This window comes from Leucopleurus acutus, assembly GCF_964270905.1.
Source record: "Leucopleurus acutus genome assembly, chromosome: 12".
Classification (NCBI taxonomy): Eukaryota; Metazoa; Chordata; class Mammalia; order Artiodactyla; family Delphinidae; genus Leucopleurus; species Leucopleurus acutus.
The window spans coordinates 3,108,745-3,252,923 of record NC_139154.1 but is presented as its reverse complement, the minus strand read 5'-3'; positions in this window follow the sequence as shown (position 1 = coordinate 3,252,923).

Genomic DNA, 144,179 nt, shown 5'->3' with positions numbered 1-144,179 from the left:
CAAAGTAAAAGTCAAGATATTTTATTTGCAAAAGAATAGTTATATATATCATAAAGTATACTAAATATCAACTCCTGTACAAAACCTGGGTAAAAACAAAGTTCCCAGTTTTGATATTTGTGACACAAAACCAGCTGATGATAAATAACTTCCATTCTCCAGTGTAGTCAGTGTTACACACTGCCACTTTAAGATTAATATACCATAATGGAAAATACTCCAAGAAAGTTCATGTTATATTTGGCATATTTGAGATTGAAAATTTTTTTAAGACAGTTCCATTTTGAATCAATGAGCATGTTTACCAAAGTTGTATAAAACTGTGCTACACAAAGTGTGATCCATGGACTGATGACAGTTTCTGAACTGTTTGTAATTGGTCCACAAATGGATAAGTACAGAATATCAGGGGAAACACTAAGAAAATTTACAACAACTTGATATTGCTGAAAAATTTTAATTGTATTTTATAAAACATAAGTCTGAAATAAATTAGAAATTGAAAAAAAAATCTACACCACAGATAGTTTGAGGAGCTCTAGAGACAGCAAACTAGTCACCATTTCCTCATTTTATGATTAGACATTGCTAATCACAGACTTGATTAACCCATTCCTTTATCACTGTTTATGTAGGCTTTGTCCATCATTTTTCTATTATTAGTAACTCTGCTCTACAATCTTTGTACATTAATGTTAGACTGTCTTGAAATTTCTGTAGGGAAATGGTGATGGGTCAGCTAGTGACTTCAAAGTTAGCTCCTTCTCCTTACCCAGTTCCATTGTGAGGAACTCAAAAAAAGAGATTATTTTGCCAAAACTGTGGAGTTCTTGTGTATTAATTCCCTTAACTACATGGTTGACCCCAGCTAAAAAACCAATATGTATTTTCTCTTATTGGTAACAGATATAAATTAATTAACAAAACTTACTTTGTCCCTTAGTTTCATCAAGGGTATAATGAAGTCAGGTTCATGGTCACATGGCTTGATGAGAACAATTCCCATAATTTTTCTATCACCTATTATCTTTACCACACATTCTTAACAAATCTGGGTTTTAAATCCTTGTTACTGGCCCCCACAGACTATATAGAATCTCCATTTTGTTTTCAAAATTATGTAGCCTTACATATTTAGTCTACCTGTATCCTTTTACCCAATAACTACTTTTAGAGAGCTCAACATTAGCTGCGTCCCACAATGAGCACTGGGATTACAGCAGGAAAAAATGGCAGAGACCATCTCTGTTGTCAGGACACTCACTATGTAGCAAGGAAGAAAATGTTAACAAATAATTACACACATTATAATAGAAGAAAAGGGACTGATTAATTGAATTTTAGTACAAGTTATATGATCGAATAATATATACAGTCACCCCTTGGTGTTTGTGTGGGATTGGTTCTAGGACTCCCTGCAGATACCAAAATCCAGGAATTCTCAAGTCCCTTATAAAAAGGGTAAAGAGATATAATATTTGCATATAACCTACAAACATCCTCTGATATACTTTAAATCATCTCTAGATGGCTTATAATACCTAATACAATGTAAATGCTATATAAATAATTGTTCCAAAATATATTTTTTGGAAAAAGTAGATTATCAGAACAACATATCTAAAAAGAAAAGTTATATTCTTGCAATTTGATGTATATCAATGTAGAGAAAATAATACTTGAAAAGAAATTTATCAAAATACTAACTATGTAATAATCTGTGTGTTTGAAAATTTTTTTTCTTGATTTCTTTATACTTTTACAAATTGTTTTAATATTTTACAGTAAGCTTTATGAATTCTACAAAAGAATAAATTTAGTTAATTTTGAATGACTCTTTTTTCTAATTTTTTGTTCTTTGTCTTTTAGTTGTATGTTTTTGATGAGGAAGATTTTAACTTATCAATACTGTTTATAATTTCTACCTTTGGTGTCACATATAGAAAGGCCTTCTCTGGATTAAATTCTATATTAGCATTTATAGTCTAGTAATATTTTTGGATTAATGTTTTACTATTAATTGTTTAATCATTTTGAAATTTATGTTGATCCATAAAGTGAGGTAAACATTTTTCCTCTCCCCAAAGAACTGGTCAATTAGTTTGACACCATTTATAGAGTAACTTGGGTATTTAATGCTAACTTGGTATTTAATACCATCTCATTCATTTACTGAATAGTTACATATTCTGGTTTATTTCTAGGCTTTCTGTTCAATTTCCTTATTTAGTTTTCCAATTGCCAGAATCATATTACTTAGATTATCTTAACTGCATAGATAACTTTTATATTATTTAAGACTAGCCTTCATGTATTCTTTATATTTTTCTTCCAATTTTAAATTTTCAATCATTTTTTTTCTAAAATCAATCATAAATATTTTCCCTGGAATAAATTATATAAAAATTATTTCAGAGAGAATTACCACCCATTTTAATATTGAATTTGGAGGAATTTTAGAATAATTTTTTTAAACTTTATAAAGAATGCATAATTAGGATTTTAACTTGAATTGAATTAAACTCAACTAATGTGGGTTTCATTTTCATATATTTCACATATTTCATACTATTCAGTAATAATAGCAAGCAAATCCTTTTAATTTATTGACATCAATAGGGTATTGTTATTCCTTCCATATATGTCTCTCATTTATTGTTATGATATTTTTATGCATATTACAGTTCTTGTTACTGTACTTGAGATATTTATTTTCTATCAGTTATCTATTAGTTAAATACTGTTATGTGCACAATCTTTTAAAATTGTGTCAGCAATTAAATGACAATGATTTGCTAGTTAAATATTAAAATAATTTTTTTTGTATTTTTATAAGCTGTGGAAAAGTTTATACAGCAGAACTGGTTCCCCTTTTTTGTTATCTTTCTTTAATATAAATATCTCTTTTTTTAAAATTTGGTATCTGGCTATCTCTTTTTCTGACTTTTTCCTCTAGCTTTAGATGTGTGGTTTCACATTTTATCTACTGTTCTTTCATCCCTTGAGTCATTTTATCTCCCCACAAGGAGCCAGAGAAAAAAAATGCTTGTTTCTCCTTTGAACACTGGATTTAAAAATTAAATAAACCATTATTAGCACAACCTCACAGCATGGGTTTCAGTAGAATGGTACCATAATTAATAGATGAGTGCAAATTAGTTCAAGGTCTCAGGAACAGGTCTCTAAAAATGTTGAAAATTCTAAGAAACATAATTGAAGCTTATACTTAATTGTTTTAATACAATCCCTATCTACAATTGAGATGTAGTAATATAGTCAAGGAATTCACATGAAATAGCCACACATACCATTCCCAAGGATAGCTTCATGTTTGTTTCTTTCTTCAAGTACTTGATGCATACAATGGCAGTTAACCTTTTTCTAATGTGGTGTAAAATTCAAACAGTCTCAAAACTTACATAGCTGGAAATCAAGTGATTTAGTTTTGCTTTGTGTCACTACTTTTATTAAGTAATTATTTATGAACCTTTCTATGTGCCAAGAACTGTTCATATTACTAAGGATATCACTACAAAATCTTGGCCTATTAGAGTTTTTATTTCAAGGGTAAATCATAAATATATAAGCATAAATATTTTGGATAATGGTAAGTATCTCTCAAAAGTGTCTACAAAACAAGACTATCAGATAGAGTGTGACAGTTGGGGGATTGTTGCTACTTTAGTTATGATTGTCATATGAGACGTCTCTGAGAAGGTGTTTTTTTTCAGGTAAATGTTGAAAAGAAGACAGTCATGACAAGAGTATTCCAGAGGGAGGACAGAGTAAATGCAAAGACCCTAAGGCAGCTATAAGCTTGGCCTCCTCTAGGGACTGGAAAACTATTTTTCTGGTGCATAGTAAATATGGAGGAATTGATAGGAGTTCAGAGAGATAGCCAGGGGTCTGGTCTATCATGTTGGACGTCACTGAGCTGAAATGGTGGTTTCCCTCACAAACACCATGACCTATCAATCACAGTATCCCGTTGTCTACCTAATAGGTAGTAGATGCTCAATAAATGTGACTTGAAATATAGTCTCTCAAGAGGAGAATACAACTTTAATTATAGCAATTGTTTTAAAATATAAACATATAAAAACTAACATTGAAAGTTGATTATGAGTATTATTTTCTTCTGTGCAGCAGAACACATGGCTCAGAAACTGTTTTCCTCTTTTCTCACACATTTTAGAAAATGAAATATAATTAACTCTTGGTAAGAATTTTCTATGTGGCTAGAAGAAAACATTGGCAAACAAAATTAAATTTCCCTTAAAAATTAATTGTTTCATAAAGAAACACCCAAACTTTATGGAGTGTTCCTATTTCCAAGAATAATGAGTCACATTTTTATTCAGTTAAAAACTACTGAACAACTGCAGTGCTTTGAAATTTCAAGAACATCATTTGCCTTCAATTTATGGCTGTCCTCTTTTTTTATCCTACTCCCATTATGTTTTTTCTTAGCTTTTCACGTGTTAGATGATTCATCTCTTTCTGCTTATCCTTACTAAGAAAATGTTTTATTACAGCTCCCACTACCACCCTCACCATCCCTGTTAGTACTACGTGTCTCTAATGAGAGGCTGGTTATCAGTTATTATACTCTAGCTGCACCAGTTATTATAGCACTGAATACTCCTACATGGTTAGTAAAATACGGCTACCCTAGAGCTCCTCACATGGTTCCTGATGTCCCAGCCCCTTTCCTGAACCTCCCTAATGTCTGCTATCGAAAGGGATGATGCCAGACCCCCAAGACCTTGTTCTAACAGGACAACCTGAATCTGCTTTAATTGATTGGTGACTATGATGTGTAAAATATTTTAAATATTACCTCTGCTTTTATGAATCAAGCACTCACATTAGTAGGCAATGTGCTAAGAGCTTTAAGTATATAATCTTATTACAAGAAAAAAATCAACATTCATGAATAGTTGGTGTTATCTCCATTTTACAGATGGGAAAACTAAAGCTCAAAGGATATTGTGACTTGCCTAAGATCACATTGGCAGTAACTGGCTTGACTAAAATTAACCCGTGGCTGTCTGATTCAAACACCTGCATTGTCAACTAGGGCTTTGTGTTTTTGGTAGTAGAAGGTATGTGGGTACTTTTGGTACATGTATATATGCTCTTTACCTGAGATAAAATGAAAAACAAAATATTTTTGCCAGTCTGAAGTCTACTGTATTTGGGAGGGACTTTTAGAGAAGGCTGATATCTACAGGGTAGAACATTTCATTATTAGCCCTCAGGTTTTATTTGTAAAATTCTTGCTTCTGTTCTGGACTCTGTTCAGAAATTTTAATGCTTATGGAGAACTATTTCCACTAAAGACATAACAATATTTCCCCTGAATTGGAAGCTGAGTAAGTCTGTTACAGGACCATTTTGTTGTTCTGAGGTCAGTTTATAAGTAAGCCCCCAAAAAGGTGTTATTATGTTGTCCAGGTGATATATTTTAAATATCAAGGGGCAATTGGGTTGCATCTGTGCTGTGGAGTCAAAGGGGAGCACAGATGGCAACCATGGGTTGCCCTCGGGTACATGTTTTTACTACTAGGATCAAGAGTAACAGTAATATAAGACCACTGCAATGCTACACAGGTGGAACCACTAAGGGTTCAGATCTGTTAGGACTGAAGCCTTGGTCTATCCCACTGTAAACAGATCTCTGATCAGTTTAGGTGCTTGGTGAAAACAGAAGTAACCTTTAGTTGTTATTAGATAAGGGAAATAATAAATTCTCTCATGAGTAGTCCCAGAATTAAGGACTATATACTATAAATATGTTTTCTTCCTTCCCATACATGTGTGTATGTTTGTTGGGAGACAGACTTTTTCTTTTTAATTTCTCTCATTTTACCCATTGTTGAATAAAATGGGTTTGGCTACCTTTATGACTTAGTCAGTAGTTTGCCTATATACAGGTGGTATTCAGGCCGAAGTAAGGAAACACGAATCTCCCACAGATAATGGTGACACAACACATAACATGATTTGGATGCCTCCTTTTGGTGATAAGGTGAGATATTTTGCTTGCAACATGAGATAGTTGAATTGTGACAGGCAAGACCATTGTTTTGAAGTGCAAAAAACATACATTGATGTTGAACAACCAAAGTTTTAGATTGTAGGTAACATTAATAATTTTTACCCATTCATCACTGGAATATCCTTTTATGTTTGGCAACTGTGTTTAAGTTTTCATGGGAACCAGAATCACCTGTTCCCTATAGAAACCAAGAAAACACCCTTTCTTGCAGCAAAAGGGCAGGCAAAGGATTTAAGCCTTAATGTTTAGAGACACGTTCTGACCCTGACATGGGAGTTAGTGATACATACATGTGGAAATATCATAAACTCAATTTTGGTGATGGTGGTGATGGCAGCAACATCAGCTTTCCAGATACAACAGTGAATAAGGTGACATCCTGTTATCCTGCACATTAGCATCAGTGGAGCAAGCTAAAACATCCAGCATTTAATGAGAGTGGCACTGGATAGATCTCAGTGTATAGTTGCTCTTAATTCCAATTGTTTTCCAAGTATGACCTTAAGGATACCTGGTGATTCTGTGTGTGACTTAATATCCTTTCAATAAATTTCAGGTTTTCTATTGCTTGCAATTAAAACCTCTAGATGATATGTTGGATTTTCCTATTATATTTGGCCATTTCAGTACAGATGTGGAAAGATAATGTCATATTAAACACGTTGACATTAATTGTCATCATGGACAGGGAGCTCCTGTTATATTCTCACTTTAAATTTTTATTAGAACTCCAAATACATCATTAATGATTTCTCTAGAGAAATATGACAGCCTCAAGCTGAAGTAGAAAAGTAAATTCTGATAAAATGAAAGCAGTTCAGAATGTTGCTTTAATCTATTTTTTCCCAGTGACCATGAATGTTTAAGGCTCTTTCCTCCTTAATTTAAATTCCTGAGTTTAGTTTCAAATAATATCCTGGTAGAAACAATTTTTATTCCTATATAGTTGAGACTTCCAGTTATAATGAACCTGATTTTTGGTGTGTGCAGTGGAATTTCCAATTAATGAGATTAAAGAATCTGAGCTTTCACCTCTTTCCCTTAACTAGATCTCACAAATGATTTTTAAAGGTTAACTCATCACTGCTTCAGGGGTCCATGTTTCAGGTCTATTGTCATCTCATTACTGAAGTAATGAGTAATTTCATTATATCTGGACTCATTATGAGTGCCAAAATACTATGCTGTCTTCCATCGTTTCTCTAATATCTGGGGTGCTATAATTGTTCATTATAACAGACTTGTACTTTATTAAGTAGCCCATTAATCTGCCTGCTTGGGGCTCTGAATAACTGTATGTTAATTTCTATTGACCTTGCTTTTCCTGTTTTATATTTTCAGCAATTTGTGTGCACAATGATGACATGATCATCAAATTCTGTTATTGTTTTTATATCAGAGATCTCTCTACTAGAAAATGTTTACTATTCATCACTAGTTTTTTTTCTTCCCGAAAGAAATAACTGCTTCATATTTGGAGCACTAAGACATCATTAGTAGTGCCCAAAGAAAATTATTTTCAATGTCTTTCATGAAGGATTTATTGGCTGTTTTGTATTATGTGCTGCTAAAATGTATAGCTGGAATCTGCCTCTTTAGTTGTTGTTGTTTTTTTATTTAACTGGAATAGGAAGGGGCTGAATTCTGTGGATCCCTAATTTTAAAACCTCGATTCCTTTAAAAAGACCTTTGTTGTTAATCAGTTTTCACTACAAAATTATACATATTTATGTAAAGGAACTAAATTTTAGAAAAGTACAAAAAAGCAAATAGAAGAAAATAAAAATCATCCATAGTTCCCTGAGAGATAGCAACAGGTATCATTTTGGTGTTTACCTAAATTGTCTCTCTTTGTCTTCCATCTATTCACAGATTTATTCATTCATTCAACAAATCTTTTTTGTGTGCATACTAATGTCAAGTTCAGTTGCTGGCAATACAGTAGTAAATGAAACAGATAAAAAAAAAAAACACCCTCTGTCCTATAGGGTATATAATCTGAGACACAGGTACACAAATACACACATAACGTCCTAATCCATATTCTGTTAACAACATGCATGGTTAGAATTTTTGTGTCATCAAATATTTAAAACATTGTGTTTTTAAAATTGAAGTAACATAAAGGAGTAATGTAAAATCAACAATTTAAAAGTGTACAATTCAACGGCACTTGACACATTCACTTTGTGACCATCACCTCTATCTAGGTCCAGAACATTTTCATGACTTCAAAAGAAAAATCTCATATCAAGTAAGCAGTCACTTTCTTTTCCCCCACCCCTTTGCTTCTGGAAAATACAAATCTGGCTTTTATCTCTGAATATTTCTGAATATTCTTAATATTTTATATTAATGAAATTATGCAATATGTGATGTTTTGTATCTGACTATTTTTACTTAGCAAAATGCTTTTGAGGTACATCCATGTACTAGCACATATCATCACTTTATGGCTGAAAATATTCCATTATTTATTTATATATATTATATATATATAATATTTTATCTGTTCAACAGATGATGGACTTTTGTGTTGTTTCTATCTTTCAGCTGTTGCGAGAAATGCCGCTATGAACATTCATGTGCAAGTAATTGTTTAAGTTCCTATTTTAAATTTTTAGGGGTTTATATACAGGAAGAAAATTGCTGAGCCACATAATATTTCTGTATCCAACTTTTTGAGGAACTGTCAAACTGCTTTGTTAGTGGCTGCATTATTTTACATACCCATCAGCAATGTACAAAGTGTTCAATCTCTTTATATCCTTTTGAACACATTTTCAATTTTTAAAAGTTATAGTCATCCTAGTGGGTGTGAAGTGATGGCTCACTGTGGTTTATATTTGCATTCCCCTATTGACTCCTAATATTGAAAAGTTTTTCTTGTGCTATTGCCTATTAGTATATCTTCTTTGGAGAAATATCTACTTTAGTACTTTACCGAGTTTTTAATTTAGATTTTTGTCTCTTGTTCTTGAGTCATGAATTCTTTATATATTCCAGATACTAGACACTTATTATATACATGATTTTGCAAATATTTCCTCTCATTATTTAGATTTTTTTTTTACTTTTCTTGATAATGTCCTTTGATACATAAAAGTTTTAAATTTTGATGAAGTCAATTTATTTGTTTTGTTTTGTTTTTCTTTTGTTGCTCATGATTTTGGTGTCATATATAAAAATCCATTGCCAAATCCAAGGACATAAAAATTTAACCCTATATTCTTTTCTAAGAGTTTTATAGTTTTAAGTTTTATATTTAGGTATCTGATTCATTTTGAGAGAATTTTATGTGTATCATGCAAGGTAGGAATCTAACTTCATTCTTGTTTATCTTGGAAAGTCTTTATACCCCCTTCACTTTGGGAGGAGAATTTTGCTGGATATGGAAATCTTGGTTGATAGATTATTCTTTCAGCAGTTTAAAACTGCTGTCCCTTTTTTTTCTGTCCTTCATGGTTTATGATGCAAAGTTGACTATTAATCTTATTGAGAATCACTTGTATGTGACAATCATTTCTCCATTGCTGATTTTAAGATTCTCATTTTGTATTTGACTTTTGACAAGCTGATTTTAATGTGTCTGCATAATTTTTTTTAGTTTAACTTTGCTAAAATTTGTTGAGATTCTTTGATGTGTATATTCATGTTTTTTAAATCAAATGTGGGGAGTTTTCAGCCATTATTTCTTTGAATATTCTTTCTGCTCATTTCTCTCTCCCCCTCTATTTCTGAGACTCACACTTTGTATATGTTAATGTGATTGATTATGCCCCACATGCCTCTTAGACAGGATAATTTCAATTGACCTATCTTCAAGCTTGCTGATTCTTTCTTCTGCCTGCTCAAATCAGCTATTAAAATGATCTAGTGAGTTTTTCATTTTAGTTATTTTAGTTTCCAGTTCGAGAATTTCTGTTTGGCTTCTTTAAAAAATAATTATAGTAAATTATATATAACATAAAATTTATTATCTTAACCAGTTTTAAGTGTAAAGTTCAGTGGTATTAAACTCATTCATAATGTTGTACAATCATCAACGTCATCCATCTTTATAACTCTTTTCATCTTATAAAGTTGACATTCTAAACCCATTAAAAAATAGCTCCCTATGACCTCCTTCCCCCAGTCCCCAGCAACCACCATTGTACTTCTCTCTCTAGGATTTTGACTACTCTAAGTATTTCACATAAGTGGAATCATAGAGTTGTCTCTTTATGACTGGCTTATTTCACTTTGCATAATGTCATTAAGGTTCATTCATGCTGAAGCAAATACCAGAATTTCCTTCCTTTGTAAGGCTGAACAATATTCCATTGTATGTGTCAGTGGAATTTGGGTTGCATCCACATTTTGGCTACTGTGAATAATGCTGCTACAAACATATGTGTACACGTATCTTTTCAAGACTGCTTTTAATACTTTTGAGTATATGCCCAAAAAAGGAATTACTACATTATATGGTAAACATATTTTCCATTTTTAGGAAGCTGTCATCCTGTTTGCTGCAGTGGTTGTAACATTTAACATTCTTACCAACAGTGTCAAGGATTCCAATTTCTCTGTATCATTTCCAACACTTAATTTCTTTCTCTTTGTTTGTTTGACAGTAGCCATCCCAATGGGCATAATGTACTATCACATTGTAGAATTTTTTTTTTATCATTTTTGTTGGAATATAATTGCTTTACAATGGTGTGCTAGTTTCTGCTTTATTGCAAAGTGAATCAGCTATACATATACATATATCCCCATATCTCCTCCCTCTTGAGTCTCCCTCCCACCCTCCCTATCTCACCCAACTGTGTGTTCACAAAGCACCAAGCTGATCTCCCTGTGCTATGCAGCTCCTTCCCACTAGCTATCTACTTTACATTTGGTGTTATGTATTAGTCCATGCCACTCTCTCACTTTGTCCCAGCTTACACTTCACTCTACCTGGGTCCTCAAGTCAATTATCAACATCTGTGTCATTATTCCTGTCTTGCCCCTAGGTTCTTCATAACCATTTTGGGGTTTTTTTGTTTTTTTTTTAGATTCCATATATATGTGTTAGCATATGTTATCTGTTTTTCTCTTTCTGGCTTACTTCACTCTGTATGACAGACTCTAGGTCCATCCACCTCACTACATATAACTTAATTTCGTTTCTTTTTATGGCTGAATAATATTCCATTGTATATATGTGCCACATCTTCTTTATCCATTCATCTGTTGATGGACACTTAGGTTGCTTCCATGTCCTGGCTATTGTAACTAGTGCTGCAGTGAATATTGTGGTACATGACTCTTTTTGAATTATGGTTTTCTCAGGGTATATGCCCAGTAGTGGAATTGCTGGGTCATCTGATAGTTCTATTTTTAGTATTTTAAGGAACCTCCATACTGTTCTCCATAGTGGTTGTATCAATTTACATTCCCACCAACAATGCAAAAGGGTTCCCTTTTCTCCACAACCTCTCCAGCACTCATTGATTGTAGATTTTTCGTTGATGGCTATTCTGACTGGTGTGAGGTGATACCTCATTGTAGTTTTGATTTGCATTTCTCTAATGATTACTGATGTTGAGCATTCTTTCATGTGTTTGTTGCCTGTCTGTATATCTTCTTTAGAGAAATATCTATTTAGGTCTTCTACCCATTGTTGGATTGTGTTGTTTGTTTTTTTGATACTGAGCAGCATGAGCTGCTTGTAAATTTTGGAGATTAGTCCTTTGTCAGTTGCTTCATTTGTAAATATTTTCTCTTATTCTGAGGGTTGTCTTTTCATATTGTTTATAGTTTCCTTTGTTGTGCAAAAGCTTTAAAGTTTCATTAGGTCCCATTTGTTTATTTTTATTTCCATTTCTTTAGGTGGTGGGTCAAACAGGATCTTGCTGTAATTTATGTCATAGAGTATTCTGCCTATGTATTCCTCTAAGAATTTTATAGTGTCTGGTCTTACATTTAGGTCTTTAATCCATTTTGAGTTTATTTTTGTGTATGGTGTTAGGGAGTGTTCTAATTTCATTCTTTTACATGTAGCTGTCCTGTTTTCCCAGCACCACTTATTGAAGGGGCTGTCTTTTCTTCACTGTATATTCTTGCCTCCTTTATAAAAATAAGGTGACCATATGTGTGTGTGTTTATCTTTGGGCTTTTTATCCTGTTCCATTGATCCATATTTCTGTTTCTGTGCCAGTACCATACTGTGGTGATAACTGTAGATTTGTAGTATAGTTTGAAGTCAAGGAGCCTGGTTCCTCCAGCTCCATTTTTCTTTCTCAAGCATGCTTTTCCTATTTGTGGTCTTTTGTGTTTCCACGTAAATTGTGAAATGTTTTTGTTCTAGTTCTGTGAAAATGCCATTGGTAAGTTAGATAGGTATTTCATTGAATCTACAGATTGCTTTGGGTAGTGTAGTAATTTTCACAATGTTGATTTTTCCAGTCCAAGAATATGGTATAACTCACCATCTGTTTCTATCATCTTTAATTTATTTCATCAGTGTCTATAGTTTTCTGCATACAGGTCTCTTGTCTCCTTAGGTAAGGTTATCCTCCGTATGTTATTCTTTTGGTTGCAATGGTAAATAGGAGTGTTTCCTTAATTTCTCTTTCTGATTTTTTGTTGTTAGAATATAGAAATGTAGGAGATTTCTGTGCATTAATTTTGTAGCCTGCAACTTTACCAACTTCATTGATTAGCTCCAATAGTTTTCTGGTGGCATCTTTATGCTTCTCTATGTATAATATCATGTCATCTGCAAACAGTGACAGCTTTACTTCTTTCCAATTCGGATTCCATTTATTTCTTTTTCTTCTCTGATTGCTGTGGCTAAAACATGCAAAGCTATGTTGAATAATAGCGGTGATAGTGGGCAACATTGTCTCGTTCATGATCTTAGAAGAAATGTTCTTAGTGTTTCACCATTGGGAACGATGTTGGCTGTGAGTTTGTCATATATGGCCTTTGTTATGTTAAGGTAAGTTCCCTCTATGCCTACTTTCTGGAGGGTTTCTTTCATAAATTGGTGTTGAATTTTGTCAAAACTTTTTCTGCATCTATTGAGATGATCATGTGGTGTTCTCCTTCAGTTTTTTAATATAATGTATCACACTGATTGATTTGCATGTGCTGAAGAATACTTGCATTCCTTGAAAAAACCTCACTTGATTACAGTGTATGATCCTTTCAACGTGCTGCTGGATTCTGTTCACTAGTATTTTGTTGAGGATTTTTGCATCTATGTTCATCAGTGATATTGGCCTGTAGGTTTTTTTCTTTGTGACATCTTTGTCTGGTTTTGTTTTCAGGGTGATGGTGGCCTCGTAGAAGGAGTTTGTGAGTGTTCCTCCTTCTGCTATATTTTGGAAGAGTTTGAGAAGGATAGGTGTTAGCTCTTCTCTAAATGTTTGATAGAATTTGCCTGCGAAGACATCTGGTCCTGGGCTTTTGTTTGTTGGAAGATTTTTAATCACAGTCTCAATTTCAGTGCTTGTGATTGGTCTGTTTATATTTTCTCTTTCTTCCTGCTTCAGTCTTGGCAGGTTGTGCATTTCTAAGAATTTTTTCATTTCTTCCAGGTTGTCCATTTTATTGGCATAGAGTTGCTTGTAGTAATCTCTCATGATCTTTTGTATTTCTTTATGATTTCTTTCCTTCTGCTAACTTTGGGTTGTATTTTTTTTTTTCTGTCTTTCTCTAATTGCTTTAGGTATAAGGTTAGGTTGTTTATTTGAGATTATTTTTGTTTCTTTTTTTTTTTTTTTTGCGGTATACAGGCCTCTCACTGTTGTGGCCTCTCCTGTTGTGGAGCACAGGCTCCAGATGCACAGGCTCAGTGACCATGGCTCACAGGCCCAGCCACTCCATGGCATGTGGGATATTCCCGGTCTGTGGTACGAACCCATGTCCCCTGCATCGGCAGGCGGACTCTCAACCACTGTGCCACCAGGGGAGCCCTTTTCTTGTTTCTTGAGGTAGGATTGTATTGCTATAAAATTCCCTCTTAGAGCTTCTTGTGCTGCAACCCATAGGTTTTGGGTGGTTGTGTTTTCATGGTCAATTGTTTCTAGGTAGTTTTTGCTTTCCTCTTTGATTTCTTTTGTGACCTCTTGGTTATTAAGTAGTGTATTGTTTAGCCTCCATGTATTTGTATTTTTTACATATTTTTTCCTATAACTGATATCTAGTCTCATAGCATTGTGGTTGGAAAAGATACTTGATACAATTTCAATTTTCTTAAATTTACCAAGACTTGATTTCTGCCCCAAGTTATGACTGATCCTGGAGAATGTTCCATGAGCACTTTAGAAGAAATTTTATTCTGTTTTTCTCAGATGGAATGTCCTATAAATATCAGTTAAATCCATCTTGTTTAATATGTAATTTAAAGTTTGTGTTTCCTTATTTATTTTCATGTTGGATGATCTGTCCATTGGTGCAAGTGGGGTTTTAAATTTCCCTACTATGATTGTGCTACTGTCAATTTCCCCTTTTATGGCTGTTAGCATTTACTGTATATATTGAGGGGTGCTCCTATGTTGGGTGCATAAATATTTGCAATTGTTATATCTTCTTCTTGGATTGATCCCTTGATCATTATGTAGTGTCCTTCTTTGTATCTTGTAATAGTCTTTATTTTAAAGTCTATTTTGTCTGATATGAGAATTGCTACTCTAGTTTTCTTTTGATTTCCATTTGCATGGGATATCTTTTTCCATCCCCTCACTTTCAGTCTGTATGTGTCCCTAGGTTGGAAGTGGGTCTCCTGTGGACAGCATATATATGGGTCTTGTTTTTTTATCCATTCAGGCAGTCTATGTCTTTTGTTGGAGCATTTAATCCATTTACTTTAATTAATTCATTAATTATTAAGTCATTATTAAAAATAAATTAATTATTAATTGATTAATTATTAATTATCCATATGTATGTTCCTATTACCATTTTCTTAATTGTTTTGGGTTAGTTATTGTAGAGCTTTTCCTTCTCTTCTGTTTCCTTTCTAGAGAAGTTCTTTTAGCATTTGTTGTAATGATGGTTTAGTGGTGCTGTATTTTCTTAGCTATTGCTTGTCTGTAAAAGTTTTAATTTCTCCATCAAATCTGAATGAGATCCTTGCTGGGTAGGGTAATCTTGGTTGTAGGTTTTTCCCCCTCATCACTTTAAATATGTCCTGCCACTCCCTTCTGGCTTACAGAGTTTCTGCTGATAGATCAGCTGTTAACCCTATTGGGGTTCCTTTGTATGTTATTTGTCATTTTTACCTTGCTGCTTTTAATATTTTTTCTTTGTGTTTAATTTTTAATGGTTTGATTAATATGCATCTTGGCATGTTTCTCCTTGGATTTATCCTGTATGTGACTCTCTGTGCTTCCTGGATTTGATTAATTATTTCCTTTCTCATATTAAGGAAGTTTTCACCTATAATCTCTTCAAATATTTTCTCAGTCCCTTTCTTTTTCTCTTCTTCTTCTGGGACCTGTATAATGCAAATGTTGGTGTGTTTAATGTTGTCTCAGAAGTCGCTGAGACTGTCCTCAATTCTTTTCATTTTTTTTCTTTATTCTTCTCTGCAGTATTGATTTTCACTCTTTTATCTTCCAGGTCATTTATTCGTTTTTATGCCTCCATTATTCTGCTATTGATCTCTTCTAGAGAATTTTTAATTTCATTTATTGTGTTGTTCATCATTGTTTGCTTGCTCTTTAGTTCTTCTAGGTCCTTGATCAACGTTTCCTGTATTTTCTCCATTCTATTTCCAAGATTTTGCCCAAGATTTTGGATCATGTTTACTATCGTTATCCTGAATTCTTTTTCAGGTAGACTGCCTATTTACTCTTCATTTGTTAGGTCTGGTGGGTTTTTACCTTGCGCTTTCATCTGCTGTGTGTTTTTCTGTCTTTTCATTTAGCTTATCTTACTGTGTTTGAGGTCTCCATTTTGCAGGCTGCAGGTTCATAGTTCCCATTGTTTTTGGTGTCTGCCCCCAATGACTAAGGTTCGTTCAGTGGGTTGTGTATGCTTCCTTTAGGAGGAGACTGGTGCCTGTGTTCTGGAGGATGAGTCATGATCTTGTCTTTCTTGTGGGCAGGACAGCATCCAATAGTGTGTTTTGGGGTGTCTGTGACCTTATTTTTATTTTAGTCAACGTCTCTGCTAAGGGGTGGGGTGGTGTTCCTGTCTTGCTAGTTGTTTGGCATAGGGTGTCCATTGCTCTAGTTTGCTGGGTTTTGAGTAGAGCTGGATCTTAGTGTTGAGATGGAGATCTCTACTAGAGCTTTCACCATGTAATATTATGTGGAGCCGGGAGGTCTCTGGTTGACCAGTGTCCTGAACTTGGCTCTCCCATTCCAGGGGCACAGCCTGACACCCAGCCAGCATACCAAAACACTGTCAGCCACACGGCTCAGAAAAAAAGGGAGAAAAAAAAGAAAGAAAGAAAGAGAGAGAGAGAGAGAGAAAGAGAAAGAAAGAAAGAAAGAAAATAAAGTTATTAAAGTAAAAAAATAGATATTAAAAATAAAAAATTAAAGAAAGAAAGAAGCCACCAAACCAGAAAACAAATCCACCAATGATAACAAACACTAAAAACTATGCTAAAAAAAAAAAAAAAGGAAAGACAGAACCCTAGGACAAATGGTAAAAGCAAAGCTATACAAAGCTATACATACAAAATTATACAAAGAAGCATACACATACACACTCACAAAAGGAGAAAAATGAAATATATATATATATATAAAATTGCTCCCAAAGTCCACTGCCTCAATTTTGGGATGATCTGTTGTCTATTCAGGTACTCCACAGATGTGGGTACATCAAGTTGATTGTGGAGATTTAATTCGCTGCTCCTGAGTCTGTTGGGAGAGATTTCCCTTTCTCTTATTTTTTGCACATCTCCTAGGGTTCAGCTTTGGGTTTGCCCCCACCTCTGCATGTAGGTTGGCTGAGGGTGTCTGTTCTTCGCTCAGACAGGACGGGGTTAAAGTAGCAGCTGATTCAGGGGCTCTGGCTCACTCAGGGCAGGGGGAGTGAGAGGTACAGAATGCAGGGTAAGCCAGCAGGGGCAGAGGCCGCAGTGACATTGCAACAGCCTTGTGTTCTCCCAGGGATGTTGTCTCTGGATCACGGGACTGACAGTGGCAGGCTGCACTGGCTTCCTGGAGGGGAGGTGTGGATAGTGACCTGTGCTTGTGCACAGGCTTCTTGGTGGCTGCAGCAGCAGCCTTAGCATTTCTTGACAGTCTCTCGTGTCTGCACTGATAGCCATGGCTCATGCTCATCTCTGGAGCTTGTTTAGGCAGTGCTCTGAATCCCCTCTCCTTGTACACCTCGAAACAATGGTCTCTTGCCTGTTAGGCAGGTACAGACTTTTTGCCGGACCCCCTCCTGCATAGCTGTGATGCACTAGCCCCCTCAGGCTCTGTTCACACAGCCAAGCCCAGTCCTCTCCTTGGGATCTGACCTCTGAAGCCTGAGCCTCAGCTCCCAGCCACCACCCACCCTGGCCGGTGGGTGAGCAGACAAGCCTTTCAAGCTAGTGAGTGCTGGTTGTCACTGATCCTCTGTGCGGGAATCTCGCTGCTTTGCCCTCTGCACCCCTGTTGCTGTTCTCTCCTCCATGGCTCTGAAGCTTCCCCACCACCACCCCTGTCTCCATCAGTGAAGGGGCTTCCTAGTGTGTGGAAACTTTTCTTCCTTCACAGCTCCCTTCAGTGGTACAGGTCCTGTTCCTATTCTATGGTCTCTGTTTTTTCTTTTTCCTTTTTCTCTACCCAGGTACATGGGGAGTTTCTTGCTTTTGGGGAAGTCTGAGGTCTTCTGCCAGCGTTCAATAGGTGTTCCGTAGGAGTTGTTCCAAATGTAGATGCATTTCTGATGTATTTGTGGGGAAAGATGGTCTCCACATCTCACTCCTCCGCCATCTTGAAGGTTTCCCCCACACTGTAGTTTTGACTTGCATTTCCTTAGTGATGTTGAGAAACATTTTATGTTCTTATTGGCCATTTGCATATGTCTTTGGAGAAAAGTCTATTCAAATCTTTAGCTGATTTTTTGATTGAGCAGTTCATTTTACTGTTGTTGAGTTTTAGGAATTCTCTATACATTCTGAATATTAATCCCTTTACAGATAGATGATTTGCAAACATTTTCTCCCATTCTGTGGGTTGCCTTTTTACTCGGTTGATATTGTCTTTTGATGCACAAAATTCTAAATTTTCATAAAGTGCAATTTGTCTATTTTGTGTTTTGTTGTCTCTCCCTTTGGTGCCATATCCACGAAATCATTGTCAACTCTAAAGTTGTGAAGATTTTACCCTGTGTTTTCTTCTAGGACTTTTATAGTTTTAGTTCTTACCTTTAGGTCTTTGAAACATTTTGTAAAAATTCTTGTATATGGTGTTAGATTGAGGTTCCAACTTCACTTTTTTTTTTTCTTTTGAGTGTCCAGTTTTCCTTGTACCACTTCTTGAGAAGACTACCCTTTACCTGTTGAATGGTCTTGATGTCCTTGTAAAATATCATTTGACTATATATGCATGGGTTTATTTCAGGCTCTTTATTCTTTTTAATTTTTCTGTATGTCTGTCTTTATTCCAGTACAACACTGTTTTAATTGTTTTAGCTTTGTATTAAGTTTTCAAATCAGGAAGTATGAGTTCTCCAGCTTTGTTCTTCCTTTTCAAAGTTTTTTTGGCTGTTCAGGTTCTTTTGAGGTTACATATGGATTTTAGGATGGGTTTTTATGTTTCTGCAAAAAGAAAATAAAAGTCATTGGAATTTTGATAAGGATTGCATAGATTCTGTAAATTTTATTGGGTAGTATTGACATCTTAACAATATTAAGTCTTCCAATTCATGAATATGGGATGTATTCCATTTATTTATGCCTTCTTCAATTTCTTTCAACAATGTTTTGTAGTATTCATTGTACACATATTTCACTTTCTTGGTTAAGTTAATCCTAAGTGTTTCATTATTTTTGATGCTATTATAAATTAATAATTTTCATAATTTCCTTTTCACATTGTTCACTGTTAGTGTATAGCTAGAATTTTGTGTGTGAGTGTGTGTGTATGTGTTGACTTTGTACTCTGCTACTTTGTTGAATTTATTTATTACTTCTAACAGGATTTTTTGGTGGAATCTTTAGGGTATTCTACATATGAGATCATATAATCTGTGAATAGAGATAATATTACTTCTTTTCCAATTTGGACGTTTTTATTTCTTTTTGTTGCCTAACTGGTCTGGCTAGAACTTCCAGTACTATGTTAAATAAGAGTGGTGAAAGTGGGCATCCTTGCCTGCTTCTTCTTGATAGAGGAAAAGTCTTTCACTATTGAGTTTGATGTTCACCATGGGTCTTTTATACATGGATTTTATTATGTTGAGATAATTTATTCTATTCCTAGTTTGTTTGTTGTTTTTTTTTTTTTTTTTTTTGCAGTACGTGGGCCTCTCACTTTTGTGGCCTCTCCCCGTTGAGGAGCACAGGCTCTGGACGCGCAGGCTCAGCGGCCATGGCTCATGGGCCCAGCCACTCCGCGTCATGTGGGATCTTCCCAGACCGGGGCACGAACCTGTGTCCCCTGCATTGGCAGGCGGACTCTCAACAACCGTGCCACCAGGGAAGCCCTGTTGAGTATTTTTATCATGAAATAGTTTTGAATTTTGTCAAATGCTTTTTCTGCACTAATTGAGGTAATTGTAGTTTTTTTTTTTTCCTTCCATCTGTTAATGTAGTGTATTATATTGATTGATTTTTGTATGTTGAACCATCCTTGCATTCCAGGAATAAATGTCATTTGGTTATGGTGTATAATCCTTTTAATATGGTCCTGAATTTGGTTTTCTAGTATTTAGTTGACAATTTTTGCATCCATATTCATGAGAGATATTAGCCTATGGTTTTATTTCCTACTACTGTCTTCATCTTGCTTGGGTATCAGGATAACACTGGCCTTATATAATTAATTAAGAAAAATTGTCTTCTCTTCAACTCTTTGGGAAAGTTTGAGAAGGATTGATGTAGTTATTTTTTAAATGTTTGGTAGAATTCCTCAGTGAAGCCATCAAGTCTTGGGCCTTTTTTCATTTTGTTTTGTTAGAAGAATTTTGCTTACAGATTCAATCTCATTACTAGTTATAGGTCTTTTCAGATTATCTATTTCTTTGTGATTTTATCTTTGTTGGTTTTGCTGTTCTAGGAATCTGTCCATTTCATCTAGGTTATACAAGTATTTGCTATATAATTATTCATAATACTGTCTTACAATCCTTTTTATTTTTGTAGAATTGGTAGTACTGTGCACACTTTTGTTTTTGATTTTAATAATTTGAGTCTTCCCTCTTTTTTCTTAGTATCTAACTAAAGGTTTAACAATTTTGTTAATTTTCTCAAAGAACCAACTTTTGTTTTATTATTTTCTCTATTATTTTTCTATTCTTTACTTCATTCATCTCTGATGTAATCATATGTCCTTCCTTCTCAATTTGGCTTTTGTTTGTTCTTTTTACTGTTTTTTTTTAAGTTGTAAAGTTAGATTATTGATTTGAGATCTTTCTCATTTTATTATGTAAGCATTTATATAAATTTCCTCCTTGGAACTGCATTTGCTGCATCTCACGGTTTTGGTATGTTGTATTTTCATTTTCATTCATTTCTAAGTATTTTCTAATTTTCCTTGTGATTTATTCTTTGATCTATTGGTTGCTTAAAAGTGTGTTTTTAATCTCCAAAATTTTGTGAATTTTCCATTTCTTGTTGATTTTTTTTTTAGATTTATTTTATTTTTCTAAATTTATTTTATTTATTTTTGGCTGTGTCAGGTCTTAGTTCCAGCATGTGGGCTCTTTGTTGAGGCACATGGGATCTCTTGTTGCAGTGTGCAGGCTCTTTGTTGCATCATGTGGGCTTCTTTCTATCTGTGGCGTGCAAGGTTTCTCTCTCTAGTTGTGGCACACATGCTCTAGGGTGCGTGGACTCTGTAGTTGTGGCATGCGAGTTCCAGAGCACATGGGCTCTGTAGTTTGTGGCACACAGGCTCTCTAGTTGAGATGCATGAGCTCAGTAGTTGTAGTACACAGGCTTAGGTGCCCTGTGGCATGTGGGATCTTAGTCCCCCGAGCAGGGATCGAACCCACATCCCCTGCATTGTAACGTGGGATTCTTTACCACTGGACCACCAGGGAAGTCCCTCTTGTTGATTTCTAACTTTCACCTGTTATAGTCAAAGAAGATACTTTGTAGAGTATCTATATTTTTAAATCTATGGAGACTTAATTTATGGCCTAACATATGGTCTATCCTGGAAAATGTCCCTGCACTTGAAGAGAATGTGCATGCTATTGTTTTGTTTTGTTTTTTTTGTTTGTTTTTTTGCAGTACGCAGGCTTCTCACTGTTGTGGCCTCTCCCATTGCAGAGCACAGGTTCCAGCTGTGCAGACTCAGCAGCCATGGCTTACGGGCCTAGCCGCTCCACGGCATGTGGGATTTTTCCAGACTGGGGCACGAACCCATGTCCCCTGCATTGGCAGGTAGACTCTCAACCACTGCACCACCAGGGAAGCCCGATGCTATTGTTTTGGGATAAAGTGTTCTGTATATGTCTTTTAAAATAATAGGTTGATTTTGTTGTTTAAATTCTTTAAGCATATTTAAGATGGTTGTCTTAAAGTATTTCCACAGTTTCTGGAAATTTCTTCTGAGAATGGGCCATGCTTTCTTGTTTCTTTTCATTCTTTCTAATTTTTTGTAAAATATTGGACATTTAAGTTATATAATGTGATAACTCTTGGAGTCAAATTTCCCCCATCTTCAGTCTTTGTTTTTTTGTTGTTGTTGTTTGCTGTGCTGTTTAGCTCTTTATTTGGCAACTTTTCTACAATATTTTTGTAAGGTCTGTATTCACACAGTCTCACTTCAGCACTGGGTCCTCTCAGGTCTTTTATGAGCATGTGTCCTGCCCTGGGGTGCCCATGGCTTTCTAAAGTCTCCAGTACACATGAGCCCTTTTGAATTCCAAAAACTACAACAATAAAAATACAAAAAGGGCTTCCCTGGTGGTGCAGTGGTTGAGAGTCTGCCTGCCAATGCAGGGGACATGGGTTCGTGCCCCAGTCTGGGAGGATCCCACATTCTGTGGAGTGGCTGGACCTGTGAGCCATGGCTGCTGGGCCTGTGCGTCCGGAGCCTGTGCTCCGTAATGGGAGAGGTCACAACAGTGAGAGGCCCACGTACTGAAAAAAAAAAAGGAAAAAATAAACCTCTATCATCAACTTTTATTCCAGTATTTAGATATTTTACTGTTTACCATAACTGTAATCTTTAACCACAGGCCACATCAAGTTGTTCAATTGCCTTACTTTTTTTTTTTTTTTTTGAAATGCCTACAACTTTTCATACTGTGTGAGTTCTATTTTAGGCAAAATGAAATTAAGAAATGTCAGTCTTCATGTAGCCCCATACATGTTAGAACAGATAAACATGATTGTTGGATAATAAGGTCTATTCTGCTCCCTATGGAACCAGGGACCAGGGTTCCATACTGGGAAGTAGGCTGCCATCTTCAAGATCATCCTTAAACCAGGGGAGGTGGTGGGGCAAATGCAAGCAAAAACACCATGGAGTTTTCTATTTTTCTAAATTATCATTTTCTTCATTGTGTTGACTTGATTGTTGTAATCTTTTGACTATTTTCTAACATTCTGACAAAATTGATTCTAACAGTTTTTGCTTCATTTTTCAATGTTCCTGTGGATGAATTCTTGGAGCTACCTACTCTGCCATTTGTGCTAGTGGTCTCTTCTAAAATACTCTTTTTAATAACTGTAATTATCTACTGCTTGTAGAATATTTGAAATATAATGTGGGTAATAGATGGTTATTTTTCCCTTTTAGGTAGTATCTAGTTTTCTGAGAATAGTGTAGGGAAGCTGTTGTGACATATCTGGATTGAAATGTTTACTCTCCCACTTCTGCTTATGGGATAAGTGACATTAAAAGTCTTTAGACCATAGTGGAAGAAGAGGATGATCATTTGGACTTAATATTATTGTCAGTTTTAGATTAAAAATGTGTGTAAAGTGCTTAGTACTGTCTTAGCCCATTGTGTTTTTTTTTTAATGGTATAGAAAGTAATTGCTTCAACTCTTCTTTGCTTATAGCTGTTATTGTTTCCTTAGCATAAATTTCTGGAAGAAAACTTGTTGAAATAAATGGCATGTTTATTGCTTAGAATTAGAATTAATATCAACAAATTGTCCTTTGTAAAGTGTTGTGCCACTTTACTCACTTTTGTTAAAAAGTTTCATTTTCTGCTCTTAAACAGCCTGACTTTGTTGTACTTGCACTTGAGGGAGGAAATAAAGATAATAATTTCCAAATATTCTTCCTGTATTCAGTCACCCTTACAGTTTCATTTTGGACTACTTCTCCACTACTTCTGCTTGGTTTAATAGTGGTAGTTCAGTTTTGTTCAGTTATTTCTATCAAACTGCAAAAAGATATTAGCACATGGATATGTGAGAAAAGAGCCCTTCCAGACCCTCATAGACATCATCCCAAGGCAAGCTGAAGGCTGTCTAATTCTATGACTTTAAGGCCTATATATCTGGCACATAAGCATGTCCAGACAGTCATTAGCTATCCCTAGAGATGACCATATAATTGACCATCAGTCTGAGACACTTATTTTTTCCCCTAACATTTCATTATAAATTTATTTTAACATACAACCACAAGACACTTTTGACAGTAAAAGGAGATTGTCCCTGGCAAACTGGGACACATGATCATGCTACACACAAACTATTAGTTGATTATCTGTTTACTTGGTCTAGTGCCATCAATCAATCAATCAAGAGTTTAGCATTTGGTTGGTAGTAAGTCTTGATTTTCTTTGTTTTTTTGGAGGGAAGGATACGTACTTTCAAAGCTATTTTTGTTGAGAGATGATGTGAGACTGCATGACGTTTTCAACTGTAATTCATTCCTCTTATGACTTATAGGTCAATGTGGTAAGTTGTGTTATGGCTCAACATACTTGTTGCCCCTTCTTGGGCATTCCTTTTTGTGGTGACCCTACCTTTGGAGTATAATTCTTAATTTATTGGCCTCAAACACAAACACATAACTTACTTTGACCAATCAATTACCACTGAGATTTAAGAGAAAATGCCAATGCTTATTTCCCACAAATTATTTCTGCATTAGTTCCCACTTACATTTTCTACATGAGATTGGTAATGTCTTACATAAGGGCTCTACTGTAAGCCTGAATACTGGAGTAAAATAACATGAAAAAGAATCAGAGCCAACTCATGATTCACACGTAATTTCAGAGAGAAACACATTGTGAATCACTGAGATTTTTGGGTTGTTTGTTATAATTTCATAATTTAGCCTAAACTGGTATAGTCAGTCTACTCAGCGAATGGTTTATTTCAGGCTAGGAGAATAAAAAAGAGTTTGAATATTATTCTTTATTTGACAATTTATTCACTTACTTAGCCTTGTCTCCTTCTCACTTAATACCTCATTACTCTTGACCAGATCTATTTCAAGTATGTATTTTAAAACTTTTTTTTAACATCTTTATTGGAGTATAATTGCTTTACAATGGTGTGTTAGTTTCTGCTTTATAACAAAGTGAATCAGTTATACATATACATATGTTTCCATATCTCTTCCCTCTTGCATCTTCCTCCCTCCCACCTTCCCTATCCCACCCTTCTAGGTGGTCACAAACCACCAAGCTGCTCTCCCTGTGCTATGCGGCTGCTTCCCACTAGCTATCTATTTAACATTTGGTAGTGTATATATGTCCATGCCACTCTCTCACTTTGTTACAGCTTACCCTTCCCCCTCCCCATATCCTCAAGTCCATTCTCTATTAAGTCTGTGTCTTTATTCCCGTCTTACCCCTAGGCTCTTCATGACCTTTTTTTCTTTTTTTCTTAGATTCCATATATATGTGTTAGTATATGGTATCTGTTTTTCTCTTTCTGACTTTCTTTATGACTTACTTCACTCTGTATGACAGACTCTAGGTCCATCCACCACACTACAAATGACTCAATTTCATTTCTTTTTATGGCTGAGTAATATTCCATTGTATATATGTGCCACATCTTCTTTATCCATTCATCTGTTGATGGACACTTAGGTTGCTTCCATGTCCTGGCTATTGTAAATAGAGCTGCAGTACAGTGAAGGATATAATGCCCTGCCTATAAATGGTGTATAGCTCTAAACTGGCTACAATTCATAAAGACTGGCTCCCTGTCTGGACTTCATGATCTATACATGAGAAAACTTGGACAAAGATGTCTTGACTTCCCTGGGAGACCACAGTGATCATCTCCAAGGACTTTGTTTATATCAGGGATTTCAGGTCAACCCAGATGCCCAGAATAGGTTTTTAGAAGGAAATTTTTATTCTAGATTTTCTAAATTTGAGGCACTAAAGAATAAATTTCTCAAAGTTAAAATTGTAAAAGTGAATATATTATGAGATAAAATCATGTAGAATAAATACCTTGAATATGTTCTTGAAATTTGGAGACAAAAGGACAGGAAATCTTTTTCAAAATATAATCCTCAGCTGCTTACATTTACTTAAAATATTATACAGAGGTAAAATTTATCCAGACTTTATCTTCAGAGACATGTATTATACTTGTAACATATGGGATTGGACATCTCTACCTTGTCACCTGTCCTATAGGCATTCCCATATAAAGTGAACAAACCAGCCCTACAAAAGCCAACGCCAATTGGTTTGAGTGTTTTAAGAACTGAATACAGGAAAAATCCCACAAAATGAATTAAGTGACTTCAGAAAGGGCTTCTTTTTTTTTTTAAATCTTAAATTACCCTTTCCACAACTTACCAGATAATGCCTGGAAACAGTCCAGTGGGAATTTTGATGAAGTTTTATGGAAAAGACACTAGGTTGAAAATTAGATCAACTAAGTAATGATCCTGAGTCTATCCCACTTAACTTTGTTGGATTTTAGTTTTATTCTTTGTAAAATGAGGTTGTTTGACTAAATTTTTTCATGTTGGCCTATATAACAAATTCCATATAGGACTCAGGACACACTGAACTCCTTTTCTCACTGAAAACTCCAATGTTTAGTTGAATTTCTAAATTAGTGTAATTTTTGAATGAGAAAAGACTTAAGGGGTCACCTAATTTAACATACTAAGTTTATAAACGAGGTCTTGCCTTGGCCCAAGGTACTGTAAATTTGATAGCAGAGGAAGCAGCCCTGGGCTAGAGAATGCTTTCTACCACCACTGCTGCACCTCTGTTCTTACTAGTTTACTTCTAATAAACCTGGAACGTTATTATTTATCTTTCTACTCTCTTGTCCCTGGCTGTCTGATCAGGCTTCTTTCATGAAATATAATGTCTTTCTGGAAGAAGAACAAGTGTAAGGAAGACTTGTGAGACAGCTACAGACACTGGCAGCATCAACTCTACTGGCAGCCTAGGGGAAAGTGGGGGCTGGGGAGCCTGTCAGTGTTCGTAGTTCTAGTGAATAATACTAAGCATATACAAGCTGTGCACTGTTCTCTTATCACTTAGAGGAGGACTGGTGGATTCAAGTAAACTCAAGCTGCCTCTTTCAGGTAGAGAGAGAGAATATTTATATAACAAAGAGAAGTGCTGGGTGCGTTTCTCTAGGTTTGCAGTATGAGGTAGGGAGCCCTCCAAATGTATCTCTTTGGGCTAACCTTCTGGAAAATTGGAGTGGATATGAGACCAAACTTACTTGTATGTTTAGTGCTTAGAGGTTTTATTTTATATCACTCCAATACAGTAATGTAGGAGGATACAATTTATGAAAGGCAAAGAGAGAGAGAAAGAATACAATTAAACACAACGTTTTCTTGAGCTCAATTTGATGGTTAAAAATCTACAAGACCTGCTTTGAAAGACAGTCCTATTACTGACAACAAATTGTGTCTCAGTCAGGCATTTCTGTTAATAATGATTTGTCAGGCAAGTATCTCAGAATTCTTTTAGAAGAGAGAAGGCAGAGGCAAATCTTTCCTTCTCATCAGAGCTCTTTTATTGGAGATCTAAAGATTTATATATCTTGAAGACCATCAACTGTGGAATTTTCATGAAAATAGCTTTAGCTTTGACTTTAATAAAACATTTCTAGCAGTAACCAATAAAGATAAGACTATATATGAATTCTTTCTAACCTAATGAATTTCTTATAATATAGATCATTTAATATTTTTATGAATAGTTAAGTAATTTCACTGGGGGAAGTTTAAATATATTATTTAATTCAACAGCATTTACTGAGCACCATCTCTGTGCCAAGTATTGTGCCAGTCTCATCTTTCCATGCAGTGTGGTCTGGACTAGAATAGACAAAAATAGGTAATAAAAGCAATAGCTAGCAATTACTGAGTACTTATTATGGACCAGACACTTTTCTGTTTATTTTTTGCATGTATTAATTAATTTTCTCTTCACAATAACTTAATGAGTTTACGAGCCCCCTTTTACTCATGAGGAGTCTTAGGTAGAGATTATTTAAGTATCTTTCTTAAGATCATTCAATAGCTAATGACAGGACTAGGACTCAAGCCAACAGTCATATTATAAAAAAAGAATATTTAGAATATAATCTGTGATTTATTTAGATGATTACATCATTTCTTTCCCAGCACACTGGACCATATTTAGCCATCCTATCTACTGGCAGTGAGGGGTTGGCTAAGATCCTGCAGGCTTATTTCTAAGAGGATAGTGCTCCCTCTGGCCTACCAGTCATTGGAGTCTATCCAGGTGTGATGGGCAGGCCTTATCCAATTATTTCCCTATTTCTCCATGCCTGGATCTTTTCTCACTTTGGATCACTAATTTCCTTTGACTTGAGGAACAAACTTCTCACAACTTTATCTTTTCTATATGTCTATTTTGGGGACAGGAATAAAGTTCAGAGGGAAGATTACATTCTGGAGTCTTTAACCCTAGAAATAGATATAAACATATTATTGAAAAAAAATTAATGTTAAAAAAATCAATATTATAAAATGTAAGGTTTATCACCCATTTATTTATTAAAGGTATAATGAATTATTTCTGAGAACCAGTTCTAGAGCTTAGAATTCAATATGTAAGGAAGCCAATTTAAATTGTTAAAAATATTTCAATAGAAAAAAATTGAAATACATGAAATTTAGGAAAATGTAAACAAAAACCATAATTAACACATCTTTTAATATGTCATTCAAAATAATTAAAAACCCTAGGAGGAAGTATAATGAGGTATTTCACAGTGTGCATTCTGGAGTAAAGATGGTTTTGTTTTAAATTCCAGCTTCACATTTTCCTTTCTGTATAACAAGGCACAAGCTACTTCTCGGTACTGGAGTTCACTTTCTTTATAAATGAAAATGGTGCCAATTTAGTGTCTTTTTCAGATTGGTGCTATAAAGATTAAATAACCTATTGCAAGTAAATTGCTCAGTGCAGTACGTGGTAGTGAATAATAGATAAATAGAAGATAAATAGATAAATATGAAGGAACCAAGAGAATATACCAAGAATTATGAATGACCGATAAAATCACTATAACGAACGACAATGGTCATATTGGAGCTCAAGGTGGTAAAACTCCACAAGATATTTCTAGCATCACATTTGCATGTTGTTTGCTGGATATTTTCTGCCTTAATTGGATCTTAGCCCTATGCATCTCCTCAGAAAATTTCTACACGTTGAGCCAAAAATCCTGCCAATTTCTGACTTACCATAGTTTTCACAGGGCATGTTATCAAAGCCTAGTGCAAGTGACAAGCTTTAAACTTCAGTTCTTGTCATGGGTCTACCTGAAATGAACAGTTGATTCTATCAAATAATATTTGTATAGCCCTTCACATGATGCTTCACCATTTGATACAATACCCCATTTTTTTTCCTCATTGTCCCAGCAGTTCCATAAGGAACTCATAATTTTCCTCATTTTAAAGGTAACATATTGGAGAAACTCAGTCAAGCTTAAATCCAAATCACTGAATTCCAAATTGTTTGCTTTTTAAACTTCAGCTGGTCTGTATAACAAATATTTTTAATCAATATAGTTTCAAATAGATGGTTTAGTCAATGTGATAAAAAAGTCAGAGAATGCTGTCAAAGTCCAGGATCTTTGTGTTCATCCCCAAGTGGATTTAAAATCTTAGCAGCATTCAACATGGTCCTATTGGATTTGCCCAATATGTAAACCTTACACATTTATTTACTTAATGGTTTTTTCTTCCTTCCCTTCATAACTAGCCTGTTAAAGGCAATTTGGGTATAGTAGCAGTTTCATTCTGCCAACGGGGTGGATAAATACTGAGATATCATGCATAATCAATCATGCAAATATAACATATGTCCAGGGACCAGAAGAAATCACACCACACCTAGAACATGCTGCACATCTCACTAAATATTTATTCTTGATTGATGAATTGCTTAAAATATGACCAGGTCACTGGGAAATCAGGCAGGAACCCAATCAGAATTTTAATGATCTTGGCTTTTTGCCCACTTTTATGATAACACTTGTCCTTCTTTCCTCACTAACATTTAAGGTTGTGAAACACAACCTGTCATCTCATTCTCCATGTGGCTTTTATTTTTTTTTTTTGGCTTATACTGAATTTGTAAATAAATTCAGTTATATTGACTCTCAGCAGATGGCTTTTAAACTATTGCACATAAGAGTCACCTTGGAGAGCTTGTTAAAAATGCAAATTTCACACAAGGTCTTACCTCAGAGATCTGGGTGAGACAAAGAAATATGTAACTTTAACACAAGTGTATTGTTGAGGCCACACTCTAAGAAGAGATGTTATAGAAAAATCTTTATTTTTACTTTTGGAAAGGGACAGATGGTATTAACAACACATTGTAATTTTTATTCTAAGAAAGTACAATATCACTTTTTATAGCAACTATAACACGAAACTTATCTTTAAAATAACGAGATCTTTGATGATTTCCAAAACCATTAGTTGGTTCTATTAATCAATTATGGTGCCACCTCTCTGATAGCTTGACCTACAAAATAGTTGTTGGGTTCATGTCAATGATAATATCAGCCTTGGTCATCATTAACATGGAATGGATATTCAACCCTTTGAACAGAAGGAAATAAGCAATTTTTATCATTAATTCTGCATACATAGAAATTTATAATTTTATTTTTACTACATGTTAAATGCATCTTTTCCATAAATCACAAATAAAATCAAGGAAAAAAAAGGTGTAGGATATAAGAGAAAGACATTTTATAATTTTTTTAACAACTATAACAAAAGTTGATTTTAAGTAAAATTTAATGAGAATTTAGTGATCTGGCGATAATATTGAGACTCATTAATGGCTGCTATATTCAAATTTGATAGCAAATAATGAGTCTCAACATTATCACCAGGTGAAATTTGAATATTAATTTGGCTATCAAATTAGAATGTAACAAAGCATCTGCTATCGAGATACTGTTCTGCCTGGGCTGACATTAGTGAAGGTTGATTGGATTGTTTTCCCTGCAATTTTTCTTGCATTTCATGGTTTATTTTAAATCGAGAGTTATTATACATGTCTGTACTCTGTTACAGTCTTTTAATATATATTTCTCTCTACCCTGTCAAAGTTAGTTACATTCATATTTCTTATAACTCATTAATAAATATACTAAGCTCTCTCACCTATTAAAAACTCTTGGCTATATATTGTGGTCACCTACAGGGTGGTCTATTTAACTCTTGTTCAGGACCTGCTTTCCACTCCTACAGGGCTAGACCATGTGTCTGCCTCATCATTCCATTCCCTGGCTGTAACTAGTTGGTCAAAGTGTAGATCCCCCTGAGTAACATTTGGCCAATCAAGTATTCTCTTCAATAAATTAGAATTGGGACCAAATAATTTTACTCTGTCTATGCTGCTTCTTAATTGGAAAAAGATGAATAGTACCTTCTGTGAACTAAGGAGCAGAGAAAGTTCTCCAGAGAGAGAAGGGCAAAGCAGATAGGACTCCTAAATTTATATTTCCACTTGGACCTCTCCTCTGAACTCCAGGTTTACATAGACAACTGTCTACTTAACATCCTGACTTAGATGTCCAAAAATGTTTCTAACATAACATGTCTAAGCCTCAAATTCTAATCTTCCTTTCCAAAGTTTCTCTGCCTGCATTATTCCCCATTTCACTTAATTAATTGCATACTTTGTGCATCTTACATATGAAAAGCTGTTATCTTTTACTCCTCTCATTTATCTCATGTCCCATGATTATCAGCAAATCCTATTGACTCTTTCTTTAAAATATATCTAGTCAGATCACTTCTCACAATCTTTACTGTTCACATCCCTGGTCCAAGCTCCCAACATCCCTCACATAGATTATGTCACCCAACAGGTGTCCTTACTTCCATCTTTCACCCTCTACAGTCTATTCTCATAAAAGCAGCCAGAATGATCCTTTAAAAATGTAAAATCCTGCAATTTCTCTCATCAAGGCCCTGTGACACTTCCCCAGTGTGTTCATTTTAGAGCTCTAAGTCATGTCAACTAACCTAAAAAACCATCTCTAGCACTTGCACACCAAAAGCGTCAATTAATACACCCAGGTACTCTGATGGCCTTGCCTGGGCCTTTTAAGACTGTAAAATGTAAAAAAGGGACTGACATCTGATCTGCTACTTTCAAAACATCCTTTTGAGGATAAAAGTTGGCAATATATGCAGGAGTGCTGCACATATATAAACAATTATCATTGGAAAGCAACACAGATCTTGTACTTTGAGCTCTTAGAGTTAAGAAAGCATATTATTTAGTTTTCATCTTTATTAAACTATTAAATTCTCTTAAAACTTTTCAAAATATAAGTGAATTTGAGGGGAAATCTGAAAGGTGATTACAGTAAAGTTTGGGGTGTAACTAGATTAACACATTTAGAAAATATTATGTGTACCAAGAGTGCCAATTTCTTAATTTCATATAAAAATACTGAATAAAAATACATACTAGGGTTTAACCACTGTATTTTTTTCCACAGACAAGGTGAAAAGAAAGGTGACATGATCAGAAGGCAGTTTTCTTTTTCTACTTAGAAACAAAATGTGTAATAAGTCAATGCACAAATTCTGATATACTTTGTACATTTTCCTCAGATGACTGAATTTGGGAGACCAATAAACTATAATTTTGTCCCAACTTCTGAGTTTTGATTCAATTAGAACTATTCAACAGCATCAGACAGATAAACATAATAAAGCAACACAATGAGAAGATAAAAAGATAATTGACATTGTTGTCAATTTCTATTTGCCTAATAAGACCACTAGGAAAAAGAATACTAGCGCACATAAAATAAGGTAGGTATTAACATAAAATTTTATCATTGATTATTTTCCCATACTTATCCATTTCACAACTCTGTGTCTCTGCATCCGGAGATCATCACTTTGTAATGAGGCAGCATGGCTGACACCCAGTGCCTCCTCCTACAAAGATCAGAATTCTATTGTGTCCTTTTTGTCAGTATCAATAGAGATTCACCTCTTCTTCAGTAACTCAGAGAATTCTGCCTTTCCTATTGATTAAATGCAAATAATCAACGATTATGAAGTTGGAGTTTGGAAAAAGAGTTTGGAAAAAGAGTCTCTTCAGGAAAGAAGTTGGGGCTCAGTCCTGGCATGAAGCTAGGCTCATCTCTACTGGACTTAGTGAACTCAACAATGCTCTCTCTTCATATCTTTGGAGGAAACTGTCTGAGTCAGAAATATGGCAACTAGTCATTAAAACACAACCAAACAGGGGCCCAAAGGGCAACTGGCCTCCCTGGCCCAGAGGGGGTTGTAGATGACTGGGGAGGGTCTTCTTCTGTGACACAGGGAAGAGGCTGACACAATTATATCTGGCATCCCTATTCTTGGTCCCCAGAAGCCTTGGTTTCCTCATTCCAATTTGGGGGTTTATCATTTTCAGCCTCCACTTGCCATGTCAACATGGATCATTAAGAGGAAATAGTCAAGGGGATGTGCCTGATTGGAACTGAGCACTTATGGAGGACACATCAAAAGAGTCTTGAGGGGCTTCCCTGGTGGTGCAGTGGTTGAGAGTCTGCCTGCCGATGCAGGGGACACGGGTTTATGCCCCAGTCCGGGAGGATCCCACATGCCGTGGAGCAGCTGGGCCCATGAGTCATGGCCACTGAGCCTGCGCTCCACAATGGGAGAGGCCACAGCAGTGAGAGGCCTGCGTACCGCAAAAAAAAAAAAAGAGTCTTGAGAAACAAGCAGATGGTAAAAGACCAGCCTCACATGGCAGAGAATATTTGTCCTGTCAGTGACAGACAGCAACTAAAAGTTTCAAGCCATATCTCAAATCTCATTAAAAAAAAAAAAACTTACTTCAGTGAATATGGAAGATGAACTGGGTTGCAAGATGGAGAGAGTGGACAGAGCAGCCCAGTGAGGAAGCTGGAGTACTAATTAGGATGGAGATAAGAAGGATTTGAACTAGGACAATCAAGTGAGGACTTGAGATGAGGGAAGATAATTGAGAAATGTTTAACTAGATTTTATGTGACAGGTTGGAAAGAAATACACTGTTGTTGTGTTAAATAATAGAGTTTATAAAATTTCTTGCTCTAGGGCTAAAACACCAAATCCTAATTAAGGTTCTCCTTCTGGCATTTTAGAACTAATTTAACACCTAAATCTAACACTTTCTCCTCCTCATTCCCATATATATAGTTTCCCAACTACAGTGGTTTCGATGTGGGAAAACTAATGGAGACTTACTGTCTACCCTCCAGGGATATTAAGCCTGGTTAATGAGTCATCTAATGAGAACCTGTCCTATTTTTTTAAGATTTACCAGCTCTATCGCAGGGTTGTACACTTTCTATTGACTTCCCTGTCTTGCATAAATTGATGACCTTGATTAATTATCTGGATTGCATCAGACCTTGAAGATTCTTAATTTCAATTCTCTGAAATGCACCCTAAACCTAGACTCCCAATGTTTGAAATCAGAACAAATCTTGGGCACTTAAGGCGTCTGAAGCTGCCTTAAATTTTCCATACCCTTTTTCCTACTTATGATTTCATTGTTACTCTTTGTCACGATCTTTGCCTGGGTAGTTGCTTCAGGTTGTTCCTAGATTTAGTCCTTATTCTCTTGAGGTGTACCACATGGATAGGAAATTTATTAGGGATACTAATGCACAGTTGGACACTAATCCATTTTGAACTTAGAGGATACATACAGAAGGGGTTCTAAATGTTGGTTATGCATCAGAGTCACTTGTAGAATTAAGAAAAAAAAGGAAAAGAAAGAAAATGAGAAAACAAAATAATATATAAATAAATGGATTAATTCCTTGATAGTTAGTCTGTTCCCATTGGCCTAGATGACAACTAAGTATTCCTAGTTTTATCAAAACCTTGCCAAATATTTTTGATGAGCTATCAAGATTGAAAAAAAAATTAAAAGGTTATATAATACAGCTTCTTACTTTCAAATGGGAACATGAGACCAAATTAAGAGGAGTCATAGATGTAGAAGTAGAGTACAGAACTTCCATCTCAGACTAATGTGTTTTCTGTTTTTAGCAAATTCTTTATCTGCATTACTGACTCAAATACTTAGTAAAAGTATGTATCTCATTGTAAAACTTAACCCATGTGTTCTTTCATTCTGATGGGTCAGTAAGCATTGAAACCTATTGCTCAGCCAAATCCAATGACTATAATATTCAGTAAAACATTTATAAACATCAAACCTGATTTTAGTCAGAATATCAGCAGCTGTTTATGTACTCAACTGAATGTGCAAAACTACAGCCTTCAGGAGCAGCCCAATAAATATCATAACATGGACTCAAGTGTTCAACTGCCAGTCTAACTCATAATTATCTTTTTTCATTGTTTAGACACTTGAGCTTCTAACAAATGTATATTAATCATTACTCCAACCTGTTTGAAAACATGTTATTTCATTTATGATTATGAATCTGTGTTCACAAGAATCTGTTTGCAGCCAGTTATGTTAGTTCTGAGCTTCCTAGGAGATTATGGTAGTAAAAGTGATTGCAGGCTTATATCCAGAGTCTATATGATTCTTCCTTTATTCCTGGGTTTGAGCTTGCTGGTTACTTACTATAACACCCCAATCAAATATTATATTTTATTCATTTGTAAGCAAAGTTATTGTTTAAACCTTTTTGGCTCTGTTCAATATTTTGTCCTTGTTAATGAAAAAAACACAATTCAGCTGACAAACTCCACATATGCCATATTGTGCTGCAGATGAGTGCCCTTAGATGTCCTAACTTTAACCCTAAGCCAGTTAATAAATCTGCTTAATAGTACTTTTTGTTCTATATCTTGGCAGAGGTGACAAGTCTCAAAATGTATATCACTCTATGATTTTCCCTAAGGTATGACCCAATGGGACCAGGCTACCCTCTACTAAATGCTGCCAAATTGGGAATTCCTGTTCCACAGCCACAGCAACAGTATACACAATCATACTCCTAGCCAGGTAAACATCAAACTTCACACTAAAAGACTATTTACTTCCCATATTTTTACCCAGTACATCATGTCCAGGTTTCACAAAAACAATCAAGGCACACTGAAGGACAAAAAACTCAGTTTGAAGAGACAGGGGAAGGAGAACCTGACAGAGAAATGGCAGAGATGTTAGAATTATCAGACAAGAAATTTAATGCAGTTATGATTAATATGCTAAGGGTTGTAATAGAAAAAGTGAACAACATGCAAGAAGAGATGGGTAATGTAAGCAGACAGATGGAAAGTCTAAAACAGAATAAAAAAGAAATACAAGAAATCAAAAACACTGTAACAGAAACAAAGAATGCCTTTGATAGACTTTTTAATAGGTTGGACACAGATGAAAAAAATCAGTGAGCTTAAAGCTATGTCAATAGACCCTAACACCATACACAAAAATAAACTCAAAATGGATTAAAGACCTAAATTTAAGACTGGACACTATAAAACTCTTAGGGGAAAACACAGGAAGAACACTCTTTTACATAAATCACAGTAAGAGCTTTTTCCACCTACCTCCTAGAGTAATGGAAATAAAAACAAAAAATAAACAAATGGGCCCTAATGAAACTTAAAATCTTTTGCACAGAAAGGAAACTCTAAACAAGACAAAAAGACAGCCCTCAGAATGGGAGAAAATATTTGCTAATGAATCAATGGACAAAGGATTAACCTCTAAGATATATAAACAGCTCATGCAGCTCAATATTAAAAAAAAAAAAAACTAATCAAAAAATGGGCAAAAAACCTAAATAAACATTTCTCCAAAGAAGACATACAGATGGCCAAGAGGCACACAAAAAACTGCTCAACATCACTATTTATTAGAGAAATATAAATCAAAACTACAATGAGATATCACCTCACACAAGTTAGAATGGGCATCATCAGAAAATCTACAAACAACAAATGTTGGAGAGGGTGTGGAGAAAAGGGAACCCTCTTGAACTGCTGGTGGGAATGTAAATTGATACAGCCACTATGGAAACAGTATGGAGGTTCCTTAAAAAATTAAAAATAGAATTACCATATGACCCAGCAATCCCACTCCTGGGCATATACCCAGAGAAAACCATAATTCAAAAAGACACATGCACTCCAATATTCATTGCAACACTATTTACAATAGCCTGGCATGGAAGCAACCTAAATGTGCACTGACAGATGAATGGATAAAGATGTGGTACCTATATACAATGCAATATTACTCAGCCATACAAAGGAACAAAATTGGGTCATTTGTAGAGATGTGGATGGACCTAGAGACATATCATATAGAGACTGTCATATAGAGTGAAGTAAGTCAGAAAGAGAAAAACATATAGAGTGAAGAGACTGTCATATAGAGTGAAGTAAGTCAGAAAGAGAAAAACAAATATCGTATATTAACACATATATGTGGAATCTAGAAAAATGGTACAGATGAACTGGTTTGCAAGGCAGAATAGAGATACAGATGTAGAGAACTAATGTACGGATACAAAGGGGCGAAGTGGGGGCGGGGTGGGGGTGGTGGTGGGATGAACTGGGAGATTGGGATTGACATATATACACCAATATGCATAAAATAGATAACTAATAAGAACCTGCTGTATAAAAACATTAATTAATTAAAACAAACAAAAACCTATGTCAATAGAAACTTCAAAAAATGAAAAACAAAGTGAAAAAAAGAATTAAAATAAACCCAGAATATCCAAGAACTATAGGAAAACTACAAAACATGTAACATATGCTTAAGGGGAATACCACAAGAAGAAGAAAGAGAAAGAAGCAGAAGAAATAGTTGAAGCAATTGATGAGTTTGAATTGCCCAAAACTAATGTAGAAACCAAACCACAAATTCAGGAATCTCAGAGTCAACTATACATGATAAATGCTAAAAAATCTATAACTGAGCATATCATATTTAAATTGCAGAAAATAAAAGACAAAGAAATTTTCTAAGAAAATTTTGAAAGAAGCTGGGAAAACAAAGAAACAAACAAAACATTACCTGTAGAACAGTATAGATAAAAATTACATCAGAGTTCTCTTCAGAAAATATTCAAGCAAGAAAAAACAACCTATAATTCTATATCCAGTGGAATTACCCTTAAAAAGAAAAGAATAAAAACTTCCCAGAAAAAGAAAATTGATAGAATTTGTTACCAGTAGACCTGCTTTGAAAGAAATGTTAAAATAAATTATTCAAAAAGAAAGAAAATGATATCAGTCAGAAATTAAGATCTATGAAAAGAAAGGGAGAGCATTAGAAAAGTAATAAATGAAAGTTCCATAAAATATTTTATTTTTTTTATTCTTAATTCATCTATTAACCACTTCTTTAATTTAGTATGTATAAGGAGAGTTCTATTATGATTGGGAGAAATCAAGGCGAATGCTCTGTACTCTTTTGTAGCACAAAACAAACCATAATAGATCTACCTCAAATAAAGAATAAAGTCTTTTGTGTGTGTGTGTGGTACGTGGGCCTCTCACTGTTGTGGCCTCTCCCATTGCGGGGCACAGGCTCCGGACGCGCAGGCTCGGCGGCCATGGCTTACGGGCCCAGCCGCTCCACAGCATGTGGGATCTTCCCAGACCGGGGCACGAACCCATGTCCCCTGCATCGGCAGGTGGACTCTCAACCACTGCGCCACCAGGGAAGCCCCAAGAATAAAGTCTTTTAAACCAAAAAACAAAATCGAAATGTGAGCCTACAAAATATTTTGGCAACCAAATGACAGGGATAAATAGTATGCTTGAGAAGGAGGACAAACAGTATATTTTTTACTTGCAAAAAAAATCCAATGAAATGTATAGTCTATGAAAGCAGATAAAATGTGAGATAAAACATGTAAAGAATATGATGCGAAGAAAGCAGAAAGAGATACAGAAGAACTATATAGATTAAAGAAATGTTTTAAGTAAACTAAAGTTAACAAAGTTAAGTATATTTTATTTGAAGATATAAATAGAAATTAACAAAAAGAAGAACTGAATCAGGGACAGGGTATATACTTTCTACCAGAAGATAGAAGAAAAAGAGTAAAGAAGAAAAGAAAGGAACATCAAAATATGATAGACAAATGGGACAGACAACTGATATCAAATATATGGATGATGGTTATACTTTTTTTTTTTTTTTTGCGTTACGCGGGCCTCTCACTGTTGTGGCCTCTCCTGTTGTGGAGCACAGGCTCCGGACGTGCAGGCTCAGCAGCCATGGCTCATGGGCCCAGCCGCTCCACGGCATGTGGGATCCTCCCAGACCGGGGCATGAACCCATGTCCCCCGCATCGGCAGGTGGACTCTCAACCACTGCGCCACCAGGGAAGCCCGATGGTTATTCTTAAGATGAGACAAGGGCAACAGGAATGAAAGCAAACAAGTGTATATATGTTTAAGTAAGTACTACTATCAACTAATAGATAAATAAAAATAAATGATATAGGAAAAGTCAAACACTAAACCGTTAAACATAGTATAAATTAAATCACTTCTAAATATGGATACAAAAGAATGCATAAGTAATTTTTGCATGACAATATATTTTATGTAAAAATTAGCAATAAATTAGGCCTAAGATCCCAGGTTAATTTAAAAAAAATAAATAAAACCCTACAGGTAGACATTTTGGTAATGGGATGAAGACATTTTTAGTCATATATCAGAGGAATGATTTGCTAAATGATATTTATCTTTAACTCTAAAATATAAAACCCATAATGTTTTCAAACTGTTAAAATTATTTCTTGTGAGAATTTAAAGACATATAGCAGGAGAATAAAGACTCCTTCAGTAGACAGAGTGACTGCTATAAAATAATAGGATTATTGGAGACTTCTCTAACTGGAGAGAAGATGTTCTCTAAAGGGAATAAATCAAATTTCTATAAACATCAATGGATAAAGAAAACATATCTGTAACCAGGTTACTCATGAGGCCTCCCTAATCAAATAACTTCAGACAATAACAACAACAACAAAAAAATCTGAATTCAAATGACAGAAAACAAAGGTAAAAGAGAAGTATATACTTTTAAAGACTAAATATTTGGATATGTGTGTGTGTAATAGAAAGAAACTCATAAAAGCAAATACTTTTATTTACATTATGAAAACTCTATTAGAGACATATTCACATAGGAAGCAATAATGAGAGTTTATTTCTCTCACAGCTGAATATCTACCACTGTGCATTGAACTGGCATAATAATGACATAGAAAGGTCTTGAGAGGTTCTGAGTCTGTCTGACTTGATTTTGAGAACAAGAATCCTATACTATGTTGCCATTGCATGAGCTCTCCTTTTCAATTGGTCTTCATAGCCTCCCTAACTTTTAACATTTTCAAGAAACCTTCCCTTTTTTAGAATTTTTGCTTACCAACATCCGTCCACCCAATTTAGTCCTTAGCTTCTTCTATTTATTAACTTTTTAAGTACTGGTTTTCATCTCTATTTAGATTTTGAGCTCACTGAGGACAAGGGCTATGCTTTATATTTTCTATTATCACCAATAATTTTGAGCAATCATTTTTAAATAAGTCCAAAATAAGCAATCAGTTGATTGATTAGCATGCTTGAATATGACATTTCCCCTTGGATGTAAAGGGAAAAATAAGCATATGAAGATATATCTGCATTCTCTGCTCAAATAATACTTTGAAAGATAATGATTGACTCCTTGTTGGGTCTGGGACAAAACTAAATTGTGACCTTTTGATATGGCCATGTTTCTGTGTGCCATAGAATGCAATTTTGAAAATCCAAATAGCTTTAGTCTGATGCACAAGAGTCAAAATTTAAGATGAATTTTGCTGAGCTCTAGTAAATTGAAAATGTTTGTTCAGTACACAAGTAAACTTGGAAACTGGCTATAAGATTATGTGTTAGTAAAATCAAATTAACCTATTTGTACCTTACCAAATGTTTTGTAAACTATCCAATAGTTATTTTTCATTTAGTAACAGTTGGTCATGGGTTGTGTCATGGAAATCCTATAAACTGGCAAGCTTCTCTCATGTCTTACCTAGCACAGCTTGATAAATAGAGAAAAACTGGGATATTGGCTAATAAAATACTTTAAACTGAGTAGCTGACAAGAGAGCCAGATAGCAATGGTAGCAACTATGGGAGATATTATTTCTGGCTCTGCTTCAGATGCTGTAGTTCACTATTAAAGTAGAAATCTCTTTCTGGAGACTAGTCCAAAAGAAAAGAAACTTGTGCTAAAGTGAATATTTATTATTAAGATAATGGTTTGCCTTTTGCTGGCAATTTATATCTACAAGTCTTCTAAAAGAAATAAAACTGTTCAAACCATGCTATTCTAAATGGTAGACTAGTGTGTTCAGTGGTATTTCAAACTCTTCTGAGCCCCTGGAGATATTCCAGGATCTGAAGGCCAACTTGATAGCTTGTAATGGAAGTAATCTGTTGGTAATGATGGACAATCAAACTTAAGAAATTTCTCTTTATGTGGAGTTCGATCACCATATATATTTTGGATTTAGGGCTAATTGTCATCAACAGCAAACATGAAACATTACATATAGTAAAAGAATATATGGTAATATATGAACTACAATAGCCAAATTTATGGCATCTCCCATTAATTTTAGGATATTCAAACTTTGGGGACCATTCAAACTCTATTTCCAGCATTAAAAACCCGAGGCCCATCATTTTCTTGTTATGACTGATGCTGACTATTCATAAACTTCCTTCAATTTTCACTTAGCTTTCTGTCTATATTCTAAATTACAATAAACTTAGAGACAGGAAAATACTGAAAAGGGAGTCCTAAGTTTATTATTTTATTAGTGACAGACATAGTTTGCCATTGCAAAATAATAGCTTACAGATCATCTTTCCTAATATTAACTCATTACAACCAAAACTCTATTAGACTCTACTAGAAAGTAGTAGAGAAATAATTTCTAAACTGTATTTAGATGTACAGTGTTCTTAATTACATGGGGCACCAAAGGATTTTTTAAATGAAATGAATATGTACTTTTATGTATGAAATAAACAAAATAAACTAAGAAAAATAAACTAAAAGTTAATTTTTGTAATATGTTGGTTTTTTCTTTTACCACTGACTTTTATAACATCTAAGCAGTTTTCAAAGACAAAGTTGATGAAGTTGGGTTGTAATGAGTTAAGATAAAATCGTCTACTTAAGACTTCCTTTGCAGTACTTTCCTGTATACAATTTTATAATTTGGAACAGAGAAGGCTGAGAGTGAAAATTGAAGGAAAGTAGTTAAAGGTCAGTATCAGCCAATAACAAGAAGGTGATGGGCTCAGTTTGTTATGCTGGAAGTAGAGGTTCAATTGTCCCCAAAGTCTGAATATTCCAAAGTTAATGGGAGATGCCATGAGTATGAGTATAGAAGAGAGCTGAGAATAGGAGACAGGGGAGGATCAGAACCTAGGAAATCAGCCAATGTGGCCATAGATGAGAAATCAGAAAAGTGAGGCTAATTTTTTCACCATATCTAGATAACATTGCTTACTCCACACAAATTGATATATCCTTAATTTATCTTTTAACAAACATTTATCTGGCTTATTCTTGTATCTCAAAAGACTAAATCAGGAAACAAAGACCTGCACTTGTGAACCCTCAGTTGGTGTGTAGTAATGATCTTTAATGAGCATGGACATGAAGGTTTTCCTAGGTACATGATATTTAAGGTTCAAGGAGCTCTTGGGAACAATAAACAAGCCTAACATTCATGCTAGGAAACCTAAATGCCAATCTGGTTGGAGAACTTATTTTTCAGCTCTCCAGCATGTATTTTTATGCTGACCACTTGAGTTAAGATTACTTGGAAACTGAGGTGGTATTAAGGAATGGGAAACATCAGTGGACTGAGCTGTGTAAGGGCAGGAGGGCTGAAAGTAACTTTGTCTCTGCTATCAACCTCAAAATATCACACAAGTCATAAGAGTTTGTTATTTTTAAATATATTTAGCTAAACAGCCTTATTTGTCAAGGGAGATGTGATATAACTAAGGACAACCAGAGTAATAAGAGGTCATCAATAATATGGAGTTCCTGAATTAGAACTTGGGAATAAAAAAAAAAACAGGAGACATTGTTGTTAATGTCACCCTGTCTAAAATGCTGAACTGTTGGGGAACACTTAAGCAGAACCCACCCAAACAAATACACTCCAGAAAACTTACACAAAGAGTAAAAAATACATGACTTTACCTGGTGAAGTAGAGGGTTTGACCCGAGAAGAAAGCACTAGAGGTAACATTTGAAGTGCTGAAGAGTTCAAGAAGTAAGAAGAGAATTCCAAGCAGAGAAACAATAGGTGAAAAGGAAAAGATGTAAAGTCAGAGAAGAGAAGAGCTCATTCAGAAATGGGGAAATTTAATATGGATTAGAGTTTGGAAGCATGGGATTATGTTCATGGATGGAAAATGCAAGGGAAAGATTAGAAATGAGATAGATTATGGAGAACTTTGCATGTTGTGCTAAGTCACATAGAACTAATTTCATACTTAAGGGCTATATATAGGACTGTTTTAGTAGATAATCATGTTATTAGATTTTCATTGGGAACAAAGTGAGGTTAAACATGGAGCCCAGTTAGGGAGTGATTATAAAACTTCAGATGGGAAATGATGAGTATTTGAGCTAAGGTACCTGTAGGTAAGATTAATATCAGTGATCCATTTATGAGTAAACATAAGATAAATAATGAAGACTCAAATGATAGTAATTGTTATGCAAGTATAGAGAAAGAAATACAGTTGACTGGAAAAGGTGACCCACTGGGTGCAGGCGAAGAAGGTATCTAGCATTTCTTCATTTTTATGGCTTGAATAAATGTTGATAAAAAAAAAAAACAGGTTCTGGAGTACAAAAGGAGAAAAGGTGTTGAACTTGGTTTTGTTCAGATGGGAATGCCAGAAGTTCTTGACCTTGAAGTTTTATCCCAAAAACTTTTAAACTCACCTTGACAAGCCTAGCATAAGACTGTGGCTTCCACCCTTTCTCCAGGTTTACAATAAAGACAAGACAGGCCATTTGCAGCAACATGGATGGACCTAGAGATTGTCATACTGAGCAAAGTCAGACAGAGAAAGAGAAATATCAATATATTATGATATCACTTCTATGCAGAACCTAAAAAAAAATATGCAAATGAACTTATTTACAAAACAGAAACAGACTCAGACTTAGAGAATGAACTTATGGCTACCGGGGCGGGGGGGTATAGGGAGTTTGCGATTGACATGTACACAATGCTATATTTAAAATGGATAACCAACAAGGACCTACTGTATAGTACAGAGAACTCTGCTCAATATTCTGTAATAACCTAAATGGAAAAGGAATTTGAAAAAGAATAGATACATGTATATGTATAACTGAATCACTTTGCTGTACACCTGAAACTAACACAGCATTGTGTTACTATACTTCAATATAAAATAAAAAGTTAAAAATGAAACAAAACAAAACAAAAACCAATAAAGACAAAACAGCTGACACCCCAAGGGAATAAGAAATCATAGGAAAAAATGAAAGACATTTAAGAGCTCAAGGTCTATGAAAGAAGTAAGAGAATGAATAACTTGTCAGAAAAATAAAATAATAATAAACCATACAATTTTTTTTTTTTTTTGGTACACGGGTCTCTCACTGTTGTGGCCTTTCCCATTGCAGAGCACAGGCTCCAGACGCGCAGGCTCAGTGGCCATGGCTCACAGGCCCAGCCGCTCCGTGGAATGCATGATCCTCCTGGACCAGGGCACGAACCTGCATCCCCTGCATCGGCAGGCGGACTCTCAACCACTGCGCCACCTGGGAAGCCCCAAACCATAAAAATTTTGAACTTAAAAAGCACAGCATATATATTCTTTCAGATAAGCCATAAAATTAGTAGCAGACATGTAAGCTGTATAAAGAAGAACCAATTGGAAATGATGGTATGAATAATATATAACAGGAAAAAAATAACTAAAAATAGAATAAAGAAAAAATTAGTAGCTGGAGGATGAGGTCAAGTAATATTTTACAGAAAGCACACAAAAATATTAAAAGGGTGGCAAAATAAAGATAAGTCTAGAGATATGGAATAAAAATAGAAGTTTCATCATCCATAGCATACATATAGCAGAAGGAGAAAAAAATGTAGAAATGAAGAAGCATTTGAAACAACAGTAAAACATCTTCAGTTTAAAAGAAGATGAAAAATGCATATATAGCATTAAACATAAAGGTAAAAGCACACACATATGTATATTATTATAATATTTGAGATCATCCAATACAGAGAACATTCTAACGGCTTCCAGAGAGAAAAGCTCAACAGCTAAACTTCATGCCAGAAGGTAATGGAATAATATTTATGTGTTGATGGAAGAGAAATTTGAAAGTGTGTTTTTACCCAGTAAAGCTATAATTTAAATGTGAGGTCAAAATATTATCCTCAGGCATATGAGACTTCATAAAATTTACTATGCAAAATTTTCTTTGAAAACAATATTGGAGGAAGTACTCAAAATAGAAATGGATTCAGGCAGAAATAAGATTTAGAAGATAAAGTTGGATAAGTGGGTCAAAAAAGCTCTACAGTGGTCTAAATAAATAACATCCTAAATTAAGAAAAGAGAAGAATAGACTTGGAGAGGTTATCTATTAAGCAAAAGGAAGAAAGAAGTGAATATTGTTGTCCTTAAGAAAGAGATGGGAAAAAATATACATAAGTATACATAAAAATATACATGTGTATGAGTCACCAAGAGTAAAAATCAAATGAACAAACTTTTAAATCAGAAGAGGAAGAAAATTTAAATTATTTAATGCAGTCAGGAAAGAAGAAAGAATATGAAGTAACTAGAGTCTGAAATAAATACGATATATAGAAAATCTGACATACAAAGGCAAAAGTAAGTCCTAATATAACTGTAATTATAATAACTATAAAAGGATTAGATTGCAAATTTAAAAGAGAAAGCCTCGAATTTCAGGGTAAGATGGCAGAAGAGTAAGACATGGAGATCACCTTCCTCCCCACAGATACATCAGAAATACATCTACACGTGGAACAACTCCTACAGAACACCCACTCAACGCTGGCAGAAGACCTCAGACCTCCCCAAAGGCAAGAAACTCCCCACGTACCTGGGTAGGGCAAAAGAAAAAAGAATAAACAGAGACAAAAGAATAGGGACGAGACCCACATCAGTGCAAGGGAGCTGTGAAGAAGGAAATGTTTCCTCACACTAGGAAGCCCCTTCGTGGGCGGAGACTGTGAGTGGTGGAGGGGGGAAGCTTTGGAGCCACGGAGGAGAGAACAGCAACAGGGGTGCAGAGGGAAAGGCAGAGAGAGTCCCGCACAGAGGATCAGTGCCGACCAGCACAGACCAGCCCGAGAGGCTTGTCTGCTCACCTGCCGGGGTGGGCGGGGGCTGGGAGCTGAGGCTCGGGCTTCAGTCAGATGTCGGGAGAGGACTGGTGGTGTGAACACAGCATGAAGGGGTTTGTTCACCACGGCTAGCTAGCTAGGAGGGAGTCCAGGTAAAAGTCTGGACCTGCCGAAGAGGCAAGAGACTTTTTCTTCCCTTTGTTTCCTGGTGCGCGAGGATAGGGGATTAAGAACGCTGCTTAAAGGAGCTCCAGAGAAGGGTGCGAGCCATGGCTAACAGCCCGGACACCAGAGACGGGCATGAGATGCTAAGGCTGCTGCTGCCACCACCAAGAAGCCTGTGTGCGCGCACAGGTCACTATCCACTCCTCCCTTCCTAGGAGCCTGCCACTGCCAGGGTCCCGGGATCCAGGGACAAATTCCCCCGGAGAATGCATGGCACACCTCAGGCTGGTGCAACGTCCCTCCAGCCTCTGCCGCTGCAGGCTCACCCCATACTCCGTGCCCCTCCCTCCCCCCCAGCCTGAGTGAGCCAGAGCCCATGAATCAGCTGCTCCTTTAACCCCGCCCTGTCTGAGTGAAAACAGACGCCCTCGGGTGACCTACACATAGAGGCAGGGCCAAATCCAAAGCTGAGTCCAGGGAGCTGTGCAAACAAAGAAAAGAAAGGGAAATTTCTCCCAGCAGCCTCAGGAGCAGCGGATTAAATCTCCACAATCTACTTGATGTACCCTTCATCGGTGGAATACCTGAATAGACAACGAATCATCCCAAATTGAGGAGGTGGACTTTGAGAGTAAGATTTATTATTTTTTTCCCCTTTTCCTTTTTTTTGAGTGTGTATGTGTATGCTTCTGTGAGAGATTTTGTCTGTATAGCTTTGCTTTCACCATTTGTCCTATGGCTCTATCCATCTGTTTTTTGATTTTTTTTTTTTTACTTAAAAATTTTTTTTCTTAATAATTATATTTTAATAACTTTATTTTATTTTATCTTACTTTATTTTATTTTATTTTATCCTCTTTCTTTCTTTCTACTTTTTCTCCCTTTTATTCTGAGCCATGTGGATGAAAGGCTCTTGGTGCTGCAGACAGGAGTCAGTGCTGTGCCTCTGAGGTGGAACAGCCAACGTCAGGACACTGGTCCACAAGAGACCTCCCAGCTCCACATAATATCAAATGGTGAAAATCTCCCAGAGATCTACATCTCAACACCAACACCCAGCTTTACTCAATGACCAGCAAGCTACAGTGCTGGACACCCTATACCAAACAACTAGCAAGACAGGAACACAACCTCACCCATTAGCAGATAGGCTGCCTAAAATCATAATAAAACCACAGACACCCCAAACACACAACCAGACGTGGACCTGCCCACCAGAAAGACAAGGTCCAGCCTCATCCACCAGAACACAGGCACTAGTCCCCTCCACCAGGAAGCCTACACAACCCACTGAAACAACTTTAGCCACTGGGGACACACACCAAAAACAATGGGAATTACAAACCTGAAGCCTGCAAAAAGGAGACCCCCAAACACAGTAAGATAAGCAAAATGGGAAGACAGAAAAACACAGCAGATGAAAGGACAAGATAAAAACCCACCAGACCTAACAAATGAAGAGGAAATAGGAAGTCTACCCGAAAAAGAATTCAGAATAATGATAGTAAAGATGATCCAAAATCTTGGAAATAGAGAAAATGCAAGAAACATTTAACAAGGACCTAGAAGAACTAAAGAGGAAACAAGCAATGATGAACAACACAATAAATGAAATTAAAAATACCCTAGGGGCTTCCCTGGTGGCACAGTGTTTGAGAATCCACATGCCGATGCAGGGGACACGGGTTCATGCCCCATTCCGGGAATATCCCACATGCCGCGGAGCAGCTAGGCCTGTGAGCCATGGCCACTAAGCCTGAGAGTCTGGAGCCTGTGCTCCACAATGGGAGAGGCCACAACACTGAGAGGCCCACGTACTGCAAAATTAAAAAAATAAATAAATGTCCTTAAGAATACAGTTTGTTGTCTTAAAAAAAAATACTCTAGAAGAGATCAATAGAATAACTGACGCAGAAGAATGGATAAGTGACCTGGAAGATAAAATAGTGGAAATAACTACTGCAGATCAGAATAATGAAAAAAGAATGAAAAGAATTGAGGACAGTCTCAGAGACCTCTGAGACAACATTAAATGCAACAACATTCGAATTATAGGGGTCCCAGAAGAAGAAGAGAAAAAGAAAGAGACTGAGAAAATATTTGAAGAGATTATAGTTGAAAACTTCCCTAATATGGGAAAGGAAATAGTTAATCAAGTCCAGGAAGCACAGAGAGTCCCATATAGGATAAATCCAAGAAAAACAAGCCAAGACACATATTAATCAAACTATCAAAAATTAAATACAAAGAAAGCATATTAAAAGCAGCAAGGGAAAAATAACAAACAAGGGAATCCCCATAAGGTTAACAGCTGATCTTTCAGCAGAAACTCTGCAAGCCAGAAGGGACTGGCAGGACATATTTAAAGTGATGAAGGAGAAAAAGCTATAGCCAAGATTACTCTAACCAGCAAGGATCTCATTCAGATTTGATGGAGAAATTAAAACCTTTACAGACAAGCAAAAGCTGAGAGAGTTCAGCACCACGAAACCAGCTTTACAACAAATGCTAAAGGAACTTCTCTAGGCAAGAAACACAAGAGAAGGAAAAGACCTACAATAACAAACCCAAAACAATTAGGAAAATAGGAATAGGTCCATACATATCGATAATTACCTTAAATGTAAATGGATTAAATGCTCCCACCAAAAGACACAGACTGGCTGAATGGATATGAAAACATGACCCATATACATGCTGTCTACAAGAGACCCACTTCAGACCTAGGGACACATACAGACTGAAAGTGAGGGGATGGAAAAAGATATTCCATGCAAATGGAAAGCAAAAGAATGCTGGAGTAGCAATTCTCATATCATAAAAAATAGACTTTAAAATAAAGACTAGGGCTTCACTGGTGGCGCAGTGGTTGGGGGTCCGCCTGCCTAGGCAGGGGACACATGTTCGTGCATTGGTCCAGGGGGGATCCCACATGCCAGGAAGCAGCTGGGCCCATGAGCCATGTCCACTGGGCCTGCACATCCAGAGGCTGTGCTCTGCAGTGGGAGAGTCCACAGCAGTGGGAGTCCCGTGTACCGCAAAAAGGAAAAAAATAAATAAATTTAAAAAGAAATGAAAAAAAAAAATAAAGACTATTACAAGGGACAAAGAAGGACACTATATAATGATCAGGGGATTGATCCAAGAAGAAGATATAACAATTGTAAATATTTATGCACCCAACATAGGAGCACCTGAATACATAAGGCAAATACTAACAGCCATAAAAGGGGAAATCGGGGCTTCCCTGGTGGCACAGTGGTTGAGAGTCTGCCTGCCGATGCAGTGGATCTGGGTTCGGGCCCCGGTCTGGGAAGATCCCACATGCTGTGGAGCAGCTAGGCCCGTGACTCATGGCTGCTGAGCCTGCACATCCGGAGCCTGTGCTCTGCAATGGCAGAGGCCACAACAGTGAGAGACCCGTGAACTACCCCCCCCCAAATAAAAAGGGGGAAATCGACAGTAGCACATTCGTAGTAGGGGACTTTAACACCCCACTTTCACCAATGGTCAGATCACCCAAAATGAAAATAAGTAAGGAAACACAAGCTTTAAATGATACATTAAACAAGATGGACTTAATTGATATTTATAGGACACTCCATCCAAAAACAACAGAATACACATTTTTCTCAAGTGCACATGGAATATTCTCCCGGATAGATCATATTTTGGGTCACAAAGCAAGCCTTGGTAAACTTAAGAAAATTGAAATTGTATCAAGTATCTTTTCTAACCACAACACTACGAGACTAGATATGAATTACAGGAAAGGATCTATAAAAAATATAAACACATGGAAGTTAAACATTACACTACTTAATAACGAAGTGATCACTGAAGAACTCAAAGAGGAAATCAAAAAATACGTAGAAACAAATGACAATGGAGACACGACAACCCAAAACTTATGGGATGCAGCAAAAGCAGTTCTAAGAGGGAAGCTTATAGCAATACAACCCTACCTTAAGAAACAGGACATACCTCGAATAAACAACCTAACATTGCACATAAAGCAATTATAGAAAGAAGAACAAAAAAAAAAAAAACAAAGTTAGCAGAAGGAAAGAAATCATAAAGATCAGATCAAAAATAAATGAAAAAGAAATGAAGGATATGATAGCAAAGGTCAATAAAACTAAAAGCTGGTTCTTTGAGAAGATAAACAAAATTGATAAATCATTAGCCAGACTCATCAAGAGAAAAAGGGAGAAGACTCAAATCAATAGAATTAGAAATGAAAAGGGAGACGTAACAACTGACACTGCAGAAATACAAAAGGTCATGAGAGGTTACTACAAGAACTCTATGCCAATAAAATGGACAACCTGGAAGAAATGGACAAAGTCTTGGAAATGCACAACCTGCCAAGACTGAATCAGGAAGAAATAGAAAATATGAACAGACCAATCACAAGCACTGAAATTAAAACTGTGATTAAAAATCTTCCAACAAACAAAATCCCAGGACCAGATGGCTTCACAGGTGAATTCTATCAAACATTTAGAGAAGAGCTAACACCTATCCTTCTCAAACTCTTCCAAAATATAGCAGAGGGAGGAACACTCCAAAACTCATTCTACGAGGCCACCATCATCCTGATACCAAAACCAGACAAGGATGTCACAAAGAAAGCAAACTACAGGCCAATATCACTGATGAGCATAGATGCGAAAATCCTCAACAAAATACTAACAAACAGAATGCAACAGAACATTAAAAGGTCATACACCATGATCAAGTGGGTCTTTTTCCAGGAATGCAAGAATTCTTCAATATACTCAAATCAATCAATGTGATACACCATATTAACAAATTGAAGAGAAAAAACATATGATCATCTCAATAGATGCAGAGAAAGCTTTCGCCAAAATTCAATACCCCTTTATGATAAAATCCCTCCAGAAAGTAGGCATAGAGGGAAGTTTCCTCAGCATAATAAAGGCCATATATGACAAACCCACAGACAACATCGTCCTCAATTGTGAAAAACTGAAAGCATTATCACTAAGATCAGGAAAAACACAAGGTTGCCCAATCTCATGACTATTATTCAACATAGTTTTGGAAGTTTTTGCCACAGCAATCAGAGAAGAAAAAGAAATAAAAGGAATCCAAATTGGAAAAGAAGAAGTAAATCTCTCACTGTTTGCAGATGACATGATACTATATAGAGAGAATTCTAAAAATGCTACCAGAAAACTACTAGAGCTAATCAATGAATTTGGTAAAGTAGCAGTATACAAAATTAATGCACAGAAATCTCTGGCATTCCTATAAGTTATTGATTAAAAATCTGGAAATGAAATTAAGAAAACACTCCCATTTACCATTGTAGCACAAAGAATAAAATATCTAGGAATAAACCTACCTAAGGAGACAAAAGACCTGTATGCAGAAAATTATAGGACACTGATGAAAGAAATTAATGATGATACAAATAGATGGAGAGATATACCATGTTCTTGGATTGGAAGAATCAACATTGTGAAAATGACTCTACTAACCAAAGCAGTCTACAGATTCAATGCAATCCGTATCAAACTACCACTGGCATTTTTCACAGAACTAGAACAAAAAATTTTACCATTTGTATGGAAACACAAAAGACCCCGAATAGCAAAAGCAATCTTGAGAATGAAAAATGGAGCTGGAAGAAACAGGCTTCCTGACTTCAGACTATACTACAAATCTAGAGTAATCAAGACAGTATGGTAGTGGCACAAAAACAGAAAGATAGATCAATGGAACAGGATAGAAAGCCCAGAGATAAACCCATGCACATATGGTCACCATATCTTTGATAAAGGAGGCAGGAATGTACAATGGAGAAAGGACAGCCTCTTCAATAAGTGGTGCTGGGAAAACTGGACAGGTATATGTAAAAGTATGAGATTAGATCACTCCCTAACACCATACACAAAAATAAGCTCAAAATGGATTAAAGACCTAAATGTAAGGCCAGACACTATCAAACTCTTAGAGGAAAACATAAGCAGAACACTCTATGACATAAATCACAGCAAGATCCTTTTTGACCCACCTCCTAGAGAAATGGAAATAAAAACAAAAATTAACAAATGGGACCTAATTCAACTTCAAAGCTTTTGCCCAGCAAAGGAAACCATAAACAAGACCAAAAGACAACCCTCAGAATGGGAGAAAACCTTTGCAAATGAAGCAACTGACAAAGGATTCATCTCCAAAATTTACATCATGCAGCTGAATAACAAAATAAACAAACACCCCAATCCAAAAATGGACAGAAGACCTAAATAGACATTTCTCCAACGAAGATATACAGACTGCCAACAAACACATGAAAGAATGCTCAACATCATTAATCTTTAGAGAAATGCAAATCAAAACTACAATGAGATATCATCTCACACCAGTCAGAATGGCCATCAACAAAAAAATCTAGAAACAATAAATGCTGGAGAAGGTGTGGAGAAAAGGGAACACTCTTGTGCTCTTGGTGGGAATGTGAATTGGTTCAGCCACTATGGAGAACAGTATGGAGGTTCCTTTAAAAACTACAAAAAGAACTACCATATGACCCAGCAATACCAGTACTGGGCATATACCCTGAGAAAACCTTAATTCAAAAAGTGTCATGTACCAAAATGTTCATTGCAGCTCTATTTACTATAGCCAGGAGATGGAAACAATCTAAGTGTCCATCATCGAATGAATGGATAAAGAAGATGAGGCATATATGTACAATGGAATATTACTCAGCCATAAAAAGAAAGGAAATTGAGTTATTTATAGTGAGGTGGATGGATCTAGAGTCTGTCATACAGAGTAAAATAAGTCAGAAAGAGAAAGACAAATACCGTATGCTGACACATATATATGGAATTTACGAAAAAAAAATGTCATTAAGAACCTAGGGGAAAGACAGGAATAAAGACACAGACCTGCTAGAGAATGGACTTGAGGATATGGGGAGGGGGAAGGGTAAGCTGTGACAAAGTGAGAGAGTGGCATGGACATATATACACTACCAAACGTAAAATAGAGAGCTAGTGGGAACCAGCTGCATAGCACAGGGAGATCGGCTCGGTGCTCTGTGACCACCTAGAGGGGTGGGATATGGAGGGCGGGAGGGAGGGAGATGCAAGAGGGAAGAGATATGGGAACATATGTATATATATAACTGATTCACTTTGCTATAAAGCAGAACATAACACACCTTTGTAAAGCAATTATACTCCAATAAAGCTGTAAAAAAAATAAAAAACATAAAAAAAATAAAAGAGAAATCCTCTCTGATTGTATAAACCAAATACAGGTCAGCCATGATAACAATCTTAGTATTAGAAAAAGTATAGTTTTAGGTGATAAACATCAAAAAGAGAAAATGAGAGGAATACTATACTGGCTAAAGGAATAATAGAAAATAGATTATCAAAAAATCTGAATGTATGTAACCTAACAATAAAATCATAAATAAATCAATATCTGTTAGAATTCAGAAATTTTAATGTTCTATTCTAATACTTAGAAACTAATATGTCAAAAAGATGTAAATTAAGCAAACTATATAAGATATAAAAGCAAGATATAACATTTTCAAAAACTGGATCTGTTCAGGATCACAAAATATGCCACATATAGTCTCTCTCTCTCTCTCTCTCTCTCTCTCTCTCTCTCTCTCTCTCTCTCCATATATATATATATATATATATATATATATATATATATATATAAACCATAATGTAATAATATTAGAAATCAATATAAAAGCAAATCTATTATAGCTAAACAATTCCATATATTGAGAACATGATATTAAATAATTCTTCATTGAAGAAAAAAGACAATGAAGAATTGAATAAAATGAAGTAATCTAAATAAAAAAGTATAGCATACAGATAAGCCTTTGAGAAAAATATTAGTGAAACTTCAGAAGATAGAAGAAGGGCAAAAAAGTAAATGCAAAGAAACAGGAAGGATAGAAATAATAAGATAAAATTAATGAGGGTAAGAGGAGAAAATTAAGATTTTTACTGAATCTTTGCTCCCTAAACTCAGGAGCAGAATAGATTTGCCTAGTAAGGAGTACTTTTATTAGTTAATCAACACTAAAAGTATATAATAATATACAAAGCACATAATACATCATTGTGTAGGTCATATCTAAGGTTCAATCCTAATCTCTGATAGAAAACTCCAGAATATAAGGAGTAAAAGGTAGTGTTCTTATTTTGAAACAGCCTACCCTGACTGATAATAGGAGAACTTTTAATGCATTACCTTAGGATGAGATATAGGGAATTTCCTGCTATCCAAATGTGTAGTGGGGTGTTGAAGACAATTTAGATATCTATTACTATGGGAAACAATACTAGAAATTTTGTCTTTGTAAAGGATGAACTACTATAAAGTAGTCTAAAATAAAGAAGTAAAATTTATACAGCACCGTGATTAGATTTAAAAAATATGTTTAAAGTAAGCACAAAACTATTAATTTTAAAAACTCACAAATATCAGCATATAATTTTTAAAAATTCATGCATAACTTAGAATATATTTTAATACTCTAGTTTGGTGTATATATAGTCAGAGCCCAGTCAAGAAAATGGAATCCATGCCAGGTAGTTTAATAGAGAGAGAGAGACAGGAGGAGAATCACCAGGCTTTTCACCTTCCCTCCTTTCTTGTGCCTTCTATTGACCCAGCCTAACTTGATGCCAGAGGGTAAGTGAGCCTGGGCATGTATTCTATGGGGAGGTGGTCAGTTCCTTGTGTTAAAAAGCAGACCAAGGGAAGGGCAGAGGGAAATGCAGACTGGTTGGATCTGAGAGTTAACAGGTGATGACTAGCCCAGGGTCTTTATAGGAGAGGGAAACAAAGTAGACAGGAGATGGTGTATGACATAATAATAATAATAAAATGAGAGATAAGCTTTTTGCAAACCAAGTCTACCAGTGCACCATGAACTAAGCAACTTAAACAAAGTAAGTTTATAAATTATAAACTTATAACAAATTATAACAAAACAGTAACATTATTAAAAATAATAAAAATAACATTAATGGAATGAAAACATTTTAAATGAATCAATCTGCTCTAACTCTTACTTAACTGTTTTAAATTTGATCCGTGGGAGATCAGAGAAGCAACCTCTCTGCATTCTCATAAATCCACAGTATGTCCATGGTACCATGTCATTTCTATTAGCCAAAGACTAGACCGAAGCTGAGTGTAAAGTAGCAGTGATTTAGATGAGACAATTAACGACATTTTGAAATGATTCATCATTCCTCTGAGTAAAGAAATGGTCAGAATTCAGATCATTCAACCAGCTAAAGAGAGAAAGGGAATGGTAACAGACAAATACATACCTAGTGCTCAGCATGTGTCAGGCCCCACTTTGCATGTGCTGACTCATTTAATCATCTCAGCAACCCTCTGAGGGAAGTACAAAGTAGTAGCCTCATTTTACAAATGAGGAAACTGATGGCCAGATTAGTTAAACATGTAACCATATCACACTGCTATGAATAGTAGAGACAGGATTTTAACTCACTTATCCTGCAGCTAAAATGAGTTGGAAAGATAAGAACTTCATTAAATTGAAATTAAATTTTATTTAATTTAAATCGAAATTAATTAAATTTTACCCTCTAAACTCTACCTCATCTTCTTTCTAAGTAAACTGGTTTGGTCACATACCAGAGGGTCTAAGAAATATTCTTCCCTCTTGGCTTAGAGAGGAGTCAGGACAGATTCTTATCTCCCTCAGTCTCCATCCTGGCTCCTGTGCGACTTTCCAAAGGCAGGCTTGCCTCAAACACAGTAGAGGGCTGCCTACCACAGTCTACAAGAGATAATGGGGTTCAAGATAAATCAAAGAAAAAACCCAAAAGAATACAAGTTGCTTACTTCATGTCTGTGTATAAATCCATTATTCCTTTCACTGAAAACATTACATTCCACCTATCTTCATAGCCTGGGGCCCCACTATATCCTTATGTCTATGAGATGGCCTACTCTTCTAAAATACCTTGGAGCTAGGCACCAATTTCTCCTCTTGTCTGAATGAAATGAAGTACATAATCAAAGCTATTAAAATATTAAAATTTCCATTATTGTGTATCTATCCAAATGAGAAAATAGTGGCTACTAAGGTTAAAGGCAATTTTGAAAAACAGTAAAATGAAATATCCAACCTTTTGGCCTTCCTCAATGAGTACATGATTGTCTATACTCATTACACGTGGAATGGAATTTGTTAAAAATTTATATTCATATTGATATAAATGTGTTCTCTTGATTAACTTGCTCCGTGATTACAAGCTGAGCTTCCAGTAATTCTGAAACTTAATTGCTTCTGTTCTGAATTATTTTGAACAGGAAGGGAATAGCTGTGTACAAAAAGAATCATTTTGAAAAGAAACACAAGAATTAATGGCATCAGTCAGTTTTTCAGGAAAAATCTTCATAGTCCTCCTCTGTTATTTCAGGATCTGCTCCTCTTGCTTTGTTAAATGTCAGTAATTTAGCCTTCGAATCTCTTGAGGAAAATAAAGTTTGAATGTCAGGATCAAGACCACTGATTAGGAAAGGGTGAGTCCGAGGTGAAGAGTTCTTAATCCTCTGAAACAAATCTCTAATTTTAAAGTCAAAAAGTAATGGAAGGATTGTGCTGTTAGGGGACATTTTAAGTTGTCAAGATGACGCAAAATAGAAAAAAATGCAGTGATATTCTCCAGTACCCTTGCTTGTCAATAGCATGTATCACAACTAAAATGGCAGAGGTTACATCTGCAGAGAGACAGTGTGAGCAAGCCTCTCAGGTGTGCACCGAGAGAATCAGGATTCTACTCAGCTGGGCACACATTCCTGAAGAAGGAAGGCAGTATAGCATCGAGGAGAAAATACGGAGAGAGTAAAGTGGTTCGTTCATCATTAACAGTCATAATCCCACTTTTTATTTCAAAAAGTGCTTTCTTCCCCCATATCCTTCCAAACATCACTGCTCATTTGTTATAAATCAATTCACATTTAGTTTACTAAATTACTATATGTATGTACAATATTTTCACACACAAAAAAGGGTGAGCTAAAAGCCCAGAAAAGAAGCAGACATAAGTTTTATGGAGAGGCAATTTCCAACGAATGTTCCTTTACACCTCTGGGACTTTTTTCATCTGCTCCATCTGCTTGTGCTGAGAGTAGTAACAAGTGCATCTGTGTAGGCTCTCAGCTCCCTTTCCCTTTACTCAGACACCATATATTTAAAGTTTTTATACTTGCCTGTATAATAATATACTTAATAATTATGAGTTATATATGCTCATTATTGAGAATTTGTTAAGTCTCATGAAGTTACCAAGTTTTTTTTCATAATCCAATTAACCAGAAATAGCTACTTTTAACATTAGATATGCTTTCACAAGGTTTCACACACACACACACAAATATAGCTATAAACTGGGGTACTGGCTCCTGCTTTATATCACATAGAGTACTCTACAGTCTTTATTTCATATTATACTGCAAATATTTTCACACATCATTAAATATTCTTGAAAACACCTTTCATAGCTACTACTTAATATATCATTATGTAGATGTACCAAAATCTATTTAACTATTGCCCCAAAACTGGGCACCTTCATTTTTTCCTGAAGTCATTTATGTCTACTTTGTAATTTAGAATTACAAGGACCTTTTCTCTAGCATATATATTTTTTTCTAATATGGATGAGCTGCTTTCCAATTTCACATTCACAAAAGTAACTGAGAAGTCCAACTCCAGGCAAAAATCTTATGTGTAAATTTTCAAGCCTGACCTTTGGCAAAAATAAGGTTTAGCCTGGCAGATCTCAAGGAGAAAGACTACCCTCCTCACACCAGACTTGGTGCACAGATGGTGCATTGCTTTCTGGAGAGAACTGCAGTTAAGGACTCAGTACCCCTTCCCCCCCTCAGCCATGTTCCTGTACAGATCTGCATTCTTACTCCAGGTGCTTCACAGAGACCTTTTTATCAGGGGCCCTTAGCTGAGGCATTTTGTCCAATCTGACTCAGTCTTTTTCCACTCCTACTCCACCCCCTGACTCTCTTCCCCACCCCTGGTACCCTGGATCCATGATAAGACAGAAGACTTTCTTTAGTGCATCTGGGCAGTGGGCAGATTTCTTGTACCTACACTCCTTGTCATCCATTCCTCAACCAGTGCTGCTTCTTGAGGAAAATAAAACACTGGAAAGCTGGAGCTTGTTTTTGCCTCCTGATTGCACTATCACAGGAAGTGAAGAAAGGCTTGATTTTTACTTACAGTTTGGCTCATTTTCCTAACTGATCATCTACTCACATGGCAACTCAACAGTACTAGGTGTTTCTTTTCTGTCTTTCAGATTACAGTTGAGTACTAACATTTTTTCAGTTTCCCAATGGAATAGAGGAAAAAAATTAAAAATGAATTAAATTAAAAATGAAAAGGATGGAATGAAGAGATTAATATTTGGGGGGGCAATTTCACTTTTTGAAGAACTGTTCTAGGCATTTTAATCTACATATCACTTTCAATTTATATTTACATTCTCATGTAGTCTTCACAAACATTTTATAAGGGAGGTGTTATTTACCCACTTCACAAACAGGAAAAATCAGGTGCCAAATCAAACAACCTCTTGAATATACTCAACTTTCTCCCTGCAGCAATAAATCTGAGCAAATTTCATCTTGGCAGACAGTGAAATAGTTTAGAATAGAGACAGTCTATATTTCTCATTATATTTAAAGACAGTATGTATAAACAAATACTGAAGATCAACATACATCTACTTTGAGTCCATGGCACCAAGTTAAACAGTATTCTCCTCGATGTTTCCTCAGATATATGTTTTGCCTTTGGGGAGACAAGATCACCAGGGCAAGCAAAAATAAAATCCTGACTTTGAATCTTACAGCAGTTCCCAACTCTGGTTGAAGGTGATTGCCAGGAGAACTTTATTCCTCACAGGAATTAAGCATATTTAGTTCCTGTCAAGTTGAATCAAAAACTTGGACAGATGCAAAGAACACTGTAGAATGCTGTAAGAAATACACCTGCTTCTTGTTCTCACCTGCTTTTAGTATTTTCAACTATTCACCCTGGGGAAAATAAAGTGCCAACAATAAGATGTAACTTTATTTTTCAAGAGAAAAAGATATTTAGAAGATACTCATAAGAAGCAAAACAAAAAATTGAGGCATGAGTTTTGGAGAGGCCAATGAGATAAAATATAAAATGGATTCATTACTTATGAGCAGGCATATTTACTGGTCTGCAGCTCTAACAAATGTTCATCTGCTTGCTGCATCTTTATGCCCGTTCTTCTATTTTAGAGATTTATATTTGATGGAATCTCAGCAAAATGACATAGAAACTTATTTTTATAACTATTGCTGAAGGGAACTCACTGGAAGTACATAAATTAGGCTTGTGCTCCATACTTCCATGATTAATTAAATAAATTTATTTGCTTGTCAGTGGTGGCTTGAATGTGCCTTAAGTTTAAGTTAGACATTTCAGGATCTTGCTAGACTAATTAATCTATCTATTCTTGAATATGTATGAGAGCCAATATTAGCAAAGTATTGAGTCAGCTTCTAGGATTTATCTGACAATGAATAAGAAACAAACAAACAAACTCAGCTCTCCTGGAACTGGGCAATGATGTAAAATCAGGCATTAGAGCAAAGAGCTAGAATATAAGAAATGTAAGCCAAAATGTTTTAGAAAGAACTGTGGAAACACAGGGTAAAGACACTGAAACCCCATGAGCCAAACCAGGCTATTCTACCCTTCAGAGTAGCCTGCTGTGGGTTAAAAATGTAGCAAAATCAGGAGTGTTTCTTTGGATAAGAAAAGCAGAATAAGAAAAACTGTCTTCAATATATTTTCTCAACATGTAAGCACTTAGAGGGTATTCATCATAAAGTCTATGTTTGATGGACAAAGATAAAATATTAGATGGGCAGAGATAAAATATTAGTTTATACTTATGGCAAGTAACATCAAACTGCTTATAATTGTAATCTAGGCTAATTATGTTGTGCTGGCACTTACAAATGCATTGGTTAATAAAAGTGCATTTGAATTGGGTGCATTTGTATTTCACATATTTTGTATTTCACAGGAAGTACTGCTGCCCAGTCAAAATGATATATGTTGATGTTTATAATTGATAAATTCTGAATGTGATCTTAATTACAGAATGGTTTTTAGGTGAGTTTAATTTAAAAACACTCACCCCATGGCTAAATCTAGTTATATTTTAATGTCAGGCATTTTAAAGGAAATGTAAGGTAAAAATGAAATAATAGAAATGGCTCTAATTACTACTTCTGTGATGCCCACAGAAAATCTTAAGTTAAAAGAATCTCACAAACTAGATGTTTTTTTTTTCTCAGTCACAAATAGTCAAGGCCCACCTGTATGGGTCTTTTCTATGTTGTGCTTCCATTGTTTGTCACTTGACACGTTTTTATGGGGAAAATGCCAGGGATTCCTGATGGCTATTTAGCCATCTTTGACAGAAGGAGATGTGCTCTATAGCATCACAAGCCCTTGATTGATAGTAGCTTCTCTCAGAAGTCCCAAAACCCTGTCTTTCAAAGTAGAACTAGCTCTCCATATGGTTTTGAATTAGTGCCATGACATTAAAAGTGGAGTTTTTTTCTTTAATAACTTATTTTCTTCTAATAACCAGTTGAAGCAGAGAGGGGCTTGGCCCCATGGCTTAATATAGGGAGGAAAGTTTTGGCCATACAAAAAGTTCAAAGATTTTAAAATTGAGATCAAGCTAACTAGCACAAAAGTATCTTAGAAAAAAGTAGAGTTTAAGCAATCTACAGATTCAAAGCAATTCTATCAAATCACCATGGAATTTTTCATAGAACTAGAACAAAAAAAAATTAACTTGTGTGGAAACAAAAAAGACCCCAAATAGCCAAAGCAATCTTGAGAAAGAAAATGGAGCTGGAGGAATCAGGCTCCCTGACTTCAGACTATACTACAAAGCTACAGTAATCAAGACAGTTGGTATTGGCACAAAAACAGAAATATAGATAAATGGAAGAGTATAGGAAGCCCAGAGATAAACCCACACACCTATGGTGACCTAATCTATGACAAAGGAGGCCAGAATATACAATGGAGCAAAGATAGCCTCTTCAATAAGTGGTGCTGGGCAAACTGGACAGGTACATGTAAAAGAATGAAATTAGTACACTCCCTAACACCATACACAAAAATAAACTCAAAATGGATTAAACATGCCAAGACACATATTCCCTTGCTGCTTTTAATATGTTTTCTTTGTATTTAATTTTTGACAGTTTGATTAATATATGTCTTGGCATGTTTCTCCTTGGATTTATCCTGTATGGCACTGTCTACACTTCCTGAACTTGATTAAGTATTTCCTTTCCCATATTAGGGAAGTTTTCAACTGGACATGTTTAATTAAGAGATATTAGGAAAAGATATAAATGATATTTTTTAGTCTTATTTGAAAACCTAAAATATCCTTGGATGCCTGCACCTATGTATATGCATGTGTGTGTTTTTTATCTTCCCCTTTTCTATGGATTTTGTTTCTACTTTCCCTTCCTTCTGCTTCAGCATCTTTAACTGGAATCAAAAATCTTAGATTATGTCATAAATTATTCTGGGACATCTTATTTGGTCTTTAAAATCATTTTAAAATAGTGATCATTGTGATTCTTTTACTACTTGCTTGTTATGATTCTCTTACCACTTACCATTTGCCTTCTGTGGCTATTGCAAAGACGAACATCACACTTGCTAAAATCACAATTATTGAAAGTCTGTGTGCCTCTAGAAGATAAAGCAGTAGAAATATATGTTACTAGTCTTTCTTACTATCAATGTTACTAAACTTGGAATTGAGGGGAGCAACAAAAAACAAAAGATATGTTACTTCTCTGTGGATGCAATTCTTCTTGCAAAACTATTGCTCTAAAATAAAATTATTCTAAATTATGCAAAAATATGTCATATAGAATCTCTTATATTTCATTATTTTATTACTTTTATTCATTTCAAAAAATGAAGATTAGCTATGTGTTTTATTTTTATGATGCTTTAGTTTATCAAGCATAATATAAATCCCAAATGTTTACTAATCATATTAATATGGACTTTGCAAAGACAAAACTATTTAGATGATATATTCCTACAAGGCCATCAGTCATTTTTATGTTACAGTGAAATAATCTTCCTGGTATGTTCCTGGGAAGTGAACATTCTTTTAAATCATTATAATTTAGATTCCACCCCACTGAATGTATTTTATGTGAGTAAAAAAAAAACAATAGTAATGATTTGTGCTTTTGTTGTGCATGCAAATCTTACGTGTGACACAGATAAAAAAGAATTCTAACGATTCATCATAATATATTCAGAGAGATACAAATGCCCACAACACTGATTCAGAGAAATCATTGGAAGAGTAAAGGTTAGCTTAAAAAAAGAAAGAAAGAAAAAGCTGATTTGTAATGGAGCAAATCAGTTGGTATTACTGGTGGGAAGGAAAAAAGAAAAATAGTATTTATTGAGCACTAGTGTGACAGATTCACAAATATCAAAACTATAAAGGCTGTAATGGAGGAAAGAAGAAATAAAAGTGAATCACAAAAATGACAAAAGTCCTGTAACTGTGGAAGTTACACTTTAAGAAACGTAATAGTGTAAAAAATAATAAACACATAAGATAATAGGGTTGGAGAAAGGGAAGTAAAATTATCAATACACTGTTTTTTGTTCTTTCATGGCAGGAAGTTAATACTGGAATTTTTTTAAATGTTGGAAATACTAAACATTTGGAGAACACTTGGTTAAAAGACAAACTACAATAACTCCAATCTTTGATGTATTTCAAGACTCCTTTGCCCCCATTAGCTTCAGAGGGATTATTTTTAAGGAACTATTACCTCATGAAAAACTTTTGACCTTAAGTTCTGCAATGTCTTCCTTTTCATTTCAGGTTTATTATATCCTCTTATATTCATGCAAAAGTTAATATATTTAACTAAAAGTATCATTAAATACTAATAAATGTTTCATGTATCTACCTATATGTCTACTATCTTACTATTTGTCCATTGATAGAAATAACTGGAATGATGATGAACAAATGTTAATAGTTCCTATTTATGATCCATATTTTCCCTTCTTCACATTTTTGACTATCAATTGTATTATTATTATTTGTTACATTTTAATCGTATTGAATACCATACTGAAAAACATTAAAAGATTAAATAAGTTGTGATTAAATTTAATATTAGCTTAGTTAGATCTCACTGGGCCCAAACCTCTAAAATTTTAAGCAAATTCAATTCCTCATTTATTACAAAGGCATCTGGGTGGAAGGGGCAGACAAAATTGGTTACAATTATAATCATTCTAATAAAGATAAAATATAAATTAATAAACTAGGGAAAAGTACCATATGTATAGGAAACAAGTTTTAAGAACAAATTTTAAAATTGTAAGATCTAGAAAATTAATTTGACAAAAATTACCATTTTTCTCTCTTCTTTTACAAAAAATGTACATACCAGAGGCATTTCTTGAGGTTTCCTCTTTCTTATTTTGGTGTTAGAAAAATAACTATTGTTTCTAAGTTACTTTCATTGTGACAATAAAAAGATAATATTCAGGAAACATACATAGTTTTTTTTGTTTGTTTTTTGTTTTGTTTTGTTTTTTTAAATCTCACCTATTTAACTACCAGGATTTAATTGACCTCAGAGTTTGATATATGTTTTCTTCCATGGTTAACATTATTGGGCACAAAATGTAACATATAATAATAGAACCACTTTTTTGTATGTGTTTTCAATGTGCCTAGCTAGATATAATGAGACAACCTCTGCAAATTCTTCAGAAGCTGCTTCCAACACCTGAGTAGAAGAAAGAATCTCTGTGAATAGTCAGCTGAATGCATAAAAGGGCTTTGAACTTTTGAAGTGAGATTTTTTGTTGAGCTCCTCTCTTTGCTTCTTCAACCTGATGTCATTCTGTGCACTTTTCAGAACATTAGAAATTTTCAGTATACTGTGCTAGAAAGTGAATTTCAGAGGATTTAATGGAGATCACAGGAGATGATGATCCATGGAAATGCAGTCTAAGCATCAGAAGAGTCTAGGAAAATCATTAAAAATTACTGATATCTAGATGAGAAAACATTCCAACCCCTACACCAAGCTATGAAGAAAGGGTAGGAAGAAGTATAAAACTAAATAGACACTACAGGACTTTTTCCCTAAAAACATGAAAAATGAAAAAATATACATTAGGATACAATCAGAAAAGCTAAGCCTGGAAAGATAATTTTTAGAAATATATTGAAGAGTACTGTATTTATATTCAACAAATGTGCCAAACACTGTCAACCTACATTATTTCATTTAATTTCATACATTTTTTGTGCTGCCAAATTGGGAAAAGTTTAACTGAGAGTACTGACTGAAAAAGATAACACCTTAGAGTAGATCAACAAGTGATTATCTAGAGGCAACTTGGAAATGAGATTCTCTGTGCATATTTCTGGATGGGAGTGAGCGTGATGGCAGAACTTTTAGGTACCTCTCTGTTCATCCTCATAAACTTGTACCTACACCCCTACTCTCTACTCTTTCTGAGACACAATTGCTCTCCCCTGTTCTGCTTTTTTTGTTTTTAAAGATTTAACTATTATTTATTATTATCTTAGATAATTTTTCTTCTTCCCAATAGTGCTTGGCCTTTGAAGCTTTGGCATCCAGAAGGACTGGTTAGGAGACTTCTATGAAATATAAGTGATATCCAGAGAGTGGCTGCATGGAAAGGGTAGTGTACATTGTTGGCCAAAGATCTGGACAACTAGTGGACAATAGGACCAGGAAATGACTAGATGGGCCATAAATATCTGGGTCCCACCCTAAGCAGAAATATTTTTTGTTCTATATAGGTGTTTTGAATGAGCAAGATTTAAAATGATCACAAGAATTCAACGCCTGTTCTACCTCTCCGAAGAATAGTGGACGTCCTTTTCCCTGTCTGTAAAATAAGTGTAGGGCATCAGAGGAACTAAGTTTTTCATCAAGATTTTCAGACCTATGCACCTTGATGACCTGATATTAATCTGTCCTCTAATTACTTGGTTTATTTTGACTAAAAAACATCGTAAGTTCTTTGAAAACAAATGCATTATACATCTTGCTTTGGTCACAATGCTTTTAGAGTAAAGAATAATGTAGTGGGTTCTCAAAGTTAATTCTAAAATGGTTGTTTAGCTAAATCATCAACCTTGAAGTATCCACACACAGAAAGAACATTCAAAACACAAAACTTTTAGTGTTATTTTTGTCTTCAGTTTTATTTTAAAACTCTCACTATAGTAATCTGAAGAAAAAGAAAAAAACAATGCTACACTTGATCCAGAGTGGAAGGAAGTAAATTTAAATAAGTTAAAAATTAAGACTGAATTTTATGTGTTCAAACCTTTTGTTTCTAGTGACCAACAGCCTCTGATAATGAAGATATTAATTGAATCATGATATATATATATATATATATATATATTTAAAATTTTTAAATTAGAGAATCAACAAACTAAGTTTTAAGAATTCTTAATAAAACTGATCAATACAATTAAATATATTTATATCCTTTTCCCAATCTAAAATAGGGGTCACAAAGTAATGATACATTTTAACTAAAATCCAACACAAAAAATGAAGATAAAACTTATCAAAAATCAATTGGCAACAGTTAAATGAACATCAGCAGCTACCTCGTACTGGGGAGTAATAAAAAAGGCTGTATAAAGAATGAATCATGTCAGATTAATCTAATTTCCTTATATGTCAGAGTGACTTAGGAGATCAAGGAGAAGCAATAGATTAAATATATCTTGATGTTAACAAGATTTTCAGTGCTGTTCCATTTAACAACATTGATCATTAACAAACAAGGAAAAATGTGGCTGAGTCTATACTTATTAGAGGGTTGACAGATATTTGGAAAGTCTTTGACATAATGTCAATGATAACAGGGTTGGGAGATGGGGGTCACACAAATCCCTACCCTATTCTATGGTAGTCTAACATGAAGAGTAGTTATTTATGTAAATCAGTTGTTTTCAATAGATCATATTTTCCTTATATTGATAACAGACACAAGAATATTTTTGCTTCAATATGGAAGCAAATCTAAGAAAAATGGAGAACTTTGCCATAACACCTCAGCTATTAAAACGAGAATATTAACAGGGCCTACTCAAAGTGCTGATGTAACAAATAAAATAATCCATGTAGAATGCTTATCACAGTGCTTGGCATACAATAACACTTCAAAAAATGGGGCATTTTACAATTAATATTATTTCCATCATTGTATAATATACAAGTTCTGAAACATGTAATTTTGTTTCTGGATATAGCATGGCATACTCTTCACACATTATTCACTGACCATCTGATATGAGATGGTTCGATTTTATATGGTCTGACAAACTTAGAGAGTAGAAAAAACTCAGTGAAAATTTATTACAAATAACAGCTCAGATTAAATTTGTAAATTTAAAAAAAAGTATTTTTGCACACCTGAGTAAAATTAAAATGGAGTAAATAATCAATTAAAATTACAGTTTTAAATACAATTACTAAGAAAATTATGTATAACTATTGGGTCTCATTTTTGAGAGTGTGTAACAGGCCTATCTCTTCAACTATCAGAATTTTTCCACAAGTTTATATTTTCAGATATACACAGAATCTGTCAATATTTATTTAGTTCAATTTTTTTAAAGTAACCTGATTATTTACTTCCACTAAAAGCGTTACAATAAATAAGTTCTGCTTATAACCTGTTTGAAATTAGTCCACATTCAAGGACTTTTTCTTCCTGCTCAAGACTAACTTCAACTCTGATATCACTTTGTAGATCTACAATACAGATGCAATTTTTTGTGAAAGTAGGATTATTTAATATGGACTTATTTTTACAGACACAATGTCATTTTATTTGCTTTTTATATGTATACAAGTCAAAATTGCTATAAGCTTAAATATGTTCATATATTTGGTAAAATATACAGTTACTTTCTAAATTTTTTGCATTGATTATGTATTGTTTTGATATTCAAGAAATAAGCAAGAAAAGAGTTTTCTGAAAAAGTGAGAAGGCATTACTAAAGCATGGTTAACTATTATTGTTCAATATACTGATCCTGTGAAAAAAAGACCCTAAAACTTGGTGTTTTATAACAGTAAGCATTTTCTTACTCTGGGTTTGTGGGACAACTGCAGCCCTGCTAATAACACAAGCTGGGTTCAGCTGTGCAGCTTTATGGCACTGCTTCGGACTGTGGGTTAGCTAGGCTTAACTGAAAGCTGAAGCTTGTGTCATATGCCTCTCATTCTCTTTTGATCTGTTGCTATCTGGTGTATATTTTCCTCATGGCAAATTATCAAATATAAAAGGCAAGTCAAAGTAAGCAATCATAATTCAAGCCTGTGTTAGCATCACATCCACTAACACACATTACATTGACCAAAGAAAGTCACATAGCCAAGCCCAAAGTAAAAGTATGTGGAATTTCACCATGATGACATGGTAAGGATGTGGATAAATAAAGTGAGCTGAAAACAATTTTGGACTATTTAAATATGGTTTTGAAATGTAATTAGTGTAAGAGTATTTCTCCATTTATCTTCCACTGAGCATAAATTTGATAGATTTAATTCACATGCACAATGGGTCATGCATTTATTCACAGTTCCTTGTCATCTACCTGTACCTCCATCTCATCTCTCCTGTTGATATGAATTTGTAACATTAACTCAGTCCTTTAAGACCAGGGACGTTGTCAGCCCACACATAATGATTTTCCAAAAAGTCAGTCACTGAAATATAGGTTAATGTATTAGATAGTCTCAGATTTTTTCCAGAACATAATCAGGAGAAAAAGAATGTAATCATAGAATTTGCCATTATATGAATATAAAGGATATAAGATGACTGGCTTTTAATGCCAGAAGGGACCTTAGAAGTCAGTTGTTCAAAATCTTTTATCCTTCAGATGAACAAAAGGAAGTGAAGTTACTTGACAAAATCTCTTTAATTAATGACAGAGCTAGGCTTTATTCCAAATCCTCTCTTCTTTCCATTACACCAAGCATATTAGTCATGGCCATGGTGGATAATCAGTAAAAGGTAATCCATTTATAGATAATCAATATCTTTAAATTCTTATGATTATTACAAAAAGAGAGTTGTCTGAAATAGTCTTGGGATTTCAGTGTTTTTAAAGGAACAAAATGAACAAGAAGCAATGACTGTTTCCTCAAATGAGGAGCTTGGTCAATGAACTGACTGTGGATATAGTAATAGTATATCTTTATGTCAGCCCAACTCCTGTCGTGAATTATTGCCCTGGGTAATTTTCAGACAGATACTATCCACACCAGACTCCCCAAAGTAGAACTGAGCAGATAGTAACCCACCTCACATAGAGCTGTTTTCATAGAGTTGTTGTCAGAACTAGCTAATGATTGTAGAGCATTTTAGAAAACTATGCCATATAAATACTTTACAACCAATATTGTATTCCCAGTGGATCTGTAATGTTTAGACCTAATAAGCACAGTCCTTTAACCAGTCATTCTATGGCTACAATATGAGGCAGTTGTGCTAGGGATCAGCAGTTTTTCTAGTCTATAAGCAAAGAAAAGTATTTACTACATATTTATATTTTATTCATTTGTTCCTTGTCAAAATTCTAAGAGAAGTTGGTCTTTAGGTTGAATAGTTGGTATATGGTTTGAATAATGAATACTCACTATTCAGAAAACAGCAGAATGAGCGACTACAAAAACATATTTGACTGCTCAGGGAACTATCCATAGTAATGGGAAGTACAAGGCAAGCCTTGATGCTCTAGGTGTAATTCAGTCAGCAGTTTACTAAAATGAAATATTTTGTAAAAATCAGAATCTGGTAGGAGAAATGAACTATAAATGACTGGTGTCATCCTCAAACCACTATCCATAATGGCCCTGATTTGTTATTTTATAAGGTCAAAACAAGCAGCTTAGAGTTATATATATTTTTTTGTCCACCTTTAACCCCTTTAAGTGGGAGCTGTGCCATGTCTGCTGGCTGAAACATTAGACAAATGAACTCTCTGGCAGTTTGTCTATTTCTTCTCATTACACTAATATGGAAAATTAACTAGGAAGCATGCTTTCTCCCCCGTTAGCCTGGTGGCACATTTATAAGGACATCATCAAGACTGTTCTTTTCATTCAGTCCTCAGATTGTCTCTGGGTAGTTGCTGCCTCTCTATTCATTTGTAATTTCTCTTCATTATATTGCAATACGATGCTACTGAGAGTCTTTTGTTGCAAGTGGCTATAGACATGACTGTCATTTTGTCTATTATTAGGTCAGTGGTGAGAATTTTGAGAACAAAGGCAATGGACATAATAGTAAGTTGGTATTAGATATTGAAGTCACTAAATTAACCCAAAGGATCCTCAGAGAGATGGGATCATTGTCCTTGTTTTCACAGATATATGAACACATACTGAATGACTTTTGCAAGGTCAAGAAAACTAGTAGTATATAGAGAGAATATTAAAACAACTTAAGTCCTTACAGCAGCATATTTTGGGAGGATAACAGTTGCAGTGCTTGTTCTTTTTCCTTTTTCCTTTACAAATCCCCCAGCTAGACTCTGGGTGGGTTTTTCTTCTCCTTTAACATCATGTTACATTTTTAATATTGACTGCTATACTTCTTCTTTATAGGCTGATATATATTTTTTAAAACCAGAATAAATATTTTTCTTTAAGCAACTCTCCTTGAAAAGACAGGGCTTTAGAGAAAGCTTCCCACCATTGTCTTAAAAATACCCTCGAGAAAACAATGATCCAAGCTTAGGCATTATTGCTTTTTCTATTTCCTTTATTCTGGATTTAATATATTCAATTATTGGAAACAAGTGAATTTTATATGTGCCCCATGATAGGAAAGGTGGGAAAGGCTTTAAGTCTCTGCACATCATCCTTGCTCAAGTCTTTCATGATATTTCTGTGGGTTGACCCCATAGTGTAATACCAATTTATTCCCATTTTAGGACCATACACAACTGATTTAAAATATTAAATTACAAATTAGTTGATATTTCTAAAAGGAAAAATTTGTTTCTATTCACACAAGCTGTGTCTAACAATCCATGCCAGTGTGAGAAACAGTAAAACTCAGAGTAATCAGTGGAGCATAGTAATGACAATGATGAAACTTTTTAAATCAGCAAACTTGACTTCATCAGCTTGGATGCTGCATCTGCTCCTTAGGGCCTGCTTTAGCTGCCCGGTATATTCTTTCTCTAGATACACGCTTAGCTTAGTTCACTTCCTTCCTTCCTTCAAGGCTTTTCTCAATCCTCACCCTCTTGATGAGGCCTGCCCTGACTGTTCTATTTAACTCTGCAAGTTAACACTGCCCTCCCCCTCCCAGGCCTCACTGTGTCCAACGCTGTTCTACCCAGTCATCATATGCTCATCATTTTATCACATTCTAACAAATATCTAACATGATATATTATATATATATATATAATATAACATGTATATTATTGTTTATTATTATATAAACATTTATTTGTTTATTTATCAATTGTGTTTATTTTTTATTCTCATCTCCTCCAGCTAGAATTTGATTAAACAGAGTTCTTCATTTTGTTCTCTCATACATCCAAACTGCCTGACCAATTCTTGACACAGAACTGGTACTCATCAAGTAATTACTAAAGGAAGGAATGAAATTGGGCCTGACTCTGCCAGGATTTGGGAACTTTGAGAAAGGGGTTTTTTTGCTGTTTTTTTTTGCGGAACGCAGGTCTCTCACTGTTGTGGCCTCTCCCGTTGCGGAGCACAGGCTCCGGACGCGCAGGCTCAGTGGCCATGGCTCACGGGCCTAGCCGCACCGCGGCATGTGGGATCTTCCCGGACCGGGGCACAAACCCGTGTCCCCGGCATCGGCAGGCAGACTCTCAACCACTGCGCCACCAGGGAAGCCCTTGAGAAAGGTTTTTAACCTCTCTGGCTCTAAATCTCTTGTCCATTTGCTGCCCAATTTCAAGAGATATAGGAATATGTTTTTGCCTATTACTTCTAGAGCTAATTTCTTTAAATATATGAGGAAATATCCTATGTAGTACTTTTTTTTTACAAAAATAGCAGCATTTTATATACCCAAGTCTGTACTTGTTCTTGCTTTTGTCTTCTTATTACTGCACTTGATAATATATCTCAGAAGGCATTTCTTTAAATGCTCAAAGTGCTTCTTTATTTATTATGACATATTTAATATATAAAAATATTATGACATAAAGTAGAAAGATTAATAAAATGAACACCTAAGACATATCACTCAACATAAGAAATTAAATATTATCAGTTAAATTGAAATACTCTGAGTCTCTCTCTCTCTGATTGCATATCTCATGATGCATTCCCCTTCTCCTCCAGAAGGGGAAACAAAGACTCTCCTGAATTGTATCCTTATATTTTCCTGCTTTTCTGTGTAGTTTTTTACATAATTCCCTGATTTTTGTATTTATGTATCATCCTTAAAACTACGTTGACATTTTTAATGTAAATTAGATTAAATTTATGTAAATTAGATTTACATGTAAATCTTTATGTAAATTAGATTAAAACACATTCTTCTGTGGCTTCCTTCTTTTACACATCATCATATTTCTGAAGTTCATTAAAGTTTATGAATTTGTTGTTATTTCATTACTTAGCCTATTGCATAGTATTCCATTGAAAAAGACATTTTTTTTGTCCATTCTCCTTGCTGATGGATATTTGCATTATTTCTAGTGTTTTGCTATTCAAGCATTGCTGCACTTTTCATTCATATGTATGCTTCTTAGTGCACATATGATAGAATTTCTGAGGGCTACACTCCTAGAAGGAAGTGCTGAGATTTTAGGATTTGTACAACTTCAATTTTACTAGATAATGCCTGTTTTTGAAAAGTGCTATAAAACCTTACATGTTCTCCAGCAGTAGATAGAAATTCTTATTACTAGTCTAAGCACTCTCCAAAACTTGATGACCTTTCAATTTTTGTCAGTCTGGTTTCCATTAAATGGAATGCAGTGAGCTTTAGTATGGATTTCCTGAACACTAATATTTTAAGTATTTTCATCTTTATTGGTTATTTCTATGTCCTTTCTGTGAAAAGCCTATTGATGTCTTTTGTTCAATTTCTACTGAGCTTTTTTTTTCACTTTGAAAAGATATTAGTGTTCTCTCTCTATCTATCTATTTATCTATCTATCTATCTATCTACATACACACACACACACACACACGTGTGTGTGTGTGTGTGTGTGTATTTTATGGGTATTAACTCTTTTTTACTTATATGGGTCTCATATTTCTTATCCTAGCTTGTGGCTTGTATTTTTCAAGATATCGTTTAACATCTAGGAAAACTTTGATATTAAAATTAGCCCATTTTCTTTTGGTATTTTTCTTTTTACATCTTGTTTAACATTTATAAGGTATTCCTGTTTTTAAAATTTTTTTTTGGTCTACCCGGAATTATTATAATTTCTGTGAGGAAACAGTTTAATTTTTTCTAGTGTTATGTATCTTCTATTACATATCATGCTCCCAGATATGCATAGATAAGTTTCTGGGTTCTTGATTCTGTTCTCCTAGTTCATAGGGTTTTATATTTCCTCTATGAAAATCCATACAAATTTTGTTAGTCAATATTAATTGAGAAGTAGCTTGTCAAGTTTCATAAAAATGTTTCAATTTTGATAAGAATTGCATTTATTCAATAAATCAATTTCAGGGAAACCAATGCAATTACAATATTGATGACATCTTATTCTTTATCTTGATATAATTTTCTTTTTAAAAATTTTATCACAGTACTTGGTAAATTAACTACTAGACCTCCTGTAAAATGTTTAATGGATGTTTAATGATAATAGCATTCTTAACTTATTCTTGATTTTAAAATGAATGTTTCTTATATTTTCACTAAATATTCTTTTGCTATAGATTATGGTAAATATATTTTATCAGACAAAGGAAGTTTTATTCTATACTTATTTGCTTATATTTGTATCAAGAATTGGTGGTTTGGGTAAAAAGCACATGAAAAGATACTCAACATTGCTAATTATTAGAGAAATGCAAATCAAAACTACAATGAGATATCACCTCACACTTGTCAGAATGGCTATTATCAAAAAGTCTACAAACAATAAATGCTGGAGAGGGTGTGGAGAAAAGTGATCCCTCCTACACTGTTGGTGGTAATGTAAACTGGTATAGCCACTACGGAGAACAGTATAGAGGCTTCTTAAGAAACTAAAAATAGAGCTACCATATGATCCAGAAATCCCACTCCTGGGCATATATCAGAGGAAACCATAATTCAAAAAGATACATGCACCACAATGTTCATTGCAGCTCTATTTACAATAGCCAGGTCATGGAAGCAACCTAAATGTCCACCAAAAGAGGAATGGATAAAGGAGGTGTGGTACATATATAAAATGGAATATTACTCAGTCATAAAAAAAGAATGAAATAATGCCATTGGCAGCAACATGGATGGACCTAGAGATTGTCATACTGAGTTAGGTAAGTCAGACAGAGAAAGACAAATATGATATGATATGGCTTATATGTGGAATCTAAAAATAGGGTACAAATGAACTTATCTAGAAAACGAAAATAGAGATACAGATGTAAAAAAAAAAAAAAACTATGGTTACCAGGGGGTAAGGGGGTGGGGAACTGGAAGATTGAGATGGACGTACACACACTATTATATGTAAAATAGATAACTAATAAGAACCTGTACAGCACAAGAAACTCTACTCAGTACTCTGTCATGTCTATATGGGAATGGAATCTTTAAAAGAGTATATATATATATATATATATATGGCTGATTCACTTTGCTGTACAACTGAAACAAACACAACATTGTAAATCAACTATACTCCAAAATATTTTTTTAAAAGTATTGGTGTTTGTTTTATCAAGAAGCATTTTTTTCTGCATCATTAATATGGTCAATTTTGGTTTTGTTCTTTGATGTGAGGATTTCTTAGATTATCCTCCTCCCTTACATTCACTCAATCTAGTCATGTATTTTTAATGGAACGTTATATTTTCTTTACCATTATCTTGGTTAAAAAACTCAGAGAAGATGTAGTGTATATATACATATATATATATATATGTATATATACACATACAATGAAAACACTTCTCAGTCATAAAAAAAGAATGAAATTTTGCCATTTGCACCAACATGGATGGACTTGGAAGGTATTATGCTAAGTGAAATAAGTCAGACAGAGGAAGCAATGTATTATATCACATATATGTGAGATCTAAAATATAAAACAAATTAGTGAGTATAACAAAAAAGAAACTGACCTAGGTATAGAGAACAAAGTAATGGTCACCAGTGTGGAGAGGGATGGAGAGAGAATCAAGACAGAGGTAAGGGATTAAGAGGTACAAAATACTATGTAAAAACTAAATAAGCTACAAGGATATACAGTTCAACACGGGGAATATAGCCAATATTTTATAATAACTATAAATGGAAAATAACCTGAAAAATTTGTGAATCAGTATGTTGTACACCAGAAATTTATATATTGTACTTCAACTCTACATCAATAAAAAAGTTTAGAGATGCTTGAAAACAAGTAATTTTAATCCATTTAAGGAAACATGTGTTAACGGGATATATATATATATATATATATATATATATATATACACACACACACACACATATATATGTATACACACACATATATATATATACACGGAGAGAGAGAGAATAGATTGTATGAAATGTGTATCATGATACTATCACTAAATACCATAGATATGAACTTTATAAATATGTATTTGTATTAATTTAAACAATAATTACTGATGTTTATGTTATAGGAAGCAGCATGAATTTTAAAAATCATGCCAAAATTTTATCTTCAGATTAGATATACCTGAGTTTAAATAAAAAATTGACAAATGTTTGGGGGGAAGTTACTCAATCCTTTGATATAAAACTTCTTAATTTATCAAATGGAATAAATGATACACTTATGATAAGAGTATTTAGAGGCTATAGTGATATATTTGTGCTTAATAAATAGTAGTAATGTTGTTTTTACTTAATTTCATCTACAGGAGCAGTAACTAAGATAAGTAATTTGAATTACATATGCAAATAATCAATGAATACAGACCAGCTCTACTGAGACATGTCTCAATTTAAAGTAGTTTGACTTAAATTATGTGAAATTAAAGAGTTTCTAAATTAGAAATTTAAGAAACAAGTCCTTCACTCGTCTCTTATAACAGAATTAATCTTTTTGAAAGTTCACTCAGGTCAAGTTTAATCACCTGCCATCTGGAACACTTATAACCAAAAACAAAATTATGATTTTGATGTTAATAGAATTGCACCAGTAAAGTATCCCAGCTCCAGGCTTAGTATTCCAATTGTGACTTTCTCCTCTGTGTTTTTACATGGTGCATTGTATATAGCCTTAATCATGGCACTTAAGTTGTATTGTAATGATTTGATTATATGCCTCATTCTCTTTCTTTGGTTGGACCTACATCTTATTTGTCTTTGTTTCTTTGTTCTTTTGTACAATTCTCAAAGCTTGTTGAATAGTAATTATAATAATAAATATTATTATTATCATAAAAATAATAATAGCTGGTGCTTTACAGCATTTTTCTCTGTGTTAGACACTCTTTGGAAATTCACATAATTAATTAATTGAAAGGTCACAGAAAATCTATGAGGTAGGTGCTATTAGTAACCTACTTTACAGAAAAATAATGCATGAGTGAGTGAATGATCAGTGTTCTTATTATTTATTGTACCTCCCGATAGTATTAACGTATAGCTCCTCAGCTTCTTAGAAGAAATAGATACTATCTATATGGATCGCTTTACCTGGGTGTTTAATAACTGTCTATTGAAAACCATGATAGCAACGTCTTTGTCTTTTTCAACATGTGCTATGCCCCCAAACATGGCTGCTTATGTTGTTTTACTCCTTTAAATGTCCTCTTCATTTATGTGAAAGGGAAATATGTGGGTTCTTAAAGGTTTAATGGGAGCCCTACCTAGTTCCTCCAAAATTTCTTACTATCCACCATCTACTTGGCTTACTGTAGCTCTCTGATACCCTAACTCTCAAGTCCACTACTACCACACACAAACCCACACCACCACACTTTTGATTGCTTAACATTCTTCTTTCATATTAATTAATGTATTTTCAACTTTGCCAATGACTATTTAATCTTTGGCTTCATGAAAATTCTGTTAAGAGCCACTCCTATCATTGTAATCTATTCCTATATTTTATATCCTTCCGAGAATAGACTGATAACTAGGATTACCTCACATGGAAGGAGGATAAGATAATACTCCTGAGAACAACCAGCACTTGTGGCTACACCTACCACTGCCCCGTGATGGGACATTTGGTGGCAGCAGCTAACACCACAGCTCCATCCAGATCCTGACTTCTATACCTTGTATTTTTGTAAATGCACGAAGAGAACAGATCTTGTGTCTTCTTGCTTTATATGCCTAACAATTAGATCTTGGCTTTTTCCTCATTACACTTACACTGTAATCTTTCTTACCTCTGAAGAAATTTTCCACACAGATCTGAAGTCTGCCCAATTTTCTACTTAAAATTTCTCTGTGATACTGAATATACAAACAATGGCCAGACCAAATATACTAATAGAACTCTGACCTACAACCTCTGAATCAATCTTCCCAGAATATTCAGAACTTGGTCAATGACTGTCAGCTGTTTCACTTTTGCCTCTGTTCCCAACTCAGGACAAACCAGATAAAATACAAGTATGCTTTCCAAACAATCATATAAAATGGTACTTCTAGTTATCCTGCCCCCAGCATCATCATGCCAACAACCTCCAATCAGAGCATAGACCTAACCAATGGTGGCTTCCTTCTATTTTTCCCTATAAAGCTTTCCTACTCCTCTGTCTTTCTTTGAGTCTCTGCCAAATGCAAGTGATGGTGGCTAACTCCCATGTTATAGCAAGCTCTGAATAAATAGCCTCTGTTTGTACTCTTTTAGATGGATTTCATTTATTTTCACATCTGCATAAACAATCAGTAAGTTCCATGTCTATAAATAAATTGGCAAGTTATACTTGTTTCTAGCCTAAAGTCATGGAAAACTGGAAGTTACATTATTTGAGGATTACATGATATTCTTTATGGATCTGAGACATCTGATTGCTAAGCTCGCCTGCCCCAAACTACCCATCAGCATTATTCACAGACTTTTCAAATAGCCATGGTTGAAATTCCTTTATTCCACTGAATTTTGCCTCCTCATTCAAAGGCAAGGATCAAATGAACTCTCTCCATTTTCCTGATAATGGATACCTCCTTGAAGAAAGGAATTAATTTCTTCTCTCCAAGTAGATGCAAATCTTGTTAACATTCTAACCCAATCTTTACTGGTCTGACATTCTTCTGCCTGTGACCTATCTGAATCCTGTTGTTCCCTGTCCCTGATTCTATAATTTTAGGAAGTCTTTATAGTAAGGTGAGAGGCAGTATTAGTGTGGTGAGAGACAGTGATTAGAAGTATGAAGCATGCAAACATGCCACGGAGCATAAAGCCCAATTTTCCTATTTACTAGATATTTGATATTTGGCAAATATGTGAACAGAGCATTTATACCTTCTATACACCTTTATCTTCACAAATGTTGATAATAACCTCATCTAAATCAGAGTTGCTGTGAGAATTAAATGAGTAAATTCATGTGAAGATTGGAGGAGACTATCTTCCATAATTAAAATTTTAATAAGTGCTTATTGTAGTGGTGATTATGCTTTTCTTAGCCAGCTTCAATTATATCAAATAAAATGAAAGTTACCAAGCATCAAGCAAGGTATGCAGGTGCTATTTTGAAGTAACTGGCCTCCCAGCTAACATTGTTTGACTGCTCTAATTTAGAACATTTGAGACAAGAAAGAAGCATATTATCTTTGCCAGGTTGATCTCAATATTTATTATACATGACTGCAAGTGTTTGTGCCATATGAGTGTTTTGGGTCTGCAAAATCTTTAGAAAATATGCCAGCACACTGCTGTATATATTGAAAACCTGCCTGTGGCTTACAGAACACCATCATTGTTGCATGTTTTGTCCTGCTATGTAGAATTATTTAAGAAAGATCAATTTCTTATGGTGCATACAATCCATCTGATTTTGACATAATGTTGATATTGGCAAACAGATTCAACTGCCTCTTTTTTCCATGTCAGTTTAAAGACCAATAAGGTCCTGTGATCAGTAAAAAGAAGAATACTTGTCTTTCTGTTTGCATTAACAGAAAGATCTGCAATTCATTGGCCTAATTGGTTTTAAAACAATGTGAAATAATAAGTAGATAAAGAAAAGACAGTTCCTACTTAGCACTACATATAATAGAAATTGCACCTGCCTAATTTCTTCTTGGGTAATTTTGATGTGGGTTATAACTGCAAGACTTAACTGAATTAATGTTGATGCACACTGAAAGTGCATTTTGGGAAATTCTACAATATATTGATTTTTAGAAATTGAAATATTTTCAGGGACTGTGATCAGGTTAAACTGTCAATTGCATGATTCCTTACAACATTCTTTTTTCCCTAGCATAGTTTACATAAACCACAACTGCAAAATTAATCCTTCCTTTATGTTTCTTTTTTTGAAGTATAGTTGATTTACAATATTGTATTAGTTTCAACCTATAAAACCGAGTGACTCAATATTTTTATAGTTTTTACTCTACTTAAAGCTATTGCAAAATAATGGCTATATTTCCATATGCTGTACAATATATCTTTGTTTCTCAATCATTTTCTAAAACAAACAAATGTATATAACAAAACAGAAACAGATTCACAGATATAGAGAAAAAAGCTAGTGGTTCCCAGTGGGGAGAAGGAAGGGGGAAGGTAAAGATAGGGGTATGAGATTAAGAGACACAAACTACTTCCTTTAAGTTTTAACACAAAACCATTTTTTTCCCCATATTTTTTCTACCCATGTTTCTTTTTGCTCCATTTATGCTCCTGGTCAAATTCACTTACTTTCATGGTTTAAAAACTCACCTAGGTGAAATGACTTAAAAATATACATCTTCGAACCTGGCCTTCAAACTTGAATATACAACCACCTGTTGAATAAGTGACCATGGTAGACATAACACTCAGCATGTCCAAAATTGACTGTATGTTCTCTGCCCAGTCTGTGCCTGTTCCTGTCATCATAATCTCTATTAATGTGCTTCCATCCAAGTAGTACTTGAGCCAGAAACTTAAGACTCATCCTACATACCTCTGTAGCATGTAGTAGATAAAATCCAGCACTATGTCTTGAAAAAAAAATTTTAAATCATGCCCACAATGCTAGCCCCTCCACTCTTCCTTCCATTTCAGACACTCATAATCACTGATCTGCATACTTTCTAACTGTTTTTACTGCTCTCATTCTAACCCTTGTTTAACTCATTCTTTGCTTTATAGCCAGAATGACCTGTTTTTCTTGGTCAAGTGATCTGCACATGTATTTGCCCAATATAAAAAAGTAAGACCCGTATGACTCCCATACTTCAAATCCTTTGCCTAATTCTATTAGAGCCTTTCCTAGATGATAATGCCCCCTGCTCTACTGTGTTGAAAAAGTCCTCTATGATCTAACCTTACTTTATCCTGTATGTTATATTAGTTCAGGAAAAAAATTATTCATGATGCTTGTTAAAGAACAGTAAAGGAGACATTATTCAGGAGGACTGAATGGGGTTTTGCAGTAGGAGGAAGAAATTGGGCCCAACTCTGAGTACAACAAGGAAAAGTGGAAATGTATAGTCAAAGAGTAGAGTTAGGGTTGGGGAAGTGTGGATTAGTGGATGGAAAATTACTGAGAGGTAAGGAGGAATTCTGGCTAAACCAACAGAATAGGATTCTTGCGGAAGGCAGGCCAAGGTAATAAGACATCATCTGGGGAATCATGGAAGATGAAGAACCTGATCAGATATTAAGGGTGATCAGGTACTGAGGGTGGGGAATTCTGCCTAAACTAAGTTAGTGGGATTCCTGCTAAAATTAGGCAATGTAAAGTAGGACACAGAAGCACAAAATCCAAGGCCTAGTTGGGAAGAGTAGTAAAAGGGGCCTGACTAAGGTTAAGGAAAGACTCTTTCATAGTTTACTGAATGTATTTGCTTAAAATTACATGTAATACCACACTGAATGTATGTGCTAGAAATGGCACACTGCACATGATCCTCAGCACTTGAATAGCTTTTGCTCTTGCTATTTCATCTACTACTTCCTTTTCTGTGTCTACTTATTACACATACTGGACAGAGCTGAAGTCTTTTCTTCTCAAAGACTTCCCTCCCTGAAAATAGACATAATATTTTCCTTAAACAACCACTACACTCTGAAGAATAAAAATTAGTAATTTTGTAATTGTATAATAATAGTAATGATTTATTGCATAAAACTAATAATCTTATAATAATAATGTGAAAACTAAACTGCTCAACTATGACTACTACCATAATGACTCCAATTACTACTGTTTATTGAACATATACCATATTTTACATGCTTTGGAAGCATTATCTTATTTAATATTAAATACAGATTTCCAAGAGAGGTATTAGTCTCAATATAAATTGAGAAAACTGAGGATCGTGAGGATCAGTAACTTGCCTAGACCAGGAATTAGCAAACTATGGCCCATATGCCTAATATACCATACGACCCATTTTTAAATAGTCGGTAAATTTAAAGAATTGTAAACACACACATACACAGCCATACACAAAGAATATGTGTCAGAAACCGTATGTGGTCCACAAAGCCTAAAATATTTTCTATCTGGTCCTTTATAGTAAAAGTTTGCTAATCTTATGTTAGATCACAAAGCTTGTAAGAAATTTCACTGGGTTTTGAATGCAGGTCATTTTGACTACAAGCTGCAGGTCCTTGATAATTAGCTCAATTTCCTTATCTCTACTATTATTACCTTTGTATTATGTGCATATCTCACCTTTTTCTCTCTATATAGAGCAATTTTCTAGAGTCTAGGAGCCAAAAATATTCGTTAAACTAAGTTCTTACTGAATATTCAATGAGTTTCTATCACAGTGTTTTCCTACTAATCTTATGATCTTTCATTCTACTTCTGAAATCTAGGTTATGATTATTCTATAACAGTATACAATTTTTTGATATCCATGTATTGTCTTCTAAGAACCCTGCACAATTTACAATCTTTTTAAATTCAACATTGAAAGGAAAAACTCTTTCTCCTCTATTCTCAATACTTCACTATTAACACCAGATCTGTGGAAAGGCTTTCCATATCAAGTAATTCTCTTACACCAGCTGAGTGTCCTCTAATTTAACTCAACTCTATCTAACTGGAGAGAGGGTCAGATCCCATAGGTTAAGGGCTCAGTCCTACAAGACTGTCCCATTTCAGACACCACTCACAAGTCCTGGTTGTCATCTGGGTTTCTGATTGATTAACTATAAATCCAGTGTTCCCATAACCCCCTCCTTGTGTTTCATCATTTGCTAGAATGGCTCACAGAACTCAGGACAAGTTTACTTAGTAGGATTACCAATTTATTATAAAGGCTATAACTCAGGAACAGCCAGATATGACAGACACATAGAGCAAGGTATGGAGGAAAGGATACAGAACCTACATACCCTCTCTGGGTATTTTACCCTCCCAAGAATATCCACATGTTAACCAACCAGGACCTTCTCCAAACCTTGTGCTGGAGGGGTTTTTAGGGAGCTTCATTATGTAGGCACAGTTAAATAATCTTTGGCCATGCGTGGTTAAGTGAGCCTCCAGCCCCCAAAACTTAGGGCTGAAAGTTCCAGCATTCTAATTACATCTTTGGTTCCCCTAGCAACCAACTCCTATCCTTGGTTACCTAGGAACTTTCCAAAAATTACTCCATTAACATAAACTCAGGTGTGGATGAAAAGGGCTTATTATGAATAACAAAAGACACTTTTATTGGTTTTATCACTTAGAAAATTCTAAGGATTTTAGGAATTCTGCACCAGGAAGAAGAACAAAGACAAAATATATACTTCTTGTTATAAACTGCAATGTCACAAACACTATCAGAGATTATTTTGAAGGAGAAGAGTCTTGCTTACATTTTGAAATAATTTTACTACTCATCTATTTGGCCTGTAATGCTGTCCTTGTGTTTTTGCATTTCTGCTGGAATTTGCTTTACTTGATTGTTTAATGTAAATGTAATTAGGGTTCCTTGAGTTTGTCCCACTGCACATTGATATCTATCTCAAAGCCCTGATTGCCTATTAGCCTGGTGTGTAAACCTATCTTCTGTGTGAAATAATGCTGCCATCTGTAATGTTACAGATCTCTTAGATGGCATATCTAGTGTTACTTACATGAGAAACAATCATTTGAATTCTAATAGAACATTAATGTCCTTTTGTACTGAGACTACCCTTTTTCACCTTATTTTTAAATAGTATTTAAAGTAATTAAATTCTGTGAAGTTATTATTCTAAGCTAATGATTTATATATAGTATTTTTAATGGGCTTGCCAAGAAACAAAATGTAGCACAATCTCATAATATCAGTCATTAAGGGAATGATGTCCACTGTAAGCTAGAGACCTTACCAGAGTGCTCACATCTACTTGATGTTGTCAGATTGCTCCTGTCATTAAAGAGTGTACCTTCCTACTGAGCTTGCCACTGAGTTATTATCTCAGACTACACTTATCTGCTTGGAAATATCCATCAAAAGAGAATTGTGATAACAGAACAATAACAGCAAGAGGAAACAAAAACAAACAGTACTTTCTGTGGGAGGATCATCATCAAATGTGTGGTGGGGGGAAACAGAATATTAAAGAAAATTACATAGTATCATTTCCTCCCTCACTCTCCCCAAAAACGATTTTGTTACACTGGTGGTCTTTTTTTGCCAGAAAAGAAAAAAAAGATCTTTCTTCTTCTTTTGGACTCTGCTTTTGTTGCAGAGTATGACAATGCCTCCTTCTGGTCTCCTACTCTTTTTTTTTTCTTTTTGGAGTATAATGCTTTACAATGGTGTGTTAGTTTCTGCTGTATAACAAGGTGACTCCAACTCTGTTTTAATTGAATTTTCTCTCTCTCTTCCCCCTTTTTATATTTAAATTTATATATATATATATATATATATATTTATTTATTTATTTATTTATTTCTGGCTGCATTGGGTCTTCATTTCTGTGCACAGGCTTTCTCTAGTTGCAGCGAACGGGGGCTACTTTTTGTTGTGGTGCGCGGGCTTCTCATTGCAGTGGCTTGTCTTGTTGTGCAGCACGGGCTCTAGGTTCATGGTCTTCAGTAGCTGTTGCTCGCAGGCTTAGTTGCTCCACGGCATGGGGGATCTTCCCGGACCAGGGTTCGAACCTGCGGCCCCTGCATTGGCAGGTGGATTCTTAACTACTACGCCACCAGGGAAGTCCATCTCCCCATTTTTAAATCTCATTCGCTCTCTCCCTTCCTACCTCCTCCTTTCTCATCTAAGATTTAAGACCGTCTATTTTAATTATGAGGTTAATCACTTTGACTATGGATTTTGTAAAGGTTATTTATTCCTATGTTAGTGAACATTCACTATATAATTTTCAAATATTAGGCCAATTTTTAGCTAAGATTCATGAAATTTTATTAGGTCTGCATATTGTGTTCACAAATCCTTAAGCAGCCACCTATTACAAAAACAGATGCAAATGAATATATGCAAGGGAATCAATTCATTTTGTTTCTTACTATAGAACAGTGTTTCTCAATCTTTTTATCACACATCTCAAAAAGCCTGTTTTCACCTAATGGCATCCCCATTACATGTTTTTTTGACAACAGATATAGTGTACATCTGTTTATGTACTGAATATGTAATTGTGCTTTATACATAAAACAAGTAAGAATGTTTTGACCCTAAAGAAACAAGTTTTGCCTCCTTGGGGGTGATATCATTGAGAATGCATGCTACAGTGATGAAATAATATTCTGATTATTTAGGCTAGCTTGTGAAGACCTAAAATAAAACCAGGCAGAGTGGCCTGGCCAATCCTTTCCCCAAAGCGTCCCTGTATATATTTCTCTCTAGATGAATTTTTCTCAGCTTTGACAAGGGATACATATTCTAGGGTAAATCAGAGTCACTGTAGTGCTTTACCAATGCACACAATTCACACAGACACATACATACACACTCAGCTCTCCTTAATCTTTAGCAAGCACACAAATATATACACAAGTAGATATTTGTAATCACTCACAAAGGAATATACCTCACACTCCAGAATTGAAAAAAAAAATGCCCCAGTAATTGTAAATATTTTATGTGTTTAATCTACCAAACATACTGGGGCAATACAAAGAATATATATATATATACACACACACACACTATATATACATATATATATATATATATATATATACACACACACACATACATATAGAGTAAAATATATATGTCTATATAAACCTATTAGGAAAAAGTCTCAACAAAAACAAAAAAATCCAATTATTGAATTTTGACATTTCTATATATATTCTGGATGCTAGTTATTTGCCAGGTATATGGTTGCAAATATTTCATGCACTCATTTCTAGTCTTTCACAAAGAAAAAGGTTTTAATTTTAATAGCATTCAATTTATCAATTTTTTTAATGGATGTGTTTTTGTTGTCAATTTTAATAAAGAATTTTTTGCTAATTATTAATCAGAAAGATACTCTATTTTTTTCTAAATACTTTATAATTTTGAATTCTACATTTAAATTCATCACCTAGTTTGAATTAATTTCTACATAAGTTTTGAGGCTTAGGTTGCTGTTTTTTTAATTTTTTTGCATATGGTTGTCCAATTATTCCAGCACTATTTTTTTTTTACATCTTTATTGGAGTATAATTGCTACCAGCACTATTTTTTGAAAAGGCTATTCTTTTTCCATTGAATTTCTTTTATACTTTCATCAAAAAGTTACTTAGGTCTGTCTACTGGCTTCTCTGTACTATTCCATTCATTTATATGTCTATCCCTTCACCAATTTCATACAGTCTTGATTACACTAGCTATATAATGTCTTGAAATTAGGTAGGCTCATTCTTCCTACTTTATTCTCCTTTTTCAAAATTGTTAGCTATTATAGTACTTTTGACTTTACATATAAATTTTAGAATAATCTTGTCTATACCTGCAAAAATTTTTTTGCTTGGCAGGTTATAAAAATTGCCTTAAACATGGATATTAATCTCAAAAGAATTGATATCTTTACTATATTAGTTCTTCTAATCCATGAACAAATTATGTCTCCCCAATTATATAGATATTTAAATTACTTTATCAACATTTTGTAGTTTTCAGCATGCAAATCCAAAAATGTTTTGACAGACTTACACCTAAGTATTACTTTCCTTTTTAAATGGTTGCATTTTTCTCATTTATATTTTTGTTTTATTGAGATATAATTGACATACAGCACATATAAGTTTAAGGTGTACAGCATAATGATTTGACTTATATATGGGAATGTGAAATGATTACCATAGTAAATTTAGTTAAAATCCATCACCTCATACATTTACAAAAAAATGTTTTTTTCCTTGTGATAAGTACTTTTAAAACTTACCACTTAGCAACTTTTAAACATACCCTACAGCAGTGTTAATTATAGTCATCATGTTATCCATTATATCCCAGTTCTTATTTTTTTAATTTATTTTTATTGGAGTATATCTGCTTTACAATATTGCATTAGTTTATAATGTACAGCAAAGTGAATCAGCTATATGTATACATATATCCCCTCTTTTTTGGATTTCCTTCTCATTTAGGTCACCACAGAGCACTGAGTAGAGTTCCCTGTGCTATACAGTAGGTTTTCGTTAGTTATCTATTTTATACATAGTATCAGTAGTGTATATATGTCAATTCCCAACTCCCAATTCATCCCACCCTCTCCCCCGTTCCTGCTTGGTATCCATAAGTTTATTCTCTACGTCTGTGTCTCTATTTCTCCTTTGTAAATAAGAGTGTCTATACCAATTTTTTCAGTTTCCACATATGTGTTAATATATGATATTTGTTTTTCTCTTTTTGACTTACTTCACTCTGTATGACAGTCTCTAGGTCCACCCATGTCTCTATAAATGACCCAATTTCATTCCTTTTATATGGCTGAGTAATATTCCATTGTATACATGTCCCACATCTTCTTTAACCATTCCACTGTTGATGGACATTTAGGTTGCTTTGATGTCTTGGCTATTGTAAATAGTGCTGCAATGAACATGGGGATGTATGTGTCTTTTCAAATTATGGTTTCCTCTGGGTATATGGCCAGTAGTGGGATTGCTGTGTTATATGTTAGTTATATTTTTAGTTTCTTAAGGAATCTCCATACTGTTTTCCATAGTGGCTGTATCAATTTGCATTCCCAACAACAATGAATGAAGGTTCCCTTTTCTCCACACCCTCTCCAGCATTTATTCATAGATTTTTTATTGATGGCCATTCTGATTGGGGTGAGATGACACCTCATTGTAATTTTGATTTGCGTTTCTCTAATAATTAGTGATATGAGCATCTTTTCATGTGTTTGTTGGCCATCTGTATGTCTTCTTTGGAGAAATGTCTATTTAGGTCTTCTGCCCATTTTTTCACTGGGTTGTTTGCTTTTTGATTCTGAGCTGCATGAGCTGTTTGTATATATTGAAGATTAATCCTTTGTCAGTTGCTTCACTTGCAAATATATTCTCCCATCCTGAGAGTTGTCTTTTTGTCTTGTCTATGGTTTCCTTTGCTCTGCAAAAGCTTTTAAGTTTCATTAGGTCCCATTTGTTTATTTTTTTTTTATTCTCATTGCTCAAGGTGGTGGGTCAAAAGCAATCTTGCTGCGATTTACATCAAAGAGTGTTCTATCTATGTTTTCCTCTAACAGTTTTACAGTGTCTGACCTTATATTTATTTAGGTCTTTAATCCATTTTGAGTTTATTTTTGTGTATGGTGTTAGGGAGTGTTCTGATTTAATTCTTTTACATGTACCTGTCCAGTTTTCCCAGCACCACTTATTGAAGAGGCTATCTTTGCTCCAATTGTATATTCTGACCTCCTTTGTCATAGATTAGGTGACTGTAGGTACATGAGATTATCTCTGGGATTTCTATACTATACCACTGATCTATATTTCTGCTTTTGTGCCAGTACCATACTGTCTTGATTACTTTAGCTTTGGAGAATAGTCAGCAGTCAGGGAGCCTGATTCCTTCAGCTCCATTTCTGTTTCTCAAGATTGCTTTTGCTATTCGAGGTCTTTTGTGTTTGTATACAAATTGTAAAATTCTTTATTCTAGTTCTGTGAAAAATGACATTGGTAATGTGAAAGGGATTTCATTGAATCTGTAGTTGCTTTGTGTAGTATAGTCATTTTCACAATATTGTTTCTTCAAATCCAGGAACATGGTATATCTGTCCATCAGTTTGTGTCATCTTTGACTTCCTTCATCAGTATCTTATAGTTTTCTGAATGCAGGTCTACTGCCTCCTTAAGTAGGTTTATTCCTAGGTATTTTATTGTTTTTGTTTCAATGGTGAATGTGATTGTTTCCTTAATGTCTCTTTCTGCTCTTTTTTTTTTTTTTTGCAGTACGTGGGCCTCTCACTGTTGTGGCCTCTCCCGTTGCAGAGCACAGGCTCCGGACGCGGAGGCACAGCGGCCATGGCTCACGGGCCCAGCTGCTTGGCGGGATGTGGGATCTTCCCGGACCGGGGCACGAACCCGTGTCCCCTGCATCGGCAGGCGGACTCTCAACCACTGCGCCACCAGGGAAGCCCTCTTTCTGCTCTTTTATTGTTAGTGTATAGGAATGCAAGAGATTTCTGTGTATTACTTTTGTATCCTGCAACTTTACTAAATTCATTGATTTGCTCTAGTAGATTTCTGGTGGCATCTTTAGGATTTTCTACATATAGTATCATGTTATCGGAAAACATTGACACTTTTACTTCTTCTTTGGCCAATTCACAACCCTTTCCTTTTTTTTTCCTTCTCTGATTGCCATAGCTAGGACTTCCAAATTATGTTGAATAGTAGTGGTGAGAGTGGACATTCTTGGCTTGTTCCTGACCTTAGTGGAAATGCTTTCAGTTTTTCACCATTGAGAATAAGGTTTGCTGTGGGTTTGTCATATATGGCTTTTATTATATTGAGGTTGGTTCCCTCTATGCCCACTTTCTGGAGAGTTTTTATCATAAATTGGTGTTGAATATTGTCAAAAGCTTTTTCTGCATCTATTAAGATGATCATATACTTTTAATTCTTCAATTTGTTAATATGATGTATCACATTGATTGATTTGTGCATATTGAAGACTCCTTGCATCTCTAAGATAAATATCACTTTATCATGTTGTATGATCTTTGCAATGTGTTGTTGGATTAGCTTTGCTAGTATATTGTTGAGGATTTCTGTGTCTATGTTCATCAGTGATATTGGCCTGTAATTTTCTGTTTTTGTGATATCTTCGTCTGGTTTTGGTATCACGGTGATGGTGACATAGTAGAATGAGGTTGGGAGTGTTCCTCCTTCTGTAATATTTTGGAAGAGTTTGAGAAGGATGGGTGTTAACTCATCTCTAAATGTTTGAGACAATTCATGGTGTGAAGCCATCTGGTCTTGACTTTTATTTGTTGGAAAAAAATTTTTTTAACAACTTTATTAGATTATAACTGCTCTGCATTGTTGTGTTAGTTGCTGCTGTATAACAAAGTGAATCAACTATACTTATACATATATCCCAATATCCCCTCCCTCTTGCATCTCCCTCCAATTCTCCATATATCACCCCTTTAGGTGGTCACAAAGCACGGAGCCCATCTCCCTGTGCTAAGGGGCTGCTTCCCACTAGCTATCTATTTTACATTTGGTAGTGTATATATGTCAATGCCACTCTCACTTAGTCCCAGGTTACCCTTCCCCATCACCGTGTCCTTAAGTCCACTCTCTACGTCTACGGCTTTATTCCTGTCCTGCTGCTAGGATCTTCAGAACCTTTTTGTTTTTTTAGATTTCATATATATGTGTTAGGATACGGTATTTGTTTTTCTCTTTCTGACTTACTTCACTCTGTATGACAGACTCTATGTCCATCCACCTCACTAAAAATGACTCAGTTTCATTTCTTTTTAGGCTAAGTAATATTCCATTGAATATATGTGCCACATCTTCTTTATCCATTCATCTGTTGAAGGACACTTAGGTTACTTCCATGTCGCAGCTATTATAAATAGTGCTTCAATGAATATTGTGGTACATGACTCTTTTTTTTTTTTTTTTTTGCAGTACACGGGCCTCTCACTGTTGTCACCTCTCCCGTCGCGGAGCACAGGATCGGAGGCACAGGCTCAGTGGCCATGGCTCACGGCCCAGCTGCCCCATGGCATGTGGGATCTTCCCGGACCAGGGCATGAACCCATGTCCCCTGCATCGTCAGGCAGACTCTCAACCACGATGCCACCAGGGAAGCCCCATGACTCTTTTTGAATTATTGTTTTCTCAGGGTATATGCACAGTAGTGGGATTGCTAGGTCATATGGTACTTCTATTTTTAGATTTTTAAGGAACCTCCATACTATTCTCCACAGTGGCTGTGTCAATTTACATTCCCACCAAAGGTGTAGAAGGCTTCCCTTCTCTCCACACCCTCTACAGCATTTACTGTTTGTATGTATTTTGATGATGGCCATTCTGACTGGTGTGAGGTGATACCATATTGTAGCTTTGATTTGCATTTCTCTAATAATTAGAGATCTTGAACATCCTTTCATGTGTTTGTTGGCAATCTGTATATCTTCTTTGGAGAAATGTTTATTTAGGTCTTCTGCCCATTTTTGGATTGGGTTGTTTTGTGGGCTTTTTGTTGGTTTGTTTTGATATTGAGCTGCATAAGCTACTTGTATATTTTAGAGATTAATCCTTTGTCAGTTGCTTCATTGCAAATATTTTCTCCCATTCTGAGGGTTGTTTTTTGTCTTGTTTATGGTTTCCTTTGCTGTGCAAAAGCTTTTAGGTTTCAGTAGGTCCCATTTTTGTATTTTTCTTTTTATTTCCATTTCTCTAGGAGGTGGTTCAAAAAGGATCTTGCTGTGATTTATGTCAGAGAATTTCTGTCTATGTTTTCCTCTAAGAGTTTGATAGTGTCTGGCCTTAAATTTAGGTCTTTAATCCATTTTTGGTTTATTTTTGTGTATGGTGTTAGAGAGTGTTCTAATTTCATTCTTTTACATGTAGCTATCCAGTTTTCCCAGAACCACTTATTGAGGAGGCTGTCAATTCTCCATTGTATATTCTTGCCTCCTTTACCAAAGATAAGGTGACCACATGTGAGTGGGTATATCTCTGGGCTTTCTATCCTGTTCCATTTATCTGTAATTCTGTTCCTGTGCCAGTACTATACAGCCTTGATTATTGTAGTTTGTAGTACAGTGTGAATTCAGAAAGCCTGATTCTTCCAGCTCCATTTTTCTTTTCAAGATAGCTTTAGCTATTTGGTGTCTTTTGTGTTTCCATACAAATTGTGAAATTTTTTGTTCTAGTTTTGTGAAAATTGCCATTGGTACTTTGATAGGGATTGCTTTGAATTTGTAGATTGCTTTGGGTATTAGAGACATTTTCACAATGTTGATCTTCCAATCCAAGAACAGGGTATATCTCTCCATCTGTTTGTATCATCTTTAATTTCTTTCATCAGGGTCTTATAGTTTTCTGCATACAGGTCTTTTGTCTCCTTAGGTAGGTTTTTTCCTAGGTATTTTATTCTTTTGGTTGCAATGGTAAATGGGAGTGTTTCCTTATTTTCTCTTTCATATTTTTCATCACTGGTGTATAGAAATGGAAGAGATTTCTCTGCATTAATTTTGAACCTGCTACTTTACCAAATTCCTTGATTAGCTCTAGTAGATTTCTGGTAACATCTTTAGGATTCTCTATGTAAACTATCATGTCATGTGCAAATAGTGACAGTTTTACTTCTTCTTTTCCTATTTGGGTTCATTTTATTTCTTTTTCTTCTCTGATTGCTGTGGCTAAAACTTTCAAAACTACGTTGAATAATAGTGGTGGGAGTGGGCAACCTTGTCTTTTTCGTAATCTTTGTGGAAATAATTTCCTTTTTTTTTTTACCATTGAGAACGATGTTAGCTGTAGGTTTGTCATGTATGGTTTTTATTATGCTGAGATAAGTTCCCTCTATGTCTACTGTCTGGAGAGGTTTTTTTTTTTATCATAAATGGGTGTTGAATTTTGTCAAATGCTTTTTCTGCATCTATTGAGATTATCATATGGTTTTTATCCTTTAATTTCTTAATATGGTTTATCACATTGATTGATTTGCATATACTGAAGAATCCCTTGCATTCCTGGGATAAACCCCACTTAACCATGCTGTATAACAGGAAAAAATAGCTGTAAAAATCACAAACACATGGAAGCTAAACAATACACTACTAAATAACCAAGAGATCACTGCAGAAATCAGAGGCAATCAAAAATTACCTAGAAAAAAATGACAATGAAAACATGATGACCCAAAACTTATGAGATGCCGCAAAAGCAGTTCTAAAAGGGAAGTTTAGAGCAATACAATCCTACCTCAAGAAACAAGGAACATCTTGAATAAACAACCTAACCTTACACCTAAAGCAAATAGAGAAATAACAAAAACCCACAAAGTTAGCCAAAGGAGAGAAATCATAAAGATCAGATCAGAAATAATTGAATAGGAAATGAAGGAAGCAATAGCAAAGATCAATAAAACTAAAAGCTGGTTCTTTGAGAAGATAAACAAAATTGATAAACCATTATCCAGACTCATCCAGAAAAACAGGGAGAAGACTCAAATCAATGAATTAGAAATGAAAAAGGAGAAAAAATAACTGACACTGTAGAAATACGAAGGATCATGAGAGATTACTACAAGCAAATATATGCCAATAAAATGGACAACCTGGAGGAAATGGACAAATTCTTAGAAAAGCACAACATTCCGAGACTGAACCAGGAATAAATAGAAAATATAAATCGAACAGTTACAAGCACTAAAATTGAAACTGTGATTAAAAATATTCCAAACAAAATCCCAGGACCAGATGGTCTCACAGGCAAGTTCTATCAAATATTTACAGAAGAGGTAACACTTACCTTTCTCAAACTCTTCCAAAATAAAGCAGGGAGAGGAACACTCCAAACTCATTCTACGAGGCCACTATTACTCTGTTACCAAAACCAGACAAAGATGTTACAAAAACAGAAAACTACAAGCCAATATCACTGATGAACATAGGTGCAAAAATCCATAACGAAACACTAGCAAACAGAATCCAACAGCACATTAATAGGATAATTGATATCTAGTCTCCTAGTATTGTGGTCAGAAAAGATAATTGATACGATCTTAATTTTCTTAAGTTTACCAAGGCTTGATTTGTGACCCAAGATATGATCTATCCTGGAGAATGTTCCATGAGCCCTTGAGAAGAAAGTGTATTCTGTTGTTTCTGGATCGAATGTCATATAAATATCAATTAAATCCATCTTATTTAATGTACCATTTAAACGTTGTGTTTCCTTATTTATTTTCGTTTTGGATAATCTGTCCATTTGTGAAAGTGGAGCGTTAAAGTCCCCTACTATTATTTTGTTACTGTTGATTTCCCTTTTTATTTTTTTATTTTTTTTTTTTAACATCTTTATTGGAGTATAATTGCTTTACAATGGTATGTTAGTTTCAGCTTCACAACAAAATGAATCAGTTATATATATACATATATTCCCATATCTCTTCCCGCTTGCGTCTCCCTCCCTCCCACCCTCCCCATCCCACCCCTCCAGGCGGTCACAAAGCACCGAGCTGATCTCCCTGTGCTATGCGGCTGCTTCCCACTAGCTATCTACCTTACGTTTGGTAGTGTATATATGTCCATGTCTCTTTATCGCTTTGTCACCGTTTACCCTTCCCCCTCCCCATAGCCTCAAGCCCATTCTCTAGTAAGTCTGTGTCTTTATTCCTGTTTCACCCCTAGGTTTTTCATGACATTTTTTTTTTAAATTCCATATATATGTGTTAGCATACGGTATTTGTCTCTCTCTTTCTGACTTACTTCACTCTGTATGACAGACTCTAGGTCTATCCACCTCATTACAAATAGCTCAATTTCGTCTCTTTTTATGGCTGAGTAATATTCCATTGTATATATGTGCCACATCTTCTTTATCCATTCATCCGATGATGGACACTTAGGTTGTTTCCATCTCTGGGCTATTGTAAATAGAGCTGCAATGAACATTTTGGTACATGACTCTTTTTGAATTATGGTTTTCTCAGGGTATATGCCCAGTAGTGGGATTGCTGGGTCATATGGTAGTTCTATTTGTAGCTTTTTAAGGAACCTCCATACTGTTCTCCACAGTGACTGTATCAATTTACATTCCCACCAACAGTGTAAGAGGGTTCCCTTTTCTCCACACCCTCTCCAGCATTTATTGTTTCTAGATTTTTTGATGATGGCCATTCTGACTGGTGTGAGATGATATCTCATTGTAGTTTTGATTTGCATTTCTCTCATGATTAGTGATGTTGAGCATTCTTTCATGTGTTTGTTGGCACTCTGTATATCTTCTTTGGAGAAATGTCTATTTAGGTCTTCTGCCCATTTTTGGATTGGGTTGTTTGTTTTTTTTGTTATTAAGCTGCATGAGCTGCTTATAAATTTTGGAGATCAATCCTTTGTCAGTTGCTTCATTTGCAAATATTTTCTCCCATTCTGAGGGTTGTCTTTTGGTCTTCTTTATGGTTTCCTTTGCTGCGCAAAAGCTTTTAAGTTTCATTAGGTCCCATTTGTTTACTCTTCTTTTTATTTCCATTTCTCTAGGAGGTGGGTCAAAAAGGACCTTGCTGTGATTTATGTCATAGAGTGTTCTGCCTATGTTTTCCTCTAAGAGTTTGACAGTTTCTGGCCTTACATTTAGGTCTTTAATCCATTTTGAGCTTATTTTTGTGTATGGTGTTAGGGAGTGATCTAATCTCATACTTTTACATGTACCTGTCCAGTTTTCCCAGCACCACTTATTGAAGAGGTTGTCCTTTCTCCATTGTACATTACTGCCTCCTTTATCAAAGAAAAGGTGACCATATGTGCGTGGGTTTATCTCTGGGCTTTCTATCCTGTTCCATTGATCTATCTTTCTGTTTTTGTGCCAGTACCATACTGTCTTGATTACTGTAGCTTTGTAGTATAGTCCAAAGTCAGGGAGCCTGATTATTCCAGCTCCGTTTTTCATTCTCAAATTGTTTTGGCTATTCAGGGTCTTTTGTATTTCCATACAAATGGTGAATTTTTTTGTTCTAGTTCTGTGAAAAATCCCAGTGGTAGTTTGATAAGGATTGCATTGAATCTATAGATCGCTTTAGGAAGCAGAGTCATTTTCACAATGTTGATTCTTCCAATCAAGAACATGGAATATCTCTCCATCTATTTGTATCATCTTTAATTTCTTTCATCAGTGTCTTATAATTTTCTGCATACAGGTCTTTTGTCTCCTTAGGTAGGTTTATTCCTAGATATTTTATTCTTTTGTTGCAATGGTAAACAGGAGTGTTTTCTTGATTTCACTTTCAGATTTTTCATCATTAGTGTATAGGAATGCCAGAGATTTCTGTGCATTAATTTTGTATCCTGCCACTTTACCAAATTCATTTATTAGCTCTAGTAATTTTCTGGTATCATCTTTAGGATTCTCTATGTATAGTATCATGTCATCTGCAAACAGTGACAGCTTTACTTCTTCTTTTCTGATTTGGATTCCTTTTATTTCCTTTTCTTCTCTGATTGCTGTGGCAAAAACTTTCAAAACTATGTTGAATAAGAGTAGTGAGAGTGGGCAACCTTGTGTTGTTCCTTATCTTAGTGGAAATGCTTTCAGTTTTTCACCATTGAGGATGATGTTGGTTGTGGATTTGTCATATATGGCCTTTATTATGTTGAGGAAAGTTCCCTCTATGCCTACTTTCTGCAGGGTTTTTATCATAAATGGGTGTTGAATTTTGTCAAAAGCTTTCTCTGCATCTATTGAGATGATCATATGGTGTTTCTCCTTTAATTTGTTAACATGGTTTATCACATTGATTTATTTGCATATATTGAAGAATCCTTGCATTCTTGGAATAAACTCCACTTGATCATGGTGTATGATCCTTCTAATGTGCTGTTGGATTCTGTTTGCTAATATTTTGTTGATGATTTTTGCATTTATGCTCATCAGTGATATTGGCCTGTAGTTTTCTTTCTTTGTGACATCCTTGTCTGGTTTTGGTATCAGGATGATGGTGGCCTCGTAGAATGAATTTGTGAGTGTTCCTCCCTCTGCTATATTTTGGAAGAGTTTGAGAAAGATAGGTGTTAGCTCTTCTCTAAGCGTTTGATGGAATTCACCTGAGAAACCTTCTGGTCCTGGCCTTTTGTTTGTTGGAAGATTTTTAATCACAGTTTCAATTCCCTTGCTTGTGATTGGTCTGTTCATATATTCTATTTCTTCCTGATTCAGTCTTGGCAGGTTGTGCATTTCTAAGAATTTGTCCATTTATTCCAGGTTGACCATTTTATTGGCATAGAGTTGCTTGTAGTAATCTCTCATAATATTTTGTATTTCTGCAGTGACAGTTGTTATTTCTCCTTTTTCATTTCTAATTCTATTGATTTTAGGCTTCTCTTTTTTTTTTTTTTTTGATGAGTCTGGCTAATGGTTTATCTATTTTGTTTATCTTCTCAAAGAACCAGCTTTTAGTTTTATTGATCTTTGCTATTGTTTCCTTCATTTCTTTTTCATTTATTTCTGATCTGATTTTTATGATTTCTTTCCTTCTGTTAACTTTGGGATGTTTTTGTTCTTCTTTCTCTAATTGCTTTATATGCAAGGTTAGGTTGTTTATTCGAGATGTTTCCTGTTTCTTTAGGTGGGCTTGTATTGCTATAAACTTCCCTCTTAGAACTGCTTTTGCTGCCTCCCATAGGTTTTGGGTCATCGTGTATCCATTGACATTTGTTTCTAGGTATCTTTTTTTTAATTTCCTCTTTGATTTCTTCAGTGATCACTTCGTTATTAAGTAGTATATTGTTTAGCCTCTATGTGTTTTATTTTCTACAGATCTTTTCCTGTAATTGTTATCTAGTCTCATAGCATTGTTGTTGAAAATGATACTTGATACAATTTCAATTTTCTTAAATTTACCAAGGCTTGATTTGTGACCCAAGATATGATCTATCCTGGAGAATGTTCCATGAGCACTTGAGAAAAATGTGTATTCTGTTGTTTTTGGATGGAGTGTCCTATAAATATCAATTAATTCCATCTTGTTTAATGTATCATTTAAAACTTGTGTTTCCTTATTTATTTTCATTTTGGATGATCTGTCCATTGGTGAAAGTGGGGTGTTTAAGTCCCCTACTATGAATGTGTTACTGTCGATTTCCCCTTTTATGGCTGTTAGCATTTGCCTTATGTATTGAGGTGCTCCTATGTTGGGTGCGTAAATATTTACAATTGTTATATCTTCTTCTTGGATCGATCCCTTGATCATTATGTAGTTTCCTTCTTTGCCTCTTCTAATATTCTTTATTTTAAAGTCTGTTTGTCTGATATGAGAATTGCTACTCCAGCTTTGTTTTGATTTCCACTTGCATGGATTCTCTTTTTTCCATCACCTCACTTTCATTCTGTATGTGTCCCTTGGATTGAAGTTGGTCTCTTGTAGCCAACATACATATGGGTCTTGTTTTTTTTGCCTACTGAGCCAGTCTTTGTCATTTAGTTGGAACATTTAATCCATTTACATTTAAGGTAATTATTGATATGTAAGTTCCTGTTACTGTTTCATTAATTGTTTTGGTCTAGTTTTTGTATGTCTTTTCCTTCTCTTGTGTTTCCATCCTAGAGAAGATCTTTTAACAATTTTTGTAAAGCTGGTGTTGTGGTGCTAAATTCTCTTAATTTTTGCTTCTCTGTAAAGCTTTTCATTTCTCCAACAATTCTGAGTGATATCATTGCTGAGTAGAGTAATCTTGGTTGCAGGATTTTCCCTTTCATCAGTCTAAATATATCTTGCCTGTCTCTTCTGGTGTACGAATTTCTGCCAAAAGATCAGCTGTTAACCTTATGGGGATTACCTTATATATTATTTGTTGTTTTTCCCTTGTTGCTTTTAATAATTTTTCTTTGTATTTAATTTTTGTTAGTTTGATTAAAATGTGTCTTGGCATATTTCCCCTTGTGTTTATCCTATATGAGACTCTCTGTTCTTCCTGTACTTGTTTGAGTAGATCCTTTCCCATGTTTCGTAATTTTTTGACTGTAGTCTCTTCGAATATTATCTCAGACACTTTTTCTTTCTCTTGTTCTTCTGGGACCTCTATAATTTGAATGTTGGTGCATTTAATATTGTCCCAGATGTCTCTGAGACTGTCCTCAATTCTTTAATTCTTTTTCCTTTATTGTATTCTGCAGCAGTTATTTCCATCATTCTATCTTCCAGCTCACTTACCTGTTTTTCTGCCTCAGTTATTCCACTATTGATTCCTTCTAGTGTATTTTTAATTTCAGTTATTGTATTGTTCACAGTTTGTTTGTTCTTTAGTTCTTCTAGGTCCTTGTTATACATTTATTTTATTATCTCCATTCTATTTCCGAGATTTTGGGTCATCTTTACTATCATTACTCTGAATTTTTTTTCAGGTAGCCTGCCTATTTCCTCTTCATTTATTTATTCTTTTGGTTTTTATCTTACTCCTTCATTGCAACTTATTTCTCTGTCTTCTCATTTTGTCTTACTGTGTTTGAGGTCTCTTTTTCACAGGGTGCAGGGTTGTAGTTCCTCTTGCTTCAGGGTTCTGTCCCTAGTGATTAAGATGCTCCAGTGGCTTGTGTTGGCTTCCTGGTAGTAAGGACTTGTGCCTGTGTTTTGAGGTGTTTGTGGTCTTAGTATGACTTTAGGCAGCTTGTCTGCTGATAGGTGGGTTTGTGTTTCTGTCTTGCTTGTTGTTTTCCATGGGGGATTCTGCTCTGGAGCTTGCAGGAAGTTGGGTGGAGCTGGGTCTTGGAGTTGAGATGGAGATCTCTGGAAGAACTCTCACCATTTAATATTCCCTGGGACCAGGAATTCTCTGGTGTTCCAGCATCATAGACTTGGTGCTCCCTCCCCAGAGGCTCAGGCCCAACCCCTGCCCTGGGCACCAAGACCCTGCAAGCCATATGGCTTGGCAATAAGAGAGAAGAAAAAAGAAAATAAAAAAGAAATGGTGAGAAGAAAACAAATGAAAACAAACATGCAAAAACTCCCAAGACAAATAGCAAAAACAAGCAAACAGCAGAAACAATTTAGAACAAACAATGAACAGACAGACAAAACCCCATACAGATGATAGAAGCAGAACCAAACAAAACCCCAAAATACAAAGGAGCACACACATACAAAAAAAGAAACAAAAACAGGGAAAACATAAAACAAGAGAACAACCAGAGAAACAAAAGAACTCCCAAATGAAATCAAAGAATTAAAAATAAAACTGACAAAAATAAAAAAAACAAAACAAAAGCAGAATGCAAACTGAAGGAAAAGGCAAAGAAAACAAACACATGAAAATGATAATAAAAAGACAAAACATATAAATAGAACAAAGGAAAAAAGACATAAACAAGTAGAACAAAGAGAAAAGAAAACAATGAAAAAACACAGAACAGAAAAAGTAATGTACAAATAGAAATATATATAAATTAAAACAAATTTTAAAGTCTAAATGAAAATAAAAACAAATAATAATAAAACAACAACAGAACATAACAAAACATTAAAAAAAACAATAATTATATTTTCCTGGGGTGTCAGCTGACAGTGTCCTTGCCACCACCATGAGTTACACGGTCCCCCAGTGGGCACTGTGGGAGAAGCTCAGACTCTAACCTGGCTCAACTCCTGCATGTACTAGTCCCCAAAGTCCACAGCTGCTAAAGCTAGAAAGGTTTCATTTGTGGGAACACTCGTTGTCCATTCAGATATTCCATGGGTGCAGGGTTTACCAAGCTGATCATGGGGATTTATCTATGGCTTGTTCAGCTGCACAGGGAGACTTCTGTTCCTCTTCGTTAGTCACCCTGCCCCTGGGGCTCAGCAGTGATTTTAGCCTCATCACTGCATGTGGACCACCCACAGGAGTCTGCTCCTGAGGCTGTCCTGGAGCACTCGGGTCTGCCCCAGGGAGGAAAGGGCATGGAGGACTGCCTGGATCATGGGGGCCCTGGTGGCAACAGGTGCATGGGAAAGCCAGAGGCCACGGGCATTATCGATCTGGCCCTAGAAGCTGGTGGTGAGCATGAGAATGTCAGCCCTTTTGGGGACTTTTCTTAGTGCCTGGTTGCAGGCATGTAAAGGTGAGCCCTGGAGGGGGCGTTTTTTAGCACCTGGTGGGACAGGGGGCTGACATGTGGAGAGAGAGGCTTCAAAGGTGGCTCCACCCCTGTGCATCACTCAGCGGTGGCACCTTGCTTCTGTGGCAGTCTGGGTTTCCTCCACAAGCATTTCTGATTGCGAATTTCCTCCCTCCTTTCCCTTCAGGCTGTCTCCTTGTAGCCAATAGCAGTCTTCCCCCTGGGTTTGCTCTCCAATCCCCACATTCCAGCTCTCAGCTCCCATGAGCACCAGTGGACACATGTCCCAGTCTGGGGTGGACAGGACTGTGGCTTGGACCATCTGTGGAGGTCTCACTCTATCCTGTCTGCTATAGACTGGTCATTTCATCCTCCTCCAACAGCCTCAGAATCTCCCCTTCTGTTCCAACTACTTTACCAGTCAGTGAGGGGGCTTCCCCAGATGTAAGAGCCTCTCTTGTGCTTCAGCTCGTCCCCAGGGCACAGATCCCATCCAGCTTCTTCTCCTCTCTTTTTTCCCTTCTTTATTTTGTCTCACCTAGTTATGTGGGGATTTTTCTTGTCTTTCTGGTGTCCAAGGTCTTCTGCTAGTGTTCAGCTGGACTTCTGTGAGAATTGTTCTATCTGCAGATGTATTCTTGATACATTTGTGGAGAGAGATGAACCCCACATCCTCCTAATCCTCTGCCATGTTGGTGAGTCATGTCCTTATTTATCTTATAACTAGAAGTTTGTACCTTTTGAACACCTTCATTCAATACTCCCACCCATCACCTATCACCTCTTATAACCACAAATCTGTTATCTTTTTCTACAAGTTTTTGTTTTGTTTTCTCTTTTCAATTTTACTCATGTGTGATCATGCACTATTTATCTTTCTCTATCTGACTTATTTCACTAAGCATAATGTCTTCAAGATTCATCCATGTTGTCACAAATGACAGGATTTCCTTCATTTTTAATGGTTGAATAGTATTTCCTTATACCTATAATGTGTCCCTGCCTCCACATTTTCTTTACCCATTTATCTGTCAGTAGACATGTATGTTATTTCTATGCCTAGGTATTGTAAATAATGCTGCGATGAGCATGGTGGAGCAGATATCTCTTTGACATAGTGATTTTGTTCCCTTTGGATATATGCCTAGAAATGGAATTGATGGACAATATTGTAGAAGCTCCTGCATAACAAAAGTAATGATCAACAAAATGAAAAAGCAACCTATAGAATAGAAGAAATTTGCAAATCATATATCATATATTTGAAAATATTTGCAAAGGAATTAATATACAACTATATAAGAAACTCATAAAACTCAATAGCAGAAAAATACATAATCCAATTTTAAAAATAGGCAGGGATTTCCCTGATGACCCAGTGCTTAAGACTTTGCCTTCCAATGCATGGGGTGTGGGTTAGATCCCTGGTCAAGGATCTAAGATCCCACATGACTTGTGGCCAAAAAACCAAAACATAAACCAAAAGCAATATTGTAACAAATTCATTAAAGAGTTTAAAAATGGTCCACATCAAAAAAATATCTTTTAAATAAATAAATAAATAGACAAAGGACCTGGGAATGACATTTCTCCAAATAAGACATTTAAATTTCCAATAGGTACATGAAAGGATATTCAACATCACTAGTAATCAGGGAAATGCAAATTGAAGCCACAATAGGATATCACTTCACACCTGTTAACAATTTTTATTATCAAAAAGACAAGAAATAAGTGTTGGTGAGGATGTGGAAAAAGGGAATACTAGTACACTGTTGGTGGGATTGTAAATTGGTACAGCCACTATGGAAAACATTATGGAGTTTTCTCAAAAATGAAAAACAAAACTACTATATGATCAAGAAATTCCACTTCTGGTTATAGATTTATATATAATGGAGTGGAATACTATTCAGTAAAAATGGAAAATTATTTAGCCATAAAAAGAAGGAAATCTTGCCATTTGTGACAACTTAGGTGGACCTTGAGGGTGGGCATTATGCTAAGTGAGATAAGCCAGACAGATTAAAAACAAATACATTATGATCTCACTTATATCTGGAATTCAAAACAAATTAACAAACAACTCATAAAAATATCAGATTTATGGTTACTAGAGGTGGTAAGTGAAGGGTAGAGGACTTAAATGAAGATGGTCAAAGGGAAATGATTGTCTTTTTAAGTTCACTGCCAACATGTTAACTACTAGTATATAGAAATATAATTTATTTTTGTATCTTTATATTATACTTAGTGATGCTCCTGAACTCAGTAGTAAAGTGAGTTATTTTTGTAGATCCCTTGGTATTTTCTATGTAGACAGCCATGTCATCTGCAATAGGGACAGTTTTATCTCTTCCTTTACAATCTGTATGCCTGTATGTATACAAACTGTATACAACCTATTTGCTTTTTTTGTCTTATTGCATTGGTAGAAATTCCAGCATTATGTTGAGTAACAGTGGTGAAAGTGAACATCCTTGTCTTGTTCCCAGTCTTAGAGAGAATGCATTCAGTCTTTCACCATAAGTATAATGCTAGATGTAGACTTCCTTAGATAGTCTTTAACAAATTGTAGTCTTGTAAATAGTCTTTGTAGAAGTTTTTGTACATAGTCTTGTACAAACTGAGGTTTTCTTTTATTCCTAATTTTCCAAAAGTTTTTATCATGAATGGGTGCTGAATTTTCTTAAATGTTTTTTTCTGCATTGATATGATCATGCTACTTTTTTTCTTTAGCTTCTCAATATGATTACCTTTCAAATATTAAAGTGACCATACATCCCTGCTATAAATCCCATTATGTCAAAAGGTATGTATGTGTGTATAATTCTGTTTGCTCATATTCTGTTAAGGATTTATGTACCTATATTTATGAAAGATGTTGTTCATTGGTTTCCTTATTTTATACTGTCATCTAGTTTTGGAATCAGGGGAATAGTAGCTTCATAAAATAAATTCTGTTTTTAAGAGGAGGTCGTGTTGAATTGGTGTGTTTTGTTGTCTGTTTGTTTGTTTTTGCCTTTATCTTTGGTAGAATTGTTCAGTGAAAACTTCAGGGCCCAGGAATTTCTTTCATGGGAAGTTTTATATTACAAATTTAATATCCTTAATAAGGTTTCTCAATTTATCAATTTCATAATGAACGAGTTGTGGTGGTTTATTGTTTTAAAGAAATTGTTCATTTCATCTATGTTGTCAAATTTATTGTATAGAGTTGTTTATATTATTTCCTTATTTTGATGTCTTCAGGATTTGTAGTGATATCCTTTATTTCATTCCTGATATTGAATATTTGTGTCCTCTCTTTTCTTCTTGTCAGTCTTACTAGATATTTGTATATTTTGTTAATCTTTCCAAAGAAAACACTCTTTATTTTCTTTCAGTTTTCTTTTACAGTTTCATTGATTTATAATTTTTATTTCCATTCTTCTGTTTGCTTTTTTTCCCCTTTTTCTATGTTCTTGATGTAGAACTTAAATTATTGTTGTGAGACTTTTCTTTTTTTGTATCATATGTACTTAATGCTATAAATTTCCCTCTTAGCACTGCTCTAGATGTATCCCACAATTTTTTATATGTTGTATTTTCATTTGTATATATATAAATTTTCATATATATATATATATATATATATATATATATATATATATATATTTCCCTTGACATTTCATCTTTGACCCATGAATTATTTAGAAGTGTTGTTTTGTTCCCAGTGTTTGGTAGTTTTCTTTTTAAGTCTGTTATTGAATTCAATTATTTTAAATTTGATGTTATCTGTCCTTAAGTCCCAAAATATAGTTCTGGGACTATATATGTTATTATATGGTCTAGTGACACTTGAAAAGAATGTGTACTCTCATGTTGTTGGATACAGTGTTCTGTAAATGTTGATCAGATTCTGTTGTTTTATGGTATTATTGAGTTCTATATTATTGCTGATTTTCTGTCTAGTTGTTCTGTCAATTATTAAGAGAAGGGTGTTGAAGTCTCCAACACCTGTGTGTTTGTCTATTTCTCCTTTTAGTTCAATTAGTTTTTGCTTCACATATTGTTTAGCTTTGTTGTTTGGTGTATGCATATTTAGGATAACTATGTCTTCTTAATTGGCTGACCATTTTATCAGTATATAATGCCTATCTCTGGTAATTTTCTTTGTTTCAATATTTACTTTATTGATTATTAATATAGCTATTCCTGTTTTTCTTAGGTTATTTGCTGTTGATTACTAATTACTATTGATATATATTTTTTCATCTTTTTGCTTTCAACCTAACTATACAATTATATTTGAAATAAATTTCTTGTGGGTATAGTTAGGCCATGTTTAACCCTCTCCATCAGTATTTTTCCCTTAATTGGCATATTTAGAACATTTACATTAAGTGTAATTATATATATTTTATGGCTTAAGCCTGTGGTTGTATTTTTGTTTTCTGTTATCTCTTTTATGTTTTTTTATACATGTCTTTCTGAGGGTTACTAAAACATTTTTTAAAAAAATTCTATTTATAATTGTGTACAGTGTTTTCAAGTATATCTCTTTGAATATATTCTATAATGGTTCCTATAATTACTATGTTATATATTAATAATTTATATCAGTCTATTTGTGTTGTTATCTACTAGTTTGTTTGAATAATAGAGCCTGACCTCTCTTTACACCATTTTACCCTCTAATATAAGGCAATATGATTGCCTTAAATATTTCCTCTACATACATTTAGAACCACAGCACAGCAGGCAGGTACCATGTTTAATTCAATCATCAAACATAACTTAGAAAACTTAAAGGAGGGAAAAAGTCAATTGTATTAATTCATTTTTTTTCTTACTGTGTTCTTTCTTTCTTCCTAACATTCTAAAATACCTTGTTTTATCATTTCCTTTTGTTTAGAAAACTTCCTTTAGCTTGTGCTTGTAAGTGTGAGTATGTGTGTGTGTGTAGTTCTGTCAATGACACATTTCCTTAGGTTTCCTTCACTTGAAAATACTTTATTTCTCCTTCATTCTTTTTTTTTTTTTAGCATCTTTACTGGAGTATAATTGGTTTACAATGCTGTGCTAGTTTCTGCTGTATAGAAAAATAAATCAGCTATACGTATACATATATCTCCATATGCCCTCCCTCTTGCATCTCCCTCCCACACTCCCGATCCCACCCCTCTAGGTGGTCACAAAGCACTGAGTAGATCTCACTGTGCTATGTGGCTGCTTCCCATTAGTTATCTATTTTACATTTGGTAGTGTGTATATGTCAATGTCTCTCTCTCACTTTGTCCCAGATTACCCTTCCCCCTCCCATTGTCCTCAAGTCCATTCTCTACATCTGCATCGTTATTCCTGTCCTGCCTCTAGGTTCTTCATAACCTTTTTTTTATTTTTATTTTTTTAGATTCCATATATATGTGTCAGCATACAGTATTTGTTTTTCTCTTTCTGACTTACTTCATTCTGTATGACAGACTTTAGGTCCATCCACCTCACTACAAATAACTCAATTTCATTTCTTTTCATGGCCCAGTAATATTCCATTGTATAAATGTGCCACATCTTCTTTATCCATTCATCTGTTGATGGACACTTAGGTTGCTTCCATGTATGCACTATTTTAAATAGAGCTGCAATGAACATTGTGATACATGACTCTTTTTGAATTGTGGTTTCCTCAGGGTATATACCCAGAACTGGGATTTCTGGGTCATATGGTAGTTCTATTTTTAATTTTTTAAAGAACCCCCATACTGTTCTCCATAGTGGCTGTATCAATGTACATTCCCACAAAAAGTGCAAGAGGGTTCCCTTTTCTCCACACCCTCTCCAGCATTTATTGTTTGTAGAGTTTTTGATGGCCGTTCTGACTGGTGTGAGGTGATACCTTATTGTAGTTTTGATTTGCATTTCTCTAATGATTAGTGATGTTGAGCATCCTTTCATGTGTTTGTTGGCAACCTGTATATATTCTTTGGAGAAATGTCTATTTAGATCTTCTGTCCATTTGTGGATTGGGTTGTTTGTTTTTCTCATATTGAGCTGCATGAGCTGCTTGTAAATACTGGAGATTAATCCTTTGTCTGTTGCTTCATTTGCAAATACTTTCTCCCATTCTGAGGGTTGTGTTTTCATCTTGTTTATGGTTTCTTTTGCTGTGCAAAACATTTTAAGTTTCATTAGGTCCCATTTGTTTATTTTTGTTTTTATTTCCATTTCTCTTGGAGGTGGGTCAAAAAGGATCTTGCTGTGATTTATGTTACAGAGTGTTCTGCTTATGTTTTCCTCTAAGAGTTTGATAGTGTCTGGCCTTAAATTTAGGTCTTTCATCCATTTTGAGTTTATTTTTGTGTAGGGTGTTAGCAAGTGTTCTAATTTCATTCTTTTCCATGTAGCTGTTCAGTTTTCCCAGCATCACTTATTGAGGAGGCTGTCATTTCTCCATTGTATATTCTTGCCTCCTTTATCAAAAAAATAAAGTGACCATATGTGCTTGGGTTTATCTCTTGGCTTTCTATCCTGTCCCATTGATCTATATTTCTGTTACTGTGCCACAGTACCATACTGTCTTGATTACTGTAGCTTTGTAGTATAGTCTGAAGTCTGGGAATCTGATTCCTCCTGCTCGCTTTTCTTTCTCAATATTGCATTGGCTATCCAGGGTCTTTGTGTTTCCACACAAATTGTGAAATTTTTTGTTCTAGTTCTGTGAAAAATGCCATTGGTAGTTTGATAGGGATTGCATTGAATCTGTAGATTACGTTGGGTAGTAGAGTCATTTCCACAATGTTGATTCTTCCATCCAAGAACATAATATATCTCTCCATCTGTTTTCTCCTTCATTCTTGTAGCATAGTTTTTGCTGTATATAGGACTCTGGGTTAGCAATTCTTTTTTTTTTTTTTTAAATCACTTAATGTATATTGTGCTATTTCCTTCTGGGCCTGTCTTTTCTGATGAGAAATTTACTATAATTTGAATTGTTTTCCCCATACAGGCAACTTGGCCTTTTTTTCTGTCTACTTTAAAGACATTTTTCTTTGTCTTTGGTTTTTAGATGTTAAATTATGTATATTGGCATGAATTCCTTCAGCTTTATCCTGTCTAGGGTTAGTTAATTTGGTTTCTTGAATTTGTATATTTACATGTCTTCCCAAATTTGGGGTTTTTTTCACCCATATTTTCTCAGTTGCTTTTTCAACACCACCTGTTTTCTCCTCTCTGTCTTGGACTTCAATAGCACAAAAGTTTGATCTCTTATTATATTCCCACATATTCATTAGACTCTGTTCTTTCTTATTTATTTCACTCTATATTCTCTCTAGTGTTGAAACTGAGTAGATTCTGTTCTGTTTTCCAGTTTACCAATTCTTTGCTTTGTTCCCTCCTCTTCATTCTTCTTTTGAGTCCATCTGCAGATATTTTTATTTCAATTACTCTGTTTCAGTTCTGATATCTCCATTTTATTTATGCCTTCTCTTTATTTACTAACACTTTTTATTTCTTTGCTAAGCATTTTTTTTTAGTTTTCATTTATTTCAACCATATTTATAATTGTTCACTAAAGCATTTTATTATGGTGGTTTTAAAATATTTGTCAAATAATTCTAATATCTCTGTCATCTCAGTGTTAGCATCCATCAACTTTATTTTTTCATTCAGTGTGTGATCTTGCTTGTACTTAAAATGGTAAATGACTTCTTCATAGAAATCTGGATATTTTTGTACTATATTGAGATACTGCATCTTATTTAAGCATTTTGTTTTATTTGGTCTTGACACCACTCTAGCTGGAGAAAGAGAGGAGGCACTTTATTATTTCCAAGTGGAGATAGAAATTCAGTTTCCATATTTGACATCCTTTGACACCCATGATTGAGTTCTTCCTCATTGTCACTGAATAGGAGCTCATTGATGCTGGGCCATGAGAGTTTCACCTACCTATGTGGTCTCTACTGACAACAATGTAAATACCATAACATAGATGGCCTTATTATTGCTGGGCAATGATGAAAATCCTTTGACACCATATAAGCACAAAGGGAGTTGACATCTAGGATCCCCGCGTGATCTTCACTGACATTACAGGATCTGGGAGCCTCCTTAATGGCCAGCAGGAATGAGTTTCATGGCTTCCTACTTGGTCTTCTCTGACAATACCCCAGCAGAAAAATCAGAGTACCTTGGTACAATCTATGAGGGTGAAAATCTTGGTTCCCCACTCAGTCATTGCTCTTGTGGGGATTGTTTTTGTTTTTGTTTTTTTTTTCTGTGATGTTTGACTGGAGTGGAGTCATTATCATCTAAAATATTTCTGTCTTGCTAAGTTGCCTTTTTCCTGGTCTTTTGACTGGAGATAGCAGGCTTTTGTTGGTTTTTTTTTTTTTCCTTTTTTTTCTGCACTGATTGGCTTTTCTAGGTTGCCAGCTTCTTCAGCTATAAGTCTGAGACAAAAAGAAATCAGGGAATTCAATATCATGCCATTCTTGCATTCCCTTCTTCTCTCCACCTTTCAGAATGTGTTTATGTTTGTTTAATATATAATTTCCAGGGTTCTTAGTTTTAATTAGTGGAGTAATAAGAAAAAGCATGTCCACTCCATCTGTATCCTGTATTTTTTTAGTTAGATCTGGCAAATCTATAGGGCAAAGCCAATTAATGCTGTTCAACTTAGGCTTCACCTCCTAAGTACGAAGCAACTATGGATACATATGACTACACTATCTGCCAAGAAGAATAGGAGGAAATAAACAAAAAAAAGGAATGAATGCCCAACAATTACTCTCTAGCAGTTTGGCCAAATATACATCTTCATTCTCTATCCAGACTTACCTGTAGTGGTGATGGATGATGTAAAGAAACATTGGGATCCTCTTAGAACAAAAAAGTAAAGTATAGACTATATTGGTCACTCAGTGGTGTGGATTTTCCAATCAAATGACAACATCAACAAAGTATAATAAAAGTTCTGCTAAATTTTTGTAGCCACTTTTTTTTGCTCTGAGAGCCCAGGAAAAGGATAAGACCTCTCAGATCCTCCAAAACCTTTCATGTATATATTTTTCTTTTGCACCCAAATTCTCTGAAATCTATCAAGCTATAGATTGTTAAGTTTACCCCAAAGCACAACCTCTACTCCATAGAAAGACTACCTGTCCAAATTATGACAGCTCTGTTGTCCAGTCAAGTTCTGAAGACAAGTTATACAAACTGTACCAAATAAGAGTGAAAGCCTCAATAATAAAGTGCTGAAAATATACAATACCTCCTATTTAACTGCACCCAATAAAATTCTAATATGTCAGATTACCAACCAACAAGTTCACTCAGTACCCACAGAAGAATTAAATCTAAAACAAAATTAATTGCTTTTTTTTCCTCCCCAGAGATAAATTTAGAAACAGAATATTGACAAAACATCCCATCTTCCTTTTTTATGTTTAATTTTTATTGGAGTATAGTTGACTTAAAATTTTGTGTTAGTTTCAGGTGTACAGAAAAGTGAATCATATATATATATATATATATATATATATATTCTTTTTCAGATTATTTTCTCATATGTTATTACAGAGTATTGAGTAGAGTTCCGTGTGCCAGACAGTAGGTCATTATTAGTTATCTATTCTATATAGAGTAGTGTGTATATGTTAATTCCAATATCATAATTTATCACTTCCCCCCACTCTTTCCTTTGAAAACTATAAGTTTGATTTCGAGATCTGTGTCACTTATATGTGAAATCTAATTTTAAAAAGTGATACAAATGAACATCTCATCTTCTTCATTGTTTTCTCGTCAAACATAGTTCCACTTAGAGGGATCTCACTTAGATCACAGAGGAGATGTGAACTGCTCTCCAGGCATGTCTTCTTCAACAACTGATGTATACCTTTAAGAACCACTCAATTTTTCTAAAGTTCCAGAGTACTAACAGAAGACATTCCAAGCATCGAGCTCTTAAACACCATGTCCCTAGCCAAATTTATGCTTCCAACATCCAATTCTATATAACCTAGAAGTACACTAATATTGCCAGACTAGAGCAGATAATATAATTTGGGACAAAGATAGTACACAGAGAAAACATGAGAAAATAAATAAAAAGATTTTCTTTTTAATTATTTTGACCAGTGGTAAGCCAGTCCATGCTGGTTAAGACAGAAATCCATACTTGTGAAATTTATATCCAATTGGGAAAAATCTTCTATCACAGGAATAATTTGACACTATGCTTCCAAAATTCTAAGAGAGAAAACATAACACTACTTAGAATGTCTTTTCTCTCTAAGACAGCACGTCATACACACTCATTTTTTTTATTTTTATTTTTTGTTTTAATTATTAAGATGGCTTTATTGTATATCCCTTAAATCTTTATGGAGATCACATCCTTCCATGCCTCAACAGCCCCAAACATTAAAAACTTCCATTTCCTTTTTCAATTGATCCCTGCGTTTCTTGTACCTCAGTGATTAATAATAAGCCTTAACTAGAGAAACGACATCCAATCTTTATGCATACAAGATCCTTCATGCTATTCATAGGCAATTCTCTAAGCAGATGACATGATATTATATGTCCCATGGTCCTTGTTTTCTGTCCTTATCTTATTTTACCATCGCTAGAAACATCCTGAGGCTTTCTGACCTCTGTGCTATTATGTTTCTGCCTTGGGAGGCTACTGCTTCTGCTTTCTACTCTGAAATTCCTTCAGTCTGAGAATCCTGCCTCTAGGCAGGTAGTCACTTTACACTCCCAGTTATTGCTCTTAGAAAATCTCTCTCAATAGATAAGCAGACAGGAATTGTTTGTACTACTGAAGATTGCATCCCTGAGGAGCTATTAAAAGTACTGCATCATGTACCATGTGCTCCTTTCCCAAACTGCATTTTTGACAACTTTAAATTCCTGAGGCCATGAAAGTCTCTCTATTTCTGCCCCTCGTTTTTCTGGGAGCCATTTCCATTTCTATTAATGACCCCAAATTCCTTTCAAACTACTTCAGATCATCCCCTTCCTTTTCTACCATATGTAAGCATTCACTTTGCTCAACCTAATTGTTTTCCTCTCTATTTTTTATCAATTTTGTTTGAATTTCAGCACCAGAATCCATTTTAATCTAAAGAATTTATATTAAACCTAAAGAAAAAATTGTGATAACATGCCTAATTGTGAAGCCTTCTTAAATTTTCTTTGTTATTGTGTTTTTGTCTCTTACACAGAGTGTCCAAAATTCCTAAAATCTTAATGATTACAAATGCTTAAATATTTCTCTCCTAGTCTTGAATTTCCTCACTTCCATTGAGATTTATTTCCTTAAAAATCCAAAACAGAGAAAACATCTCCTACCCACTCCCCCACCTCCCACCCCCAACAGGAAAGAAATGGTCTCATTCCTTTTTATCTTTCTGCTCACAAACCCACTATAGTTAAAACAATGTTTTAAATTTTCCAAATTCATGATTGTTATTAAAATGCAGCCCTTTGCCAAATTTTCAGCATTATGTACAGTACAGGGTAAACAGGAAAAATATTGTAACTCATGCCAAGAGCCAAATAACTACTGGCAAAATATCATTGGCACCCTACCTGCCCTGCTGGACATTCTTCCTAAGGTGCCCATCCAGGGAAGAGTTATATCATCAACACTTGATTCTGGTCTGTGAAAATAAGTTGCTTAACCAAAGTGTCCCCAGGTCACTGAAATTAACCCCTATCTTTTCCATTATTGGTTTCTAATTTTCTCTCTGTAAGATATATAGTGCAGTAGGTCAGAAATTTAAGAGAGAAGTACCAGAGGTTTCTCACAATGCACAAAGGACTTTACTTTCCATAACAAGTTACAAAATCTGTCATTTAGATTTTCTATTACTTGTAAGGGATGTTTGTTGATAGAGTTCTCCAGGGCCATGTAATCTTTCACCCTACACTCTGACTCCAAAACCCTAAGTTAGTGTCTTGTTTACATTAACTAGTATATTATAGAATGTCACTTCATTTTATAGCTACTAGTGAGCCCTATATCACAAATAACAGCAGGCTTAACAGGACCCTACTTCTTTTCCCTTAGGATGATACCTTTAATATCAGACCTCTAGATTAGACCTGTATACTAGAAATATAATGCCAAACTCACATTTAAAATATACACTTAAATTTTTCTCATACAAAAAAGTAAAAAAGAAAGAGTGAAATTATATTTTATATAGCCCAATACATTCAATATATTTTATAGAAAATTATTAAGGAGACTACTTATTTTTTTTAATTTTAAAAAGTGATGTAGCTATTTATTTATTTATTTTTAACATCTTTATTGGAGTATAATTGCTATACAATGGTTTCTTAGTTTCTGCTTTACAACAAACTGAATCAGATATACATACACATATATCCCCATATTTCTTCCCTCTTACATCTCCCCTCCCTTGCACCCTCTGTATCCCCCACTTTAGGTGGTCACAGAGCACCAAGCTGATCTCCCTGTGCTATGTGGCTGCTTCTCGCTACCTATTGATTTTACATTTGATAGTGTATATGTATGCATGCAACTCTTTCACTTTGTCCCAGCTTACACTTCCCCTTCCCTGTGTCCTCAAGTCCATTCTCTATGTCTGCGTTTTTATTCCTGTCCTGCCCTTAGGTTCTTCATAACAATTTTTATTTTTTTTTAATTCCATGTATATGTGTTAGCATACAGTATTTGTCTTTTTCTTTCTGACTTACTTCACTGTGTATGACACACTCTATGTCCATCCACCTCACTACAAATGACTCAATTTCATTTCTTTATATGGCTGAGTAATATTCCATTGTATAAATGTGCCACGTCTTCTTTACCTATCCATCTGTAAATGACACATAGGTTGCTTCCATATCCTGGCTATGGTAAATAGAGATGCAATGAACATTGTGGTACATGATTCTTTTTGAATTACGCTTTTCTCAGAGTATACGCCCAGTAGTGGGATTGCTGGGTCACATGGAAGTTCTATTTTTAGTTTTTTAAGGAACCTCCACACTGTTTTCCATAGTGGCTGTGTCAATGTACATTCCCACCAAAAGTGCAAGAGGGTTCCCTTTTCTCCACACCCTCTCCTGCATTTATTGTTTGTAGATGTTCTGATGATGGCCATCCTCACTGGTGTGAAGTGATACCTCATTGTAGTTTTGATTCTCATTTCTCTAATGATTGGGGATGTTGAGCATCCTTTCACGTGTTTGTTGAAAATCTGTATATCTTCTTTGGAGAAATGTTCATTTAGGTCTTCTGCCCATTTTTGGATTGGGTTATTTGTTTCTCTGATATTGAGCTGCATGAGCTGCTTGTAAATATTGACAATTAATCCTTTGTCAGTTGCTTCATTTACAAATACTTTCTCCCACTCTGATGGTTGTGTTTTCGTCTTGCTTGTGGTTTCCATTGCTGTGAAAAACCTTTTAAGTTTCATTAGGTCCTACTTGTTTATTTTTGTTTTTATTTCCATTTCTAGAGGAGGTGGGTATGAAAGGATCTTGCTGTGATTTATGTCATAGAGTGTTCTGCCTATGTTTTCCTCTAAGAGTTTGATAGTGTCTGGCCTTACATTTAAGTCTTTAATCAATTTTGAGTTTATTTTTCTGTATGGTCTTAGGAAGTGCTCTAATTTCATTCTTTTACATGTAGCTGTCCAGTTTTCCCAGCACCACTTATTGAAGAGGCTGTCGTTTCTCCATTGTATATTCTTACCTCATTTATCAAAGATAAGGTGGCCATATGTGTGTGGATTTATCTCTGGGCTTTCTACCCTGTTCCACTGATCTATATTTCTGTTTTTGTGCCAGTACCAAACTGTCTTGATTACTGTAGCTTTGTAGTATAGTCTGAAGTCTGGGAGAGTGATTCCTCCTGCTCTGCTTTTCTTTCTCAAGATTGCTTTGGCTATTCAGGGTCTTTTTTGTTTCCATACAAAGGGTGAATTTTTTTGTTCTAGTTCTGTGAAAAATGCCATAGGTAGTTTGAAAGGGATTGCATTGAGTCTGTAGGTTGTTTTGGGTAGTAGAGTCATTTCCACAATGTTGATTCTTCCAATCCAAGAACCTGGTATATCTTTCCATCTGTTTGTATCATCTTAATTTCTTTCATCAGTGTCATAGTTTTCTGCATACACGTCTTTTTTCTCCATAGATAGGTTTATTCATAGGTACTTTATTCTTTTTTGCAATGGTGAATGGAAGTGTTTCTTAAATTTTCTTTCAGATTTTTCATCATTTGTGTTTAGGAATGCAAGAGATTTCTGTGCATTAATTTAGTACCTGCTACTTTACCAAATTCATCGATTAGCTCTAGAAGTTTTCTGGTAGCATCTTTTGAATATCATGTCATCTGCAAACTGTGACAGCTTTACTTCTTCTTTTCTGATTTGGATTCCTTTTATTTCTTTTTCTTCTCTGACTGCTGTGGCTAAAACTTCCAAAACAATGTTGAATAATAGTGGTGAGAGTGGGCAAAATTGTCTTCTTCCTGATCTTAGTGGAAATGGTTTCAGTGTTTCACCATTGAGAATGATGTTGGCTGTGGACCTGTCATATATGGTCTTTATTATGTTGAGATAAGTTCCCTCTATGCCTGTTTTCTGAAGGTTTTCATCTTAAATAGGTGCTGAATTTTGTCAAAAGCTTTTTCTGCATCTATTGAGATGATTGTATTGTTTTTATTCTTCAGTTTGTTAATATGGTGTATCACATTTATTGATTTGCGGATATTGAAAAATTCTTCCATCCCTGGGATAAACCTCACTTGTTCATAGTGTATGATGCTTTTAATGTGCTGTTGGATTCTGGATGCTTTTATTTTGTTGAGGATTTTTGCATCTATGTTCATCAGTGATATTGGCCTGTAGTTTTCTTTCTTTGTGACATCCTTGTCTGGTTTTGGTATCAAGGTGATGGTGGCCTCGTAGAAGGAGTTTGGGAGTGTTCCTCCCTCTGGTATATTTTGGAAGAGTTTGAGAAGGATAATCATTAGCTCTTCTCTGAATATTTGGTAGAATTCACCTGAGAAACCTTCTGGTCCTGGCCTTTTGTTTGTTGGAAGATTTTTAATCACAGTTTAAATTTCAGTGCTTGTGACTTGTCTGTTTATATTTTCTATTTCTTCCTGGTTCAGTCTTGGAAGGTTATGCTTTTCTAAGAATTTGTCCATTTCTTGCAGGTTGTCCAGTTTATTGGCATATAGTTGCTTGTAGTAATGTCTCATGATCCTTCTTATTTCTGCAATGTCAGTTGTTACTTCTCCTTTTTCATTTTTATTTCTACTGATTTGAGTCTTCTCCCTGTTTTTCTTGATGAGTTGGGATAATGTTTTATCAATTTTGTTTATCTTCACAAAGAACCAGCTTTCAGTTTTATTGATCATTGTTATTGTTTCCTTCAGTTCGTTTGCATTTATTTCAGATCTGATCTTTATAATTTCTTTCCTTCTGCTAAAGTTGGGGTTTTTTTTTTTTTGTTCTTCTTTCACTAATTGCTTTAGGTGTAAGGTTAGGTTGTTTATTTGAGTGGTTTCTTGTATCTGAAGGTAGGACTGTATTGCTATAAACTTCCCTTTTAGAACTGCCTTTGCTGCATCCCTTAGGTTTTGGGTCGTCATGTTTTCATTTGTTTCTAAGTAATTTTTTTTAATTTCCACTTTGATTTCCTAGTGATCTCTTGGTTATTAAGCAGGGTGTATTTTAGTCACCATGTGTTTGTATTTTTTTATAGAATTTTTCCTTTAATTTATATCTAGCCTCATAGGGTTGTTTCAGAAAAGCTACTTGATATGATTTCAATTTTCCTAAATTTACCAATGCTTAATTTGTGACCCAAGATATGATCTAGCCTGGAGAATGTTCCCTGAGCACTTGAGAAGAAAGTATTTTTTTTTATTTTTAGATGGAATGTCCTATAAATATCAATTAAGTCAATCTTGTTTAATGTATCATTTAAAACTTGTGTTTCCTTATTTATTTTCATTTTGGATGATTTGTCCATTGGTGAAAGTGAGGTGTTAGAGTCCCTACTATGATTGTGTTACTGTCAGTTTCCCATTTTATGGCTGTTAGCATGTGCCTTATGTATTGAGGTGCTCCTTTATGGGTACGTAAATATTTATAATTGTTATATCTTCTGCTTGGATTGATCCCTTGATCATTATGTCATGTCCTTTTTTGTCTCTTATAATAGTTTTTATTTTAAAGTCTATATTGTCTGATATGAGAATTGCTACTCCAGCTTTCTTTTGATTACCATTTGCATGGAACATCTTTTTCCATCCACTCACTTTCAGTCTGTATGTGTCCCTATGTCTGAAGTACGTCTCTTGTAGACAGCATATGTATGTGTCTTATTTTTGTATCCATTCAGCCAATCTATGTCTTTTGGTTGGAACTTTTAATCCATTTACATTTAAGGTAGTTATTGATATGTTTTTTTCCTATTACCATTTTCTTGATTGTTTGGTGTTTATTATTTAAGGTCTTTTCCTTCTCTTGTGTTTCCTGCCTGGAGAAGTTCCTTTAGCATTTGTTGTAAAGCTGGTTTGGTGGTGCTGAATTCTCTTAGCTTGTCTGTAAATTTTTCAATTTCTCCATCAAATTTTAATGAGATCCTTGCTGGTAGAGTAATCTTGATTCTGTTTTTTCCCTTTCATCACTTTAAATATGTTCTGCCACTCCCTTCTGACTTGCAGAGTTTCTGCTGAAAGAGCAGCTGTCAGCCTTATAAGGATTCTCTTGTATGTTTTTTTATTTTTTTTCCCTTGCTGCTTTAAAATTTTTTTCTTTGTATTTAATTTTTGATAGTTTGATTGATATGTGTCTTGGCATGTTTCTCCTTGGATTTATCATGTATGGGGCTCTCTACACTTCCTGAACTTGATTAAGTATTTCCTTTCCCATATTAGGGAAATTTTCAACTATAATCTCTTCAAATATTTTTCAGTCCCTTTCTTTTTGTCTTCTTCTTCTGGGACCACTATAATTCGAATGTTGGTGCATTTAATGTTGTCCCACAGGTCTCTGAGATGGTCCTCAATTCTTTTCATTTTTTTTTCTTTATTCTGCTCTGCAGTAGTTATTTCCACTATGTTATCTCCCAGATCACTTATCCATTCTTCTGCCTCAGTTATTCGGCTATTGTTTCCTTTTGGAGAATTTTTAATTTCATTTATTGTTTTCTCAATCACTGTTTGTTTGCTCTTTAGTTCTTTTATGTCCTTGTCAAATGTTTCTTGTTTTCCTCCATTCTATTCCAAGATTTTGGATCATCTTTACTATCATTACTCTGAATTCATTTTCAGGTAGACTGCCTATTTCCTCTTCATTTGTTTGGTCTGGTGGGTTTTAACCTTTCTCCTTCATCTGCTGTGCATTTCTCTGTCTTCTCATTTTGCTTAACTTACTTTGTTTGGGGTCTCCTTTTCACAGCCTGCATTCGTAGTTCCAGTTGTTTATGGTGTCTGCCCCCAGTGGCTAAATTTGGTTCAGTGTGTTGTGTAGGCTTCTTGTTGAGGAGACTAGTGCCTTTGTTCTGGTGGATGAGGCTGGATCTTGTGTTTCTGGTTGGCAGGTCCATGTTTGGTGGTGAGTTTGGGGGTGTCTGTGACATTATTATGATTTTAGGCAGCCTTTCTGCTTGTGGGTTGTGCTGTGTTCCTGTCTTGCTAGTTGTTTGGCATAGGGTGTCCAGCACTGTAGCTTCCTGATTGTTGAGTGGACCTGGGTCTTGGTGTTGAGATGGACATCTCTGGGAGATTTTTGCTGTTTGATATTACATGGAGCTGGGAGGTCTCTGGTGGACTAATATCCTGAACTTGGCTCTCTCATCTCAGAGGCACAGGCCTGACACCGTCTGGAGCATGAAGATCCTGTCATCCACCTGGCTCAGAAGAGAAGGGAGAAATAAAGAAAAATAAAATAAAACAATATTATTAAAATAAAAAAAAATATTAAAAATAAAAGAATTAAAAGTAATTTTTTAAAAAGAAAGGAAGAAGAGAGCAACCAAACCAAAAAATAAATCCACCAATGATAAGAAGCACTAAAAACTATACTAAAGAAAAAAAAAATAAATAAATGGACAGATAGAGCCCTGGGACAAATGGTAAAAGCAAAGCTATACCGACAAAATTACACACAGAAGTATATACATACACACTCACAAAAAGAGAAAAAGGAAAAATATATATATATGGTTGCTCCCAAAGTCCACCACCTCAATTTGGGATGATTCATTGTCTATTCAGGTATCCACAGATTCAAGGTACATCAAGTTGATTGTGGAGATTTAATCCGCTTCTCCTGAGGATGCTGGGAGAGAGTTCCCTTTCTCTTCTTTTTTTGCACAGCTCCTGGGGTTCAGCTTTGGATTTGGCCCCGCCTTGTATGTAGGTTGCCTCAGGGAGTCTGTTCTTCGCTCACACAGGAAGGAGTTAAAGAAGCAACTGATTAGGTGGCTGTGGCTCACTCAGGCAAGGGGGAGGGTGGAGTATGGAATGCAGCGTGAGCCTGAAGCAGCAGAGGCCTGTGTGACATTGCAACAGCCTGAGGCATGCCATTTTTTCTCTCAGGGAAGTTGTCCCTCAACCGCGGGACCCTGCCAGTGGTGGGCTGCACAGGCTTCCGGGAGGGGAGGTGTGGATAGTGACCTGTGCTTGCACACAGGCTTCTTGGTGGCTGCAGCAGCAGCCTTAGAGTCTCATGCCTGTCTATGGGGTCCACGCTGATAGTCTCAGCTCATGCTTGTCTCTGGAGTTTGTTTAGGTGGTGCTCTGAATCCCCTCTCCTCACGCACCATGAAACAAAGAGGCAGGCAAAAGTCTCTTGCCTCTTCGACAGTTCCAAACGTTTGCTCGGACTCCCTCCTGCCTAGCTGTGGTGCACTAGCCTCCTTAAGGCTGTGTTCATGCAGCGAACCCCAATCATCTCCCTGGGATCTGACCTCTGAAGCCCGAGCCTCAGCTCCCAGACCCCACCCGTCCCGTCCCAGGGAGTGAGCAGAGAAGTCTCTCAGGCTGGTCAGTGCTGTTTGACACTGATCCTCTCTGCGGGAATCTCTCCACTTTGCCCTCTGCACTGCTGTTGCTGCACTCTCCTCTGTGGCTCCAAAGCTTCCCCCTGGAAGCTGCCATCTCTTCCAGTGAAGGGGTCTCCTCGTATGTGGAAAATTTTCCTCTTCACAGCTCCATCTCACTGGTGCCTGTCCAGTCCCTACTCTTTTGTCTCTGTTTTTTCCTTTTTCTTTTGCCCTACCCAGGTACGTGGGGGAGTTTCTTGCCTTTTGGGAGGTCTGGGGTCATTCTGGCAGCATTCAGTAGGTGTTCTGTAGGCATTGTTCCACATATAGATGTATTTCTGATGTATTTGTGGGGAGGAAGGTGATCTCCATGTCACTCTTTTGTCTTCTTCAGAACGACCTGAACAGATACTTTATAATCTTTTTTTTTTCTGCAACAAATCTTTTAAATATGGTGTGTATTTTACACTTAAAAAATGTATCAATTGAGTCACCACTCTAAAATTGCCTAATAACCACTTGTGACTAGTGGTTAGTATATTGGGCAGCATAGCTCTAGATGTTGTCATTGATAATAAGAAAAGACAATCATAAAACAAGAGAAAAGAAAGTCCCTCACAAAGCTCAGAATACAGGTAGACTGAAGCACCCACTCAGAATCTTCCTGTGGTGAGGTGGTACCCAAACAGCCTTTCATCCATCTTTGCCATATCACACTTGTGTGTTAATAACGAAAAGGAAATCCGAAGTTAAGGGATTACTGTGCTTGAACTGGTTCTATCTCAGCTTTGAGAGCAAAGTGAAGGTAAATATGGGAGATAAGAGAATGCTATGACTTCCCCAGAGGCAAAAATTACTGTAGCAGAAAGCATGCAAGTAGACTTGACTCAGACTCAAGTGTGAATTTGATAGCAATTTGCTAACTGTGGACCCAAAGTAATTATCTTAGCCTTAGACACTACATGTATAAAAAGTTGATGACAATATATAATTGGTAGAGTGTGAAGAATATGACTCAGTGGCTAACAAAGAGTAAATAATAAATGGTATGTGGATATGAACTGATATCATTTAATTCTTATTTTAAACATAGGAAACAGGCATAGTAGTAGTGTGCTTATTGGAGTCATAAAGCTTTAAATTGTAGACAGTAACCTTGGGTATTATTTAGTAACTCACCCTCATTTTACAGACAAGGAAACTGTATAAACGTAGGATACATATCCATTGAATTCTTAATTATTCCTTCTGTAAAATGTTTAAGTGTACAGACATTCTCTGTTGTCTTGATTCATCAGAGATGAATCATTTTGGATAAGATTATTACTAATACAGTTGGTGATTTATGTTCCAAATAAGTTTGAAGAGCTTTTATTTTGTGAAATTTTCACTGCAATGTGTTTTATATGATCATGTCTTATTAAAAGTACTAATTCAAAAAAAAAAGTACTAAGTCTCTTTTATACACTATAGGGAAAATTAGAAAACCTAGAAGGAGTTAAATTACTAAAACAGAGTGAAAGTGTCCTTTTGGATAAATAAAAATCAGTGCTGCACTGGAGATTGACATATGGCTTCTGTATCCCTACAGTATCAGAGAAGATTCCCACAACCTCCCTTCTAGTGAATTTTTTTTTTTTTTACAGAAGAGAAGCTATATGTAACATTTGCAGCCAAACTAAATGGAAGAAAAGAAAAAAAAAATCACAACATGACCAAATTAGTAAGGGAGGTTCAGTGTTTCTGTATAGGAAAGAATTGCAACTGATTCTTGTGGACCTAAAAGAAAATTTCTAGATGCCTCCAAAAATCCATGTATGGTGGACTGTTTGTTTTCAGCTCAGTATTATTCCTGTCCCCACTTTCATTTTCTTCTAAATCTCTTGTTAGAAGTATAGCATTTCCCAGAAGCTCATTAGCTCAATGGGTCCAGGTTAGAGTATCCATTTCTAGGAGAGGAATTCCCAAGAGATTTGGAAGGTGGAAGAAAAGGAGAAGCTATTATTCTCCATAAAGCGGTTGGGTGCAGAGCTTCAGCTGAGATTACTTGTTGGTTATAACGTCCTTTGGTGCAGTGCATTAGTCGGGATACATTTCTATGCTTCAAAATGGTATCTTATTTGGTCTTCTGAATAAGAAATGAAGTAGACTTTGATATCTATTTATATCTCCAGACACAACACCTAAGCTAAGAAATTGCAAGTTTCTTGAAGGTATACTGACTCACGTCAACCCTCCAAAATGTCTTAAAGTTCTGGAAACACAATCTCTCCAGTGAAAGCATAATGCCGGGCAAGATGCCAATAGTTTTATAAGTCAATAAAGCTATGCCTAATAAAGGATACACTAATCTACAGAACATGTGTCCTGTATTTTCCTGTCTAAAGAAGCTCAAAAAATTGTCCTCTTCTTAGAGGATGAAATTTTGCAAAAGAGGTTTTATAGCTGTTAAAGAGATTATTTACTTCTACCTATATTCAAATTTGGGCTCTTACCAGGTGGAATTGTGCTTTCAATAAGACTCCACTGGGATGGAATGTATAAGGAGAGGCTAGAACTTGGAACTACACATACTTACTGTGGCAGAGAAGGCACAAGAAACTCAGCTAAATGTAATTAGAGAAACTTCAGTTTGGGCAGCAACTTGATCTAGGGCAGTAATTTGACCTAAACAGAAGTCAGAGACAAATGGCCTAATCCAAACTGACACAGTGGCCGGGAATTCAGGACAAGGCTTAATTCAAACGATGACATGGATTACAGGCAGTGATCAGCAGGACTTCAGCCAAAAGCCTGTAGTTTACAGTAAGGAAATTACCTTTGGAAGATGGATAATTACAGAAAAATGGGCCTTAGACTGAAATTTAAAGAATTTGTTAATTCATAGGATATTGATTATAGAAAGCAAGATAATGATACAAAGCAGGACGCCGTGGGGCTCCTGGACATAAAAGCCTTCCATTATCCCCCATTTCTTTAATTACAGGAACTAGGCTTCATTCAGCCTCCATGACCTTCCCTGAGTTCCAATGGGCAAGTTCAAGCAGTTGTGTTTTTTTGTTTTTGTTTGTTTATGTTTATTAGAGTATAGTTGCTTTACAATGTTGTGTTAGTTTCTTCTGTACAGCCAAGTGAATCAGCTATATGTATACATATATCCCCTCTTTCTTGGATTTCCTTCCTATTTAGGTCACCACAGAGCATTGAGTAGAGTTCCCTGTAAGTTTCCTCATTAGTTATCTATTTTATACATGGTATCAATAGTGTATATATGTCAATCCCCATCTCCCTATTCATCCCACCTCCCTTCCCCCTTAGTATCCATATGTTTGTTCTCTATGTCTATGTCTCTATTTCTCCTTTGCAAATAAGATCGTCTATACCACGTTTTTAGATTCCACATATGTGTGTGAATATACGATATTTGTTTTTCTCTTTCTGACATACTTTGATCTGTGTGGCAGTCTCTAGGTCCATCCACATCTCCACAAATGACCCAATTTTGTTCCTGAGTAATACTCCATTGTATATATGTACCACATCTTCTTTATCCATTCCTCTGTTGATGGACATTTAGGTTGCTATTGTAAATAGTACTGCAATGAACATTGGGGTACATGTGTCTTTTTGAATTATGAATTTCTCTGGGTATATTCCCAGTAGTAGAATTGATGGATTATATGTTAGTTCTATTTTTAGTTTGTTAAGGAACTTCCATACAGTTCTCCATAGTGGTTGTATCAATTTATATTCCCACCAACAGTGCAAGAGGGTTCCCCATTCTCCACACCCTCTCCAGCATTTATTGTTTGTAGATTTTTTGTTGATGGCCATTCTGATGGTGTGAGATGATATCTCATTGTAGTTTTGATTTGAATTTCTCTAATAATTAATGATGCTGAGCATCTTTTCATGTAACTCTTGGCCATCTGTATTTCTTCTTTGGAGAAATGTCTGTTTAGGTCTTCTGCTGATATTTTGATTGGGTTGTTTGTTTTTTGATATTGAGCTGCATGAACTGTTTGTATATTTTGGAGATTAATCCTTTGTCAGTTGCTTCATTTGAAAATATTTTCTCCCATTCTGAGCATTGTCTTTTACCAATGACATTTTTCACAGAACTAGAAAAAAAATTTACAATTTGTATATAAACATAAAAGATCATGAATAGTAAAGCAATTTTGAGAAAGAAAAATGAAGCTGAAGGGATCAGGCTCCCTGACTTCAGACTATAATACAAAGCTACATTAATCAAGACAGTATGGTACTGGCACAAATACAGAAATATAGATCAATGGAACAGGATAGAAAACCCAGAGATAAACCCACACACCTATGGTTACCTAATCTATGACAAAGGAGGCCAGAATATACAATGGAGAAAAGACAGTCTCTTCAATAAGTGGTGCTGGGAAAACAGGACAGATACATGTAGAAAACGAAATTAGAATACTCTCTGAAACCATACACAAAAATAAACTCAAAATGGATTAAAGACCTAAATGTAAGGCCAGACACTATAAAACTCTTAGAGGAAAGCATAGGCAGAACACTCTTTGACATAAATTGCAGCAAGAACTTTTTTGACCCACTTCCTAGAGTAATGGAAAAAAATGGCACCTAATTAAAATTAAAAGCTTTTGCACAGCAAAGGAAACCTCAAACAAGACAAAAAGACAAGCAATTGTTAATTAGGTAAGGGAATGGATGTGAGACAAGGAAGGGACAAACAGTCAAGAGAAACAATAGTGCAGCCTTAGGGCAAGCTCTTGTTTCCCCATCAAGAGATATAAACAACAATATCTTTGAACTGTTTTGCAGATATTGAAACCCCCACCAGGTGGGAGAAGTTAATGGTTAACCAGAGTATGCTGTCCACAAGCATGTAGACCACAGACCGGTTGATACCAGAAGGTTGATGATGTTGACTCCCACTTACCTCACCACCAACAAATCATAAGAAAGTCCATGATCATGCCCTCTTTGAACCATTACTTTAAAACTCACTATCCTCTCCAGGTTGGGATACACAGTTTTGATGGCATTAAACTGCTATGGCCCCTTTTGCCTGGCAAAGCAATAAAGCCATTCTTTTTTACTTCACCCAAAACTCTGTCTCTGAGATTTAATTAGGTGTTGAGGTACAAAGGCTGAATTTGGCTTCAGTAGGGAATTCTATTTCATAATCTTATTCTAAGTGTGCCCTCTGACAAGTAAGACCAGAAGAAAATACCAATTTCTACTAATAGAGCATATAAATAAGTCTTTAGCAATAGTTTATTCAGTGATCTTCACAACTGAAAACTGAGTTCTCCTTCTGTGACAGGACTAAAATTTCTTTTGATTGTAATGAAAATTATTCCACTATACTAACATAATTGTGTGAGATATAAGAGTATAAGGGAATAAGAAAGGATGCACTTTTTTTACATAGAAAGATAATTTGAAAACACACACAACTTAAAACCAATGAAGGTAAGAAATGCAATATAAATGAGTGAGCTAATTGCCAACAACCTAATTAAAAACCAATTTTGTTTGCAATTTTAATGTATTTCTTTGTGTCAAATAAGATCCCAAAAGAGATAACAACTGAAAGAAAGAGCACCCACATATACATCAGAAAATTCCCTGTTTTGAACAATTAAGATCAAATACAAAAGATTTTAGAGTTGATGATAATTGCTTAAATGTTATTTAATCTGGAGGCACCTCCTTACAGATATTTTCTTTAATTTCTCCTTGCTCATCTTTTATTAGTAGGAAGATTTGCATGAAAATGGAATATTTGTTGCTTGAGGCTTTTGTTTTATTCTAACCACCTGATAAAAATAAGTTATAATAAGCACAACATTCTATGATTCACCACATAAAACAATGCTGTTTAAAAGTAAGACAAGAGGAGGCAAAATTATCTTTTTTACTTGAAGCAAAGCACCTTTTTTTACCTCACCTGGAAACTTAATTTGATAAGTTCCTTTTGTGCTCAATATACTGTTTTGTTTGTTCTGGATAACACTACATCTGTTTCCCCAGTGGTGGGATACCTGCAGCTGATTATTTCAATTAAATTATTGATATTCAGGTTTTGCAGAGAGAAAGAAATATAAAATTAACAAAAATGATGATAAAATATGATTTATTTGAGTTTAGAATAAAAAAATCAATATAAAAATAAGACTATTCATATTTGTCTTATATTTCATTGCTTTTTGAAAAGGTAAAACTTTTAAGTATGAATGTTCTAAGCACATTTTTTAATATCTTGACATATTGTTAATTTGATTTTTTTCTGAATTTAATTTGGACATATGCTGAGTACAAGAACGGATCCAGATGTTCTATGGCCTGAAATGATTCAATTTTTTGTGTGTGTCTGGGGAGAGGTCACTCCCTTTAAGAAAGAATGCAAGTATATAAGTACAATATTTGGTGCCTAAAGAGTTATTTATTTGGAATGATGATAAAAGAGACATAACAAATTTGTAGAAACGTAATAAACACCAGAAAATTCTCCAAATCCAGAAAAAAAAAAAGATAATTTAATCTCTATTTTTTTTGCTTACATTTCTGGCTGTTAGTCTATGATCACTTACCTGTTCGTATAACAATAATTTTACATTTTTATGAAGAGAACAGAAAGATAAATTAGTATTTCCTCTAGTATTATTAATCATAATTTGACAGTATAAAAATGTTTACTTGAGCTCCACTCTCATTATGCTAAAGTAATGTAAAATTTTAGAATTGCTATCAAATTTATGAAAAACCTCTAGGTTTCTCAAGGATCTTTTATATGTAAGCTATAAGATTTCAAAGCATTTGAAGATTTCTCAAGTAATGACTTAAATTATCACCCTTTGAATTGACTACACTCATTACTAGTTTTTCATGGTCCTCATGTCATAGATGGGGAAAGGGTTGGTCCTGAGGGTGGTGGGAGAATTCTTGGAATCCATTCCTATACCAAGACAGTGAGTGATAACTTAATTGTATATGCAAGTAATATAAATATGTCCCAATAAACTCATAGTAAACTTCCCCCAAGAAAACTTCCTATTAAGTCAGATTCCAAAATTGCCTACAGCCATTTCATACTATAAGATAGGAGAGGGTGTGTTATGTAGGGAAAATAATAGTGAAAAACACAGTGGTCTTATTTAATTACAATTAAAATACCTATTTTGAAGTGACCATGTGAATAGATTTTAGGCTCCCCAGTAAGGATCCTGGAAGGAGTCCATGCAAGAGAGGGCCCTTGAGGCTTAAGCTTTATTAACATAAGTGTAAATCAATTGTTGCCTTTTGTTGAGAAGTTTGAGGAGTAGAGAGATTATAAAGACAAAGTGATACTCTGCTTGAATTTGGGTCTGATAAGTAACCTTAAACACAGCTTATCCATAAACAGACAAATGCTCAAAAATTATGAAAAACAAAGATTTTCAGTGTTACAAAACCTCTGACAACTGGAGCACTGGGCCATAGCCCCTGCTTGAATTTCCATTGTAACTCTATTAACTGAGCAGAAAAATATCCCATCTCCATCCCTCTACTGTGTGTGTATTTATATGTGTGTGTTTGTCTGTGTGTGTGTGCTCTTGACTGAGAACGTGTGATTCTAACAAGATAGTGTCCTGGAGGAATAAGTGTAACTGATTCCCAGATGAAGGAAAAAATCCTAATAACACATATGAAAAATATATTTATGATCTATATTCTATTCTATGGAATGTTGGGTCACAATTCCAGATAAGATTTAGACAGTAAGGAAGGGGACAATTATATCCCTGTTAGTCAGAATTTCCATTGTTAAAAGTACACAAGGAACTTGAAATTGAAGAAGAAATTATGTATGTTAAGAGACTTTAAGTTGTACATTGAACTAGGAAGTCTTTCTATTGAACAAATAGAAAAAATAAAAACAAAAAAACATGAACTTGAAGGCAATCCAGTTACACAGTTGTTAGCAAATTTTAATGTCAATAAGATCTTGTATTATTTTTGAATTAGTAAGAATAATAAAAGTAATGAAGCTCATGAAGTAATGAGGCTTCAGAATCTGAAAAAGGAAATATTGTAAAGAATCAGAAGAAAAATGTACAACTAAAAATAATTTAATGCAAAAAGCTTGGTTCAAGATGGTGGGGTAGAAGGACATGCTTTCACTCCCTCTTGCAAGAACACCAGAATCACAACTAACTGCTGAACAGTCATCAACAGGAAGACACTGGAACTCACCAAAAAAGATACCCCACATCCAAAAACAAAGGAGAAGCCACAACGAGATGGTAGGAGGGGCACAATCACAATAAAATCAAATCCCATAACTGCTGGCTGGGTGACTCACAAATTGGAGAACACTTATACCACAGAAGTCCACTCACTGCAGTGAAGGTTCTAAGCTGCACGTCAGGCTTCTGAACCTGTGGGTCCAGCAACAGGAGGAGGAATTCCTAGAGAATCAGACTTTGAAGGCTAGTGGGATTTGATTACATGACTTCAAAAGGACTGGGAGAAAGAGAGACTCCACTCTTGGAGGGCACACACACATTAGTGTGTGCATTGGGACCCAGGGGAAGGAGCAGTGACCCCATAGGAGACTGAACAAGACCTACCTGCTAGTGTTGGAGGGTCTCCTGCAGAGGCGGGAGGTGTCTGTGTCTCACCATGAGGACAAGGACACTGGCAGCAGAAGTTCTAGGAAGTACTCCTTGGCCTGAGCCCTCCCAGAGTCTGCCATTAGCCCCACTAAAGAGCCTGGGTGGGCTCCAGTGTTGGGTCGCCTCAGTCCAAACAACCAAAAGGGAGGGAACTCAGCTGCCCACATCAGAAGACAAGTGGATTAAAGATTTACTGAGCTCTTCCCACCAGAACAACAACGAGCTCTAGCCACTACCAACCCCTTCCATCAGGAAACTTGCACAAGCCTCTTAGATAACTTCATCCACCAGAGGGCAGACAGCAGAAACAAGAACTACAGTCCTGCAGTCTGTGGAACAAAAACTACATTCACAGAAGGATAGACAAGATGAAAAGGCAAGGGCTATGTGCCAGATGAAAGAACAAGATAAAACCCCAGAAAAACACCTACATGAAGTGGAGATAGGCAACTTTCCATTAAAAAAATGCAGAATAATAATACCGAAGATGATCCAGGACTTCGGAAAAAGAATGGAGGCAAAGATCGAGATGATACAAGAAATGTTTAATGAAGACCTAGAATTAAAGAACAAACAAACAGAGAAGAACAATACAATAAATGAAATGAAAACTACACTAGAATGAATCAATAGCAGAATAACTGAGGCAGAACGGATAAGTGATCTGGAAGACAGAATGGTGGAATTCACTGCTGCAGAACAGAATAAAGAAAAAATAATGAAAATAAATGAAGAAGGCCTAAGAGACATCTGGGACAACATTATACACAAAAATATTCACATTATAGGGGGCCCAGAAAGAGAAGAGAAAAAGAAAGGGACTGAGAAAATATTTGAAGAGATTATAGTTGAAAACTTCCCTAACATGGGAAAGGTAATAGTCACCCAAGTCCAGAAAGCGCAGCAAGTCCCATACAGGATAAACCCAAGGAGAAACATACCAAGACACATAGTAATCAAATTAGCAAAAATTAAAGACAAAGAAAAATTATTGAAGGCAGCAAGGGAAAAATGACACATAATATACAAGGGAACACCCATAAGGTTAACAGCTGATTTCTCAGCAGAAACTCTACAAGCCAGAAGGGAGTGGCATAATATACTTAAAGTGATGAAGGGAAGAACCTACAACCAAGATTACTCTACCCAACAAGGATCTCATTCAGATTCAATGGAGAAATCAAAAGGTTTACAGACAAGCAAAAGCTAGGAGAATTCAGCACCACAAAACTAGCTTTACAACAAATGGTAAGGGAACTTTTCTAAGTGGGAAAAACAAGAGAAGAAAAGGATCTACCAAAACAATTAAAAAATGGTCATAAGAACATACATATCGATCATTACCTTAAACATGAATGGATTAAATGCTCCAAACAAAAGACACAGGCTCTCTGAATGGATACAAAAACAAGACCCATATATGCTTTCTACAGGAGACCCACTCAGACCTACAGACACATACAGACTGAGAGTGAGGGGATGGAAAAAGATATTCCATGCAAATGAAAATCAAAGAAAGCTGGAGTAGCTATACTCATATCAGATAAAATAGACATTAAAATAAAGAATGTTACAAGAGACAAGGAAGGACACTACATAATGATCAAGGGATCAATCCCAGAAGAAGATATAACAATTATAAATATATATGCACCCAACATAGGAGCACCTCAATACATAAGGCAACTGCTAACAGCTATAAAAGAGGAAATTGACAGTAACACAATAATAGTGGGAGACTTTAACACCTCACTTACACCAATGAACAGATTATCCAAAATGAAAATACATAAGAAAACAGAAGCTTTAAATTACACAATAGACCAGATAGATTTAATTGATATTTATAGGACATTCCATCCGAAAACAGCAGATTACACTTTCTTCTCAAGTGTGCACAGAACATTCTCCAGGATAGATCACATCTTGGGTCACAAATCAAGCCTCAGTAAATTTAAGAAAATTGAAATCATATTAAGCATCTTTTCTGACCACAATGCTAGGAGATAAGAAATCAATTACAGGGAAAAAATGTAAAACACACAAGCACATGGAGGCTAAACAATACACTACTAAATAACCAAGAGATCACTGAAGAAGTCAAAGAGGAAATCAAAAACTACCTAGAAACAAATGACAGTGAAAACATGATGATCCAAAACCTATGGAATGCAGCAAAAGCAGTTCTAAGAGGGAAGTTTATAGCTATACAAACCTACCTCAAGAAACAAGAAACATTTCACGTAAACAATCTAAGCTTACACCTAAAGGAACTAGAGAAAGAAGAACCAACAAAATCCAAAGTTAGCAGAAGGAAAGAAATCATAAAGATCAGCACAGAAATAAATGAAATAGAAACAAAGTAAACAATAGCAAAGATCAATAAAACTAAAAGATCGTTCTTTGAGAAGATAAACAAAATTGATAAACCATTATCCAGACTCATCAAGAAAAATAGAGGACTCAAATCAATAAAATTAGAAATGAAAAATAAGTTACAACAGACACTTCAGAAATAAAAAACATCCTAAGAGACTACAGCAAGCAACTCTATTCCAATTAAATGGAAGACCTGGAGGAAATGAACAAATTCTTAGAAATGTATAACCATCCAAGACTAAACCAGGAAGAAACAGAAAATATGAACAGACAAATCTCAACTAGTGAAATTGAAACTGTGAGAAAAAAATCTTCTAACAAACAAAATCCAGGACCAGATGTCTTCACAGGAGAATTCTATCAAGCATTTAGAGAAGCGTTATCACCCATCTTTCTCAAACTCTTCCAAAAATTTGCAGAGGAAGGAATACTCCCAAACTCATTCTATGAGGCCACCATCACCTGATACCAAAACCAGACAAAGATACTACAAAAAAAGAAAATTACAGACAAATATCACTGATGAATATATATGCAAAATCCTCAACATAATACTAGGAAACAGAATCGAACAACACATTAAAAGGATCATACACCACAATCAAGTTGGATTTATCCCAGGGATGCAAGAATTCTTCAATATACACAAATCAATCAATGTGATACACCATATTAATAAATTGAAGAATAAAAACCATATGATCATCTCAATAGATGCAGAGAAACCTTTTGACAAAACTCAACATCGATTTATGATAAAAACTCTCCAGAAAGTGGGCATAGTGGGAACCTACCTCAAAATAATAAAGGCCATATATGACAAACCGACAGCAAACATCATTCTTAATGCTGAAAAACTGAAGGCATTTCCTCTAAGATCAGGAATGACGCAAGGATGTCCACTCTCACCATTATTATTCAACATAGTTTTGGAAGTCCTAGCCATGGCAATCAGAGAAGAAAAAGAAATAAAAGGAATACTAATTGGAAAAAAAGAAGTAAAACTGTCACTGTTTTCAGATGATATGATACTATACATAGAGTTTCCTAAAAATACAACCAGAAAACTACTAGAGCTAATCAATGAATTTGGTAAAGTTGTAGCATATAAAATTAATGCACAGAAATTTCTTGCATTCCTGTACACTAATGATGAAAAATCTGAAAGAGAAATTATGGAAACAATCATATTTACCATTGCTACAAAAAGAATAAAATATCTAGGGATAATCCTACCTAGGGAAACAAAAGACATGTATGCAGAAAACTATAAGACACGGATGAAAGAAATTAAAGATGATACCAACAGATGGAGAGATATACCAAGTTCTTGTTTTGGAAGAATCAATATTGTGATAAGGACTATACTACCCAAAACAATCTACAGATTTGATGCAATCCCTATCAAATTACCAACAGCATTTTTTACTGAAATGGAACAAATCGTCTTAAAATTTGTATGGAGGCAAAAAAGACCCCGAATAGACACAGCAGTCTTGAGGGAAAAAATTGGAGCTGAAACAATCAGACTCCCTGACTTCAGACTATACAACAAAGCAACAGAAATGAAGACAATATGGTGCTGGCACAAAAACAGAAACATAGATCAATGGAAGAAGATAGAAAGCCCAGAGATAAACCCACACACCTATGGTCAACTAATGTATGACAAACGAGGCAAAGATAAACAATGGAGAAAAGACAGTCTCTTCAATAAGTGATGCTGGGAAAACTGGACAGCTACATGTAAAATAATGAAATTAGAACAGTCCCTGACAACATACACAAAAATAAACTCAAAATGGATTCGAGACCTAAATGTAAGATCGGACACTATAAAACTCTTAGAGGAAAACATAGGAAGAACACTCTTTGACATAAATCACAGCAAGATCTTTTTTGATCCACCACATAGATTAATAGAAATAAAAACAAAAATAAACAAATGTGTCACAATGAAACTTCAAATCTTTTGCACAGCAAAGGAAACCATAAACAAGATGAAAAGACAACCCTGAGAATGGGAGAAAATATTTGTAAATGAATCAATGGACAAAGGATTAATCTCCAAAATATATAAACAGCTCAATATTAAAGAAACAAACAAACCAATCAAAAAATGGGCAGAAGATCTAAATAGACATTTCTCCAAAGAAGACATACAGATGGCCAAGAAGCATGTGAAAAGCTGCTCAACATAACTAATTATTAGAGAAATGCAAATTGATACTACAATGAGATATCACCTCACACAAGTTAGAATGGGCATCATCAGAAATTCTACAAACAACAAATGTTGGAGAGGGTGTGGAGAAAAGGGAACCCTCTTGCACTCTTGGTGGGAATGTAAATTGATACAGCCACTATGGAGAACAGTATGGAGGTTCCTTAGAAAACTAAAAATAAAGTTACCATAGGACCCCAAAATCCCACTACTGGGCATATACCCAGAGAAATCCATAATTCAAAAAGACACATGTACCCCAATGTTCATTGTAGCATTATTTACAATAGCCAGTTCACGGAAGCAACCTAAATGTCCATCGACAGATGAATAGATAAAGAAGATGTGGTGCATATATACAATGGAATTTTACTCAGCCATATAAAGGAACAAAATTGACTCATTTGTTGAGATGTGGACGGATCTAGATACTGTCATATGGAGTGAAATAAGTCAGAAAGAGAAAAACAAATATTGTATATTAATGCATGTATGTGGATCCTAGAAAAATGGTACAGATGAACCAGTTTGCAGGGAAGAAGTTGAGACACAGATGTAGAGAACAAACGTATGGACATGAAGGGGGGAAAACCGCAGTGGGGTGGGGATCATGGTGTGCTGAATTGGGCGATTGGGATTGACGTATGTACACTGATGTGTATAAAACTGATGACTAATAAGAACCTGCAGTATAAATAAACAAAGAAACAAACATTAAAACAACTAATACTAAACTTTCTTTGGGTTATTTGTATAGAAATATGTTAATATAAATGTTTCAGACATTACATGAAATTTCTAAAAATCTTATATGTCCTGGTATAATGTTATAAATCATAATTCTAGTTATTACTTTAAAATGTATATCTCAGAAGTAACTAAATTTCCTTCTCAATTGCATTAGTACGAACTTTCATCAAATCTTTAACCATGGTCATTTTTAAGTCTTTTGTCATTTGCAGACAGTTCTGAGTGTACTCTGCTGCTTTCGCAAAAATGTTCCTATAAAAGTGTTTCAACTTCAAGGAATTCACGGTAAAGACTTTGACAAGTACAGGTTTCTAGTAAGTGACTATTATTGCTGAACTGAATGAATAAGCAATTTCAGAACTCTAATGGAAAACTGATGAATTCATAAAAGTACCAACAAAAGATCAAGATAAAAAAATTAATTACATGGGAGAGAGTGAACTGATGAGGATGATTATAATTTTTGTGACTTTCTGTTTGAATAATAAAAAAAAAGAATTCCACAAGAACTCAGACACAAAATATATACAAATCAATTTTCACTGCAAAGTAAAGGAGCTGGTACAGTGGAGGATAACTGGACAGAATGTCAATATTATGACATAGTATTAGTGTGTTTTATGTTTGGTAATTGCAATCATTGTTGCTTTTGTGGTGGTCATCCATTTACAATGCTTGGTGTCAGTTTATTATCTTTTGTAAAAAGAAATACAGTGTGTGTGTGGAAAAAAATTAAAATTAAAAGAAATTTTAAAAAAAGAGAAGAGAGCTTCCCTGGTGGCGCAGTGGTTGGGGGTCCGCCTGCCGATGCGGGGGACGCGGGTTCATGCCCCGGTCTGGGAGGATCCCGCGTGCTGCGGAGCGGCTGGGCCCGTGGGCCATGGCCGCTGGGCCTGCGCGTCCGGAGCCTGTGCTCCGCAGCGGGGGAGGCCGCAGCAGTGAGAGGCCCGCGTACCGCAAAAAAAAAAAAAAGAGAAGAAAAATACTCAAAAAATAAAAAAAGCAACAAAGCACAGAGATAAACCCATGCACCTATGGTCAACTAATCTAGGACAAAGGAAGCAAGGATATACAATGGAGAAAAATAGTCTCTTCAATAAGTGGTGCTGGGAAAACTGGACAGCTACATGTAAGAGAATGAAATTAGAACAGTCCCTAACACCATACACAAAAATAAACTCAAAATGGATTTCAGACCTAAATGTAAGACTGGACACTATAAAACTCTTAGAGGAAAACTTAGGAGGAACACTCTTTGAAATAAATCACAGCAAGATCTTTTTTGAAACACATCCTAGAGTAATGGAAATAAAAACAAAAATAAACAAATGGGATCTAATGAAACTTCAAAGCTTTAGCACAGCAAAGGAAGCCATAAACAAGATGAAAAGACAACCCTGAGAATGGGAGAAAATATTTGTAAATGAATCAATGGACAAAGGATTAATCTCCAAAATATATAAACAGCTCGTGCAGCTCAATATTAAAAAAAAAATCCAAAAATGAGCAGAAGACCTAACTAGACATTTCTCAAAAGAAGACTTACTGATGGCCAAGAAGCACATGAAAAGGTACTCAGCATCATTAATTATTAGAGAAATGCAAATCAAAACTACAATGAGGTATCACCTCACACCAGTTAGAATGGGCATCATCAGTAAACCTACAAACAACAAATGCTGGAGACGGTATGAAGAAAAGGGAACCCTCTTGCACTGTTGGTGGGAATGTAAATTGATACAGCCACTATGGAGAACAGTATGGAGGTACCTTAAAAAACTAAAACCAGAATTACCATATGATCCAGCAATCCCACTCCTGGGCATATACCCAGAGAAACCATAATTCAAAAAGGCACAAGCATCCCAATGCTCATTGCAGCACTATTTACAATAGCAGGACATGTAAGCAACCTAAATGCCCATCGACAGATTAAAGGATAAAGAAATTTTGGTACATATATACAATGGAATATTACTCAGCCATATAAAGGAACGAAACTGGGTCATTTGTTGAGACATGGATTGATCTAGAGACTGTCATACAGAGTGAAGTAAGTCAGAAAGAGAAAAACAAATATCATATATTAATGCATATATGCAGAACCTAGAAAAATGGTACAGATGAACAAGTTTTCAGGGAAGAAAGTGAGACACAGATGTAGAGAACAAATTTATGGACACCAAGGGGAGAAAGCTGTAGGTGGTGGTGGGGGATTGATGGTGGTGGTGGTGTGATAAATTGGGTGATTGGGATTGACATGTATACACTGATATGTAAAAAATGATGACTCATAAGAACCTGCTGTATAAAAAAAAGTAAAATAAAAATAAAATATAAAAAAAAGAAAAGAAATTATATATAAGAAAAAGAAAACTTATGGGATGCAGCAAAAGCAGTCCTAAGAGGGAAGTTTATAACTATAAAAGCCTACCTCAAGAAACAAGAAAAATCTCAAATAAACAATCTAACCTTACACCTAAAGGAACTAGAGAAAGAAGAACAAACAAAACCCAAAGTTAGCAGAAGGAAAGAAATCATAAAGATCAGAGCATAAATAAATGAAATTTAAAAAAAAGAAAACAGTAGCAAGTATCAATAAAACAAAAGCTGGTTCTTTGAGAAGTTAAAATAATTGAAAAACCATTAGCCAGACTCATCAAGAAAAAGAGGGAGAGGTCTCAAATCAATAAAATTGGAAATGCAAAAGGAGAAGTTACAACAGACACCGCAGAAATTAAAAGCATCCTAAGACACTACTAAAAGCAACTCTATGCCAATAAAATGGAGAACCTGGAACAAATGGACAAACTTTTGGAAAGGTGTAATCTTCCAAGACTGATTCAGGAAGAAATAGAAAATATGAACAGACCAATCATAAGTAATGAAATTGAAACTGTGATTAAAAATCTTTCAACAAACAAAAGCTCTGGACCTTTTGTTTTGAAGATGGCTTCATAGGTGAATTCTATCAAACATTTAGACAAGAGCTAACACCCATCCTTCTCAAACACTTCCAAAATATTGCAGAAGAAGGAACACTCCCAAACTCATTCTATGAGGCCACCAAAACCCAGATCCCAAATCTAGACAAAGATATGAGAAAAAAAGAAAATTACAGAACAATATTACTGATGAAAGTAGATGCAAAATCCTAAACAAAATACTAGCAAACAGAACCCAACAACACATTAAAAGGATCATACACCATGATCTAGTAGGATTTATCCCAGGGATACAAGGATTCTTCCATATAAGCAAATCAATCAATGTGATACACCATATTAACCAATTGAAGAATAAAAACCATATGATCATCTCAATAGATGCAGAAAAAGCTTTTGACAAAATTCAACACCTATTTATGATAAAAACTCTCCAGAAAGTGGGCATAGAGGGAACTTACCTCAACATAACAAAGGCCATATATGACAAACCCACAGCAAACATCATTCTCAATGGTGAAAAACTGAAGGCATTTCCTCTAAGATCAGGAAGAAGACAAGGATGTCCACTCTCACCATTATTATTCAACATAGTTTTGGAAGTCCCAGCCATGGCAATCAAAGAAGAAATAGATATAAAAGGAATAAAATTGGAAAAGAAGAAGTAAAACTTTCACTGTTTGCAGATGACATGATAGTATACATATAGAATCCTAAAGATGTCACCAGAAAACTATTAGAGCTAATCAATAAATTTGGTGAAGTTTCAGTATACAAAATTAATGCACAGAAATCTCTTGAATTCCTATACACTAATGATGAAAAATCTGAAAGAGACATTAAGGAAACCCTCCCATTTACCATTGCAACAAAAAATAAAATACCTAGGAATAAACCTACCTGGGGAGACAAAAGACCTGTATGCAGAAATCTATAAGACACTGATGAAAAAAATTAAAGATGATACTAACAGATGGAGAGTTATACCATGTTCTTGGACTGGAAGAATCAACATGGTGAAAATGACTATACTACCCAAAGCAATCTACAGATTCAATGCAATCCCTGTCAAAGTACCAATGGCATTTTTTACAGAACTAAAACTTAAAAAAAAAAAATTGTATGAAGACACAAAGGACCCTGAACAACAAAAGCAGTCTTGAGGGAAAGAAAAGTGAGCAGGAGGAATCACACTCCCTGACTTCAGACTATACTACAAAGCAACAGTAATAAAGACAATGTGGTACTGGCACAAAAAACAGAAATATAGATCAATAGAAGAAGATAGAAAGCCCAGAGATAAACCCACACACCCATGGTCAACTAACCTATGACAAAGGAGGCAAAGATATACAATGGAGAAAAGACAGTTTCTTCAATAAGTGGTGCTGGGAAAACTGGACAGCTACATGTAAAAGAATGAAATTAGAACAGTCCCTAACAGCATACACAAAAATAAACTCAAAATGGATTTGAGACCTAAATGTAAGACCTGACACTATAAAACTCTTAGAGGAAAATATAGGAAGAACACTCTTTGACATACATCACAGCAAGATCTTTTTTGATCCACCTCCTGGGGTAATGGAAATAAAAACAAAAATAAACAAATGTGTCGCAATGAAACTTCAAAGCTTTAGCACAGCAAAGGAAATCATAAACAAGACAAAAAGACAACCCTGAGAATGGGAGAAAATATTTGTAAATGAATCAATGGACAAAGGATTAATCTCCAAAATATATAAACAGCTCATGCAGCTCAATATTAAAAAAAACAACCCAATCCAAAAATGGGCAGAAAACCTAACTAGACATTTCTCCAAAGAAGACATACAGATGGCCAAGAAACACATGAAAACTTCTCAACATCACTAATTATTAGAGAAATGCAAATCAAAACTACAATGAGGTATCACCTCACACCAGTTAGAATGGGCATCATCAGAAAACCTACAAACAACAAATGCTGGAGATTCCTTAAAAAAACTAAAAATAGAACTACCATATGACCCAGTAATCCCACTCTTAGGCATATACCCAGAGAAAACCATAATTCAAAAAGACACATGCACCCCAATGTTCATTGCAGCACTATTTACAATAGCTAGGTCATGGAAGCAATCTAAATGCCCATCAACAGATGAACGGATAAAGAAGATGTGGTACATATATACAATGGAATATTACTCAGCCATAAAAAGGAACAAAATTGGGTCATTTGTAGAGACGTGGATGGATCTAGAGACTGTCATACAGAGTGAAGTAAGTCAGAAAGAGAAAAACAAATATCATATATTAACACACATATGTGTGACCTAGAGAAATCATACTGATGAACTGGTTTGCATAGCAGAAATTGAGATGCAGATGTAGAGAACACACTTATGGACACCAAGGGAGGAAAGCAGTGGGGCTGGGGGTGGTAGTGGGATGAATTGGGTGATTGAGATTGATATGTATACACTGATGTTTATAAAATGGATGATTAATAAGAAGCTGCTGTGTAAAAAAAAATAAAATAAAATTTATAAATTCAGAAAGGTAATAATCTAATGCAAAGTCCAGTAGAAAATGTAAGGACTTTGTATTAAATTTCAAATAGAGTGTGAAAAAACATGACTTCAATTAAAAAAAGTGAGATAACAGGAACTCAGATTTGAAGGGAAACTGAATGGTAAGTTGGAAAATAGGCAAGAACAAAGGGAGCATCTAAGGGTCAAGAAATAAATTAAATAACCACTTGTTAGATGTCATTGCTATCTTGGCTGACAATAAAGAATTCCATTCTTAATAGAGCTTTTAATTGGCCATGTAATTAAAAGAGTGACAGCTTACACTATGGGAGGTGGATCCCTGTCTCCCACCCAAACCATACAAAGTTGGAGGTTACCCAGAATCAGAAATTATGAGATAGATGTGGGGACCCCTCAAAACGATAAATATCCACTAGAATCACTTTACTGGGTAAATAACAGTAGTCAGCTTAGGACTACTCCAAGGATTAACACTTGGAGTGGAACATGAAGATAAAAAAATCATCATTACTCATGGGGTTCCATAAGGACTTGTATAAGTCATTTCCTTGTAGTAGCTCATCTTTTAGATGATTTTTATCATTTTTCCCTTCCAAAAATACAGTAATTGAAAGTGTAAAAATCATCTCCCTCCATTTTAAAAATAGAGATTGTCTAAGATTTTTATTATTTAGATAATTATTTTTGAGTTTCATTTACTACTAAGTGTGGAATGTTGTTGACTTACTCCTGATTTTCACCCAGGTTGGTGATCTACAGTCAAGCAGTGTGTCCTCTACAAAGTCCCCAGTTGACTATCACCAACTGTCTTTCAAACTTAAGACTGTGGTTTACCTGTCAGCTCTTGTTCTTCCTGATACCAGATAAGAATCACGCAGAAGTAACAACTATTACTTTGTACAGTTTAGAGCTGGTAGGCTCTGGGAACAGACTGCCTGAGCTCAAATCCTTTCTTCACCCATTTTACTTGTTACATAACTTCGGAAAACATTTCTCTGACTTGGTTACCTCATCTGCGAAATAAAAATCGTGAAGGCACCTGCCTCTGAGGTTTTTCTGAGTTGATCCACATGAAGACATTAAAACTATTTCAGTACAAAGTGCAAACTCAATCTTAACCGTGTTTACTATAAAGTCTTGGTTGCAGCTTGTGCTAGTTCTGTTTACTATTTGCATCATTATATTTCAGTATGGTTTAATTACAATTAGTAGAGCTTATCAGAGGTTCCATCTCCCTGAAGATATGCAGTTGAGCTGTGGGATTCAGCCCTCTTTTAGGGACCCTTAAACCACTTATCTTTGAAATATTGTTGGTCTTTTCTGCCGCTTTGCCACTGCTGATCATTTCTTCTTTCTTTTGGCACAGTTCATTTTATATATCTATTTGACTAAATCAAAGTTCCTTTTACCCTTCTTGCATGCTTACATCCACAAGAAATATAAAATTCATAGACATACTATACCCTGAAGAGAAGTTATTGAACATCTTTGAATATTGATAAAGAAATGTTATATCTAAACTTCTCAAATAATATTTAATACAAGAAACAATTATATATGTCAAAGCATGTTAGTGATGTTCTTTGTTATGGACATCAATAGTATGTGCATGCTGATGTGATTTTAAAGGCTTCCAATTACCAGATTGGGACAGCTGACCAGACTGTATAAAAGGACCTTGAGCATAAGAAAGCTCAGCCACCAAAGCATGCTGCTTAAAAGATGTGACTTTTACCAACATGTGTCAAGTCACCCTGATAGAAGCATTCTGAGCACATACTTCCTATCTTTGAGAAGTGAACATCCTGGATGTGTGATGGGAAGAGAAGTTTACTCATCCCAGTTTGTCCTAAGTAACACTCACCAGCATTTTGGTTTTCTGTAAAACCTGATTTGTACCTATGAGTTGGGAAGTATAGGGATGGGCCACTGATCAGAAAAACTCTTCAATCATCTCACCTTCCTGTATGTAATAAAGCTTAATTATGGTAAACATGCTAAGTGTCTAGAGACCATTATCAATAAGACAAGCTAGTATGAATGTATTCTGTCAAATCCTTTTGAAGTATTACAACTTTTCAATTTGTTAATTAAATTCATAGAATTTATAAGAATCCAGAGAAGACATGTTATTTATGTTATTGTTTAACAAGATTCTGTGCTATTTTGTCTTTATTTCTTCTGATAAAAGGTGTGAATTGCTAACAGACTAAAGGAAATTTTTCTACCCAAGATGGATATGTAAAATAAAGAAGCAGATCCTTCTTTTAGGATTTGAACTCACTGTTGGTATGCAAAGATTTGAAATCCAATGCTCTTATGATAAGGAAAAACATTGACTATCCCTTGGTTGCTTGATAAAATTTATCTTTAAAAACTACTTAATATCTACATGACTCAATGTCTGCTTTAGACTTATTTTGAGAGGCTCTCACATTATGCAATTCATGCAGGAACTCCCTCACTACTTAGTTAAAATCAGAGTTGACTCATTTGTGAAGCATAGGAATACAGGAAGAGAATTGAAATGGTAATTCACAAACACACAAGCATGTGCACACACACACACACACACACACTAAATGCACATTCACTGCACTTTTCATTATTCACTTCATTAGGCTAGAACTATTTGGTGATTACACTCCTCCTACAATTCCTTTGATAGCATTAACTAAAAAATAGTAGTGGCTGCTACAATATAACCCCTCTATGAAAAGTTCAATAGAGAAAATGATACTGATATCATAAAAAGAGGGAGGAAAGCTGTCTTTGAAGCATATATAACCACTCCCTCTTTGAAAGCAGTTTAAAAATACATTGACTGTAAAATGTGGTATGCTTTTATTTGTTTGTAACTGATAAAGGGAGTGATGGGACAATTCCATAAATGCAAAATATTTCAGAAACAGAGATCAAATGTATTGAAAATGTTGAGAATCAAGACCAATTCAAAATAATGTCGGATTAGCAATTCTAATGAAAATTTAATTAAAACAGTCCACCAACTCAGATATGCATGGTTTTGTTTCGCTTGCCAGTTTATTTAAAATGTAACCTAATTTCAAACACCATTCTTAAGGAATGACTAAGACTTTATTTCATCCAAGTTGGTTCCTGTCTCCCCGCTTTGTCCATCTTCCCAAGTGGCTTTATATATAATGCCCATGAATTGAGGTTCCAAGATAAGGTCAAGCTATTGGGGGTGGGACATTTGATGATTGATGTCACTTTCCATTTTGATATCTGTTGATATCATCATTGCCTACTACTCACACATACACCCCCACCCCTGCTGATATACTGATATTTTGTTTGGATCCACACAGGTCAATTATAGATTTTCCCATATTCTGGTCTACAGTACCACTTCAGGTATAGTAACTCTAAATTCTGTGCCACTATTAGGCACATAAAACTTTTTCTGTTACGCATATACCATGCAATGTTAAAGGAAACTTGTGAAGCTCTCTAAGATACTCTCTTCTGTAAATACTTGATGCAACGATTTATATTTCTGGGGACTCTATTCTGCTATACACTAAATTCTGCCCCCTTCCTCAATTCACAGGTTGAATCCCTAAACCCCAATGTGTTCTATTTGAAGATGGGGACTTTGATAGGTAATTAAGTTTAGATGAGGGTAGGGCCCTCATGATGAGAGTTTTGCCTTCATAAGAAGAGATACCAGAGAGTTTGCCTTCTCTCCATCAACTGAGGACACTGAAAGTCAGAAAGAAAGCTCTTATCAGAAACCAGCCATGTTGGTAACCTGATCTCAGACTTCCAGTGTCCAGACTATGAGGAAAAAATGTCATATTTAAGGCATTCAGTCTATGGTATTTGTTAGGCAGCCTGAACTAACTAGGACACTTTTTAACAGTCAGCCTGAGAAAGAAGTCCAGACAGGCTCTGTGTTCCATTTTCATAAACTTATCCTTGCAATTTCCAAGGAAACATGTTTCAGGCACCCCTTTGAAAAACCCTTAACTCTCTTCATATCTTTGATGTTGCCTCTCTCCATGGCCTTGAGAATCATTTTCTATTTTGAGGGATGTCAAAAGTGGTCAGTGATGGCATTTTTGTTCTCCCTCATCCCAAATGTAATAGGCCATGAATTCTTTCCATTCTATATATGTCTAGGCCTATAAAGCTTATAAAGCTTTCTACAGGGCTTCCCAGGTGGCACAGTGGTTGAGAGTCCACCTGCCGATGCAGGGGACACGGGTTCGTGCCCCAGTACAGGAAGATCCCACATGCCGCGGAGCGGCTGGGCCCATGAGCCATGGCCACTGAGCCTGCGTGTCCGGAGCCTGTCCACAACGGGAGAGGCCACAATAGTGAGAGGTCCACATACCACAAAAAAATAAAATAAAAAAACTTTCTACAGTCATATTTCTTACTGAGATATCTCCCAATTCCTGTGTGACAGAGTAGTGGGCTAAGATATAGATGGAAAGAACAAAAGATGAAAAAAAAGTTAGAAAAAAATAACTATAGCTATAACATAATTTAGTAAAGATGTAGAAAAATATTTTATGTAGGTGCATGTGTGTGACATTTAAGTTTATATCAATTTGTAAATTTGTATCATTATCTTGAATTTACTGCTAAGGAAAGTAAGTTGATTGACATGGAGCCCCTGTAAAGTTGGAATATAATTAAAGATAAATTGGGGAAAGTGTGGCATCACCTAAAGAATGCAATATGTAAATTTGGGGGACAAATAAAGAGTGTGGAAGAGACTCTGATGGTTCAAAGGTGAGAAAAATGCACATAAGGAAGATTTATGACATAAAGATAAGTAAATATAACTCAAGAGATAGAAGAAAAACAGTTTTGAAAGCATATTACTGGAGGAAGCATATATACTTTAGACTCCATTTTCTTTAATTCCACACAGAAATTAAAGCTCAGTCTAAAAAATTATTGAAAATATGCTGACAAATAAGTGTACTTATTTAATTTTTGCAAAATTAGATATTTAAGATTTTAATCATATAAAATGGGAAAATAAAATCACCACTTTTATACAATATTACACCAACAAAACTCAAAGGTCAAGAAAAAATCCTTGGAAGAATTTAAATTGATTTAATTCCTTTATGTTAAATATAAACAACTCAGTAAATTCCATTTAACATGGATATGAATAATTTTGGAAATATAAATTCAATTAGTTTTTTTAAGGTATAAGTTTATAACATCACAATAGAAAAATAATAATTGACAAGTCTGTTTTCAAAAGTAGAAAAAAAGAGTAAGAAACATAAAGTGAGATAACAACATACAAAATTTCATGTCTGATATTCAGCTAGTAGTCACAGTATAATAAACCTCTAGGGTTCATTCTAACATGTTATTGTTTTTCTTGTACTGATTGTTTTAAATATTGTCCCACTTATTAAAATAAGTGAAATGGATTAAAATTTCCTAAAACTTATAACTGAAAAATTATAACCAAACAAGACAATAATAACAGAAATCAAAACAAAAGAAGGACTCAACATTTTCACTTAAAACAGGGGACAGGGCTTCCCTGGTGGCGCAATTGTTGAGAGTCTGCCTGCCACTGCAGGGGACATGGGTTCGTGCCCTAGTCTAGGAGGATCCCACATGCCGCGGAGAGGCTGGGCCCGTGAGCCACAGCCACTGGGCCTGCGTGTCTGGAGCCTGTGCTCCGCAGCGGGAGAGACCACAACAGTGAGAGGCCCATGTACCGCAAAAAAAGTAAATAAATAAATAAAAATAAA